This window comes from Bos grunniens, chromosome 6, assembly GCF_055505025.1.
Source record: "Bos grunniens cultivar Pamir isolate PY7600 chromosome 6, Bosgru_T2T1.0, whole genome shotgun sequence".
Taxonomy (NCBI): domain Eukaryota; kingdom Metazoa; phylum Chordata; class Mammalia; order Artiodactyla; family Bovidae; genus Bos; species Bos grunniens.
In genome coordinates, this window is record NC_141170.1 from 32,534,514 (window position 1) to 32,678,692 (window position 144,179).

The window sequence follows — 144,179 nt, forward strand, 5'->3', positions numbered from 1 at the left end:
CTCCAAAATCACTGCGGATGGTGATTGCAGCCCTGAAATTAAAAGACACTTACTCCTTGGAAGGAAAGTTATGACCAACCTAGATAGCATATTCAAAAGCAGAGACATTACTTTGCCAACAAAGGTCCTTCTAGTCAAGGCTATGGTTTTTCCAGTGGTCATGTATCAATGTGAGAGTTGGACTATAAAGAAAGGTGAGTGCCGAAGAATTGATGCTTTTGAACTGTGGTGTTGGAGAAGACTCTTGAGAGTCCCTTGGACTGCAAGGAGATCCAACCAGTCCATCCTAAAGGAGATCAGTCCTGGGTGTTCATTGGAAGGACTGATGTTGAAGCTGAAATTCCAATACTTTGGCCATGTGATGCGAAGAGCTGACTCATTTGAAAAGACCCTGATGCTGGGAAAGATTGAGGGCAGGAGGAGAAGGGAACGACAGAGGATGACACTGTTGGATGGCATCACTGACTCAATGGACATGGGTTTGGGTAAACTCCAGGAGTTTGTGATGGACAGGTAGGCCTGGCGTGCTGCGGTTCATGGGGTCACAAAGAGTCAGACATGACTGAGTGACTGAGCTGAACTGAACAAACAAAATAATCAGTATAAAGTTCTCAAAATAACATGAAATGAGCCTGAAACAGTGCTGAACAGAAACTAATGAAAAAATAGTAAACTAATCACAATGTTAATATGCCTGAAAAATGCCTGCATAGTATTCTTAAAATAAGAAAGATACATTAGTAAAAATATTTGTAACACATATGAATGACAAGATACAGTTACTCAAAATACAAACATCGAAAAGACAATCTTCTTTCAAATATGTGAAGATTGTGAATAGAAATTTTTTTCAGAAGGAAATATCTGAATGATCATTTAACTCATTATTTCAGGTATTACAATTCCAACAAAGTTTCATTGGGAAAAACAATCCATTGATTTTGCCACTTGTCACTGTCACTCTTTTTCTCTTTTTTCCCTATTTACCTCTTCACTCAGCAGAGATTTTATGATACACTACATGAATCATGCTTCTGTATCAATGGTACATTCACTGGCTCCTCTACCTCATCCTCATGATGGTCTGACCAAAGCGCAGTCATGGCAGCGAAAGCTGACTGGAGAAATCCACACAATCATGCTGAATAGTATCATTTACATTCATAATCATGGTTATGTTGACACAACATCCTGGTTTCCTTTCTTCTGGAAGACTACACCATTCTTTCTCTGCTATTCTCCAACTCCCAATGCGTGTGTCCTAAGTCACTTCAGTTGTATCTGACTCTTTGCGACCCCATGGATTGTAGGCCGCCAGGCTCCTCTGTCCATGGGATTCTCCAGACAAGAACACTGAAGTGGGTTGTCACGCCCTCCTCCAGGAGATCTTCCTGACCCAGGGATTGAATCCACATCTCTTATATCTCCTGCACTGGCAGGTGAGTTCTTTACCACTAACACCACCTGGGAAACCCAAACTCCCAATATCAACCCCCATTTCTGACAAAGTCAATCAGTAAAGAACATCCAAGTTTGTGTATACCAGCTTGTGTGCCCCTGATCCCTTAGGCTCTCTCACTTTCTCTGTGGATGTATTGTCCACATTGTCATACAACGCCAACCCTTCCAGTTCCTAGATCCCATGCCCATGTAACCTCTGGATTCTACAATATTAGTCCACAAGTATTTCCCTTTTTCTTGCACAATCATTCCTTCGTCTCATAAATGTTATTTATTACATGTTAAAAACAAATACAAAAATCTCTTTGCCATACATTAGCTTCCAGCAGTCACTTCATTCCTCTGCTCCCTTTACAGCAAATTCTTAGAAAGTATTGAGTATATTCACAATCTCCAGAGTCTCTCCTCAAATCTATTCTAGTGAATCCCTCACCTCCACCACCTCACCCATCTGCTCTTGCCAAGTTCACTGAAAACCTCCATATTGCTAAACTGTATGGCAAATCATAATTGGCTTATTATCAACTCTTATAATCCTATGGAATATAGCCCACCAAGCTTCCCTATCCTTGGAATTCCCCAGGTAAGAATGCTAGAGTGAGTAGCCATTTCCATCTTTAGTAGATCTTCTTGATCCAGGGGTCAAACCTGGTTCTCCTCGTTGCAAGCCTATTCTTTACCATATGAGCCACCAGGGAAGCTCTTATCAGCACTGGACACAGTCAATTATTTTTGATTTAACTGACATTTGGCTTTGAGGACATTACTCCCAATTAGTTCTCCTCTTACCACACTAGCTATCCTCCCTTAGTCTCCGTTTCTACTGTCCTCTCATATTGACAACCTCTACAAATTGGAGGCTTCTAGGACTTTACTTTAGGACCTCTTCTCTACCCACATTACACCAAAGATGAGCTCATCAAGTCTCATTACTTTAAAAATTATCTGCAAGCTGATGACTTTCAAGTTTATATTTCTATTCTGGACTATTCATGTGAACTCAAAACTTCTGTCACTAAAAGTGTACTCAATAGGTGTACCTGGATTCTAACAAGAATTTCAAATACAATGTGCCCCAAATTGAGCTCTTTATTTCAACCTCCAAAACTGTTCCCACCACCACATCCTTCCTCATTTCAGTAAATGTCAACTCTATCATGTCAACATAATCTTAAAATCATTTCCAACTTCCTTTTCTCTGAGATTTGCATGAACAATTCCAAATTGGAAAAGAAGTATACCAAGGCTCTATATTGTCACCCTGCTTATTTAACTTATATGCAGAGTACATCATGCAAAATGCTAGGCTGGATGAAGCACAAGCTGGAATGAAGATTGCCGGGAGAAATATCAATAACCTCAGATATGCAGTTGACACTACCCTTATGGCAAAAAGTAAAGATATACTAAAGAGCCTCTTGATGAAAGTGAAAGAGGAGAGTTAAAGACCCAACTCAACATTCAAAACACTAAGATCATGGCATCTGGTGCCATCACTTCATGGCAAATAGATGGGGAAACAATGGAAACAGTGAGAGACTTTATTTTTTGGGGCTCCGAAATCACTGCAGATGGGGACTGCAGCCATGAAAGTAAAAGACACTTGCTCCTTGGAAGAAAAGCTATGACAAACCTAGACAGCATATTCAAAAACAGAGACATTATTTTGCCAACAAAGTCCATCTGGTCAAAGCTATAATTTTTTCCAGTAGTCATGTATGGATGTGAGGGTTGGACCATAAAGAAAAAGTGAAAAGAAAGTGAAAGTGAAGTCGCTCAGTCGTGTCCGACTCTTTGCGACCCCATGGACTGTAGCCTGTCAGGCTCCTCCGTCCATGGAATTTTCCAGGCAAGAGTGCTGGAGTGGATTGCCATTTCCTTCTCCAGGGTATCTTCCTGACCCAGGAATTGAACCCAGGTCTCCCCCGTTGCAGGCAGACTCTTTACCATCTGAGCTTGAGCACCAAAGAATTGATGCTTTTGAATTGTGGTGTTGGAGAAGACTCTTGAGAGTCCCTTAGACTGCAAGGAGATCCAACCTGTCAATCCTTATGGAAATCAGTCCTGAATATTCATTGGAAGGCCTGATGCTGAAGCTGAAACTTCAATATTTTGGCCACTGATGCAAAGAACTACCTCATTGGAAAAGATCCTGATGCTGGGAAAGATTGAAGGGAGGAGGAGAAGGGGACGACAGAGGATGAGATGATTGGATAGCATCATCGACTCAATGGACATGAGTTTGAGCAAGCTCTGGGAATTGGTGATGGACAGGGAATCCTGGCATGCTGCAATCCATGAGGTTGCAAAGAGCTGGACACAACTGAGCAGCTAAACTGGCCTCCAAAATATATCCAAAATCAACCTCTTCTCACCACATCTTCCACTATTACCTTTTCCCAAATTTGGGATACCTATTACTTAGATAATTGCAATAGTCTCCTCAACAATTTTTCATGCTTTGGCCCTTGTCCTCTTCAGCCAATCAACTTCTTGAGACTTCTCTGACCACCTTACAGTATCTAATAGTCCCCAATCCATTCCCTCTTAACTACCTTTTATTTTTCTCCACATTATTTATTACCATTTATCATATCATATATTAATTTTATCATTTTCTTAGAGACTGTTTTTACCCAAACAATATAAACTCCATGAGAGAGGGGACTTGATATGCTTGTACAACACTATGCTTTCAGCATCTAGAATAGTAAGTAGCAACACTAAATAATATGCACAAAATGAATGAACGGGCACAAAAGATGCTCAGCTACACTAATTGGAGACTGCCTACTAAAACAGTAAATATCACCTATTAAAATGACAAAAAAATTATTAAAGCATATGCTGCTGCTGGTGGAAATATAACAACAAACTTTTCAGAAACTGTTATTATAATTGAATTACCGTATTTTTAACCCACTAATCTTATCTTTTTGAAATCTCTGCTAATGAAATAGAAGCAGCAGTTTTTATTTGTAGTGGTAACAGGATGCATTTTTATTGTACAGCTGTATGAATTTGGTGGTAAATCTATACTACAGAATAGTCATATTCTGTAGTATAGATTGTATCAACCTTGACCATTCTTATGATATGTAGTAAATTTAAAAACAAACTGTATGATGTCACCTATATGTGGAAAATAGAAAAAAAAAAACGATAAAAATTGATTTTTTTACAAAACAAAAATTATACTCACAGACATAGAAAATGAACTTATGGTGACCAAAATGGAAGGGAGGAGAGGGATAAATTGGGAGTTTGGTATTAAAATATACAAGCTACTATATATTAAATGGATAACCAGGGCTTCCATAGTGGCTCAGTGGTAAATAATCTGCCCTTCAATGCAGGGGACATGGGTTCAATCTCTGGTCCAGAAGGATCCCACATGCTTTGGAGCAGTAACCAAGTCTGTTTGCCACAACTATTAAACCTATGTTCTAGAACCTGGAAGCCCATGTGCTGCAACTGCTGAGGCCCACACATCTTAGAGCCCATGTTCTACACAACAGAAGCTGCCAGAATGAGAATTCTATGCACCACAACGAAGAATACTCCCCAATCTCCGAAACTAGAGAAAATGCCGTGCCACAACAAAGATCCAGGACAGCCATAAATAAATAAATAATTTTAAAAAATAGGTAACCAACAAGGACCTACCATATAGCAAAGGGAACTATACTCAGTATCTTGGAGTAACCTATAAAGGAAGAGAATGTAAAAATAGATATACATATATATATATATATTTACGTATATATCTGTGTGTGTATAACTGAATCAGTGTATTGTATACCTGAAACTAACATACTGTACATCAACTATACCCTAATATTTTTTTTTTAAGCAAACTATAGTGTGCTAAAGGCCACCTGTCAGAAAAGTTAGATTTATCATTTACTGAATCAAGAGAGTATTTGATCTTGTTTTATTGATTTGGGGAAGGGTTCAAGGAAGCTTGGATTTGTCCAATATTGGACCAATCAGAAAATGGGAACAATTTGATGATAAATATCTTAATATGTTAACTAAAAGTTGGGAGGGATAGAGTGAGGCTAAAACTGTTATTAGGAAAGAAATATCAGTCACTCGTATTAGCAGAGAGAAGGATGTTTAATTACTTTTGTGGTTCCACAGTGTTCTTGTTTTTGTCTGAGCTTAGACATAATTACAGAGTGACCTTGTTCTTATCTCACTTATCTGGTTATGGAGTGATTTCATCTGATACTGGTGTTCTGTGAAATCTTTTGTATTAAGCAAAAAACGTGGTCAAGGTGATAATGCTAAGCCAGCTGCTAGCTGTCAGGGCTACTTTTTCCTTTCTCAAGATTAAAATGCATGATGTTATATATTTTTATTTAAAACTTTATAGAGAAAATCAATAAATCATAGCTATATTGTATATATTTCTCTCTATATATACATATACATATATATACCTGTACACATATACATGGGCTTCCCTGGTGGCCTAACAGTAAAGAATCCATCTGCCAATGCAGGAGATGTGGGTTCAATCCTTGGGTCAGGAAGATCATCCGGAGAAGGAAACGGCAACCCACTGCAGTATTCTTGCTTGGGAAATATCATGGACAGAGGAGCCTGGCAAGCTGCAGTCCACGGAATCACAAAGAGTTGGGCATGAGTTAGAGACTAAACAAGAACACATATTAAACTGTATGTTGGTATATATGTGTAGGAGTATAGAAATAGGAAGGGTATACAACAAGTGATTAATATTAGCTTGGGGAAGAGAGAATAATAACATTTAAGAAGAGAAAAAGAAAAATTACCAAATTTTTCCGTAAATAATTTTCATGTCCTTAATGGTTGCCATGCTGCTAAGTCGCTTCAGTCATGTCCAACTCTGTGCGACCCCATAGACGGCAGCCCATCAGGCTCCTCTGTCTCTGGGATTCTCTACTATCAGGTATGTGTAATATTGTAAATCTGAATGAGAAAGCTAATCCAACTTAAAGGAAAAAGAAAAAGAACAGTTTTTAGGCCTAAAGAATAATTTACATATAACCTAGGACCAGGAGTCCCCATATTTTCCAATGAAACCCAGGAGTTGGGAGAGGGGTTGAAAGTGGGAAGGAAAAATTCTCAGGAGGAGAAATGGCTCCAGTTTCGTACTTCTGGTGTAGCATGCTCTGTAAAGCCACTGGTGTGCCCAGGCAATGAATTTAGGTGAGAAATAAAGCCACAACACTTGTTTTTGTATCTTTTAACTGGGACAAGAAACAGCTTATTAATGGGGATAAGGAATGGCGAAGTGCAAGCCACAGATTCCTCCCTTTAGCTGAGATAGTAGCTGCTGATTAAAAGAGAAATCAGAGTAGAAGCCGTAGAAGGGAAGTGTGGTATAAAGCAAAGATCACTGAGCTTTCAGTCAGGAGGCTTGAAGTCTTGGCCAGTTTTACCACCTTCCCTTGCTGTTTGCAGCAAGGTTTTAAGTATATCAATTACCATGCCGTAGTTTTAAACTTCCCATTGTTATTGAGAAAACTAGAAAAACGGTGTTGGTTTTCCAACAAAATGCAATTCTCTAGCATCAGCTGAATGCCCTACAATTCAATTCACTTCTTCAACTATTTACCTTCACAGAGGTAATTCAGAAGTTAGTTGACCTCACAGGTTAAGGACTCAGTCCCACAAGCCTACCGTAATTTCAAATGCCAGCCACAAATGGGGTCCCCAGGCTACTTGCACTTCAGCCCATACAGCTGTAAATTCAGGGAGTTTCTGCAATCCCATAATATATCCCTCAGGTTTAAAAATTTGCTACAATCAGTGGTAAGACTCAGGAAAGCACTCTACTGACAATTACAGTTTAATTATAAAGTCTACAGCCCAGGGACAACCAAATGGAGTTGCCACATAGAGCAAGGAATTGGGGATGAGAGTGAGGGTGTGCAGAGCTTCCATGTTCTTACTGAGCACACCACCCTCCCAGTATGTCAGTGTGATTATCAGCCTGGAAGTTCCCCTAGCTTTGTTGCTTCAAAGTTTTTATCAAAGTTCTACCACACAGACATGATTAATTAAATCACTAGTCATCAGTGATTAAACTCAGTCTCCAGCTTTTTTTCTCCTCCAGAGAGGGTGAGGTGGGACCAAAAATTCTAATCCTCTAATCGGGTGGTTGTTATTTCTTCTGGAAACCAACCCCATAATGAAGCTATCTAAGTGTGCCACCCCACTCCCCACAACCACCAAGAATCACCTCATAAATAACAAACTCAGGTGTGATCCAAAGAGGCTCATTAAGTAAGCCAGAAAGAAAAACACCAATACAGTATACTTACGCATATATATGGAATTTAGAAAGATGGTAACAATAACCCTGTGTACGAGACAGCAAAAGAGACACTGATGTATAGATCAGTCTTATGGACTCTGTGGGAGAGGGAGAGGGTGGGAAGATTTGGGAGAATGGCATTGAAACATGTATAATATCATGTATGAAACGAGTCGCCAGTCCAGGTTCGATGCACGATACTGGATGCTTGGGGCTGGTGCACTGGGACGACCCAGAGGGAGGGTATGGGGAGGGAGGAGGGAGGAGGGTTCAGGATGGGGAACACAGGTATACCTGTGGCGGATTCATTTCGATATTTGGCAAAACTAATACAATATTGTAAAGTTTAAAAATAAAATAAAATTTAAAAAACAAACAAACAAACAAAAAGAATAAGATATTCTTATCACTCTGAGAATCCCAAGCGTTATTTGGAGCTCTGTGTCAGCAACCAGAGACAACGTCCAAACGTATACTTTTTATGATATCAAAAAGGGCAATAAACTAGATTATTTTGAAGCCTCCTTCTGGTTCTAAATGTTCTTCTAACACTTCAGTTTCTAAAGTCAGGTTAGGTTCCATTGAACACAAAACCACATAGCTATAGACGTGTAAGGACTATATGAATCCTTCAGTTCAGTTCAGTTCAGTCACTCAGTCCTGTCTGACTCTTTCCAACCCCATGAATCGCAGCACGCCAGGCCTCCCTGTCCATCACCAACTCCCAGAGTTCACTCAGACTCACGTCCATCGAGTCAGTGATGCCATCCAGCCATCTCATCCTCTGTCATCCCCTTCTCCTCCTGCCCCCAATCCCTCCCAGCATCAGAGTCTTTTCCAATGAGTCAACTCTTCGCATGAGGTGGCCAAAGGACTGGAGTTTCAGCTTTAGCATCATTCCTTCCAAAGAAATCCCAGGGCTGATCTCCTTCAGAATGGACTGGTTGGATCTCCCTGCAGTCTAAGGGACTCTCAAGAGTCTTCACCAACACCACAGTTCAAAAGCATCAATTTTTTGGCGCTCACCACCATCATAAAAAACAAGATTCTCAATGCTAACAAAATGTTTCAAGATTAACTAGATAAGTACAAATAGAAACAAAAATAACAATTTGGGGGTGGGGTGGAGAAAGAAAACAAGTTCAAATCTCCTTAATTCTGACTTCTCCATGGATTTGACTGTATCTTAGACTCCAAATAGGGCTTCTCTGGTGGCTCAGCTGTCAAGAAGCCACCTGCCAAGCAGGAGATGCAGGTTGAATCCCTGGGTCAGGAAGATCCCCTGGAGAAGGAAATGGCAGCACACTCCAGATTTCTTGCCTGGGAAAACCACATAGACAGAGGAACATGGGGACAGAGGAACCCCATGGTTACAGTCCATGGGGTCGTAAAGTGTAGTACATAACTTAGAGACTAAAGAGCAAGACTCTAAATAATAGAAAATGATTTTTTTCCCACAGATAATTCAAATAAATAGAACAAATGTATTTTCTGAGAGGGCTGTACTGTGCTGTCACTTCAGTATTGTCCGACTCTGTGATCCCATGGACTGTAGCTTGCCAGGCTCCTTTGTCCATGGGATTTTTCAGGCAAGAATCCTGGAGAGGGCATCCATGCCCTCCTTCAGGGGATCTTCCTGGCCCAGGGATTGAACTCTCATCTCCTATCTCTGCCACATTGCAGGTGAACCCTTACTGCTGAGCTATGGGGAAGCACTCTGAGAGGGCTACTTAAAATGTATTCAAGATAATTAAACAATCAGATTTATATACATAATCATGAACAAAAATATAGATAATGATATACTATGCATAGCAATTTAGCCATTAAAACCCAAATTTTTAGAGCTCTACTTTAATCTGTATTTTTACAAATTTAACACATATTGGGATTCCCTGATGATTCAGATGGTAAAGAATAGTTTCTATAGATTTCATCATTTCTTTTAAATTATAAAATTCCAAATTGTAAAAAGAAAACAAAAAATAGAAGAGGAAAAAATAAACGGGCCTTAGTCCTGATGAATCAAGCACAATGATTCAACATGTTCTCATGTTTTTGCTACACTATCATCTTTATGGGAACTGTTACTAGAGTGTTGTTGCTTCAATATGTACAGGAAACTAAGAAGGATTTTGTTCCTGGCTTTGAGAGAAAAATAGATGTATTTTTCTCTAGATCACTTCCTGTACACTCGTTCTCATGACCAATAACAAGTGATCAGAAAGCCACTGACAAAGGCTCTAGTGTGAACTGGCAAGTTACCGCAAAACAGGGTTTGGCTAAACTTCAAGTTATTTTAAAATGCACCAAAGACATCTTATCTTTCAATTGACAAATGAGGTCAATTTATAGCACCATCTTGTGAAAAAATAAGGAACTGTCATGAAAATAGGAAGCAAAAACAAGTCCTTCCAAGCTCTTTAAAGGAAATGATTTAAAAATTAATTTCATTTTAGTTGTCTATTTGTTCTGTCACTATATATATAATTTCATATATTTATGTATTATTTAGGACTTTCCTGGTGTCTCAGACAGTAAAGAATCTACCTGCAATGCAGGAGACATGGGTTCCATCCCTGGGTTGAGGACATCCCTTGGAGGAGGGCATGGCAACTCACTCCAGTATTCTTGCCTGGAGAATTCCCATGGACAGAAGAGCCTGGCAGGCTACAGTCCATGGGGTCACAAAGAGTCAGACACAACTGAGAGACCAAGCACAGCACAGCATACACATATTATTCATACACAAAAATTTTCTACTTATTTTCATGTTTTCTCTAAGTATACTTAAATAATTTCCATATTAATCACTAGAACTGCATGAAATAAAACTCTATTACACTTAAAAATATGATTTTATATTCAGGCAAAATATTTATTCCCTTCCTGTCTCTGAGTATTATTTTTTAACCTCTTCTCTTACCCCTCCATAGACGCAAGCATACAAGTTTTGAAGGTGAATGAAAAAAATACAAGTCATGGAATTCATTTCCAAAGTTGCTCATAGCAAGGCATAAATTAGATCAACATAAATTGTGAGGTTCATTTCCAATATTCCAATAAATACTTGTTCTCCAAATTAAAAGTGAAAATTTATGGTTATATTTCTTATTATGAAGTTTGTTTTCTGAATTTCAGGAATAAGAATCAATTCTCTCCTCATCAAATTCTATAAAATGCTATTTCTTTTTCTAATTATTTGCTATGTGTACCTAGTCCAGTGATTTTTCAGACTTTAGTATGCATAAGAAACATCTAGAGAAAAAAGGGCAATGACACCTTGGAGTTTCTTTGGATTTTTTTTTTTAAAGTAACTAATTTTTTTTTTTTTTTTAAGTAACCTCTAACTAATGACAAGGGACTAGAGAAAAAACTACAGAAGTTTTGGACATGATTTTCTCAGTATTATTTTGTAGCCAAAATGTAGTGGAATAAAGAAATATGTAGCTGTTGGAAATGAGATGTAATTCCAGCTTTCAATTGTCAGGAAATTCTCAACTACTCTTGAAAGTAGATAGTTATCAGTTAGATCTCTTAAGCTATAACTTGCTTAGAAAATAATATGCTGTGACTTTCTTTCTCTGACCCAGCTTGTTTTAATTGTTCTTAAAAATTGCATAACCTATATGTTTCACCTAGCTTAGGCAATATATTACAAGATTCCTTTAATGCCTCTTGTAGTAATAAATAACACCTCTGATGCATGGGTCACTATAGCGACTGTCTTTCATGTTGTTTTCCTGGAACATGGAATCAGTCTTGCCCAATTCGACTTGGTTGAGACCATTGACAATTCATTTGGGCCCACGTGAGTGTCTGATGATCTTTTGATGTTAAAGGGCCAAAAACTCCACCCGAGAACATGCTAATCCCGTAGTTTTCTGATCAAGCCTCCGGTGAAGAAGCATGTAACTCAGATAAGTCTGTGCAGAGCGGCTATTACCTTAACTTTTTCCTGCCTCCAATCACCTTCCCCTGCACCTCCAAACACCATGCCTCTCTGTCCCATAAAAATCCTGAGAATCTAGCCTTGGAGGAGGCTCATTTGAGATTTGCTCTACCATCTTCTTGAATGACAGCCTCAAGAATAAAGTCCTTTTTCTGCTGCGTACTTCCGTGTTTGAGCATTTGGCTTGCTGGATGTTGCACAAAAACCTGATTCAGTAGCAATCTGATGTTTTCTTCACTTACAAAATAAAGGTCTCAGAACTTTTGCACGGATTCAACAACAAACTCGTGTGATGAGAGTATGGATGTGAGAGTTGGACTGTGAAGAAAGCTGAGCGCCAAAGAACTGATGCTTTTGAACTGTGGTGTTGGAAAAGACTCTTGAGAGTCCCTTGGACTGCAAGGAGACCCAACCAGTCCATCCTAAAGGAAATCAGTCCTGAAGCACTGATGCTGAAGCTGAAATTCCAATAATTTGGCCACCTGATACAAAGAACTGACTCATTGGAAAAGACCCTGATGTTAGGAAAGACTGAAGGTGGGAAGAGAAGGGGATGACAGAGAATGAGATGGTTGGATGGCATCACTGACTCTATAGATGAGTTTGAATAAGCTCCGATAATTGGTGTTGGACAGGAAAGCCTGGCATGCTGCAGTCCATGGGGTTGCAGAGTCAGACACGACTGAGAAACTGAACTGAACAACTAACTTTTTACAAAAGCGCAATCAAAACTATAGTATACAAATATACATTATTCGAAAGATATAAATGTTAAGACAAGTTAAAGCCAAATCTCATGTATGGCTTCTTTTTCAAGTAGTTTATCTGACTTTAGGATATGCTGCCCCCAAGTGGATGGTAGCTCATAACACACAATGAGTACAGATAACTAGGTTTTTCATCATTTTGTTGATGGAGTAAAAATTAAGTTCAGTTCAGTCGCTCAGTCGTGTCCGACTCTTTGCGACCCCATGAATTGCAGCACGCCAGGCCTCACTGTCCATCACCAATTCCCAGAGTTCACTCAACTCACATCCATTGAGTCAGTGATGCCATCCAGCTATCTCATCCTCTGTCATCCCCTTCTCCTTCTGCCCCCAATCCCTCCCAGCATCAGAGTCTTTTCCAATGAGTCAGCTCTTCGCATGAGGTGGCCAGAGTACTGGAGTTTCAGCTTTAGCATCATTCCTTCCAAAGAAATCCCAGGGCTGATCTCCTTCAGAATGGACTGGTTGGATCTCCTTGCAGTCCAAGGGACTCTCAAGAGTCTTCTCCAACACCACAGTTCAAAAGAATCAGTTCTTCGGTGCTCAGCCTTCTTCACAGTCCAACTCTCACATCCATACACGACCACAGGAAAAACCATAGCCTTGACGAGACAGACCTTTGTTGGCAAAGTAATGTCTCTGCTTTTGAATATGCTCTCTAGGTTGGTCATAACTTTCCTCCCAAGGAATAAGCATCTTATAATTTCAGGGCTGCAATCACCATCTGCAGTGATTTTGGAGCCCCCAAAAATAAAGTCTGACACTGTTTTCACTGATTCCCCATCTATTTGCCATGAAGTGATGGGACCAGATGCCATGATCTTCATTTTCTGAATGTTGAGTGTTAAGCCAACTTTTCACTTTCCTCTTTCACTTTCATCAACAGGCTCTTTATTTCCTCTTCACTTTCTGCCATAAGGGTGGTGTCATCAGCATATCTGAGGTTACTGATATTTCTCCCAGCAATCTTGATTCCAGCTTGTGCTTCTTCCAGCCCAGCGTTTCTCATGATGTACTCTGCAAATAACTTAAATAAGCAGAGTGACAGTATACAGCCTTGATGTACTTCTTTTCCTATTTGGAACCAGTCTGTTGTTCCATGTCCAGTTCTAACTGTTGCTTCCTGACCTGCATACAGGTTTCTCAAGAGACAGGTCAGGTTGTCTGGTATTCTCATCTCTTTCAGAATTTTCCACAGTTTATTGTGATCCACACAGTCAAAGGCTTTGGCATAGTCAATGAAGCAGAAATAGATGTTTTTCTGGCACTCTCTTGCTTTTTCCATGATCCATCAGATGTTGGCAATTTGATCTCTGGTTCCTCTGCTTTTTCTAAAACCAGCTTGAACATCTGGAAGTTCACGGTTCACATATTTCTGAAGCCTGGCTTGGAGAATTTTGAGCATTATCTTACTAGCGTGTGAGATGAGCGTAAAAATTAAGTTCACCTAGATGTAATTGTGGCTTTCCTGGTGCCTGAAATGGTAAAGAAGCCTCCTGCAAAGCAGTAGATTCAGGTTCGATCCCTGGGTTGGAAAAATTTCCTGAAGAAGGGAATGGCAACCCACTCCAGTATTCTTGCCTAGAAAACTCCATGGATGGAGGAGCCTGGTGGGCTACAGTCCATGGGGTCACAAAGAGTCAGACACAACTGAGCGAATTCACTTCACTTCATGTTATATTCACAATTCTATAAGAAAAAATATTATTTCACATGTAAGAAAACTAACATAAAACAATAGACTGGTTCAAAAAACTGGGAAAGGAGTATGTTGAGGCTGTATATTGTCAACACTTATTTAACTTATATGTAGAGTACATTATGTGAAATGCCAAGCTGGGATAGAACACAAGCTGGAATCAAAATTTCCCTGAGAAATATTAAGTCTAGATACGCAGATGATCACACTCTAATAGTAGAAAGGGAAGAGGAACTAAAGAGCCTCATAATGAAAGTGAAAGAAGAGAGTGAAAAAGCTGGCTTAAGACTAACTATTCAGAAAACTAAGATCATGGCATATGGTCCCATCACTTCATGGCAAATAGAATGGGAAAAAGTGGAAACAATGACAGATTTTATTCTGGGGGGCTCCAAAATCACTGTGGACAGTAACTGAAGCCATCAAATTAAAACATTCTTGCTGCTTGGAAGGAAAGCTATGATAAACCTAGATAGCATATTAAAGGGAGAAGGCAATGGCACCTCACTTCAGTACTCTTGCCTGGAAAATCCCATGGACGGAGGAGCCTGGTAGGCTGCAGTCCATGGGGTCACTAAGAGTCGGACACGACTGAGCGACTTCACTTTCACTTTTCACCTTCATGCATTGGAGGAGAAAATGGCAACCCACTCCAGTGTTCTTGCCTGGAGAATCCCAGGGACGGTGGGGCCTGGCGGGCTGCCGTCTATGGGGTCGCACAGAGTCGGACACGACTGAAGTGACTTAGCAGCAGCAGCAGCAGCATATTAAAAAGCAGAGACATCACTGCTGAAAAAGGACCATCTAGTCAAAGCTATAGTTTTTCCAGTAAGTCCCATATGGATGTGAACGTTGGACTACTAAGAAGGCTGAGTGCCAAAGAATTGATGTTTTTGAATTTTGAGGCCAGAGAAGACTCTCAGGAGTCCCTTGGACTACAAGGAGATCAATCAATTAATTTTAAAGGAAATCAACCCTGAATGTTCACTGGAAGGACTGTTGTTGAAGCTGAAATTCCCATACTCTGGTCACCTGATGCAAAGAGCTGACTTATTGGAAAAGACCCTGTTCCTGGGAAAGTTCAAGGATAGGAGGAGGAGAGGGCAACAGAAGATGAAATGGTTGGCTAGCATCACGGACTCAATGGGAACGAGTTTGAGCAAATTCTGGGAGATAGTGAAGGACAGGGAAGCCTAGTGAGTTGCAGTCCATGCGATAAAGTCAGACATGACTTGGAGGCTAAACAATGAACAACAACAAGAATACTAAAGTTCACATGTTAAGACTTCATCGGAGGATATGTGTGTGTGTGTGTCAGTGTGTGTGTGTGTGAGTGTTAGTGTGTGTGTGTGTGTGTCAGTGTGTGTGTGTGTGAGTGTTAGTGTGTGTGTGTGTCTGTGTGTTGCAAGGGAGGGGTAGTAAAGGCAAAATTACAGCATTTATAAGCCAACTACAACACATTTTTTAATTAACGGCAATATTCTCTCTTCATACTGAACAGCTACATAGATAAAGAAATGGGCCTAGAAAGAAATGTGTGTGTATGTATGTGCATTTCCTACCAGGGGTGTGCATTGAATTTAAATTTGATGAGAGTGTTACAGTTCCTTTTAAAAGATATTTGAGTCATAAAAACTAAATAGAGCTAAGAACTCTAATTAATCAATCTTATGGGAGATTCTACTATAAAAGCAGGCAAAAAGCACTGCCACAAGAGAACAAACTTTAAAAGAGCGAAACTTCTCCAACATTTTAAATAATTATGAAGTATACATCTATGTAACCATTCCTTATTTTAGAACTAGAACACACCAAGAAATTTAGAAGACCCCTTCATCACCAGTTACTTCCCCCTTCTTTTCTTTCTGAAGTGACTACTATCCTAATTTTGTAATAATGAATCTTTTTGGCTATTTTTCATTTTACCAGATGAGTATACATCACTAAACAATGTAGCTAAATGTTTGTTTTTATACCTATACGAGGTTATTTTTTATAAAATTTTTTTATCAATACCCTTTATCAGGTTAAGAAATCCTATATTCTACAGTTTTGAAAAATCATGAAAGATGTTGAATTTCATTAAAGAATTTTATATATGTAATAAAATTATATTTTTTCTCCTTTAATCTGTTAATATTATAGGTCATATTAATTGATTACCAATGTTAGACCTGAAACCACTGGATAATTCTGATTCTACTTAAAGTTTATTATACATTACTGAAGAAGTTTTGCATTACTGAAAAAGCTTTGCTAATATTTTATTATTTGCCTGTAGAAATACTACAACTGATTTTTTTCTAATTTCCCTTTCTGTGCCTTCTGATGGAGGAGGAAATGGCGACCCACTCCAGTATCTTTGCCTGGAAAATTCCATGGACAGAGGAGACAGATGGACTACAGTCCATGGGGTCACAAAGAGTCAGGCACAACTGAAATGACTAAGCATGCATGCATATGCCTTCTGAATCATGATTACCTACTCCCTTAAGAGAGCCAAATGGAGAAGCTCTATACAGTTAGCAAAAACAAGACTGGGAGCTGACTGTGGCTCAGATCATGAACTCCTTATTGCCAAATTCAGACTGAACTTGAAGTGGGAAAACCACTAGACCATTCAGGTATGACCTAAATCAAATCCCTCACGATTATACAGTGGAAGTGAGAAATAGATTTAAGGGACTAGATCTGATAGACAGAGTGCCAGATGAACTTTGGAGGGAGGTTCATGGCATTGTACAGGAGACAGGGATCAACACATCCCCAAGAAAAAGAAATGCAAAAAAACAAAATGGCTGTCTGGGGAGGCCTTACAAATAGCTGTGAACAGAAGAGAAATGAAAAGCAAAGGGGAAAAGGAAAGATATAAGCATCTGAATGCAGAGTTCCAAAGAATAGCAAGGAGAGATAAGAAAGCCTTCCTCAGCGATTGCAAAGAAACAGAGGAAAGAAATAGAATGGGAAAGACTAGAGATCTCTTCAAGAAAATTAGAGACACAAGGGAACATTTCATGCAAAGATGGGCTCCATAAAGGACAGAAATGGTATGGACCTGACAGAAGCAGACACTATCAAGAAGAGATGGCAAGAATACACAGAAGAACTGTACAAAACAGAGCTTCATGATCCAGATAATCACGATGGTGTGATCACTGACCTAGAGCCAGACATCCTGGAATGTGAAGTCAAGTGGGCCTTAGAAAGCATCACTATGAACAAAGCTAGTGGAGGTGATGGAATTCCAGTTGAGCTATTTCAAATCCTGGAAGACTATGCTGTGAAAGTGCTGCACTCAATATGTCAGCAAATTTGAAAAACTCAGCAGTGGCCACAGGACTGGAAAAGGTCAGTTTTCATTTCAATCCCAAAGAAAGGCAATGCCAAAGAATGTTCAAACTACCACACAATTGCAATCATCTCACACTCACACTAGAAAAGTAATGCTCAAAATTCTCCTAGCCAGGCTTCAGCAATACGTGAACCATGAACTTCCAGATGTTCAAGCTGGTTTTAGAAAAGACAGAGGACCCAGAGATAAAATTGCCAACATCCACTGGATCATAGAAAAAGCAAGAGAGTTCCAGAAAAACATCTGTTTCTGCTTTATTGACTATGCCAAAGCCTTTGACTGTGTGGTGCCAGGGTCCAGCCCCGGCTGATTCAGGGTATTCGAAGGGGAGACGGCTTCAGCGAGGATCAGGATACAATAGCTTCAATTAGACATTAATTAGAGATGTAAAGAGTAATAGAATGAGGATAGCTCAGTAGGAAAATTCAGTGGAGAAAAGAGGCTGAGTAGCTTGGTTTACACGGGAGACCAATAAAACTTCAAGACAAGAAGCTTGCACCACTTACGTAGGCTGCAGGCGTCCTTCTGTTCTCCCGAAGGAGAGGAGACACTGAGGCCTCCCCGGTCGGATCTTAGAAGCCCAGGCATAATTAGTAAGCATGGCGGGTTCCAAGCTCCAGATGGAGACTCAGCCAGAGTGAGAGAGAGAACGACATGGGGAGACTAGTATTTCGAGAAACTGATCCCCATTCTTTATTTTCCATGGTCTACTTTTATACACTGAGATGTTATGCAAAAGTCACGCGGGGTCAGCAGTCCTGACTTTTATCAAAGTCAGGTGCTTCATACAAATGTATACAGAGGTCTTAGGGATGTTACATCATCTTATGGCCAGGGGGCCTGCTGACAATTTATGACCCTCTCCTTGTGACAGCGGTCAGTCAACCAGGACACTTATTTCTCCAGGGGTGATTATTCTTAAAACAGACGCCACCCAAATAAAGTTATATTCCTATAAGGTGAGGGTGTAGTGGGTTTTAGTTAAGGAAAGAATTTACTTAGCCTAAGGTCTAACGTGATTAATATCAAAGGTTAATACTTATTTCTTCTATATATTCATTAATGTGTGTACGGGCAGGGGATATGGAGACTTAGCAACAAACATTGGCTCAACAAATGAAAAACCCTTCATCAACACAATTTCTAATCAGCCCATTATACTTATACTAATAGTTTTCTAACTTTTCTAAGGAACCTGTTTTTAGAAGGTTTAAAGTATCTCATGCCTCTCACGGTTGGGAGGCTGTGAGCAATCACATGTGGCCGGACAAGCCTGTCAGGCAAGCTAGAGAACCTTCAGAGGAGTTTGTAGGTTAAAACACTCTTGTCATGCCCAGGAGTTTTTATTAACTGGAGCTCTAGGTTAACTCCTTCTCCGAAAGAGGTGGTGGGGGACAGCCCCCCGTAAAGTCAGAGATGTAGGTGGGAGCACAAAGTAGTAAAGCAGGCAGGCTCTGGTTATGGGGGTAGATGCTCGAGGATTTCCAGGGGGACTCCTGAGGCTCGATCCCGCCTTTGTGTATGTCGAGCCTCCTTCCTCATGACCTTTGCCACGGGTGGAGTGCCTCACTCTGGCACCCAACAGTGTGGATCACAATAAACTGGAAAATTCTGAAAGAGATGGGAATACCAGACCACCTGACTTGCCTCTTGAGAAACCTGTAAGATCAGGAAGTAACAGAACTGGACATGGAACAACAGACTGGTTCCAAATGGGGAAAGGAGTACGCCAAGGCTGTATATTGTCACCCTGCTTATTTAAGTTATTTACAGAGTACATCATGAGAAATGCTGGGCTGGAAGAAGCACAAGCTGGAATCAAGATTGCCAGGAGAAATATCAATAATCTCAGATATGCAGATGACACCACCCTTATGGCAGAAACTGAAGAAGAACTAAAGAGCCTCTTGATGAAGGTGAAAGAGGAGAGTGAAAAAGTTGGCTTAAAGCTCAACATTCAGAAAACAAAGATCATGGTTCTGGTCCCATCATTTCATGGCAAATAAATGGGGAAACAGTGGGAACAGTATCAGACTTCATTTTTCTGGGCTCCAAAATCACTGTAGATGGTGATTACAGCCATGAAATTAAAAGAGACTTACTCCTTAGAAGGAAAGTTATGACCAACCTAGACAGCATATTAAAAAGCAGAGACATTACTTGGCCAACAAAGGTCCATCTAGTCAAGGTGATGATTTTTCCAGTAGTCATGTATGGATGTGAGATTTGGACTATAAAGAAAGCTGATCACTGAAGAATTGATGTTTTTGAGCTGTGGTGTTGGAGAAGACTCTTGAGAGTCCCTTGGACTGCAAGGAGATCCAACCAGTCTATCCTAAATGAAATCAGTCCTGAGTATTCATTGGAAGGACTGATGCTGAAGCTGAAACTCCAATACTTTGGCCACCTGATGAGAAGAACTGACTCATTTGAAAAGACCCTGGGAAGATGCTGGGAAAGATTGAAGGCAGGAGGAGCAGGGGATGACAGAGGATTTAATAGTAGGATGGCCTCACTGACTCTATGGACATGAGTTGGAGTAAGCTTCAGGAGTTGGTGATGGACAGGGAAGCCTGGCGTGCTGTATTCAATGGGGTTGCAAAGAGTTGGACACAGCTGAAAGACTGAACTGAACTGAACCCCCTTAGAAGAATATTTTAAATCACTTGTTCTTTGAATATTTGATAAAAGTTTCCCAGGAATCCATCTGGTCTGGACCTGGAGTGTTTTTTTTGAAATTTACTTAGAAATTGATTCAATTTTTTTTATGGATACAGGGGCAAATAGATTTGCTATTCAGTTTTGGTAACATTTTTCCATTTTTTATTTAACTTTATTATTTAACTTATAAATGTTTAAAATTAATCAGTATTTTAACGTTTCTCATGCAGAGTAAGTTATCCTATGGTACTTTAACTCCATTTACCCCCTCATGACTTTACATGCTCTGATTATCAAAATTTTTATTTCCTTCTCTTTTATACTTTTTTAAATTTCAAGAGTTTTTGCTGTTGTATTTAATTAATGGAGCAATTTAAAACACAGTAACCCTTCTTTGCTCTCTCTATAAAATAGATGATCTATAAAAGATTAATTCTCTTGGCTCTTATAGCTGTGGAGAAAAGTCTTTAGCCTTTGGTTTTAAAATTACTATCATGGGTTATATAATTTTGGGTATATATATAATTAGAAGAATTTTCTTTTAATACTTTATAGATGTCACTCCACTGTTTTCTAACTTGTTTTCTAGCTTGTATGGCTTATAATGAGAAGTCTGTTCTTATTTTTTAATTTGTTTCTTTGTTATTAATGTGCTTTTAAAATTTTCCATCTCTTTTTAAGATTTTCTCTTTTTCACTGATATTCAACATATTGATTATAACATGCTAGAGGGAATTTTGTTTTTTCTTCATCTTTTATTTTTTAACTTGGTTAATTGAGCTTCTTGGATCTATATGTATGTGGAATTCATTACATTTGGAAATAGTTTAGCTATTATGTCACTCAGTACTCGATTCTACCTATAGTTCTTCCATCAAGGACTCTAATTACACTTTTGGTAGGCTGCTTGTTTATTTTCTTTTTCTTTTTAAGGGGAAGGTTGATTAATTTTCTCTATGTTTCATTTTGTGCAGCTTCCATGACTGTATCTTCAAGTTCATCAGTTTCTTTTCCTATGCTATTCATTGTTTTATGTTCATCTTATCAATATATTATTAATATTAGATGATAGTCTTCATATCTGGAAGTTTGATATGGATCTCTTTCTTATTTCTCTCATGTACTTATGCTTTCTTCTATCGTTTTGGTGATAAGCTATTTGTAGTAGCTTTCTAAGTCCTTGTCAACTAACTTTATTCTCCGTGTCATTACTGTAACTCTATGAATGAGATATATATCTTTTTAAAAGTCAGATATTTGTAGTTTTTTTTAATGTCTCTTAACTTTTTATTGTGAGTTTACCTTGGTGAGTGCTGAGATTTTTGTACTCTTTTAAATATTTGGGGATTTTGTTCTCCTAGATATAAATTTTGAATTTGATACATTAGACACTTGGTATTAAGTTGATGTCCTGGAGAAGGAAATGGCAACCCACTCCAGTATTGTCCTGGGAAACCTCATGGACAGAGGAGCCTAGTGGGCTACAATCCAAGGGGTCACAAAAGTGTCAGATGCTACTTAGTGACTAAACAACAGTACAACATCTATTGCTTATTTAATATCATGTTTTCTAATACACGCTTTACTCTTTCTCCAGGGCTGTCATTTCTTAGAGTTATATAATATAGGACAAAACAAGGATGTTTTTTTAAATAGGATATATAGCTGAGGAAACATGCTTTTAATGTCACAAAAGGGAGGAAATTAAATATATTATGCTGGCAGATATATATGCTTACATTTAAGGGTGCTATCTGAAGGCAATAGAAAAGCAAAACAGGTACTTCATTATATGAAAACAGTGAATTAAAGAAATAATTTTGTCTGCTGAGTTTTAATCTTTTCTACACTTTGCATTTTAAATCCATGATTTCAATTTTCCATTGACTATTTTTTATTATTCCACTCTCCAAATCTCAAACAATATTAATTAATTCCATTAAATGGGCAACAATCTCTTTTTATTCAATATTTAGTACTTATGTACTCAGAGTCAGAGTCTGAAAATGGAAAGGAAAGGAGGCTCAGAATTTGAAGAAGATGTAAAATGCGAGTCAAAACTAAAATGAGGTATCACCTCACACCTGTTACAATGGCTACAATAAAAAAATGTTACAAGCTAACAACAACAAATGATAATGAGTGTTGACAAGGCTGTGGAGAAAAGGGATCTCTTGTACACCATTGCTATTAGTGCAAAATGTTGCTGCAGCTATGGAAAATAGTATGGAGAGTCCTCAAAAATTAAAAACAGAGCTATCTCATGATTCAGTAACATCACTTCTAGGTACACATCCCCAAAAATTCAAATTAGAATATCAAAGAGATATTTGTACTTCCATGTTTATTGCAAGAGTATTCACAACAGTCAAAATATGGAAGCAACCCAAGTGTTTATCAACAGATGAATGGATAAAATAATGTAGTATATACATACAAAATTTCCTCATAAATTAAGCTGCTGGCTTATGAGTCATGTTAAAAATATTAATTAATTTCTCTTTTACTAAACATATTGTTTGTATGTCAGAATTGAGTATCACATTTCATCAAGTGCTTCTTTTTGTAGAGAGACAATTATATAAATTTCTCCTTAGCTCTAGTACTAGATACATAATATTAATGTTTTTCCTTTCAGTGAATATTTTCAGCTACAAACCTGACTTAACTGTAATGTATTTTTTCAGTGTTTTTAGAATATATTGCTAATATATTAATTAAGATATTTTTACTAACAATTCACATTTCCATTATTTATCAACAACAGATAGATGTCATCTCATTCTGGCAATAAAAACAATATTTATTGTTGCACTCAAAATTCACAGGGCATAAAAAAGACAAATATTTTTTGTTTCTTTTTTTTGAAAATTACCCTTTAATCACATTATGGTTAAGCACTTAGTCAGTTTCTATAGTCAGATGACCTACATTCAAATCCTGGCTGTGTTATTATATTCTCTGAATGATAGTAAGCAAATAACACACTTTCCTATGCCTTGGATTTTTTATCTGAAAACAGATAATAACATTACCTTCATCAAAAGATTGTAAGAATTAAATGAGTTAAGGTATGTAAAGTACTTAGAATGACACATGGCATACTGGAAATGCTCAATAAATGTTAAATTATTTGCATCAAATCTAATAAAAGTATATTTTATAAAAAAGACTGGTTGTAACTAGATTAAAAAACAAATAGGAAGAACTGAATAGACATATTTCCAAAGTGGAAATGCAGATGGCCAACAGGCACATGAAAATATACTCAACATCATTAATTTTAAAGAAATGCAAATCCAAATCACAATGAGATATTAATTACCTTATACCTGAAAGAAGGCTATCACCGAAAAGAACACAAATAACAAATGTTGACAAGGAAGGAGGTGAAAGGAAACCCTTGTACACTGCTGGTGGGAATGTAAATTGATACAGCAACTAGAGAAAGTAATAGGGAGGTTTCTCAAAATACTAAAAATAAAATTATCATATAAACCAGCAATTCTACTCCTAGGCATATATCCCCCCAAAACCAAAAACACTGATTTCAAAAGATATGCACACTTCAAAGTTCATAGCAGGGTAATTTAAAATTGCCAAGATATGAAATCAACCTAAGTGTCTAACGCAGATGAATGAATAAAGAAGATGTGATCTGTACAGACAATGGAATACTGTTTGGGCATACAAAATGGAGAAGAAAATAGCAACCCACTCCAGTATTCGTGCTTGGAGAATCCTATTGACAGAGGAGCCTGGCAGGCTACACATCATGGGGTCATAAAGCATCAGACATGATTGAAATGCCTTAGCACACATGCATAAAAAAATGAAGTTTTGCAATTTGCAGCAACATACATCAAGTTGGAGGGCATTATGTCAAGTGAAATGACTCAGACAGAGAAAGACAAATACTGTATGATATCCTTTATATGTGGAATCTAAAAAATACAACAAACTTGTCAATGAAACAAAAAAGAAGCAGATTCACAGATACAGAAAACAAACTAGTGGTTACAAGCAGCAAGAGAAAAGGAGGAGAGGGACAATATAGGGATTGAAGAGTAAAAAAAAGCGAAAAAACAAAGCAAAAACAAATAGTTTCTATGAAACCAAGGAAAGAATACACATTTAGCAAAAGGCTAATCTGCTTTGGTGATGGACAGGGAGGCCTGGCGTGCTGCAATTCGTGGGATCGCAAAGAGTCAGACATGACTGAGCGACTGAAATGAACTGAACTGAATTGAACTGAATCTGCTTTATAATGTAATGGGTGGGGAATGCAAAGAGTAAAATGATCTGTATAATCTTTTCTCCACTTAAGATCATAGTTCTCATATTTGTGGTTATCCAGCTAGCATTTATCTATTCAACTTCTTCCTAATCAAATGAGTGGTTTTAACGTTCTGGTTGGAAACTTCAGGTAAGAAATTTTTAAATCTTACAATAAGCAGTACAGATGGCACCCCACTCCAGTACTCCCTCAGGGATGGGGGAGCCTGGTGGGCTGCCATCTATGGGGTTGCACAGAGTCGGACACAACTGAAGTGACTTAGCAGTATCAGCAGCAAGCAATGCATAATGTATACATGGACTTTGTATTTTCTTCTAAAAAGTATCAGTCGTTATAAGATTGATAGTTAACTTCTGGTTTGTTTTATTACTTCCCTTAAAAAATTTTTCAGGTTTTTTTGAAATAACTTGAGAGTTCCTCCCCACCTTGACTTCAGTGTTACACTTCACAATAACTTTGTAGATATTGAGGGAATTGTATGATAGAGCAACAATTTGTAAGTTTTATCTAAATGTGAGTTCATGTGCCTTTCTAGAGCTTCAATCCAAGTGGAGAGTTTATTTCTTCCTCATTAGCCAACACAAAAGGAACAAATAAGATTTATGCTAATGTACGTTGAAAGCAAAGGTGATTCTCACAAGTGGCTACTTTGTTCTTTAAGGTAAAAGATGAATAAAGATTAAGATGTCATCCTTGCTGGGTATTTTGTTTTTTTAATATTGTGCAGTGAATTTTTTATATCAGATAATATGCACATATCTCAAATAAATCTCAAATGAGGTAAAAGTGGTTAGTACTCAGTCGTGTCTGACTCTTTGTGACCTCATGGACTGTGGCCTTCCAGGCTCCTCTGTCCATGGGATTCTCCAATCAAGAATACTGGAGTGGTTAGTCGATCTTCCCGACCCAGAAATCAAACCCGGATCTACAGCTTTGCAGGCAAATTCTTTACAATTTGAGGCATGAGGAAAGCCCACACAAACCTCAAATAACTATGCAAAGTCAAATCTATTTATTAAAAGAAGAAAATTTAAAGTTTCTTTAAGAAAATCCTGTTGTGTAAAAAATAACCAATTTTGATATAAATACTATGCTTACTTCCTTTATGCAATTAAGTAAAGCACAGATTTTATTATCATCATTTATGGGGGTATCAGGGGATGAGATGGCTGGACAGCATCACCGATGCAATGAACGTGAATTTGGGCAACCTTTGGGAGTTGGTGAAGGAAAGGCATGCTGCAGTGCATGGAGTAGCAAAGAGTTGGACACTACTGGGCGACTGAAAAGCAACATGATAAAAATACTTGTACATACTAACCTTTGTTTACATTTGTTAGCTGTTTCTTTGAATTCAATTGATTTGACAAATATATTAATCATATTTTAGCTGTATTTGCTCAAAAATTTTCTGGAAAGAGTGTATTAGCTTTTCAATGCTCTTAAGGTCAAAATAATTAAAATCACATTTTCAGATCTTCACATTGGGAAAAAAAAATTTTTACAACCTCTTTAAATTTCTATGATCAATATAATTTCTTCACTTATTTTGTATTAGCTCAAGAACAGAAACAAATCTAAAATTTAACCTCAGTACTTTGACAAATGTCTTAATACTTGTCACATTATTTAAAGCCAGAAAGTTTATGACATGAGTGGTTTCTTTTGTATACATTACTCAACACTAATGTTCAGATACTTCTAACTCCAAGATGAGAGTCATGTATCTCATCTCTCATAAGACTTCTTATCTGTATCACCCCGTCTGAAAACAGTCTCTACTCTGTATAGCTCTGAAATATTTATTTGATGACCTGCATTGTTTCATCTGAAGATACTCAGCATTTTCCTTAATTAAGAAAAGGAATTCAAAGAGAAAGCTAATAGATTTTAAACATGTCTTTCTCTCCAGGCACTACGCTTGCTGTTTAATCAGCATCATTTTATTTACTTAAATATGTATTTATCTTATACATTGCATTTATACTTGCATAATTTATAGTGTCTATTGTATAGTTGTTCATTTATTATATATTAAAAATATTTTATTATCTATTTTATTGTATGACTTTACAACACAAAAGCATCTTAAGTTGTTTTTAATTTTCATTTTCTAGATAAAAAAAATCTAAGTCTCATAAATACTAAGCAGCACACTGTTACTCTAGGATTTTCTGGCCTGTGTGTGTGTGTGTGTGTGTGGTGTGTGTGTGCATGTGGTGTGTGTGTGCTCAGTGGTGTCTCATTCTTCGGGACCTGGTGGACTACAGTCTGCCAGGCTTCTCTGTCCATGGAATTTTTCCAGGCAGGAATACTGAAATGGGTTGCCGTTTCCTCCTCTGGGTGATCTCCCAGACCCAGGGATTAAACCCAAGCCTCTTGCATCCCCTGCATTGGCACCACATGCCACCACCATTACCACTAGCACCACATGGGAAACCCCATTTTCAGCCTGATTCTAAAATTGAACTTTTAAAATATATCCTGTGGACTTTAATATGGGCTTCCCAGGTGGCAGTAGTGCTGAAGAACCCGCCTGCCAATGGAGGAGACATAAGAGATGTGGATTCAATCCCTGGGTCAGGAATATCCCCTGGAGGGCATGGCAACCCACTCCAGTATTCTTGACTGGAGAATTCATGGCCAGAGGAGCCTGGTGGGCTACAGTCTATAGAGTAACATAGAGTCAGACAAGATTGAGGTGACAGCATACATGCACAGCTTTAATATACTATGCTGCTTTTTGTTACATTTATGTACACAACTTTTTCATGTTCCTCTGAAAGACTGTAAGATGAATGTAAGACTGTAAGTATCTCTTCAATTCATCTTTTGCCTAGTAGGGAGTTCTATGCCTAGTAGGTATCTAATAAACACATATAACCTGAATAAAGACAATATTTTAGTTGCCTAAAACTGGATCTGATTCCTTGTTAGTGAATAAAATGAACAAAATAGCAGTACATTGTGACCAGTTGTTCATCCTAATGGATCAACTATTTTAAAGTCTCCAGGCAAGTGACCATGGACCAGGAAGACTCCAGCAGCCAGATATTATGTACATACCATAAAATCCTACTGCACAGAATCTTGAACTGAAATCCATCCCATGAACTGTCTTATCACTCTGCTAAGCTTTGAATGCTGCTGCTGCTGCTGCTAAGTCGCTTCAGTTGTGTCCAACTCTGTGCGACCCCAGAGAAGGCAGCCCACCAGGTTTCCCCATCCCTGGGATTCTCCAGGCAAGAACACTGGAGTGGGTTGCCATTTCCTTCTTCAGTGCACGAAAGTAAAAATTGAAAGTGAAGTCACTCAGTTGTGTCCGACTCTTAGCGACCCCATGGACTGCAGCCTACCAGGCTCCTCCATCCATGGGATTTTCCAGGCAAGAGTACTGGAGTGGGGTGCCATTGCCTTCTCCTAAGCTTTGAATAGCATTTTGTAAAATGTAGCAATTGTTTTAATAAAGTAGTTGCTGTTTCACTACAGATTATCTTTGGTGATGTGGAGCTCAGAAGTGACATCACTAAAAAATATAGGATTTTTAATTTTGATAGATTTATTAAAACAAAATGAGTCACCTCTACTTATTCATAAACATATACATATGCACAGTTTTCATAGAGATCATTTTACTGGGATGACTTGATTTTGCATTATTCTGTGTGAGTTACACAAATTTATATTGCACATTTTATTAATATACTGTCAGCATGTTTGTATATATTACTTTTAAGTAGTTTATTTAGTAAATTTTTGTCAATGATTCATTAACATAAAGTATTTTCCTAAACATATTATTAGAATACCAATTAACATTACAGTCACTTATATTTGTTTGTACTTTCCATTTTGTAAGTATTACTTGCAATAATTTTATCTATTAATGGGGCTTTCCTTCTGACTCAAATGGTAAAGAATCTGCCTACCATGCAGGAGACCTAAGTTTGATCCCTGTGTCAGGAAGAACCCTTGGAGAAGGGAATGGCAACCCACTGAAGTATTCTTGCCTGGAGAATTCCATGGACAAGCCTGGAAGACTATAGTCCATGGGGTTGCAAAGAGCCAGATATGACTGAGTGACTAACATTATCTATTAGTAATTAAAAAATCTTAAAAAGCTTAATTGTTGATAGTGACACTATAAAATATATATTAAATATTAACAGCAACAGCAGCAGCATAGCATTAGCAACTCTACATTTTTTAGTAAGTTCTGGCTCTATCTGGAGTTTTGGTACCTAGGTCTGAGTGGAGAGTTGAAATACACAGTAGCTTTAAGCAGCATAATAGTAATAATTTAACAATTATAAGATGCAAAGGAAGGGTTGAAGGATCAAGTTCAAGAAAAGCATAAGAGAGCAAGATTCATAACCAAAGCTAAAGCACCAGGCTGAGAAATGACACAATTAATCTGTAATTGTCATAAAATTATGATTATAGAGCTACCACAACTAATGTCATTTTTATAGAGAAGTTTTGGATAAAAAATGAGAAATCATTTGTCTTTCCTTTTTGTTTAAAAAGCAGAGAAATTCGTTTGTGTCACACTTCATCGAATCTTCTACATCAGGCAACATCATGTTGAACAAGATCATTCTACTGTTGTCTCTTCAGATAAGTCTCCTAGGAACCACTTTCGGTGGGAATGTTCTGATTTGGCCAATTGGCTAAATATTAAGATAATTATAGATGAGCTGATTAAGAAAGGGCATAATGTGACTGTCCTGGTTGCTTCTGGTGCCCTTTACATCACCCCGACCACTAACCCATCTCTGATATTTGAAATATACGAGGTACCCTTTGGCAAAGAAAGAATAGAAGGAGTGATCAAGGACTTTATTTTGACCTGGATGGAACACAGACCATCTCCTTTAACTATTTGGAGATTCTATCAAGAGATGGCCAAAGTCATCAAGGACTTCCACATGGTGTCTAGAGAAATCTGTGACAGTGTTCTCCAAAATGAAAAGCTAATGGAAAAGCTGAAGAAAAGCAAATTTGAAGTCTTGGTATCAGATCCAGTCTTTCCTTGTGGTGATATAATAGCTTTAAAATTGGGAATACCATTTATCTACTCCTTGAGGTTTTCTCCAGCCTCAACAGTGGAAAAACACTGTGGGAAGGTACCATACCCTCCTTCCTATGTTCCTGCTATTTTATCAGAACTCACCGACCAGATGTCTTTCACTGACAGAATAAGAAATTTCATTTCCTACCATCTACAGGACTACATGTTTAATACTCTGTGGAAATCGTGGGATTCCTACTATAGTAAAGCTTTGGGTATGTTGCATTTTTATTATTAAGTTTTAACAAACAGAGCTTTGTATCATTTCTTCTCTGTTTCCCTATGGCTATTCTTCTTCAACCCTACATGTTGATTAATATCTATTACTATCATTTGCTATCAAAAATGAAGATAAAAGACACTATGCTTTGGAACTACAATGTGCTGTTTTCTAATTTTATGGACTTGAAGATACCAAATAAGTTCTTTTATGGATAACATTTTGTGACAAATACCAAAGTTTAAAAATAGGGCTAAATTCTCATTTAGATATTGTATTGAAAACAGAAATTGCCTAGAAACTCTAGTGGGATGTGGAAAAACCTGGAAGAAATTAAGCTTTCTACAAGTCCATTACCAGTATAAACATTTGTGTGTGTGTGTGTTTAAAAACATTATATGTTTATGAAAATGTTTGATTGTTGCACATAAACTTCCTACTGTGTTCTAGATACCCTCTAGATAGAGAGGTTGTAACAAGGGCTGAGGTCAAGTTCCTGGCTTCAAGGATTTCACAGTCAAGTGGAGAAACTAGACATAAAAATAAATATTTACAGTATAAATGATGTGAGTAATGGAAATATGGATAAAGGACAGAGATAGTATTAGATTGGCCAAAGAAGTTTCTTCAAGTTCTCTAATGTCTTATGGAAAAAATATAAAGGAGACAGGTGGTATGTGTCAAGAGAGTGGTATTTTAAAAACTTCAGAATTGAGGTGTTCCATCTCAAAATGAAATTTCAGGAATTTTCCTGAAAACTAAATGTAAGGAAGGAAGCAAGGTGCCCAACATTGTGGAGTCTTAAAACAGCATATGTGTGCTGGATATTATTGATGGTTCAGTATTCAGTATTCATGAAGGTCAAAGTGTAAAAGTCAGGAAGCATGAGGAATAAATTTGGAGATGTCAAGACAGCAAGAATGAATTTATTCAATATGTATTTACAAAGCCTCTAGTGTGTTATGCTAAAAATTTTTGTTTTTAGCTAATAAGTAGTGGGAAAGTTTAAAGAAATGCATTATGATTGAACTGTATTTTATGTAAAATATTTAGATAGTTGTGGACCTTGAATGAAAGGTTGTTAGATGTAGGCCATTGCATCACTCCTGGAAAGATGTGATAAGTGCATGCACGAGTGAAGTAGCTTATAAAGAGAAAAACAATGCAGATAATGCATTTAGGAGAACAGGCTTATGATAACCAGTTTTCAATCAGGAGTGTGTGACCATGGAGGTGTAATTAAGCTTCCTTGTACCTGCAGTTATTTATCCAGATAAGAGGGCTATTGAAAGAACTAAATAAGTTGATATATAAAAGGATTTTAAGATTCTAGGAGCTAGTGACCAATCAATTTGTAATACTTCTTTATTAGATAAAATTAATGAGGTGATAACAGATTGGTATGGAGTATTAATAAGGACAAGGAAGAAATTAATATGGTTTATTCTTCAGATAATAATTGACATGTATGCATGCTTAGTGGTGTCAATTCTTTGTGATCCCGTGAACTGTAGCTTGCCAGGCTCCTCTGTCCATGGGATTCTCCAGGCAAGAATACTGGAATGGGCTGCCATTTCCTTCTCTGGGGATCTTTCTGAGCCTGGATTCAAGACTGTGTCTCTGACGTCTCCTGCACTGGCAGGTGGATTCTTAACTACTGAGCCAATTGGGAAGCTTAATATAATTGACATATAACATTAATTACTTTCAGATATACAGCATAATGATTTGATATTTGTATATATTCCTAAATGATCACCACAATGAATCTGGTTAACATCAGCCAGCACATAGTTACAATGTTTTCTCCTTGAGATAGTAATTTAAAAATCAACTCTTTCAGCAAATTTCAAATATACAATACAGTTTATTATTATTAACTATAGTCACTGTGCAGAGAAGCCAATAGCAGCCGACTCTAGTACTCTTGCCTGGAGAATCCCATGGACAGAGAAGCCTGGTGGGCTACAGTCCATGAGGTCAGGAAGAGTCGAACACGACCGAGTGACTTCACTTTCACTTTTCACTTTCATGCATTGCTTGCCTAGAGAATCACAGGGATGGAGGAGCCTGCTGGGCTGCCGTTTATGGGGTCGCACAGAGTCGCACTGACGTGGCTTAGCAGCAGCAGCAGCAGCAGCAGCACACTCACCATGCTGTGTGTTATATCCTCAGGACTTATCTAAATATTTTAACCTGGAAATTTGTACCCTCTGATCTCCTTCACCTATTTCATCTATCCTCTACTCTCATCTCTGGCAGTCACCAATATGTTCTACTGTATCTATGAGTTAAGGTTTTATTAGTTTTAGGATATAAACATAAAAATATTTTATGGTATCTGTCTTTTTCTGTCTGACATTTCACTTAGCACAATGTCTTCAAGGTCCAAGGTCCATCCATGTTGTCGTTTGGGATTTCCTCCTTTGCTATGCCTAAATAATATATCAGTGTGTGTGTGTGTGGGGGGGGGTGTGGGTGTGGGTGTGTTGGTGTGTGTGTAGCCAAGACATGAAAACAACATCAATGATTAAATAAAAATGTGATATCACATGTAGCTATTGTAGATGATGCTGCAATTAACATAGGCCATAGATATTTTTTGAAGTTAGAAATAGAGGGAAACAATAGAATGGGAAAGACGAGAGATCTCTTCAAGAAAATTAGAGACACCAAGAGAACATTTTATGAAAAGATGGCCTCAATAAAGGACAGAAATGGTATGGACCTAACGGAAGCAGGGGATATTAAGAAGAGGTGGCAAGATATTAAGAAGTGCTGTACAAAAAAGATCTTCATGACCCAGATAATCATAACAGTATGGTCACTCACCTAGAGCCAGACATCCTGGAATGTGAAGTCAAGTGGGCCTTAGGAAGCATCACTATAAACAAAGCTAGTGGAGGTAATGGAATTCCAGTTGAGCTATTTCAAATCCTAAAAGATGATGCTGTGAAAGTGCTGCACTCAATATGTCAGCAAATTTGGAAAAGTCAGCAGTGGCCACGGGACTGGAAAAGGTCAGTTTTCATTCCAATCCTAAAGAAAGGCAGTGCCAAAGAATGCTCAAACTACCACACAATTGCACTCATCTCACACACTAGTAAAGTGATGCTCAAAATTCTCCAAGCCAGGCTTCGGCAGTAAGTGAACCATGAAATTCCAGATGTTCAAGCTTGTTTTAGAAAAGGCAGAAGAACCAGAGACCAAATTGCCAACATGTGTTGGAGCATCAAAAAAGCCAGAGAGTTCCAGAAAAACATCTACTTCTGCTTTATTGACTATGCCAAAGCCTTTGACTGTGTGGATCACAATAAACTGTGGAAAATACCAGACCACCTGACCTGCCTCTTGAGAAACCTGTATACAGGTCAGGAAGCAACAGTTAGAACTGGACATGGAAAAACAGACTGGTTCCAAATAGGAAAAGGAGTATGTCAAGGGTGTATATTGTCACCCTGCTTATTTAACTTATATGCAGAGTACATCATGAGAAATGCTGGACTGGAAGAAGCACAAGCTGGAATCAAGATTGCCGGGAGAAATATCAATCACCTCAGATATGCAGATGACACCACCCTTATGACAGAAATTGAAGAAAAACTAAAGAGCCTCTTGATGAAAGTGAAAGTGGAGAGTGAAAAAGTTGGCTTAAAGCTCAACATTCAGAAACTAAGATCATGGCATCTGATCCTGTCACTTCATGGCAAATAGATGGGGAAACAGTGGAAACAGTGGCTGACTTTATTTTTTTGGGCTCCAAAATCACTGCAGATGGTGACTGCAGCCATGAAATTAAAAGACTCCTTGGAAGGAAAGTTATGACCAACCTAGGTAGCATGTTGAAAAGCAGAGACATTACTTTGTCAACAAAGGTCTGTCCAGTCAAGGCTATGGTTTTTCCAGTAGTCACGTATAGATGTGAGAGTTGGACTGTGAAGAAGGCTGAGTGCCGAAGAATTGATGCTTTTGTACTGTGGTGTTGGAGAAGACTATTGAGAATCCCTTGGACTGCAAGGAGATCCAACCAGCCCATCCTAAAGGATATCAGTCCTGGGTGTTCATTGGAGGGAATGATGTTGAAGCTGAAACTCCAATAATTTGGCCACCTGATGCAAAGAGCTGACTCATTTGAAAAGACCCTGATACTGGAAAAATTGAGGGCAGGAGGAGAAGGGGACGACAGAGGATGAGATGGTTGGGTGGCATCACCAACTCAATGGACATGAGTTTGGGTGAACTCCGAGAGTTGGTGATGGACAGGGAGGCCTGGCGTGCTGTGGTTCATGCGGTCGCAAAGAGTTTGGCACAACTTAGTGACTGAACTGAACTGAGTCTTCATTTCCTTCACTAAATATGCAGAAGTGGAATTGTTGTATCATATGGTACATCACTGACTCGATGGACATGAGTCTCAGTGAGCTCTGGGAGTTGGTGATGGACAGGAAGGCCTGGTGTGCTGCGATTCATGGGGTCGCAAAGAGTGACACGACTGAGTGACTGATCTGATCCGATCCAATCTTCTATCTTTAGTTGTTTGAGGAGCCTCCATACTGTTTTCTATAGTGAGCTGTGCCAATTTATGTTCCTACCAACATTGCACAAGGGTTCCCTTACTTCACCTACATTTATTTATTTTTATTTTTTTGATAACAGTCATCCTAAGAAGTGTAAGGTAATAGCTCATCATGGTTTTGATTTTCATTTCCTTGATGATTAGTGCTTTTGAACACTTTTTCATGTTTCTGTGGGTCATCAGAATGTCTTTGGGAAAATGCCAGTTCAGGTCCTCTGACCATTTTCAGTCACATTGTATGTATTTTTGTTACTAAGTTGTATAAGTTTTTATATACTTTGATATTAGCCCCTTGTCAGATATTAGCAAATGTTTTCTCCCATTTGATAGGTTGCCTTTTAATGTTGTTGGCACTTTACTTTTTTTGTGCAGAAGCTTTCTAGTTTGATGTAGTCCTACATGTTTATTTTTGCTTTTATTGCCTTTGCATTTGGTAAAAAATCCAGAAAAGTATCCCCAAGATCTATACCAAGGAGATTAGTGCCTATGTTTTCCTCCAGGAGTTCTGTGGTTTCAGTTCAAACTATAAAAGTCTTTAATCCATTTTGAGTTGATTTTTGTACAGGATGTAAGACAGGGATCCAATTTAATTCTTTTACATGTGGCTGTGCCATTTTTCCAACACCATTTATTGAAGAGACTGTCTTCTCCTCTGTATATTCTTGGCTCCTTTGCTATAACTTAATTGACCATATATGAGTGGGTTTATGGGTGAGAAATATTAAGAGGGATGTCAGTTATAATTGGTTCATCATTTCTTCTGGGTATGTTAAATAGTTGCCTGCAAATTGAAAGGAAGACAGATATTTCTCTCCTGGAATCTAAATAAAAATCTACCTATTCTAATGTTTAGAGAGAATAAGCACAGCTACTGTGGTGATCATGAACTACCCAATGAAGATAAAGAGATGGTCAACATCCTAGGGCTAAAACGGGACCTTAAAATTTAAGGAAGAGGATAAAGGAATGGCAATTTCATGAGGCAACAAAGCTGTCAAGATGTTTGAAAACTCTTCAACCCCTCATGTATGTAGTAAAGCAACAATGAAATCTGAACATGTGCAGCATCTCAGTTAGTGAACTAGAGGAATGCACATCTAGAGCTCCTTGGTCTTGATACATGTCTGCATTCTCATCTCATCATTTACGTTTTTTATCAACTACTCATTGTCAAGCTTGGGATAATAATGATCAGGATTATGATGTTCTTTGTGTTGGTGAACTTATCCCTTATAAACCTTCCCCATGCTAGCAATCTCAAAATCACATTTCATTATATTGTGTTTGTAAGTTAATACTGGTAATAAAACCACACTATTTTCCCTGTCTTAAGACATTAGAATAATCTTTCTTAGCAATTTATTCACGCGAAGGTAATGAAGATTTCTAAAAATATTCTTCTCCTCTAATTGATAATATCATGTTTCTAGTCAAATTACACTTTTCCGACTTAGAATGACTATTTAAAGTTCGTTTTACTAAAACACAATATTCTTAAGTCTGGGGACTTGAACGGTCATGTTCAAAAGGCCAGGTAAGAAAGAAAAGTACTGATACAACAAAGAATTTATTTTTGTGTGGACTTTGTACATGCAGAATGATAAATGAGGATTGTGAACAGAACTGATGTATAAAGAACTTATTTCCAACTTGTAATTTGAATTTATCTTTTACTTTAGCTTGAGTGCTCTAATCAAAATCTTTGCGAAAAATACATATCCACTCAGGTCTCAAATTTTCACACCTGAGTAAATAAATGGAGTAAAAAAATGTAAGATTATTTTCGGCACTGGAATGCTGTAAGAACCTCAGAGTGAGTCCTTAATCTCTTCTAATTGCTAGGAATTGGATATTATGTGGAAATTACCTCTTTTATTTCAGACATTGAATATTTGGTTCAAATTCATGAATATCATTATAGTAATAGCATGTAATATTTGTTGATCTCTTCTGTGTCACTGTACAGTGTGGTGAGTGCTTCACATTTAATAGATATCTTAATCTTTAATGAACTTTTGAAGAAAAATCTACAATTACAAATGAGAATATTGAAGCTTAGAAATAGTGAACATGTTAAAATCAAATCATGTATCTCTTAGGTTGAGAAAATTTTCAAACAAGTGTTTCTAACACCAAAGCATTTAGAAGGATTTTTCTTTCCTTTAAAACAAATTATCAATTTTTCAGACTCTTTTAAGATGAAACTTTCTTGGGTACTGTTTGTCTTCCTTTCAATGTATTTAGTTTTGAAATCTGCTATTCTATTTCTCTCCCAGTTTAATTTGCCAGATGGAGTTTAATTTGGCCATATTATCATGAGGCAGCTTGCTATTCCTTTAGGCATAGGTCTCCAAGTGACTCCATTGCATGGGGCAATCTGCCTGAGGATAGCTTTCTGGTCCTAAGAAAGCGCCACTTTAACTGAAAGTGAGAAAAAGCTCTTGCAGATTTCAGATATATTTGTTTGAAGTTGATCCAGGTAAATTTTATTTTTGTTTATATTAACAACAGAAAAGCTACCACAAAAACTGGGGAAACATTTAGGGAAATAATAATGTAGCTTTTTTAATTCAGTAAAAATGCTAACTATAATCCATAACTATTACCTATTACTAACATCAGTTTTACTCTGTGGCCACTATAAAAGCAAACAGTTTTTTTCTGTGATCTTTAGATATTGCTGCTGCTGCTAAGTCTCTTCAGTCGTGTCCAACTCTCTGTGACTCCAGAGACGGCAGCCCCGAAGGCTCCCCCATCCCTGAGATTCTCCAGGCAAGAACACTGGAGTGGGTTGCCATTTCCTTCTCCAATGCATGAAAGTGAAAAGTGAAAGTGAAGTCGCTCAGTCATGTCCGACTCTTAGCGACCCCATGGACTGCAGCCTACCAGGCTCCTCTGTCCATGGGATTTTCCAGGCAAGAGGACTGGAGTGGGTTGCCATTGCCTTCTCCACTTTATATACTAGATTTATATAAATAAACAATGTATTTTTATAGATGAATAATTAGATGAGTAATCTTTAAAAACTAATGCCATCGATAACAATAGTCATGAAAATATATTAAGTTCAAAAGAAAAAACAGTAGACCTTCAAAAAAAAATGTGACCATGGTATTCAGATTTTCACATGAACAAGGGACTCACCAAGCATAGGTAATTAATGTAAAATAAAGTGCTATAAATGAGGCAAATCTGAGTGTGTATTATCTGCATAGTGATTGATTTCCAGTAGTCATTTTAAAGTAGAAAAAAAATGTACTGGGGTCTTTTCCCTGAAGAGTATTATGTTTTGATTTGGATTTTTATTTCTGTTTTTCTCTTCTTAGTCTTTCCTTTGCTTCCCTCTCTCCTTCCTTCCTTCTTCTAGCTTAAATTTCAATTGACCTTGATTACTTTGAAGTTTTCAAATCACCACTAGTAACATTCCCTTTTCCACAGTTACCCATAAGCCAGATGATAACCATAGGTGTGGTATCCAAGATGGAATTTGTTGCAGGACTTCCACAATTCCCAGGAATAACTTTCACTGTGTTTTGCTCCCACTCAATGTAAGGGAATGAAGGTTATAATCCTTATGGGTATAATAATCTTGAGCCTTATGTCTTTGTATTTCTTCAATCATTTTTGAAATTTGGAACTGAATACTGTTAGTGTTAGATCATGTGTGAGGCACCTGGACACTGAGCATGACTGACACTTATGGAAGAATTTGTAGGTGTCTGGGAATATCTGCATTAAAGCTCAGGTGCCCCAGGCAGCCACTGTCTGAGGAGTAGAGAGAGGAGAGCCTCGTTGATGAGATCTGGTTAAATTGATCCCTTTAAAATCAGATTCTCTTCCTACAGTATCAATATAGCTAACATTTATTAAGCACAAATGCTATTCTTATTCTGAATAATATACATGCGTTTCTTAACTCAGGGCTTCCCAGATGGCTCAGTGGTAAAGAATCCACCTGCTAATTCAGGAGATACAGATTTAATCCCTGGATGAGGAAGATCCCCTGGAGGAGGAAACAGCAACTCACTCCAGCATTCTTGCCTGGAGAATTCCATGGGCAGAGGAGCCTGGTGTGCGACCCCCTGGTGTTCATGGGGTCTCAAAAGAGTTGGACATGGCTTACTGACTAAACAACAATTGCTTCACTCAGTATTCATAACTACAGAAAATAGGCATTGTCATTTCCCCTTATTTTGTAATGACCCTGAGTTACTTGCCTGAGGTTACAAGCAAGGAAGTGGTGAAGTATTTAATGCCAAACCCAGTGCTGGCATTTCTTTATAGAGAGCTTTAAAAGAGGTTTATACAGGGTACAACAAAGGGAAAAAAGAAAGTGCACGTAAGTTTAAAATGTCAAATGAATTAACTAAATGCTAATCAAACAGCTCAAATGCAATTGAAGCACTGATGAAAGGCTAAAAACGCTGAAGTTACTGAAGAGGTGATTACTCCTAAATTGTTCCTAAAACATTGTTCCTAAAACAATGTTAGGACTGGTTTGCAGACTTCTGTGGCTGATGGAGCCATCTCCAAATTTGAGCAACAATGAGAAATAAGTCAGCACAATTAAGTCCTAGCATTCAGAGCAACGTTCGGGGAGCACACAGGAAGGGGAAACCATCAAGCCAGGGCATGTCTGGGAAAAAATGTTGCAAGAAAAACTCCTGTACAAAAATGTTGTTTTAGAGATTTTCAATTCAAACTAATAGCATATTTTAAGATACTTTGATTTAGTTTTATTGGGCTTCCCTGGTGGCTCAGTGGTAAAAAATCTGCCTGCCAATGCAGGAGACATGGGTTCAATACTTGGGTCAGGAAGAGCCCCTAGAGGAGGAATGGCAACCCACTCCAGTATTTCTTGCCTGAGAAGTCCCATGGACAGAGGCGCCCAGTGGGCTCCAGTCTGTGGGGTCACCAAGGAGTCAGATATTACTGAGTGACTAAACAAACAAACAATTTAGTCTTATATAGATGACTAACATTCTCCAGCAAGTGTTATATACACACTCTTATTAAATCATATTCTGAGAACTTTATGTCTGTTTTATTACTACTTAGAGTCCTTTTTTTCAAAATAGAGATTGAACAGGAGCAATTGATTCTGAAGGGGAGCAAAACCTGCCAGCCTCAAAAGTGTCTCTTTGGCTTGAGGATTATCTGGGGCTGAATGTTTTTAATAAGAGACAAAGACTCAGGAAGTGTTTTTTTTTTCTTTAACCTCCTCATTAACAGCTTAAGATAATTTAGATAAGGTACTCAGTCCCAGAAGAGCCCTTCCACCAGAGAGATCTACAGAGAACATGGGCTACTGTGGTAGGGAACTCACCAGGGCCTGGAGACCAAAATTCACTCTGTGTTCCATTGTCGCTATGGCATAGCAAACATTCCTTTACAAAATATTTGATTTTTCATCTCTGTGTGAATTCTCTTCCTCCCCTTTAAAACTCCAAGCCCCTGCCTCCTTCTCCTTCTCTCAGGTGCCATGAAAGTGGAAATGAAAGTTAGTCACTCAGTCTTGTTCGGCTCTTTGTGTCCACATGGACTGTAGCCCACCAGGGTCCTCTGTCCATGGGATTATCCAGGCAAGAGTACTGGAGTGGGTTGCCATTTCCTTCTCCAGGGCATCCTCCTGACCCAGGGACTGAACCTGGGTCTCCTGCATTGCAGGCAAATTCTTTATTGTCTGAGCCATTAGGTGACATGCAAACCTCAATTATCTAGCTTATCCTTGGACCTCCTAGTCTTACGGAGACCTTATGTGTCATTAAATTTGTTTTTTCCCCTGTTCATCTGTCTCATGTTGATTTAATTCTTAGATGAGTCAGAAGAACCTAGAAAAGGTAGGGGAAAGTGTTTTTTCTCCCCTAAAATTCAAAGTACAATAACAGTATTGTAATTGGTACAAAGGTTCTATGACTGATCAAGTTTTCAGTTGTGGTACTCATATTTCACAGGCATATACTTTTAAAATTATTTCCTGAGCTCTTTAGTTACATTTAAGATGCCATTATCAAATATTCACAATTGTGAAATACAGTATTTTTAAATTTTTACTATTATAAAATGTACCTCAACTATTTCATTTAAAAAGTAGAATATAGAAGAAAAAACACTGGATGGAAAATCAAAATACTTATGCATTTACAGCATTATGACTTTCAGATTATTGAAACTTCTCTTGACCTGTTTTCTTACATACAAACTGATGAAGTTGGGCCAACAGGACGTATGCTGTCTCCAGAATGACAATTCCACAGTGCTATTACTGAACCCTTATAATGAACTAATAAACAAACAAATGTGTGATTGTTTTAAGTTACAAAACTTTAATTTTTCATGAAATTATGCACATTTGGCTTGTTATTTTTTCACTGATAGAAATTTAAATCAGCTTATACATGCATATGTCCCCAAACATAATTTATTTTTAATCTCTTCATAATTTTTGAATTTTCAAATTATGAATAATTTAGACATACAGGAAACCATAGAATAAAAAAAAGCAGATACCTCTATTGATTATAATGAGATTATTTCAACAGTCAAGAATAATTTAATATCTATACATATATATCAGTTACTAATCAATTTTGTTATCTTTTATTGTCTTTATTAAAATAGATAATTATATTATTGTCCTGAAGAGATCACTTAACAGTAGAAAGCTGACTCCATGAGCTCTTGAATTTTCTTTTTTTTTTAATTCAGGATAATTTAGGGCTGCCTACTTGCATTTGATTCTTGGGTATATTTTGATAAGTGTTTTCATAGTTATTGACAGTAATCTCTAATTAATTATTATACTTACATGGACTTCGATAATTGGACAAATCTCAGTATTTCACATATAAACTTTCAGTTTATATTCTTTACATGCTCAGTGTTTAACATATAAACTTTCAGGTATTCTTTATATGTGTTTGTCTCCTTTCTATAAGATCATGATAGCCACAGATTTCTTTATGAAGATATTTCAAATTCTTTTCACTAGACCTATTTTAATGGACCTCATGATTACTCATACTCTCCTCTTGCTATTTTTCTTCAAAATCTAATTAATTTACAAATTTTTGCCACTATAATCAAACTGGGGCTAGCTCTTGAAAGGACACAAATATAATCATTCTAAAAGTATCACTTCTCTATGCTTTCTTTCCCTTTCTCAGCTTTCCTGGTCCTCTTGTTCTTCAGGGGCCTGAAATGACACAATTCAGAGGCAATAGATTATGAAGATAAAATTCAGCAATTAATTTCCATTCTCATTTCCCACCTTCTATTCTTTTAATCACTTTATTTGCTCTTATTTTCTCTTTTTAATGGCAGCCTTTAAATATTTTAACTTTTAAAACAGCACCATTGTATATTAATAGTTGACCTTGTTCGATTTGGTATTCACTAAGAACCTCAACTAATAGATATCATTACATCCATGTCTAGCCAGTAATTCTGTGGCTAGCCCACTGATTTACTGGTCAATCTTATGGCAAATTTATTAGACTGCCGGCATTACTAAACTCTTGCTCTGAGCCAAGCAGTTTGCAAAGCAGCTTTGCAGATATTATTGCTAATGTAGTGTAGCAAATTAGCATCATCTCTAAAGCTGAGAGGATCTTGGTAATTCACCAGGGTCACAAACTTTATTAAAAGACAGTTTCTGAATGTGGGACTGATGAAGTCTAGTGTCCACCTAAGTTAAGCTACTAAACAGCTCTGAGTAAAAAGTGTGGGGTTCCTCTGGGTGCTGGTCCCTATCTCCTTGATTGTGGCAAGAAAATTAAAATTTCCCTATAACAAGGAGACAGTGATTAATTTGCTTTATTACAGAAGAAAAAGGTCCTCTATCAAATATATAGTAATTTATCACTCAATTAATCTAACAACTCCTTGAGGTGTTTTAGCAAACCTCCTTTAAGTGAATCTTGTTTTTAATTTTTGCTAAATATGAGCCATGGGGAAATGATAACAATGCCCATCACTGGGCATTGACAAAGTTCCTAAAACTTATTGTAAGAAGTCAGAAACGAGTGAAACAATTATCATGATTATCATCCCAGTTGTACTATTCTGTCAAATATGCTTTGGGTTATGCAATTCAACATTAGTTTCATTTTCCATGAAATGGAGTGAATCACTTCTGCCAAGCAAGCTATGAAAAGGATTGAATCAGACAATGCATGTAAAAATGTCCTATAGTTAAAGACATCCAACTTGAAAGGACTGTAAGTCTTGACAAAGTGGCCATAGCAGTGAGAACTGTTATTTTTTATCTAACTAATTTGGGGAAAGATATACTAATCTGAATATATATTTTATAAATCAGAGTTACTACTGAAGAAAACACAGGTATCAGGCTTATAACCTGTCTGCTTCTCTTTCTTTAAAATAGCAGCAGATTTCATTTCTTTTGTTGGAATAATCATATTAATACATTTAAGAACTGGAGTTATATTGTTTTCCTTTTAATCTATAGATCAGTTGAGTTATGAAAGAATGTAGCTGTCACATTAAATATTATTTTATTTGAAAAAAAAAATCTACCTAAATACTTTATACATTGAAAGCTTCTTTTCATCTTAAAAGATCTACAGTAAGATGGTTTCCATAATGGATGTCACCATACCTAAGAAGTTTTACCATCACCTGATTTTTAATTTGACTCTGATTGAAATTGTTCTAAGTGGGAACGTGCTAATTTGGCCAACGGATGGTAGCCATTGGTTAAATATTAAGATAATTTTAGAAGAGTTGAATCAAAGAAATCACAATGTGACTGTACTGGCTTCATCAGCGACTCTATTCATCAACTCCAATTCTGACTCTCCTGTGAATTTTGAGGTGATACCTGTTTCCTACAAGAAAAGCAATATAGATTCCTTAATTGAACATATGATAATGTTGTGGATAGATCACAGACCGACTCCTCTCACACTCTGGACTTTCTACAAAGAACTAGGAAAACTCCTAGATACTTTCTTCCGAATTAATATACAAATCTGTGATGGCGTATTAAACAACCCCAAGTTAATGGCAAGACTTTGGAAAAGTCGTTTTGATGTGTTACTGGCCGACCCTGTAACAATCTGCGGAGATCTGGTTGCTCTGAAATTAGGAATTCCATTTATGTACACCCTGAGGTTCTCCCCAGCGTCAACAGTGGAGAGACACTGCGGAAAAATTCCAGCACCTGCGTCCTATGTACCTGCAGCCCTTTCCGAGCTCACGGACCAGATGTCCTTCTGTGAAAGGCTTAAAAACACCATATCTTATCCCCTGCAAGATTATATATTTCAATCCTACTGGGGTGAGTGGAATTCATACTACAGCAAAGTCCTAGGTAAGTCTCTAAAATGTTCTGTTACTAATGATTCCAGATATCTTACTTATTCTTATTGTTGATACAGCAAAAGATTTCCATACCACTGCAAATGCCAAGCTGAAGTAAATATGTGTGTGGGCTAAGTCACTTCAGTCATATCTGACTCTTTGTTGCCCCATGGACTGTAGCCCTCCAGGCTCCTTTGTCCACGGAATTCCCCAGGCAAGAATACTGGAGTGTGTTGCCATTTCATCCTCCAGGGGATGTTTCCCACCCAGGGATCAAACCCTTGTCTCTTATGTCTCCTGCATTGGCAGGCAGGTTCTTTACTACTTATTATATATGTGTACACAATTAAATATTATTTTTGGAAAATTCCTAAACAATGGAATGGTGGTATTAATATGCATGATGTTGTCTCAAACAATAATCTTGTGCCTGTTTAGGTAATAGCTTTTCAAAGTGCAAATCAACCTTCAAGTATAAATGAAAATATCTTCAAATATAAATGAAAATATAAATACATTCACCAGGATAAATTCAGTTCAGTTCATGTGCTCAGTCATGTCCGATTCTTTGCGACCCAATGGACTGCAGCCCGCCAGGCCTCCCTGTCTATCACCAACTCCCAGAGCTTACTCAAACTCATGTCCATTGAGTCAGTCATGCCATCCAACCATCTCATCCTGTGTCATCCCCTTCTCCTCCTGCCTTCAATCTTTCCCAGCATCAGGGTCTCTTCCAATGAGTCAGTTCTTCGCATCAGGTGGCCAAAGTATTGGAGTTTCAGCTTCAGCACCAGTCCTTCCAATGAACACCCAGGACTGATTTCCATTAGGATTGACTGGTTGGATCTCCTCACAATCCAAGGGACTCTCAAGAGTCTTCTCCAACACCACAGTTCAAAAACATAAATTCTTTGGCATTCAGCTTTCTTTAGAGTCCAATTCTCATGTCCATACATGACTACTGGAAAAACCATAGCTTTGACTAGATGGACCTTTGCTGGCAAAGTAATATCTCTGCTTTTTATGGATAAATTATGACACTACTAAAAATACTTTTGAAGTGATACCTGATTTACTTTCCCTTCTTCATTCTCCATTTTTTTCTTTGTCTTAGGAAGCTTTAAAAATCCTAAGATTAGACACTGGGAACTTGAATTTATATTCTTCTTTGCCTCTCACTATCTCTCCATCCTGAGGCTTCCCTGGGTGCTTGGGTCAGCATTGCCTCCAGCTTAATTGCTCAGGGATCTTTGGCAAGCCTCAGGGTTTCTCACCTTACCAATTCTTTATGAAAATCAAACAAAATCAAACAAACTGTATAGGCCAGTTATGGTTTATTGTTTGTATTCTTTTTCTGATCTTCATGAGTCTTCCTCTCTTTCTTTTTCTATTTTATTCTTTCCTGAATGCTTTTTTTCTCTAGATCTATTACTAGTAGCAGGGATAGTAATTAACAGCGATTAAGTGATGTTACCAATGGTACTTTCTTACAAAGGTAATATGCAAGATACTATTCTTTTACTCTAAAAAGATTGAGGGCATGAGGAGAAGGGGGCAACAGAGGATGAGGTGGTTGGATGGCATCATTGACCCAATGGACATGAGTGTGAGCAAGCAAGGAGATAGTGAAGGATAGGGAGGCCAGGCATGCTGCAGTCCATGGGGTCGCAAACAGTCAGACATGACTGAACAACTAAACAATAGCAGCAATGCTATGTCAATTACGAAGGATTATATTGATGTTGAATATTATTTATAACAAACTACACAGAACTGTGCAATGACAATGCCCTGATTATACTATTATGGGACTATGTAAATAGCACATAGTCAATAAATATTTGTAGAAAATTAATGCCTCTGCGATATACAAAATCTCCCTTCTCAAATGGTATTGTGACAGATTATATAACATGTGTAAAGCCTTTGTGATACAAATTGTTCCCAACTTCTCATTTTCACAGGACAATAATCTAGCTGCAGAAGTATTTAAGAAATTGAATATTTTATTTCCTTAAATCCTTTATGCTCCTCATGTTACTCAATGTAGTTGGACAACAATAACTGCCTTGAATATTTTCAAGAAGAACTGGTAAAATCCAATTGTCCTCTGTTTGCAATTACATTCATCGAGTATTAGAGACACCTGTGAACTGTAACCCAATCCTGAAACAGATCAGTTTATATATTTGATATTATTTTCTTTGAACACAAGAGGTTTCATAACGTCATGTGCTGCCAAGTGTCCATTTCAATGGCTGTTCTTCAGTTCTGTGAGAAAGGCTAGAAAAATAAAATGTAAAAAACAAACAAGCAATAACAAAACCCTTCAAATATCTATTTTGAAAGAGAGAGAAATAAGTAAATAGGCTTCCCAGGTGGCTCAGATGGTAAAGAATCCGCCTGCAATACATGAGACCTGGGTCTGATCCCTGGGTCAGGAAGATCCCCCCAGAGAAAGGAATTGGCTACCCACTCCAATATTCTTGCCTGCAGAATCCCATGGACAGAGGAGCCTGGTGGGCTACAGTCCTGGGTGTTGCAGAGTCAGACACTACTGAGCGACTACTGCTCACTGAGCAAGGAAATATCTAATTGCATTGGTTAAAAACTCTGCTTTATTTGTCAGTGAGGATATCTTTTATGAATGAAGTAAACTAAAATGATCATCAATTCAATTTTAAATATGCTTCTAACTCCAAATGGGACAGGCCTATCTGGGAATATAGGCCGATCATTTTTCATATTCAGGAGTGAATCTATTAATAAATCTTGTCCTGGCCAATTGTTCTGCAAGATATCTTCAAACTACACTGAGCCTGATTTCTCTTCCAACCTCAGAGAGATTTGCTGTACTTGCAGCCCATAGGTAGTTCTCGAGTGGGCAGGACTAGGTACTCAGTTCAGTTCAGTTGCTCAGTCGTGTCCGACTCTGCGACCGCGTGAATCGCAGCACATTGGGCCTCCCTGTCCATCACCAACACCCGGAGTTCACTCAAACTCATGTTCATCGAGTCGGTGATGCCATCCAGCCATCTCATCCTCTGTCGTCCCCTTCTCCTCCTGCCCCCAATCCCTCCCAGCATGAGTCTTTTCCAATGAGTCAACTCTTCTCATGACGTGGCCACAGAATTGGAGTTTCAGCTTTAGCATCATTCCTTCCAAAGAACACCCAGGACTGATATCCTTCAGAATGGACTGGTTGGATCTCCTTGCAGTCCAAGGGACTCTCAAGAGTCTTCTCCAACACCACAGTTCAAAAGCATCAATTCTTCTGCCCTCAGCTTTCTTCACAGTCCAACTCTCACATCCATACATGACCACTGGAAGAACCATAGCCTTGACTAGACGGACCTTTGTTGACAAAGTAATGTCTCTGCTTTTCAACATGCTATCTAGGTTGGTCAAAACTTTCCTTCCAAGGAGTAAGTGTCTTTTAATTTCATGGCTGCAGTCACCGTCTGCAGTGATTTTGGAGCCCCCCAAAATAAAGTCTGACACTGTTTCCAGTGTTTCCCCATCTATTTCCCATGTAGTGATGGGACCAGATGCCATGATCTTAGTTTCTGAATGTTGAGCTTTAAGTCAACTTTTTCACAATCTTTTTTCACTTTCATCAAGAGGCTTTTTAGTTCCTCTTCACTTTCTGCCATAAGGGTGGTGTCATCTGCATATCTGAGGCTATTGATATTTCTCCCGGCAATCTTGATTCCAGCTTGTGCTTCTTCCAGCCCAGTGTTTCTCATGATGTACTCTTCATATAAGTTAAATAAGCAGGGTGACAATATACAGCCTTGACATACTCCTTTTCCTATTTGGAACCAGTCTGTTGTTCCATGTCCAGTTCTAACCCTTGCTTACGAGCCTTTGCTATAGCCACAGGAAGGCCGAGGACTTGAATGTTGTAATGAAAATAGTTAAATTGATAAGGAAACTGAATGGTTTCATTTTGCCTGTGTCTTTTGGTTTCCTGGTCTGTCTCTATTTTTCCCAGCACTCTGCAGACAGAAGAAAGGAAAGACCAGTACTAATCTATGTACCATTCAGCCAGTATAGCCTGTGTTGACAAAAAGAAAAAAAATGCCCAATGTGAGAGTTGCAAGTTAAGTTTCATTGGGGGCAATATGAGGACTGCAGCCTAGGAGACAGCCCCTCAGGTAGCTCTGAACAACTTTTCCAAAGAGGTAAGGGAGGAAGGTCCGGAGAAGGCGATGGCACCCCACTCCAGTACTCTTGCCTGGAAAATCCCATGGATGGAGGAGCCTGGTGGGCTACAGTCCATGGGGTCGCTAAGAGTTGGACACGACTGAGAGACTTCACTTTCACTTTTCACTTTCATGCATTGGAGAAGGAAATGGCAACCCACTCCAGTGTTCTTGCCTGGAGAATCCCAGGGACGGGGGAGCCTGGTGGGCTGCCATTTATGGGGTCGCACAGAGTCAGACATGACTGAAGCGACTTAGCAGCAGCAGCAGCAAGGGAGGAAGGTCAGTATACATGTGATTTTGGTAAAGGGGGAGGAAGTGCAATCAAGCACATATTTTCTGTGAAAGTTTCTGCTGGTCTCATGAAGGTTCTGCTAGTCATGAGAAGCAATTGTTACCACAAAGAAGGATTTTAGTACTTTTCTAGATATAAGGAGATACAGGAATTGGGCTTATAAAATCAACTCCTGTGCAAATCTAACTATCTGAGGACATGTCCTGCCAGTTTCCTGGAGCACAGAGCACCTCATTTCTATTCTCCACCTTGAACTCCTTCAGTAGGTGTTGGAGATCAGCAGCTTCAGCAGGATGTTAATCCTTGTAGAGGTAGATGGCAAGCGTCCATGACAAGTACCAATTTGTGGCTGACACCTGCTTTTACCTGTAAGGACCATGTAGGTTCCATGTTGGTCCCTCTTTCCCTGCTGCTAAATTTTAGATGTATTCCTTATAGCTAACCCTATCTTTATCCAGACCATTAAAAAAAAAAACATAAAATAAATGAGCCTCATAACATTTCCCCTCCAGCACACTTACCTGAAACTGTACTAAATTACTCAGTACATTTTTTGCACTTGATTTCTGGCTGCCTTTTGAGGCCCGGTGTTTTTGTTGTTGTTGTTGTTGTTGTTGTTTGTTTGTTTGTTTTTCTGTATCCTACTACCATTCTAATCACCATTGCCAACATCTGCTCTTTGCCCTGGAAAATGTGGATCTCTGTTAATCTGCCCTCACATAGGCTTTTAATTCCTTCTCACATATGGCTTTCCTATGGTTAGTGCTGTGAGCTTTTTAAGATTCTGCGTAACCTTTCTTGCAAGTCAAACATAAGTCATAAATTGTACAGCTCATTCCAGTTTCGCAGTATAAACCCATGCAGCCAGAACCCAAACCAAGAAGCAAAACATTATTACACTCGTAATTCCCTAAACTTCCTCATTCCTGACTACACCCTACACCCATCTGAAGATAACAACTTTCTTGACTTCTAACACCACAGGTTAACTCTGACCAATTTTAAACTATATAAATGAACCGCACATTATAGCGCTTTTGTATTTTGCTCCTTTTATTTAACATCATGCTTTTTATATTTGTCCAAGTTGTCACCTGTAGATATGGGGTGTTTGTTCTCATAGCTATACAGAATCTTTGAATTAACGTAAATTTTACTTATCCATTCTACTGCCAGTGGTCATGTTGGCTGTCTTGGTTTTGGCTATGTTTGATAAACACTGCTACGAACATTCTTGTACATGTCTTTTGGTGAATACAAGTATGTTGTACTACAAGGTGTATATATAAGAAAGGAATTGCCAAGGCATAGGGTATGAATCTATTTAGCTTTAGAAAATACTGCTAATTTTCAAGTTCTTATACCAATTGTAATCTCATCAGCCATTTACTAGTATTCCAATTGTTCTCCATCTTCACTTAACTGGGCATTTCTTTTTGTTCTTTTACTTTAATTGTAACCATATGAAGTGCAGTGTTGTCTCATTATTATCTTTTATTAATAAATAATTTTCTTGTATCTGTTTAAAGTACATAAAGCACACAGTGATTTGCATATCAATTGTATATACCTTTGTGACCAACACATCAATCAATCTCTAAGATCCCTTTCTAACATAGCTGCTCTCCAGTCCTTTTCAGATACTTATCAGACTAAATAACTCCTACCACTTAGCTCATTCTTCTTATTCATTTCCACCTGTGGCCCTGTTTCTCCTTCTCCATTTTCAGTCATCCCCATGTAGTGGTTGGAAAGGCTTGTGTCAGTTGACATTAGCACTCACAGTAAATGAGTAAGGGGTCTATGAAACAAAATAATGTTTGATTTCTGGCTCCACGATAAGGACCAAACACTCACAGCAGAGGAACTTGTGATCCCTACTTTCCCAAAATTGCATCACCCCTGTAGAGACCAAAGACCAAGCCTGTATGTGACTCAGGAGATGACAGACCCAGCAGAAGCACCCACTCTCCTGGAGCCTCAGGCAGCAATACCAGTGACACAGTGGTAGCAGGGCACCGAGGACTCCAAAGCAGTGACATGCCAGCACCAGCAAACACCTCTGACAGAGCTAGTGGAGGGTGGAAAGTGCCTACTCTCAAACAGAACTAGAGAGAGCGTGTGCAAGAAAAAAACAAAAACTTGTGCTATCTCGCCACCTACTGGAAAACAATAGAAGGGCAGCTAATTTCTAACCCATTGAATCTTTCCTGCTCCTGTTTAGTTGCTCAGTTGTTTACTGGTGTCAGACTCTTTGCGACCTCATGGACTACAGCTCCCCAGGCTCCTCTGTCTTTGGGATTCTCCAGGCAAGAATACTGGAGTGGGTTGCCTTGCCCTTCTCCAGGGGATCTTCCCAACCCAGGGATCAAACCCAGGTCTCCCACCCTGCAAGAGAATTCTTTGCCAGCTGAGCCACCAGGGAAGCCCAAAGAAGACTGGCGTGGGTAGCCTATCCCTTCTCCAAAGGATCTTCCCCAACCAGAGATCAAATGGGGGTCTCCTGCATTGCTGGTGGATTCTTTACCAGCCGAGAAAAGAAAGAAAACATTACCTAAAGAAGAAAGGCATTCACTACTTCAAATGTGCCAGCAGAGGAACAACTCAAGCTTCATGAAGATCTACAGTAACATTGCACCACAAAAAGAATATAAAAATTCTCCAAAAACCAAACAAAATCACAGAATATCATTATCTGACAGAGAATTCAAAATAACTATCATGAAGAAACCCAAAAAGTGACAAGAAAACTCAGGCAATTCATTGAGTTCAGGAACAAGATTAATGAATTAATTAACAGAAAGAATAATTTACCAGGGATATTTAAACTCTAAAAAGAATCAAGCAGAAAATCTAGAGCTGAAGAACTCAACTGGAGGTACAATGCTCCCTGATTCCAAGCTGTATTACAAACCTATAATAATTAAGACAGCATGGAATTGGCTGGAAAACAGACACATAAATCAATGAAACAGAATTGAGAGGCCAGAAATAAACCCACAAATATGTGGAGAATTATTTTATGACAAAGTAACAGGAACATACAATGGAGAAAGGATACTCTATTCAATAAATGGATACCAAAAAATTTTATAATTTAGAATTTTATTTTATTAAAAAATGAAAAATATTTTACACAGAAATTTATACTGCAATCATGAATTACAAGGTTTTATTGAATTATCCATAATGTTTTAGCATTTTTCTTATTGCTAATTCTAAAATTGTCAATATTATATATATGTGTGTTTCTAAGTTGACATTGATGTTGCTGATATTGTTGTTTAAAGCCTGAACTATATCTATCTATATACAGCTAAAACACAAGTAACAATAAACACGTCTAATATACTCATCTTTTTTTGATATAAATTTATTTATTTTAATTGGATACTAATTACTTTACAATATTGTATTGGTTTTGCCATACATCAACATGAATCCACCACAGGTGTACACGTGTTCCCCATCCTGAACCCCCCTCCCACCTCCCTCCCCATACCATCCCCTGGGTCATCCCAGTGCACCAGCCCGGAGCATCCTGTATCATGCATCAAACCTGGACTGGCGATTTATTTCACATATGATATTATACATGTTTCAATGCCATTCTCCCAAATCATCCCACCCTCACCCTCTCCCACAGAGTCCTATACTCATCTTGATTTTTAAGTGCCATTCTCTAATAAAATGAACCAGCATTCTTTGAAGAAATGGTCAGTTCTAAGGTTGGGACAGTGAAAATAGTAGATGATCCTGAAACATTTTGTGGTTTCAAAAAGTAACAAGTAATTGAAAATAATGGGGCCATATCAAAAGGATGTAGAAACCAATGTATGAAAAAGTTTCCAATATCTGTGACAATTTGAACAATAAAATAAATAATGATTATAATTAAATGTATAAAAATACATTTTTGAGTTATAGCAATATAAGTATAAATAAGTGATTGAATAGTAGGAAATTATTTAAATTCTAATTAATAAATATAGAAGGAATCATTGATGTTTTAATTGACTGGGTTTTTAAGATCAATATTTTATATAATCATGATAAAATTATCAAAACTAGAAATTCTTATGAAAAATTATCAATTATCCTGCTGATATCCTTTTTTCTTTTCAGTATACAATCCAAGTTTCCTCCTTGCATGTACTTGTCCAGTCTCCCTACTCTTCAGTTTGTGACAGTTCCCACAGGCTGTCTTTGTTTTTCTAAAGAGCATTGGCTAGTTAATTTTTAGAATAGCCCTCAACGTTTTTCCTGGTATTTTCTTGGGATTAGGGAGAGATAATGTATTCGGGGTAAGAATACTATAGAAGTAACCGTGTGTCCTTCACAGTGAGATGCATCAGAGGTACATCATATAGACAATTTATTACTAGTGACCATATTTTGAGCACTTAGTTCCGAGTGCGTCTGCCAGGATTCTCCCTATTTTCCCCTTTGTGATTAACAAGCACCTTGAAGGGAGATACTGTGAGACTGCAAATCATACTAATCATATGTTGGCACATATTTTTATAATCCTTTACAATAAAATTCCAATGAATAATTCAGAAGGAGTAATGGAAATAGAAAATCACTCTTAGAAAAATATAGTAATAATCCTGAAGGATATACAGAAATCTCTACTTAATTTATAATTGCTTATGTTTAAAATGACTGAAAATTTAAAGTAGTTGAAAGATTTGGATAAAAGAACAGAAATTTAGGGCTTAGTTGTGCAGTCTGGCTGCATGAAAAACGCACAAGCTCTAAAGAGTAAAGAAAGACTTGAAAGAGGAAGTCCTAAGTAGACAAAACCAATAACTAGATTCAAAGGCCTTAGTGTATTCTTCATGCATCTTTAACACTCTATCATTGTTTCCATTTTTTATTCAAAACTTAATTCTACATAACATCTTTTGATTTCTTTTTTGGGTCACTGTTTATTTGTACAGCTGTGCTTAATCTACCCTTCAATCTATTCATTAAGTTAAATCTGATTTATTGAATTCTTTTATATATATATATATTTTATTTTATTTTTAACTTTACAATATTGTATTGGTTTTGCCATATATCAACATGAATCCGCCACAGGTATACACGTGTTCCCCATCCTGAACCCTCTTCCCTCCTCCCTCCCCGTACCATCCAATTCCAGAAATTCACTTTGTTTCTTTTGCAAATTTTCACAATTATTCTTTTTAGTCTCTTGTTTCTTACCAATATTTTCAGACTTCACTTTCATACCCTTAATTTTATTGTAAAAAATAATTTTATTTTTCATTTCATACAATAATATTTTAAATCACCGAATTCATATTTCTGGCTTCTGCTGCTTTTGCTGGTTCTCAGTCCTGAAGCCTTGTTTTAACAGGGAGGTGCTTATTTACCTTCAAATTTTATCAGTGGGAGTGTTTGCAGTTAGGTTCAAAGTTTCTTCAAAGAGGCTTTTCTAGTTTGAACTGGAAATCCATATGAAGATTGACTGTTAAGAATTCTAAGAGATCTTTTTCATCTACACACCACCAAGTCAAAACTAGCAATTATCATTGCTGTAAACTTCTGTGTAAGTGAATTTGTTTGTAAAAGGGAGGCTATATCTTGAGAATCTAGCATTGCATGAACATACGCAGGGTGTAGGATCTTGGCAAGGCTTCAGACTTTCCTTCTCTCCACTCTTGGTACCTATGGTATGTTCTACAAAGAAACAAGACTGAACATCAGAATTCCTACCTTGACTTTGTTGAGGGATTCTGTCTGCTGACTTTTTACTTTCTTGAAAATCAGAAATGAATTTTAATGGGGAAATTTTATATTTTATCCAGAATTGTAAATGTTTCAGTTGGATATAAGTGAATATATGCCTATACTTTTAAATTTATGAAAATGAATCATTCTTCAAAATCTGAGCTCTATCTTAGTTTTTTCATATAATAAAATAACTTAGAGATATTTCTCTATTCAGGCAAGAATACTGGAGTGGGTTGCCATGCCTTCCTCCAGGGGATCTTCCCATCCCAGTGATCAAACCCAGGGATCGAGTCCAGGTCTCCTGGGTTGCATGCAGATTTTTTACCAGCTGAGCTACCAGGGAAGCCCAATAACATGTATATTGAGGTCAATTTCTAACCTGTACTATATATCTCTGCTCTCTCTTTGACTTCATTTAAACTTTTTTACAACATATGAACTTCATCACAGTGATTAGATACATTTATCAATCTTTGTTTAATCACTTAGGGGTTATTTATCCTGTATAAAATGACTTTTATCCTCTAAGATTATAACATTATTTGTTTTCTCTTAGTGAATTTATGCTTCTGTCGTAGCTTTCTATTTTCTGATTCTCTTTTGGATTATGCTTTTCACCAGTCATTAGCAGAGTTTATTGGAGAAGGCAATGGCACCCAACTTCAGTACTCTTGCCTGGAAAATCCCATGGATGGAGGAGCCTGGTAGGCTGCAGTCCATGGGATCGCTAAGAGTCAAACATGACTGAGCGACTTCACTTTCACTTTTCACTTTCATGCATTGGAGACGGAAATGGCAACCCACTCCGGTGTTCTTGCCTGGAGAATCCCAGGGATGGCAGGACCTGGTGGGCTGCTGTCTCTGGGGTCGCACAGAGTCGGACACGACTGAAGCGACTTAGCAGCAGCAGTGGCAGCAGCAGAGTTTATGCAAAGCCTAATTATGCAACACAACACAACTCTCAATCCTTGATCCTAGATTATTCTTTGCATCTTTAAGCAAACCTACTCTGTTGTTTTATTTTTTTTCCAAACATAAAAGCTCTCAAGGGACTTGAAATTTCAATGTCTCTTTCAAATTATTGAATATTATTTTGTAACTGAACATTTGGTATAACTATGTCACAATTATTAGAATACAGATACATTAACATTCTCTTTCACTTATAAGAAATACTTTTCAACCTACTAAGTAGACTCTTAAAGACTTAACTAACTTATAATTTCATCATTATCTTTCTCCACCAAGCAACCTCCTTCACGAGCTTTACCCTTCCTCATTTCATCTATACCTTCTATGATCCATCTCCCTTATATTTGTAGAAGTATAATGGAGACGTATATCGGGCTAATTTATTTTCTGCAATAATCTATGAGATCATTTTGAATTAGAAATGTATCTTACTTGTTTCTTTATACCCTGTGCATGGTATAGAATCCAGTATAAAATAAGTGCTAAAAGTTGCTTGTTGAAGGCATGAAATATCAAACATTTTGAAGAGAAATTGGAATTGGACTGAAATACAGATCGATGATGGGACACAAAATCTGTGCTTCTAAATATTTCCCCTCCCTTGAGATTCACATACATGTTCAGTCGTTAATGACACATGGCAAGTCAAAAAATTTTTCTGTAACTACTACTCCTTTAGTGTTTTGTGATTTTACTAGAGTTCTTATCACTCTGATTGCTCAGAGTATAAACCAAGCACTTCCTTATTAAAGACTGAGCACCTCTCACTTCTCATCAGTCATGACTCTCCTTCTAGACCCTCTATTCACAAACCAATATTATATTCTCCCTGATAACTCTGATCAAATCCTGCTGTCTTAAAATTTAATTTTAACTACTTACATATGCTTTTTTTCTTTGCAACTCAAATAATATTCAGATGCCAGTTTAGGTTTATTAAAGGACATATATGATCATTTTCTGTACCTGATCTGAAAATTTGAGTACACATCTTTTTATGAAGATTAAAACTGAACCCAGTGTATAGCATTTAAGGCTCTCCAAAGTGTCCTACTTTAACTAATATTTCCCTTTTCTGCAGTTTTGTGTTAGCCTCTGCTCCATATATACTGAACTAACAACTGTATACTTAAATGACCATGACTTACATATCATTCATCTTTTTATCCTTTTCTTCTATTCAACTTTAAAACCCTTCTCCTGTATTCTTTGCTTCTGAGTTCAGCTGAAATGTATCCTCTGTGTTGAAGCTTTGTCTGATTTTCTTCACATTAGAGTGACAGCATATTCTGAGAGCCTGAAATGCTGTATCTTTGTACAACATTAGTGTATTCATATCCCTCCTATATTAGGCAATGTGTGTGTTTTATCTACATGCTAGCATGTGACCAACATTATGACAAGACATACATTTTCGTGTTTCCCCAAATTATTAATCATCATGTTCCATGAGATGCACTATATTATTTGCTAGATATATTTAATGGGTTCTATCATATTTTAAAAATGTCAATAAAACATTATTTTTTTTCTATTTTAATCTATTTTTAAAACTCCTAGAAGGTTGCAATCATTTCCTCAAAAATATATAAATATTTCCTGTCTTCTCCTGAACAAATATCATGCCCAGTTAACAACTGGCAAAGTTCTCTGCATGTAAGTTACCTAACTCCAGAAATTAATTTTTAACTTGACTGATATCTAAATTGCCACTTCAATTTTGTGCCCAACAAGCATTCAGCATTTGCAGAGCAGTGTGTGAGGGAGCTGCTATCATGATGTCCAAGAAATGGGTTTCAGCAATTCTATTGCTGCAGCTCTGCTATACTGGCTGTGGATTCTGTGAGAAGGTCCTGGTGTGGCCCTGTGACATGAGCCACTGGCTCAATCTAAAGGTTATTCTGGAGAAACTCATGGAAAGAGGACATGAAGTGACTGTGTTGGTGTCTTCACAAAATTTTCTCATTGAGAACAACAAGCCTTCCACACTGAACTTCGAGATGTTCTCAGTGCCACAGGACAAAGAGACTGCTGAAGATAGTCTAAACGAATTTTTGAATCTATCTGTTAACGTCATGCCAACATTGTCACCCTGGCAATCAGCAAAGAAACTTCAAGATTTTTTCCTTCAAATAAGCGCAGATTTAAAGCTTGTCTGTGAGAGTGTTGTCTACAACCAGACAATCATGAAGAAACTCCAGGACACCAACTATAATGTTATGGTTATAGACCCTGTGATGCCCTGTGGTGAGCTGATTGCCGAGACTCTGGGAATCCCTTTTGTGTACACACTAAGACTCTCCTTGGGTAGCACAATGGAGAGATACTGTGGGCAAATTCCATCTCCACCTTCCTACGTGCCTGTTGTCATGGCAGCATTACCAGACAAAATGACCTTTCTGCAAAGGGTAAAAAATTTAATGTTTACCATTTTCTTTGACTTCTGGCTCCAACAATATGACTCTCAGCTTTGGGACCAGTTTTACAGTGAAGTATTAGGTAAGAGACTCTGCTTTTCATTCTAAAGTAATTATCAGAAGATGCTGAGGAGGTTTCAGAAAAGTCTAGAAAGAGGTAAGGAATATATTTTTAAAACTTACACTTTCACAAAAACTCCACAATTGATATCAAAGAACTGTGGTTTAATAACTAATTGGGGAAGGGAGGCAAGAAATTTCTTGCCATGGTTCCTCTTTCTTTACAGTCCTCTATTTATTAGGATACTTCAATACTTAAAAGATTGTTACCAAAACAAAATGAAATATAAAACATGCTAATATATGTCAATCCAATGGAATGTGTATTTTTGTCAGATGCAGGATATCACAAATAAGTCTAATACACTGAGTTTTCATAGAGAAGATGTTTGATTTCTTACTGGTTAAGTGAGTGTAATGTTTGTTAAAAGAGGAAGATAGTCTTCTTGCCTGATTTTAGTAATAGTCTGGAACCTGAGCCATATTAATGGTGGTATTAAATTTGGTGTATAACGTATTTTGTCTGAATTTTGCTCTACAAATTTTGAAAATCATGGAATATTAGATTTAAAATTTAAACCATCCTCCTTTTGGACCAGAGTACCATGTATTCCTATCTCTCATAAATTTGGAATGAAACTCCAAAAAGTCCTATGAGAACTGCTTCATCATAATGGGTCATACTGAGACGTTTCCTAGTATGCTTTATACTTTTGGAGGAGTATAATATATAAAACTGAAAAATTAAGCAGAGACTTGAAATAGTTTATAACTCAAGATGTTAAGAACAGTATATTTTTCACTTTACTGGTTATGTACATTCTATTTTTAATCACCTGCCTTTTCTAATAAAAAATGGTTTTGCCTTGCAATTTTCAAATGTCTAGCTCTTATCTGATTGCATCACTGAAGCTGGCTTTCACTCCAAATACTGTTTTGTTTTGTTTTTAATTGAAGTATAGTTGATTTTAAATGCAATAATTTCTGCTGTATAACATAGTGATTGAGTTATACATATACATATACAGTTCAGTTCAGTTGCTCAGTTGTGTCTGACTCTGTGACCCCATGGACTGCAGTACGCCAGGTTTCCCTGTCCATAACCAACTCCCAGAGCCTGCTCAAACCTATGTCCATCTAGCTGGCAATGGCATCCCAGCATCTCATTTTCTGTCGTCCCCTTCTCCTCCTACTTTCAATCTTTCCCATATTCAGGGTCTTTTCCAATAGGTCAGTTCTTCACATCAGGTGGCCAAAGTATTGAAGCTTCAGCCTCAGCATCAGTCCTGGTTTGATTTCCTTGCTGTTCATGAGACTCTCAAGAGTCCTCTCCAACACCAAATTTCTCCAAATTTCAAGGCTTCAGTCACCATCTGCAGTGACTTTCGAACCCAAGAAAATAAAGTCTGTCACTGTGTCCATGGTTTCCCCATCTATTTGCCATGAAGTGATGGAACCAGATGTCATGATTTTCGTTTTTTGAATGTTTTTCACTATCCTCTTTCACTTTCATCAAGAGGCTCTATAATTCCTCTTCACTTTCTGCCATAAGGGTGGTATCATCTGCATATCTGAGGTTATTGATATTTATCCTGGCAGTCTTGATTCCAGCTTGTGCTTCATCCAGCCAGGCATTTCACATGATGTACTCTGCATAGAAATTAAATAAACAGGGTGACAATATACAGACTGACGTACTCCTTTCCCAATTTGGATCCAGTCCATTGTTCCATGTCCGGTTCTAACTGTTGCTTCTTGACAGTGATAATCTCTAGTTGCTTCCATGTTGCTGCAAATGAAATTACTTCATTTTCTTCTATGACTGAGTAGCATTCTGTTGTATATATGTGTTATATCTTCTTGATCTATTCATCTGTTGATGGGCATTTAGGCTGTTTCCATGTTTTGACCAATGTGAATATTGCTGCTGAGAACATAGGGGTGCATGTATCTTTTTGAATTATAGTTTTTTTCCATATGTCCATGGATAGGATTGTTGAATCCTATGGTAATTTTAATTTTACATTTTAGAGGAAATTTCCTACTGTTTTTCATAGTGACTGTATCAACTTACATTCCCACCAACAGGGTAGGAGTGTACTCATTTCCCCACACTCTCCCCAGCATTTATTATAACTCCAAATACAATTTGAGAGTCATGAAGAAACATGAACTAACAAAGATCATATTGGGTATTAGAAATATTAACTAATTTAACTTCCTTAATGCAGTAGTTTGCTAGGGTTGTTATAACTAAATTTAAAAGATTGGGTGACATTAAAAACATAAATTTATTGTCTCTCAGTTTGGCAAGCTGGAAGTCCAAGACCAAAGCTTTGTCAGGGCTGGTTTTCCTTAAGGCCTGTCTGAACGGCTTGTGGATGCCCACTGTCTTGCTTTGTCCTCTCATGGTTTTCCTCTATATATGCACATCCTGCGTGCGTGCTAAGTCTCTTCAGTCGTGTCCTACTTTTTGCAACCTTATGGACTGTAGCTCGTCAGGCTCCTTTGCCCATGAGATTCTCCAGGCAAGAATACTGAAGTGGGTTGCCGTGTCCTCCTCCAGGGGACCTTTCTGATCAGATTGAACTTGCGTCTCATGTCTCCTGCACTGGCAGGCAGGTTCTTTTCCGCTAGTGCCATTTGAGAAACCCATATGTATATCCTAGTGTCTCTTGTTCTTCTTATAAGGTCATCTGTCATATTGGATTAAGACCCACTTTTATGATGTCATTTATATTAATTACCTTTAAAAGATCTACCTTCAAATACTGTTAGACTTCAGTGTTTTAATAAAAGAGGAACACAGTTCAGTCCATAACACTGATTTTTATAGACACATTGTTTCACGGAACTAAGATTAAAAAAAAAAAAAAAACACTTTAAAAATCCTTAGCTTTACACATGACTGAATTTACACTGTGTTGATTTAACAATAAATAACATAGCAACCAATAAACATTCCTGGGTGCTTCCCTGGTTGCTCAGTAGTAAAGAATCCACCAGCAATGCAGGAGACACGAGAGACTTGGCTTTGATCCCTGGGTCAGGAAGATCTCCTGGAGGAGGGCATGGCAACCCGCTCCAGTGTTCTTACCTGGGAAATCCCAAGGACAGAGGACCCTGGTGGGCTACAGTCCATAGAATTACAGAGTTGGATAGGACTGAAGTGATTGAGCAGGCACACACAAGTGCTTTCTTGGTGTAGGCAAAGTGTTAGGCTCTATGGATTTGAGATAAATAAGACCTGTGGCCTTGGCCTCAATTCTTCTCTCAGAAACAAATGCAAAACACAGAACTAGAAATATATTCTGATAACTAGAGATGCTGTCCTAGTTCCAACTGATAACTTTATGAGAAATTTGTTGTATTATGCATAAATATAGGAAAGGTAAAGGATTCTGAATGGATACATGTTATACAAAATATGTAGTCCTTAGGATCAGTGGCCAATTTTTAACTTTACCACCTAACAGGTTTCTCGTTTACTGTAAGTACTGTCATCGATTTTCATTGCTGTACTCTTTCATCTTCTTTATTGAGCGATTCTGAAGACATTATGAGTATAATTTCATTCTTGATGTAGTGAAAAAAATAGCTAGTACAAATTGCTAAAAATTTGAATGGAACAAAAGTATATACATAATGAATGATATTTGGCTTTATGTTTTTCCTACATAAGCACTCTTGTCTTTTGTCTTTACATTAAGATATTGTCTAAGTATTAAACATAAATTTATGTGTGTGGGTGTGTATGTGTGTGTATGTATGTATGTGTGTGTGTGTATATATATATATATATTTATATTTATATATATATAAATATATATACCAGCTATATAAAAGTGTATATATATATACCACCAGCTTCCTTGGTGGCTCAGATGGTCAAGAATCTGCCTGCAATGCAGGAGACCTGGGTTTGATCCCTTGTTTGGGAAGATCCCTTGCAGAAGGAAATGGCTACCCACTTCAGTATTCTCGTCCAGAGAATTCCATTGACAGAGGAGCCTGGAGAGCTACAGTCCATGGGGTCGCAAAGAGTCGGATACAACTGAGCGACTAACACTTGCCTTGCGTATATATCAGATCAGATCAGATCAGATCAGTCGCTCAGTCATGTCCGACTCTTTGCAACCCCATGAATCGCAGCACGCTATATATATATATATATATATATTTTTTTTTTATCAGTCTGAACAGTGATATTCATCTTTACCTATTTTCACTTAGTATAGATTTGACATCTTTCCTCACAACATATTAAAACCTACATTATTTTATTCATACAAATGTATGTAACAAATCATTTAATTTGTCTAGTGTGAAAGCTATGCTTAGATTGTTCCAGCTCTGTTGTTACCAAAAAAAAAAAAAAAAGTATTTCCTTATAGTTTGTACCTACATCTCTGCTACAATGACCTCTAAAATTTTTGAATGATTTAGCTCTTATCCTCAGATCTTTTCTTAGGTAGCCAGCAATTATTCCATTTTCTTTGGACTCTTTATCCTATTGATCTCTAACTGGTCTGGCACTTTAGGAAATCTAAATCCTTAACTTTCTGTGATGTGCATTACAAACATCTTTTCAAATCTCTCAGTTGACTTAGAAATTTATCAATATAGATCAATTGATATAAAAATTTTATATATTTTAAAATATTATACATGTAATTTCATATTTTAGAAATATACCAATAAAAAGTGAAGAGATGTAAGTATACAGTTAATAGAAATAATAAAATAAACTTCTGTATGCCTTATAAAGTAAGTTAAGAAATAGATCGTTGAAAGGTTGTTGTTGAATCACACGAATACACTGGGATTCTTGGCCCGCGGAGGAGAAGAATTCAATCCGGGGCCAGAGACGAGGCTTGATCGCTCAGAGCTTTTGGGTAATAAAGTTTTATTAAAGTATAAAGGAGATAGAGGAAGCTTCTGACATAGGCATCAGAAGGGAGCAGAGAGAGTACCCTCTTGCTAGTGTTAACAATGAAGTTATATACTCTCCAATGAATCCAAAGAATGTCTGGAGGTTGTAAAGACCTCACCAGACCTACTCCCATAATTTACATTTTAAGATAACAGAAGGTTTAATCCAGAGACTGTCCTTAGGCAAGATATATTATTGTTATATAATCCTAAGGAATGTGGAGAAAGAATAAAAGTTTGTCCTTTCTTCCTCCTTGAGAATTCCAGACCCCTCTCTCCTTGGGGACCCCTAGACTCCTTATCAACCTGCCTAGGAACTGACTGTCTCATCGTTACAGTTCTTAGAAATGCTCTTCTGTCATTAGAAACCACAAGCCTGACTTTGGTGAACATTTTCTTGGAAATTTCACATCTATCATTATATATGATTTCTTTAACACTCTGCAATTTAATTTTTTAATATTATACATACAAGCAAAGAAGTGTTGTTTATGCAGAATAGTTTTAACGATAAAATCATGTGTTTTCTTTTGTTTAAGTTCTGTATTCTGTTGTATACCTGATGTTTTGTGTATTGACAACTAGCTACTTGGGCTTCCCGGTGGCGCTAGTGGTAAAGAACCTGTCTGCCAAGCAGGAGACATAGGAGACTTTTGATCCTTGGGTTGGAGAGATCAGCAACTGACTCCAGTTTTCTTGCCTGGAGGATCCCATGGACAGAGGAGCCTGGTGGCTATAGTCCATAGGTTTGCAGAGTTAGACATAACTGAAGACACTTAGCAGGCACACAACTATTTATATTTTATTATATAATACTGCTACTATGAACATTCTTGTGTATGCCCTCTGTTGTAGAAGAGCAAACATGCCAACAGGATATAAACCATATATCTACGTTTAAATCTTTATCTATATTTTCCTCTACTGGTTAATTTCAGACTTTTGTCAAAAAATTATACTTTAACCAAGGCTATATAAATTTTTACCTTAACCAGCACATTGTTTTATTCCTCATTATACCACATCTTTAGGCAGCATATTATCGAATGAGTTTTATTAATCAACGAGGAATAAATGACATACCATAAAATTCACACATGTGCAACGATATTGATTATGTTTACAAAGTCCAGCAACTGTCACCATGTTGTAATTTTATAATTCCCCCAAAGAAATGATTTTTCTGAGCTTTGTCAAAGTGATAGATCTGAAATACTATCTTAGGTTTCATTTAGATTTCCTTCATTATTACTGGCTTGAGTAACTTTTAATACTTTATGGGCTATTTTCATTTCTGTCCCATGAATATCCTTCTCCTGTTGTTCGTCCATTTTTTTTCTAAAGGGTTTCTTGTGTCTTCATTATTGTTTCAATAAATTCTTTTTATATTCTAGGTAAGCCTTTGCTAGTTTCATGTACTGTAGAGACTTTGGTAGTTTATCATGTGCTTCTCATTCTCTTAAATATCGCATGAAGAACTTTGGGTTTTAAACCTAATGAAGTAAAATAATTAGCCATTTCCTTTTTTAAACACTTGAGGAAATCCTTTCTTACTCTAAAAGCATAAAGATTTCCTTTTATATTGTCCTCAAAGAAATCATGATTTTGCTTTTGAAGATTTTAATCTACTTAGTAATTTATTTTTCTGTATTTTGTATGTTGGGCTCAATTTCTCTTCTTTATACCTTTCTTCCTTTGCTCTTCCTTCTTCCTCATTCTCCCCTGTCTCCTTCCTTCTCTACCCCTCTTCTCTCTTTTTTCTTCCTACTATTGCCCAGGGATACAGAGTTGTACCATTATAATTTATTTAAAGCTTTTTCTTTTTCCTACTTATCTGCAATGCTTCCTTTATCATTAAGCATTTTCACTACTTAAGTGGTTTTTCTTTGATTCATTATTATATTTGCTTTTTTCTGTATTTGTTCTTGTTTCTAGCTTTATTAAGACATAACTGGACTTTTCTGGGGGTCCTGTGATTAAACTCTATGCTTCCACTGCAGGGGTATGGGTTCCTTCTCTGGTTGATGAATTCAGTTCCCACCTGATATATGGCATGGCCCCCCCCCCAAAAAAAAAAGAGAGAGAGGTAATTGACATATAACATTGTGAAAGTTTAAAGTGCACAGCATGATAACTTGCTATACAGAGAAGTGTAGAAAAATTTTCACCATAATAATAACCTCACATATTTACTTATTTTTGTGGTAAGAACATTTAATATCTACTCTCTTAGGAAGTTTTGAGTATATGATATTGTATTGTTAACCATACTATTAGTCACCATGCTGAATATTAGATCCCAAGAACTTATTCACCTCATAACTGAAAGTTTGTACCCTTTGATCAACATCTCCCTAAATTCCCCCATCCCTAACTGTCCCTGACAACCACCAATGTCCTCTCCTCTTTAAGGAGGTGCCTTTTTTTTTTAAGACTTCACATTTCAATGAAATCATACATTATTTGTTTTTCTCTGTCTGACATATTTCACTTAGCATAAGTTTCATTCATTTTGCCACACATGGCAACATTTCACTCTTTTTCATTGCTGAATAATATTCCATTGTATGTACATACCACATTCTCTGTATCTACCTATCCAAAAGTAGACTTATGAACTGTAGCTAGAAGGGGCTGGAACTGAGTGTGGGGCACTTTCAGGATCTCTGAGAGCACAGACAGAAGTGTCTCCTACTGGATCCGTGAGCAGCAGGTCTGCAAATGGACTGTAGCTGTGATGGGGTTGCAGCTAAGTAGGGAACCCTTCAGCATCTCTGGGGACACAGCTTTGAGTGTCTATTGCTTAGTCTGCATGTTACTGCGACTGCTGTCAGATGGTGGCTAGAAGGGGCTGAAACCAAGTCTGGAATCTTTATAGAATCTCTAGGTTGCAGATTAGAGTGACTCCCTCTGTGACCCTGAACCCTCAGGACTGCTGGTAGACTGGTTGTGAGGAGACTGGAATTCAGTACAGGAACCTTTCAGGACCCTGAGGTGCAGACAAGAGTGCTTCCTGCCTGGTTGCTCTGCCAGCTGGGCTACTTGAGGACTGTGGCTAGGACAGGGACAGCTCAGTTACAGGGCCTTATCAGAATCCACAGTCAGACCAAGTTTGTCCAACTTGCCTCTGGGGATCCCACAGGGTTTGAGCCAGTTGTGGGCCACTTCAAGGTCTACAGCTGGGACAGAGGTCTGGATGTTTATTACTCAACATGGGGTGAGCATGGCTCCTCTTGATTTCCTTGGCATATGATGCTAGTAACAGAGCCAAAGAGAAACATACTGTAGCTGAGTTCTCAGGGGTACAGAACTTTTTGCCATGTCTGCAGCCTGGAACCCACTCTCTGGGTCAGTCGTCTGGTTGCAAGCCTCCCCTCTCAAAAGTCATTGTCTGTCTTGACAATCTCCTGTCTTAATCTCAGGGCTCCCACAAGACACATATGTCTATGAATAAATGCCAAATCATTGCTGTGGGGGGCAGGTGGGGGTACATGATGGATATCTTATTTGGTCATCCCATTCAAAATATCTGGAAGGATAACACCCTCTCTCCTAGTATCTCTTCTGGAAAATCTTGATAATTCTTAGCCCTTTGCTGTTCTAAATAGATTTCTAAAATTAAATGTGAAATTCTAAAAAAATTGTAAAGTTTCATGAATCTTGGGATTTTGAGATTTAGTGAGAAATACAAGGAATTACAGTGAGTCAGTGGGTAAAGAATCCTTCTGAAATGCAGGAGATGCAGGAGACAGGGGTTCTATCTCTGAGTTGGGAAGATCCCCTGGAGGAGGGCATGACAACTCACTCCAGTATTTCACTCCAGTATTCTTGCCTGGAGAATCCCTTGGACAAAAGGGCCTGGCTGGCTACAGTCCATAGATTCACTTCATAACTGAAGCGACTGAGCATACAAGCATGCACAAGGAATCTGTAGATAAATTGGAGAGAATGAACAACTTTATGAATTTTGATTTTCCTATCAATGAACATGAGACCTCTATTTATTTTCTATAAAGGGTTTCAGCAAGACTTTATAATTCTGATCTGCATATTTTACGAATTTCTTTTAAAATTATTCAAAAATTATAAGTTGAAATATACAATTTAGTTAAACTTAATTCATACACAGAAATTGTAGTTGCCATTTCATCTTTTTTATATTATTGAAATAATCAAACTCTCACATTCATTCTAATAACAAAACTGTATATTCTCTTGGAATAAACAGAGTTTCAGGTTATCTAAAGAGACATTCAAGAGCAGAGACTCAGAACTGGAAATCACCACAGGAATTAGACCCAGGGTAGGAACATCTGAACTGTAATTAATGAGTTGCTGGAAATTTATTGTGGACAAACTTGACAGCTTAAAAATCCAGTGGGTCCCTATTTTCAGGTTCAGTTCAGTTCAGTCACTCAGTCATGTCCAGCTCTTTGTGACCCTATGGATTGCAGCACCCCAGGCTTACCTATCAAAAACTCCCAGAGTTTGCTCAAACTCATGTTCATTGAGTCGGTGAGGCCATGCAACCATCTCATCCTCTGTCATTCCCTTCTCCTCCTGCCTTCAATCTTTCACAGCATCAGGGTCTTTTCAAATGAATCAGTTCTTCGCATCAGGTGGCCAAAGTATTGGAGCTTCAGCTTCAGCATCGGTCCTTCCATATGAATATAAAGGACTGATTTTCTCTAGGATTGACTGGCTTGATGACCTTGCTGTCCAAGGGACTCTCAAGAATCTTCTCCAAACCTCAGTTCAAAAGCATCAATTCTTTGGCACTGAGCTTTCTTTATGGTCCAGCTCTCACATCCTTACATGACTACTGGAAAAGCCATAGCTTTGACTAGACGGACCTTTGTTGTCAAAGTAATGTCTCTGCTTTTTAATATGCTGTCTAGGTTGGTCATAGCTTTTCTTCCAAGGAGCAAGCATCTTTTAATTTCATGGCTGGAGTCACCACCGTCTGCAGTGATTTTGGAACCCAGGAAAATAAACTCTGTCACTGTTTCCATTGTTTCCCCAACTATTTGCTGGAAAAATAGTGATGGGACCAGATGCCATGATCTTTGTTTCTTGAATGTTGAGTTTTAAACCAGCTTTTTCATTCTCCTCTTTCACTTTCATCAAGAGGCTCTATAGTTCCTCTTCACTTTCTGCCATAAGGGTAGTGCAATCTGCGTATCTGAGGTTATTGATATTTCTCATGGCAATCTTGATTCCAGCTTGTGCTTCATCCAGCCCTGCATCTAGCATGATATACTCTGTATAGAAGTTAAATAAGCAGGGTGATGATATACAGCCTTGATGTACTCCTTTCCCGATGTGGAACCAGTCTGTTGTTCCATGTCCAGTTCTAACTGTTGCTTCTTGACCTGCATTCAGATTTCTCAGGAGGTGGTGGTCAGGTATTCCCATCTCTTAAAGAATTTTCTACTTTGTTGTAGTCCACACAGTCAAAGACTTTAGCATAGTCAATAAAGCAGAAGTAGACTTTGTTTTGAATTTTCTTGCTTTTTCAATGCTCCAACAGATGCTGGTAATTTTATCTCTGGTTCTTCTGACTTTTCTAAATCCAGCTTGAACATCTGGAAGTTCTAGGTTCATATACTATTGAAGCCTAAGTTGGAGAATTTGCTAGTGTGTGAGATGAGTGCAATTGTGCAGTAGTTTGAACATTCCTGGCATTGCCTTTCTTTGGGATTGGAATGAAAACTGACCTTTTCCAGTCCTGTGGCCACTGCTGAGTTTTCCATATTTGCTGGCCTACTGAGTGCAGCACTTTCACAGTATCATCTTTTAGGATTTGAAATAGCTCACTGAAATTCCATCACCTCTACTAGCTCTGTTCTTAGTGATGCTTCCTAAGGCCCACTTGTCTTCGCACTCCAGGATGTTTGGCTACAGGTGAGTGACCACACCATCATGGTTATCTGGATCACAGAAGAACTATACAAAAAAAGATCTTAATGACCTGATCATAGGGGAGTGCCCACAATATTGTGAGATTTCTTTCCAGGAGCTCAACCAATTTTTCATAATAAAAATCAAAGAAATAGCCCTTGTTTCCAGTTAGGGGAAGAGGAAAAGAATCATTTGGAAAGAAATCAGAGCCCTCTGTTCATCCTAACAAGGCTGTCCTCAGGGTAAACTAGTTAACTGGTGCACAATGTGCTAGGGATTATCAGAGCCTAACTGACCTGAGGCAAGAATACCTGACTCCAAGCCCCTCTAGACTATTGGATGGAAAAAGGATATACCCAGCTTCAGACCATCCTGCCCCATATAAAGTGGGGGAAAAAACAGAGATAGTTTTGAAGAATACAGAGGCTTAGAGTCAATAAAATACTGAGACTAATCTTTGGACCATAGAATGCTTCTCTCCCCAACTCACCACCACCTTTCAAATACCTGTTTACAGTAGTCTCTTACCCAGTATATCATGTCTTGCTATCAAGTGAAAATTACAAGGAACATCAAAAGGCAAAAACACACTTTGAGTAGACAGAGCAATCATCAGAACCAGACATGGCAAGAATGCTGTAATTATCAAAACAAGGTTTGAAATCAATGTTGATTAATATGCTAAGGGATCCAATGGATAAAGTAGACAGTATGTAAGAATAGATGTTCTGTATAAGCAGAGAGATGCAAATCCTGAGAAAAACCAAAAAAGAAGAGATAAAAACATTGTAGCAGAAATGAATTCAAAGATAAAATTTTACTGACATACTTTATAGTCATTTCTAGAGGACAGAAGCTGAGGAATAATTTCTATCACATCCTATGAGAATAGTATGATCAAAATGTAAAAACTAGACAAGGACATTACAAGGGAAAAAAGCTTGTTATATTTGTATAAAAAAGTTTATATAAATATCTGTTGTTAACATAGATGCAGAACCCTCAAAAAATGTTAGAAATTTCTGCTCTGTGAAAGACAATGTCAAGAGAAAGAAATACAAGGCACTGAATAGGAGACAATGTTTGCAAAAAACATGTCTGATAATGAACCAAAATGTTTTTTAAAAACACTTATAAACCCCAAGAAGAAATCGTGAAACCTGATTAAATAGTGGGACAAAGATAATAATGAACTGTATACAAAGATAGAAATTTGACAAATAAGTATATAAAAAATACTCCATGTAATTTTTTGGAAAGAGATGCAGATTATAATAATAATGAGATAACCACTGCACATCTATTAGAATGGCCAAAATGCAGATCACTGACAACTCCAAAAGCTCGAAAGTTGTGGAACAGGAGCTCTTATTATTGCTAACAGGATCTAAAATGGTGCAGTCACTTGGGAAACACTTGGTGCTTTCTTATAAAAGTAAACAAATTCTTGGTATCACACTTCTTGGTATTTACTCAAAGGAACTGAGAACTTATGTTTACACAAAATGTGATGTTTATAGATATTTATAGAAATTTCATTCATAACTGCCCAAACTTGGAAGAAACCAAGTAGTAAATGAATAAACTGTGGCAGATCTAAAGAAGGAATATTATTCAGCTCTAAAAAATGAGTTATCAAGTCCCAGAAAAACATCAAACCATGGGAGCACCTTTAGTGCATACTATTAAGGAAAAATCCCAGGCTGAAAAGTCTATATACTGAATGATTCAAACTCTGACATTCTGTAAAGGCAAAACTATGGAGACAACAAAAAGATCAATGGTTGCCAGGATGTGGGATGAAAGTGGGGGATTAATACACAGAGCACAGAATAATTTGGGAACAGTGAAAATACTCTGTATGATACCATAATGACTGATATATGTCTTTATTATTTGCCTAAGACAACCCAATTTATACTTGGTGTTAATTATTTTGTAAACCATGAACTTTGGGTGATTATAATCTTTCAGTGTGAGTTCATCAACTGTAACAAATGTACCATTCTATTGGAGATGTTGATAATGGGATAGTCTATGCAAGTGTGAAGACAAGCATATGTGGGAAATATCTCCACTTTTCCCTCAATTTTGCTATCATCTAAAATTGCTCTAAAAATAAAGTATTAATTCATAGATTGTGATACAGAAATCATACATGTTAGTTTTCTCGCATGTCTGTAAAAAAATAGTCTATGAAGCCCAATAAGGTTGTCTCTGGATTAATATCTACAGCTTGCATGAGTTACCACTGAGAGATTAGTACCTGTCTTCTGCTGAATACCTCAATCTGTCTCATCTACAATATGGCATTTTGTCATACATTTAGGCTCCCTCTAAGAATTCTTTGAAACTAAAAGGTATCTCAGTAGACTCGTCATGAAGGTTAAAATAATAGATTCAAACAGCAACAATATTTCCATGGTAGTTCAAATTTAGTGGCCATTGACCAATTATTTGTAAATTTTCTATTGTGTTTATAACTCAATTTGTGTAACAAAATAATAACAGAAAAAAAGATCGGTGGTAAATTTTAATTCCATATTTTTGTCTTACAGGTCTTCATCATAACATTTAGAATGTCTTAAGAAACTTACAACTTTTTCATACTTTAGCACACTTTTGCTCTTGTGTTGATATGTATTCCATACTGTGCATAACCGCTTCAAATAGACAATTTTAGTATACTAAGTACTTTAGTATACTAAAATACTTTGAGCTATGTCTTTCAAAAATGTTTTGCACAATAATTTCTCCTAAGAACTCAGTAATCAAGACAGGATGTCACACACATGGAGCAACACATCTAAAAAACATAAGCATGTTTGTGGGGAAACTGTGATGCTTTGTTTTCATCCAGTCTTTGGCAATTTCAAGCGGAATGTCCTTGGAAATGGCTTTTTTATTATCAAGTTAAATCATTGCCTATATAACTTCAATTGAGCAAGTGAGCACGCACATGCGCATAAGACTTCTGACATATATCCAAGCACTACAAAGTAGCAACAATTCTTTAAAAGGCTATTCAACCTGGAGTACATAAAAGCACCATTTCTGAATAGAATCTTTAAGAAAGGAACACTCTAGTCTGAATTTTTCTTTACTTAGATGCAACACATGTTTTTTGTGTGTACAAATGATTGACTTAGTAATTTGCAAATACTTGTTCTTTACAAATCTCCTAAAATGAATATTTAGAATCTGTCCTTTTCATAAAACATCATTTCAAGGTGACACTCAAATGTGTGATACTAGTAATGCATGCATGTATAATCTGCATTCCAAAGGGGGTTGTATTAGGTTTAAGTTACTCAGGGATTTCCTATGGAGAAAATAATAGCAAATCAATGAGATCTGACTCAGCAAGACAAAGTAAATTGATACTGGTGGGATTCTTCAACAATGTGCATGAACCCAAAACTGTAACAAGCGGAAAGGTAGAAAGATAGTCCTGAGTGGAAATTAGAAAACCCCTGAGAGCTGATTTGGTGTTTATGGTGGTTTTGTTGCTAAGTGATGTCTGACTCTTGTGACCCCATAGACTGTAGCCTCCCAGACTTCTCTGTCCATGGAATTTCCCAAGCAAGAATACTGCAGTGGGTTGTCATTTCCTTCTTTAGGGGGTCTTCCAGACCCAGGGATCAAACCCACAGCTCTAGTATTTGTCGGTGGATTCTTTACTGTTGAGTCATCAAAGAGGTCCTTTGTGTTAATAGGATGCAGCTAATCTGCCATCTGCCATTTAATTGGAGAGAAACCATGTGTATGAAATCCATCAGTACTTAGAGTTGTGGTTAAAATTTTTGATTGAATTTATTTCCTAAAAGAACTTATTTTTGTCAAAGAATTATATTTTTATTTGATTTTATTGAGTTTATTTTATTTTACATACTACTGTTCTTTTACTACCCAAACATTCTTTCTCCCTCCATCTCACTTCTCATACCTTCCTGTCTACCTTTCTATCTTCTTTCCTTTCTTCCTTCCTTCTCTTCCTCCATCTTTCATTAATATTTTAAATTTCACTTCCTTTCAACATCTAAATGTGATAAGTAATCAAGAGTTCCTTCATAGCACATCAGAAAATTAGTGGTGCAATTTTTTCCCAGCAAATATGTGTGCTAATAAGTTCAAGCCTACTTCTTTCATTTTCTCCAGGAAGACCCACTACACTATGTGAGACCATGGGGAAAGCGGAGATTTGGCTCATCAGGACATACTGGGATTTTGAATTTCCTCGTCCATACTTACCAAATTTTGAATTTGTAGGAGGATTGCATTGTAAACCGGCTAAACCATTACCTAAGGTAGGTCTATTATAGTGGAAAGCTCTTTCGTACTTTATATAATACTCTGATTTTCCTCTAAAGCTTGCAGTATCAATGACAGAGATATGCTTGCTGCTGAATTACTTCAGTTTTATACTTCAAATCTATTTTCAAAATCATAAGAGAAGTCTCTTATGAATAATTTTACCTTTTTTTACTTGAATACTTAATCAGAAGGATGAAATCTTCCAAGTGGCATGTTAAAAATATCAGTGTGTCCGTAGTACAGACATTGGGTTGAAAAACAGGAAGCTAGAACCTTGGCTATCACTAAGGAGACTGCTGCTGTCTTCCTAAGAAGCATGATGCAATTATAAATAGGGACATTTACTATGATCATTTGAGTGATAAAGATGCTTTCATAAAAGCTAAGTGTTGATAGAAGACATGGAACCAGACAGGGCTTCTTGGAGAGCAGTAGACTTTACTGAACCAGGAAAGAATTGATTGAAAAAAATTTTTTGAGATGACAATGATATGTTCAATTTCAAATTCACTTTAAGAAGTCAAAGGAAATTTCAGGTGAAGATTTCTAAAAATCATCTGGTTAATACAAGATTTCAGTCTCAGCTGAGAACACTGGAAATAAATTTGGGAGTCATTAATGTAAATTAGAAATCATATAACTGAGAAACCAAAATGCTGAATTGGCTCTTTATAACTATGATACCAGGAATTTTTGGGGGGTAAAAAAGAAAATCATGCACCCATATTCCAATGTTAGAAAGAATTAATAAGGAGTGCCAGAAATATCAGAAGAAAACAATATTTAGAAGCATAAAAAGAGAATAGTAGGTAAACAAAATAAGAATATTGTACTTGACTATATTCATCAATAGGCAGTGAAGAGACAGATATTTATTTGCTTGTGTTGTAGGTAAATGAGCATACTCTTTGTACAAGAGGGCAGGTTAAATGATGTTCCCATAAGAGTTCTTGATTTCTCTTTAGGGGAAGATGGATACTGAAGTTTAAAATTTCACTTCCGGATTGTGAATATGTGTTTCACGCCAATAGGTTATAGCTAAAAACAAGCTCCATTGAGTGTTATTACTGGAGATAAGAAACCAATATCTAAAATAAATAAAGGTACAGAAAGATGCATGACATATTCCATGGCTCACTTGCCACATCATTGTGTTTATCGTTCCACTCCCACTTTTCACATGCAGGCTATTTCAGAAAAATGGCTCAGACATGTTTCATAAGAGGGGAAATGTATTCCATTCCAAAACTCAGTTATTAATATAGATATTTCAGAAATATGAATACCAATCATGGCTTATCTTTCTCATGAAAGAATTATGCCAATCACTGGACACACAAAATAGAAAAGCAATGAAATTAAACTAAGAAACCAAATCAAACAGATAAGTGTATAATTCTTATACACAGGTATGTGTGTCTATGCCTTTGTGTGTGTGTGTGTGTATGTGTGTGTGTGTGTGTGATGTTTTTTTATTCAATCACTGTCTATGTAGGGAGATGAATCATAGAGATAAAACACCAATTCCTAGGACATCAGGTATTCTCTTAATTTTAACTGAGCTAAAAAGAGTGATCTGCTTTTGTTTATGGCATTGTCCTTCCCTTGGTAATTTTACTAGCCTGTTTTAACTGAGAAACACCAGTGACTGCAGGATAACCATGAATAGTTACAAAGAGATGACACGTCTCTAGAAGGTGACATTCACATAGATAATGAGGAACCTCAATCCCAGACTTTGCTGTCCCCAATTTGCACAACTTCCCAGGTGATGCTAGAGGTAAAGAACCCACCTGCCAATGCAGGAGACCAGGTAAGAAATGTGAGTTTGATCCCTGGAGGATGAAATGGCACCATGGTGGGCTCTAGTCCACGAGGTCGCAAAGAGTTGGACATGACTGGAGCAACTTAGCATCCAAGTGATCATCAGGAGAATTTTATTTGCAGAGAAATGTATAATTTACTTCTGTTCTAAGACTCACATTTTGGGCACATTGTTAGTGTCACACTCTTGTGAAACAGAAGCACTGTGTCATAAGTGTTATAATGACTGTAACAGGAATTTCACTCCATTATCTTTTTTCAAATATATTACTATATATAGCAGTTGTTTAAAATCATTTTAGCCCTATTAAACAGGGAAATAATAAACATGAGGAAAATATCCTAAATGCCTAACAGGAAGCTAAAGTTATTCAAAAGGTATTGACTGTAAACTGGGATGCTAAAAATTTTAAAAGCCTAATTCAGAATCCTTCTTTGGGCTTTCTTCCAAAGAATATTTTTACAAGTTTGCAGATAGGTCTGTTGGTTCATAAAATTAAACTTTGGGAGTAATAGTTCCATGTACCATGAGAACATCTACCATTTATCACCTATTAATTTTGTATAATGGTTTGGTTTCATGTTTTTATTGTGTAATCACCCATTGTATATTTAGCCCATCATTTCAGAAATACATTTCCTCCTAACAAGACTAGATGGTTCTATATGGCAGAAGACAGAGTCAATCTAACAATGTCCCTCACACATCTCTTGAGTCTTCCAATTTAGAAGTGTAAGAGAGTCTTTTCCCCCCTGTGATTGGCACTTATGTAATAAACATAATTTTGTTGATGTGTTCAGTTGTTCAGTCACATCTGACTCTGCAACCGCATGGACTGCACTTCTCTGTCCTTCACTCTCTCCCAGAGTTTGCCCAAACTCATGTTCATTGAATTAATAGTGCAATAAAATATAATCTTATCCCTGCAGGAAATGGAAGAATTTGTCCAAAGTTCAGGTGAAGATGGTATTGTGGTATTTTCTCTGGGGTCAATGGTCAAAAATCTCACAGAAGAAAAAGCCAATCGCATTGCCTCAGCTCTTGCCCAGATTCCACAAAAGGTTAGTATAAACTCCAATTCTGGTGAGCAGAGTCACTTTGCAATTGTAGAGAGTGGGTGGCTTTTAGTATTCTTTCCAGATAAAAGTTGTAACTCATCCTTCATGAAACAAAACTGGCACCACCTTTAAGTAAAAATGTTTCAAAAGATTCAGATGTATTTGGGACACACTTTACCACTTTCTTACTGAACCTTCACATTACTATGAAAATACATCTTTTCATGAAGTCATTTATTTTCAATGAAATAGAGATGAAATGTTAAGATCTAGTAATTTTTTCATATCAGAACTTATTAAATGCCATATACTCTGCCACATCTTTTATACACATAATCTTATTTAATTCTTAGATTGCCCATTATGACGTAGCGGTTTTCACTGGTCACATAGACATCCTAGGAAACTGAGGCTTATAGGGGTGAAATAATATGCTGAGGATCACACAATGAGTATATGGTAGTATTATGTCTGTTGGACTCCAGGGAGCACAGCTTTAACCTCTCTGTTATTCTGCTGGCCATACTGTTCAGTCCAGAAAAATGAATACACCATCCCAACCATGGTCTTTCAAAGAGGACAGGAAAGATTCCTGGAAAGATCTGAGAACCAAGTCACTTTAGTAATGGGGAAAAAACCCAGAAAGTTCAGTTCCATCTTCAAGGAGCATACAGCCAAATAAAGAGACTAGATCAACATACATACTAATGGGAGAGTGGCCCAGACAGATGAAACTGACTGTCTAGATATGTACTCATTTATTTAGACAGCTATACCTCAGTCAGTTGGTACACGTACCCTATTGCCTTCAGTTCAGTTCAGTTGCTCAGTCATGTCCAACTCCTTGTGACCCCATGGTCTGCAGCATTCCAGGCCTCCCTGTCCATCACCAACTCCCAGAGTTTACTCAAAGTAATGTCCGTTGAGTCGGTGATGCCATCCAACCATCTCATCCTCTGTCGTCCCCTCCTCCTCCTGCCTTTAATCTTTCCTAGCACCAGGGTCTTTTCCAGTGAGTCAGCTCTTCGCATCAGGTGGTCAAAGTACTAGAGTTTCAGCTTCAGCATCTCAGTTCTTCCAAATGAATATTCAGGGCTGATTTCCTTTAAGATGGACTGGTTGGATCTCCTTCAAGTCCAAGGGATTCTCAAGAGTCTTCTCCATCACCACAGTTCAAGAACATCAGTTCTTTGGCACTGAGCTTTCTTTATGGTCCAGCTCTCACATCCATACATGACTACTGGAAAAACCATAGCTTTGACTAGATGGACATTTGTTGGCAAAGTAATGTCAACTTTACTTTTCAATATGCTTTTCAATATGCTGTCTAGGTTGGTCATAGCTTTTCTTCCAAGGAGCAAGTGTCTTTTAATTTCATGGCTACAGTCACCATCTTCAGTGATTTTGGAGCCCAAAGAAATAAAAGTCTGTCACTGAGTTCACTGTTTTTCCATCTATTTGCCATGAAGTTATAGGACCACATGCCATGATCTTAGTTTTCTGAATGTTGAGATTTAAGTCAACTTTTTCACTCTCCTCTTTCAATTTCATCAAGAGGCTCTTTAGTTCTTCATTTTCTGCCATAAGGGTGGTGTCCTCTGCATATCTGAGGTTATTGATATTTCTCCTGGCAATCTTGATTCCAGCCTGTGCTTTATCCAGCCCAGTGTTTCTCACGATGTACTCTGCATATAAGTTAAATAAGCAAGGTGACAATATACAGACTTGATGTACTCTTTTCCCTATTTGGAACCAGTCTGTTGCTCCATGTCCCGTTCTAACTGTTGCTTCCTGACCTGCATACAGATTTCTCAAGTGGCAGGTCAGTTGGTCTGGTATTCCCATCTCTTGAAGAATTTTCCAGATTTGTGGTGATCCACACAGTCAAAGGCTTTGGTATAGTCAATAAAGCAGAAGTAAATGTTTTTCTGGAACTCTCTTGCTTTTTTGATAATCCAGCGGATGTTGGCAATTTGATCTCTGGTTTCTCTGCATTTTCCAAATCCAGATTGAACACCTGGAAGTTCGTGGTTCATGTACTGTTGAAGCCTGGATTGGAGAATTTTGAGCATTAATTTACTAGTGTATGAGATGATCTAGTTCTCTTAAATTAAAAAAAAAACTTACAAATTATTTTAATTTACCCTTTCAGAATATCAAGTGGTATTTGCTGTTTTCAGATTTTGGTATAGACTTTTTCTTGAAAAACTTTCTTCACAATATTTTTTGTTTTTGATTTTTAAGTTAAAGTTAACTGCCGTAAAAGGTACACATGAACATGTCCATTGTTTGAAACTTTTAATAAACTTCTGTTTACTTCATATAACATCTCAGCACAGGCTTTCAAACAGCAAAACAAAGAAACAAACAAAAAAACTGGTATGGACTATATGATTTCTAAATAGCTCTATAGCCTTAAAATGCCTTAATTTTGTTTGTTTGTTTGTTTGTTTTTACTTCACAACTAAAGCACTGTCTTCCACAGGTTTTATGGAGATACAAAGGAAAGAAACCTGCCACGTTAGGAGCCAATACTCGGCTCTATGATTGGATACCACAGAATGATCTTCTTGGTAAGACCAAGGAAATTCAATAAACAAGTGAAATATTTAAATTTCCACATTTTACTTGCACTTTTGAAGCAAATATAATTAAAGAATTGGTCATTTATTTTAGATTGATACTTCCTCTGATTCTCAAAAGGGGATCTTCATTTTAAGACTCTCATCATTCTTTAAATTTCAATCTCAGTTCAGCTATTACCTCTTCAATAAGTCTTTCCAGACAATGCAAAGCGGATTAATTTTGCCTTTTTCAGGGGTCATGGTATTTTTGAGGTAGAAATTACCCATGTTTTCAGCTTTCATAGAAAATATTGCTTTCTTCATTGAGTTATCCAAGAGTTTTTACCCCATGTTTTTCTGAAATTCTGTTAATGTTTCACCCACATCTCATCTAATCTCCTATCTAGGTCATCCCAAAGCAAAAGCATTTATCACTCATGGTGGAACCAATGGGATCTATGAAGCTATCTATCATGGGGTGCCTATGGTGGGAGTCCCAATGTTTGCTGATCAGCCTGACAACATTGCTCACATGAAGGCCAAAGGAGCAGCTGTGGAAGTGAATATAAACACAATGACAAGTGCAGATTTGCTCAATGCCTTGAGAACAGTCATTAATGAACCTTCGTAAGTACTACTATTTTATTTTATTGTGTGTGTGTGTGTGTGTGTGTGTATTTGGCTGTACTGGGTCTTCATTGCCTCTCACAAACTCAATAGTTGTGGTCTGCAGGTTTAGTTGCCCTACAGTACTACCACTTTTAAAGGCTTATCTTTAATTATTTTACCTGTGATACTCAAAAATGTCCAATGTTTCATGCATTTTAAACTAGTGTATTTTCAAATATAAATAACAACTGCAACATTATCATATGAGAACCATTTTATTACTTCCTCTCCCAAACTGCTGAAGCTATTGGCTGAAATTGTAAAACAAAACCAAGATTTCAAATATTCTATTAGTGCTTTCTCAAAAAAAATAATGCTGGTGATTATGTAAATTCTCAGATCTTTTCCTGGACAATCTGCTTATGGACTTCCTAGTAGGTATTTTCTCTCAGTATAGGGTTATTTACAATCTTGATCTGGAGTAATTTCAAAACTATAATTCACACAAGGCCAATATACGTTCTTGGAAAAATGAGGCAATTCATTTACAACTGACTTATTCCATCTTTTTTATATGTTTGTGTTTTACCACATTCTGTAAAGAATGTATTTCTTCCACTCCCTTCCTCATAACTCTTAACATGGTATGTGACCAGCAAAGTTCATGTCACAGCAAGAATTAACATTTTTTTAACCTACCTGTGGCTTTTCGTTCATTTAGCATGTGACATGCATCCTATACTTACTTTTTTCTTCAACTGGAAGGAGATTTTTTTAATACTCAGATAATGAACAGAAGATTACTATATAGATTATTAAAAATTGCTCCTAAAAACTAATCAGAAAAAATAAAAATCTAGTAGAAAAGTTGGAACAAGAATTTTGCAGAAAAGGAAATATGAATTGGTTATAAGCATTTGTTCATTAAAACCTCATCCCTAAATAGATAAAGTCAAATTAAAACCAAGAGATAACATTTTATACTTACCAGATTGAAAAAAATAAAGAAATTAAGAAATCTGGCCAAACTATTGACCAGAATGTGGAACAACTGAAATCCTCAGAAACTTGTCTTAAAATTATAAATTGATATAACCATCTTGGAAGATGATTTGGCGTTAGCTAGTAGTAGCTCAGATGGTAAAGCATCTGCCTGCAATGCAGGAGACCTGGGTTCGATCCTTGGGTCAGGAAAATGCCTTGAAGAAGGAAATGGCAACTCACTCCAATATTCTTGGCCTGGAGAATCCCATGGGCAGAGGAGTCTTGTGGGCTACAGTCCATGGGGTCACAGAGTCAGACACGACTGAGCAACTAACACACACAGTGACATCAAAGTCATGAACAATGTGAAATTCCACTTCTAGAGAAACTCTTGCCTTTGCTTTGTGAGCTTGAACATGCCACAAGTGTACAAAGGAACATGGTCTATAATAGAAAAAGAAACTGAAATAACTCACTGTCTATCAACAGGGCTGCTGAGTAAATCATGGGGTATATATCTAATGCAATACTACACAGTAGTAAAAAATAAACCATGAATAAACCATCAATACAGACAAATTTCACATACAATATTGAGCAAGAAAAGCAACTTCTTAAAAATACGTATTAGATGATATTTCTTATTTAAAGTTCAAAAGCATGGAAACTAAATGCAAACAGGGTAAAACTACAAAGCAGTGTGTGGCAATAATAAACATGCATTCAGTCTTTACCTCCATGGAAAAGAGAGAAATGTGTTTGGAAAGGAATCTTCAGGGTAATACTTTTAATTAATTATTCTTTCTACCTTATGTATACATGTATCCTGTTAAGTACAGGATAAATTTAATTTTTAAAAAATATTGAAAATTGTATGTGTAAAGTTCTTTTAGCTCTGAAGGGAGGAATCCTCCTAACAGATGGTAATGTATAAATTAGAGTCATGACTGTAGAGAATAAAGCTTTAGGATAAAAGCTATGAAATACTACTATACTTACCTTAAATGAAAACAAAACTCTATATATAATTTCCATGTTTTTGCCTACCAGTTATAAAGAGAATGCTATGAGGCTAAAAAGGATTCACCATGATCAGCCTGTAAAGCCCCTGGACCGAGCAGTCTTCTGGATCGAATTTGTCATGCGCCACAAAGGAGCCAAGCACCTGAGGCCAGCCGCCCACAACCTCACCTGGTACCAGTACCACTCTCTGGATGTGATTGGGTTCCTGCTGGCCTGTGTGGCAACAGCTGTATTCTTGGTCATAAGATGCTGTCTGTTTTCTTGTCGAAAATTTGGTAAAACAGGAAAGAAGAAAAAAAGAGAATAGATCTTTCTAAGTTTGCCAAAGGCTTGCATGGGCACTTCTGTTCATTCTAGCCACAATGACCGTAAATATATCTTCATCTTATTTCCAGAATTCCATTCGTCTCTACCTTAACATAGATATAAATTCTAGAATTCAACAACAGCATTAACCATGGGGATGTTCCATTCTTTCTTTATCTTTTCCCATCTGGCTTTACTCTCTTCCTCAAACATTCGTAAGAAAGGTACACAAATAATTTTATGTTTGTCTATTCATAGTATCAAGCTTCCGTGGTGGCTCAGAAGGTAAAGAATCTGCCTGCAGTGCAGGAGACCTGGGTTTGATCCCTGGACTGGGAAGATCCCTGGACTGGGAAGATCCCCTGGAGAAGGGAATGGCAACCCACTCCGTTATTCTTGCCTGGAGAATTCCTTGGACAGAGGAGCCTGGTAGGCCAGATACAGTCCATGGAGTTGCAAAGAGTTGGACATGACTGAGTGACTAACACTTTCACTTTCATTCATAATATTAATTTTTTCTTTATTTTTAACTTTAAGTTATATGCTGACTGACAATATATTGAATCCTGTGGAAAACATAATGTACTTACACAAATGTAAGTAAGGGCTGATAGATGCAGAGAACACAAAGAATAAAATTCACAATATTTGCTAGAACATACGAATTAGAAAACCATCATAGGATACTAGTCTATTACAAGAAGAGTAATGATTTTATTTGTCATAAAAGACTTTCTGCTTGCCAAGTGTTACTGAGGTCAGAGCATGAATTGATAATAACTGTGATGGCATATCACACCAGGGACAGTGAAAATCTACAGATTTTCATTAAACACATAGATAACCATACCTACATTCCTGACTTTAGTCAGAAAATATTCTTGTGTACCATTTTGTACAAGAGACTGAACACTGCCTTCAAGCAAGAGATCTATTGAATTATTGGTTATTTTTTCTCAAGGGCAGAGAATGTCAGCAGTATGTTAAGGAAGAAGAGATAATTTTTAGAAAAAATAGCAAGAAATATAGAAAACATTTTAATAATTTTATGAAAATTGTAACTTATAGTACAATGGATAATCTTGAAGTTAAGGTCCAATTCATTATATTTAAAAATTGTTAATGCTCATAATCTATAGCCACTATAATCAAAAGTGTCATTTTATGTCAAAAAATAAATATTTACTTGATTGATACAATTATTATAATAGTTTTCAGTCTCTATTTTCAATAAATTTAAATTTATCAATTAATTGTTCAAGGATATGAGATGTTAACAAACCTATTCAACCAAGGATTGTTGTTGTTGTTTGTTGCTAAGTCATGTCCAACTCTTTTGCAATCCGATGGACCATAGCCTTCCAGGTTCCTCTGTCCATGGAATTTTCCAAGCAAGAATATTGGAATGGGTTGGGATTTCTTTCTCCAGGGCATCTTCTTGACCCAAGTTTTGAACCCAAGTCTCCTGCCTTGTAGGCAGATTCTTTACCACTGAGCCACCAGGGAAGCCCCTCAACCAACTATACGCTGTAGTAAATATGTATCAATGCAAAGCACTAAAGAGGAATAGTTATATTGGATTCAGCTTTGCATTAATTTAACAAATGCATTAAAGATTTTACTTTCTTTATCCATTATAAACTTAATGACACATTTAATTGAAGTTTTAATTTCAATATTTGATATATAACTGAAAAAAATAAATGGCATCCACAGGCTTACTGAACTTTTAAAAACTCTTATTTATTTTAATATGGTATATTGAAAATGAATTCCAATTTAAAAATAATTATATCACTGAAGTATTTCCTCTTGAATATGGGGCCTCCCAGGTGGTATAGTGGTAAAAATCTGCCTGCTACTTCAGGAGATATAAGAGATGTGATTTCCATCCTTGGGTCGAGAAGATCCCTGGAGTAGGAAGTGGCAACCTGCTCCAACATTCTTGCTTAGGAAATCCCATGGACAGAGGAGCCTGGTGGGTTACAGTCCATGAGGTCGTGAAGAGTTGGATGTGAGTGAGCACACGTGCACACACACTCAAAAATGTACAATACTGAAAATGAAAATAAATTCTACAGATTTATTGTGAAGGATAAATATGTATTTGTTAAATGTTATCTTTCTAAAAAGGCGAGTCATCCTGATATGTTTTGACTTTAACAATCATGTTTTGAGAACAGATATTTGTTTGCTCTATTCTCAATTTATTTTTGCTAATTAGAATGTAGCAAATAGTTTAGGTCTCATGAGAGCTGGGCTGGCCATTCCTGACCAGCTGACCATGAACACTATCTAAGTGCAAGCACCCATTTGGTTTCTGAGATTGGACACCCATTACATACAGGACTAACTTCAGCTCCAGAGCTGCTGCTTGCCTGATAGCTCCCTTTCTGACCCTAGTTATCTATAGGTTTCTTCCTTTGCCTGAGAATCTCACTAATCTCTTAGAATGTTACTGCTATCTTTAGTGAGAATTGAAACTATGGAGGAAGAAACAGATGGTCAAAGATATAGAAATGGAAGCAAAAAGCAATTGCTGAAGACGTGGTCTCAAGCCAGGAAAAGAATGATGATGAAATATAATTACCATCTTCCCCCATTGCCTAAATACAGCTAGAAGCTACAGAGTAGAGGAATTCAATTAATACAGTGTACAGATGTGAGTATCCTGAGATATAAAATTTGAAAATAAAATTGAGGATATTAGGTCTGGGGAGATAAATGAAGAATAAAGCATTCCAGGATCACCATTATGAGCAGATTCAGAGGAAGCTTTGAAGCAAGAATAAGGAAGAATGACTAGTTATTAGGAACAAAACTGGGGGTTCTTTCTTAGAAAACCAGGAGAGGATGATGCTTCAAGAATGAAGGGATGAACAATTATGAAATAAACATTCTAATTGATGCATGGTATAAAACCAAGGAACTTGTTAAAATCCATTAATTTCAAAATAAACATGAATTATCAAGAAAGAGACCAATGCATCCAATTTTACAGATACAATCATTTACTTAAAATTTTAAAAATTATTAATTGAATAATCATGAGAAGTAATAACAGCTCAATAAAATGAACAGCTCTGAAAAATTATATGAGTATTACAATTCATTGAATATATTTTCTTCAGCTGTTTTGTTTGGTGATTTATGTATATTTCTCTAGTACTTACAACCCTCTCATACAGACATGTTCAATTTATTAGAATGAGTAAGAAAGTCATATGCATTTAATATAACTTTGTGGAAATATATTAATTTAAAACAGTAAGTGAAAAAGAGGATGTTTATATATAACTATACATATTTATTTACATGTTTGCTTGATATGTACTCAAAATTATGCATGCTAATACAGGGCTTCTCCATAGCTCAGCTGGTAAAGAATCCACCTGTAATGCAGGAGACCCTGGTTCAATTCCTGGGCTGGGAAGATCCCCTCGAGTAGGCTATGGCAACCCACTCCAGTTTCTTGCCTGGAGAATCCCCATGGACAGAGGAGCCTGGCAGGTTACAGTCCATGGGGTTGCAAAGAGTTGAACATAACTGAGCAACTAAACACAGCACATATATGCTAATGACAACTACTAGAAAGAAGTTTGAAATCTGATATTTCATTCACCCATTTATTCAAGCAGATATTTTTAGAGAAAATATGGAAACTTTTTGGAGACTCAGTGTGCTCTTTTAGGGGATGTAATAGTTAACAAGATAAACACTGTATTTTTCTTTATGAAAAATTACTGTCTGACAAGGACTTTTAATGGGCACATACTATAATCTCCATTGCTGATAAATAAATAGGAATAGTCATGTTCATAGTAGACAAATGCAGAAAGATATGGCAATTTTCCAGACAAAGAACAAAGGAAAGACTCATAACTTTGAGAAAGCATGGATATGAAAATAATTTTAAAAGTTTATTAAAAATAATTTAATAACTTTATTAATAAAGTTTATTATTTATACACCATAGGATTTTACTTTCACCACCAAACACATCCACAACAGGGCTTCATTTCCGCTTTGGCTCAGCCTCTTTATTCTTTCTGGGGCCATTTCTCCACTCTTCTCCCATGGCATATTGGACACCTACCAACGTTGGGAGTTCATCTTTCAGTTTCGTATCTTACTGCCATTTCATACTTTCATAGGATTTTCAAGGCAGGAATGCCATTCCCTTCATCAGTGGACAGCATTTTGCCAGAACTCTTCACCATGACCCATCTGTCTTGGGTGACCCTATACAGCATGGCTCATAATTTCATTGAGTTACATAAGGCCGTGACCTCTGTGATCATTTTTATTAGATTTCTGTGGTTTCCATTCTCTCTGTCCTCTGATGGATGAGGATGAGAGGCTTGTGCAAGCTTCCTAATGGGAGAGGCTCTCATAGTCAACAAGAGTCCAAAATTCAGTACTCGAGCACAATCTCAAAAATGACAGAATGATCTCAGTTCATTTCCAAGGCAAACCATTCAACATCACCATAAACCAAGTCTATGCCACAACCACAAATGCTGAAGAAGCTGAAGTTGAACGGTTCTAGGAAGACTGACAAGACCTTCGAGAACTAACACTAAAAAAATATGTCCTTTTCATTACAGGAGACTGGAGTGCAAAAGTAGGAAGCCAAGCGATACCTGGAATGAGACAAGTTAGGTCTTGGTGTACAAAATGAAGCAAGGAAAAAGATAACAGAATTTTGCCAAGAGAACACATTGGTCATATCTAACACTCTCTTACAACAACACGAGACAATTTTAAACATGGACATCACCAGATGGTCAGTACTAAAATCAGATTGATTATATTCTTCACAACCAAAGATGGAAAAGCTCTATACAGTCAGCAAAAACAGCACCCAGAGCTGAATGTGGCTTAGGTCATGAGCTCCTTATTGCACAATTCAGACTTAAATTGAAGAAAGTAGGGAAAACCACTATGCCATTCAGATATGACCTAAATAAAATTCTTTATGATTATACAGTGGAATGAACAAATGGTTTCAAAGGAACAGATAGGATAGACAGAGTGTCTAAAGAACTATGGATGGAGGTTCATAACATTGTTCACCAGGCAGTGATCAAAACCATCCCTGAGAAAAAGAAAGGCAACAAGTCAAAATGGTTTTCTGAGGAGGCCTTACAAATAGCTGAGAAAAGAAGAGAAGATAAAGGCAAAGGAGAAAAGGAAAGATATACCCATCTGAATGCAGTAGCTCCTCTCGGCCACAGCCCCTGACCTTGAAAGTGGGGTAACTCCTCTCCTCTGCTCCTGTGCCGTTGCAGCCACTGCACTGCTGAATCAAGGAATCAGCGAACTAAGATGGACTGAAATAGGTGAATTTAACTCAGATGACAATTATATCCTTTATTTTGGTCAGGAATCCCTTAGAAGAAATGGAGTAGCCATCATAGTCAACAAAAGAGTCCAAAATGCAATATTTGGATGCAATCTCAAAAATGACAGAATGATCTCTATTCGTTTCCAAGGCAGACCATTCAATATCATGGTAATCTAAGCCTATGCCCCAACCAGTAATGCTGAAGAAGCTGAAGTTGAATGGGTCTGGGAAGATCTACAAGAACTTCTAGAACTAACACCCAAAAAAGATGTCCTTTTCATTATAGGGGACTGGAATGCAAAAGTGGGAAGTCAAGAAACACCTGGAGTAACAGGCAAATTTGGACTTGGAGTATGGAATGAAGCAGGGCAAAGGCTAATAGAGTTTTGCCAAGAAAAGGCACTGGTCATAGCAAACACCCTCTTCCAACAACACAAAAGACTCTACACATGGACATCACCAGATGGTCAACACCAAAATCAGACTGATTATATTATTTGCAGCCAAAGATGGAGAAGCTCTATACAGTCAGCAAAAACAAGACCGGGAGCTGACTGTGGCTCAGATCATGAACTCCTTATTGCCAAATTCAGACTGTAATTGAAGAAAATAGGGAAAACCACTAGAGCATTCAGGTATGACCAAAATCAAATCCCTTATGATTATACAATGGAAGTGAGAAATAGATTTAAATATCTAGATCTGATAGACAGAGTGCCTGATGAACTATGGATGTAGGTTTGTGACATTGTACAGGAGACAGGAATCAAGACCATTCCCAAGAAAAAGAAATGCAAAAAAGCAAAATGGTTGTCTGAGGAGGCTTTACAAATAGCTGTGAAAAGAAGAGAAGTGAAAAGCAAAGGAGAAAAGGAAAGATATACCCATTTGAATGCAAAGTTCCAAAGAATAGCAAGAAGAGATAAGAAAGCCTTCCTCAGCAACCAGTGCAAAAAAGTAGAGGAAAACAATAGAGTAGGAAAGACTAGAGATTTCTTCAAGAAAATTAGAGATACCAAGGGATCATTTTATGCAAAGGTGGCCTCAATAAAGGACAGAAATGGTATGGACCTAACAGAAGAGGAAGATATTAAAAAGAGGTGGCTAGAATACACAGAACTGTACAAAAAAGATCTTCACGGTGTGATCACTCACACTCACCTAGAGACAGACATCCTGGAATGTGAAGTCAAGTGGGCCTTAGAAAGCATCACTATGAACAAAGCTAGTGGACGTGATGGAATTCCAGTTGAGCTATTTTAAATCCTAAAAGATGATGCTGTGAAAATACTGTACTCTATATGTCAGCAAATTTGGAAAACTCAGCAGTGGTCACAGGACTGGAAAAGGTCAGTTTTCATTCCCATCCCAAAGAAAGGAAATGCCAAAGAACGCTCAAACTACCACACAATTGTACTCATCTCACATGCTAGTAAAGTAATGCTCAAAATTCTCCAGGCCAGGCTTCAGCAATACGTGAACTGTGAACTTCCAGATGTTCAAGCTGGTTTTAGAAAAGGCAGAGGAACCAGAGATCAAATTACCAACATCTGCTGGATCATGGAAAAAGCAAGAGAATGCCAGAAAAACATCTATTTCTGCTTCATTGACTATGTCAAAGGCTTTGTGGATCACAGCAAACTGTGGAAAATTCTGAAACAGATGGGAATACCGGACCACTTGACCTGCCTCATCAGAAACCTGTATGTAAGTGAGGAAGCAACAGTTAGAACAGGACATGAAACAACAGACTGGTTCCAAATAAAAAAAGGAGTACGTCAAGGCTGTATATTGTCACCCTGCTTATTTAACTTATATGCAGAGCACATCATGAGAAACGCTGGGCTGGAGGAAGCACAAGCTGGAATCAAGACTGATGGGAGAAATATCAGTAACCTCAGATATGCAGATGACACCATCCTTATGAAAGTGAAGAAGTGAAGAAAGAAAGTAAAAAAGAACTAAAGAGCTAAAGAAAGTGAAGAAGAACTAAAGAGCCTCTTGATGAAAGTGAAAGAGGAGAGTGAAAAAGTTGGCTTAAAGCTCAATATTCAGAAAACTAAGTAAGATCATGGCATCTAGTCCCATCACTTCATGGAAAATAAATGGGGAAACAGTGGAAACTGTGGCTAACTTTATTTTTGGGGGGGCTCCCAAATCACTGCAGATGGTGATTAAAGCCATGAAATTAAAAGACGCTTACTCCTATGACCAACCTAGACAGTATAATAAAAAGTAGAGACATTACTTTGTCAACAAAGGTCTGTCTAGTCAAGGCTATGGTTTTTCCAGTGGTCATGTATGAATGTGAGAGTTGGACTGTAAAGAAAGCTGAGCACTGAAGAGTTGATGCTTTTGAACTGTGGTGTTGGAGAAGACTCTTGAGAGTCCCTTGGACTGCAAGGAGTTCAAACCAGTCCATCCTAAAGGAGACCAGTCCTGGGTGTTCATTAGAAGGATTGATGTTGAAGCTGGAGCTCCAATACTTTGGCCACCTGATGCGAAGAGCTGACTCATTTGAAAAGACCCTGATGCTGGGAAAGATTGAAGGCAGGAGGAGAAGGGGATGACAGAGGGTGAGATGGTTGGATGGCATCACTGGGTCAATGGACATTGGTTTGGGTGGACTCTGGGAGTTGGTGATGGACAGGGAGGTCTGGCGTGCTGTGGTTCATGGGTCACAAAGAGTTGGACACGACTAAGCGACTGAACTGAACTGAATGTAGTGTTCTGAAGAAGAGCAAGGAGAGATAAGAAAGTCATCTTAAGTAAACAATCCAATGAAATAGAGGAATACAATAGAATGGGAAAGACTAGCCATCTCTTCAAGAAAACTAGAGATACAAAGGGAACATTTATTGCAATGATGGGTACAATAAAGGATAGAAAAAGTGTGGACCTAACAGAAGCAGATAATGTTAAGAACGTGTCGCAAAAATACAGAGGAAAAACTGTATAAGAAAGATCTTTAATGACCTGGATAAGTATGATGGTGTCGTCACTCACCTAGAACCAGACATCCTGAAGTGTGAAGTCAAGAGGGCCATAGGAAGAATTACTAAGAACAATTCTAGTGGAGATGATATATTCCAGCTGATCTATTTCATATCCTAAAAGATGATGCTGTGAAAGTGCTGTACTCAATATGGCAGCAAATATGGAAAACTCTGCAGTGGCCACAGGACACTGAAAGAAAGGATGGAAATCCTTTCAGTTTCCATCCCAATCCCAGAGAAAGGCAATGTCAAAAAATGTTCAAACTGCCCCCACAATTGCACGCATTTCATATGCTAGCATGATAATGCTCCAAATGCTTCAAGTTAGGCTTCAAAGTACATGAACTGAGAAATTCCAATGTTCAAGCTGTATTTAGAAAAGCAGAGGAACCAGAAATGAAATTGCCAACATTTCTTGGATCTTGGAGACAGCATGAGAGTTCCATAAAAGCATCTACTTTTGCTTCATTGACTATGTTAAAACTTTTGACTGGGTGGTTCACAACAACATGTGAAAAATTCTTAAAGAGAAGGGAATACCAGACCACCTGAGAAACTTCCTGAGAAACCTGTATGCAGGTCAAGAAGCAACAGTCAGAACCAGATATGGAACAATGGACAGGTTCAAAACTGGGAAGAGAGTACATCAAGGCTGTACATTGTCAACCTGTTTATCTAAATTATATGCAGTGTACCTCTTGTGAAATGCCAGGATGGATGAATCACAAGCTGGAATCAAGATTTCTGGGAGAAATATCAATAACCTCAGATATGCAGATGACATCACTCTTATGGCAGAAAGTGAAGAGGAACTAAGGAGCCTTTTTATGATCATGAAAGAAGTGAGTAAAAAAGCTAGCTTAAAACTCAACATTCAAAAAATGATCATGGCATTATGTTTCATCACTTCATTGCAAACAGATGGGGAAAATATGGAAACAGTGATAGGATTTATTTGGGGGGGCTCCAAAATCACTGCTGAAGGTAACTGCAACCATGAAATTAAAAGATGCTTGCTCCTTGGAAGAAAAGCTATGACCAACCTAGAGAGCATATTAAAAAAGCAGAGACATCACTTCACCAACAAAGGTCTGTATAGATAGTGAAATCTATGGTTTTTCCAGTAGTCATGTAAGGATATGAATTCCCTGGTGGTTCAGTGGTTAGAATGCTCTGCTTCTACTGCAGAGGGCCTGGGTTCAATACCTAGTCGGGGAACTAAGATCCCCCATGCCTCACAGTGCAGCCAAAAAGATATGAAAGTTAGACCTTAAAGAAAGCTGAGTGCCAAAGAATTGATGCTTTAAAACTATGGTGTTGGAGAAGCTTCTTGGTACTCCCTTGGACAGCAAGGAGATCAAATCTGTCAATTCTAAAGGAAATGAACCCTGAATATTCATTGGAAGGACTGACGCTGAAGTTCTAATACTTTGGCCATTTAATGTGAAAAGTCGACTCATTGAAAAAGACCCTGATGCTGGGAAAGACTGAGGACTGGAGGAAAAGGGAATGACAGAAGATGAGATGGTTGGTTGGCATCACTGACTCAATGGATGTGAATTTGAGAAAACTCTGGGAGATAGTGAAGGATGGGGAAGCCTAGCATGCTGCAGTCTGTGGAGTCACAAAGAGTTGGACACAACTGAGTGTCTGAACAACAGATTATTTGTACAATCTGTGAAATTAGCTGGGATGAATAAATATTAGTAGGACAAAATCATGCAAGTCATGTCAGCTCCACTAAGCTGTGTGAACTTGCCCTCTGTCTGACCACCAGCCTATAATTAACGCTTGGACTTTGAGTCTTTCAGAATTCAGTTATCACAAATAAAAGGGTGAAGTATAGGAAGTCTCAATATTGCAAAGATGAGAAGGAAATTACCTATCCATTTCTTTAAGTCAAGATATTACAATGACTATGCACATACTCAATGGATAGCACACTTAGATAAATAACCCATCATTCATCAAATTTATAGCCTTTTTGACTTCACTGATATGAACTTGAACATGAAAAAAAATCAATAACAAGCACAATGCCATACACTGGCTACACAGTATCTGAGAAGTCGGTGAGCTGAACTTTGAATCATAGACTAAACCCTAAAAAAATTTACATAAACTAACCTTTACCCTTCTGAAAGACCTCTGTGTCCTTTGCTGGCTCTAGGCAGTGACTTCCACTCCTGTGTTATTGTGAGCGTGTCCAGGTTTTGTGAACCACTTCATAGGCCCCTGTTTCCATCTGTGGCCCTTCTTTCTCCATATTCAGCAATCCTCATTTATTGATAGGAGAGACTTGTGTCAGTTGCCACCACTGACAGTGAAGGACTTAGTGTTCTACGAAACAGAATTATGTTTGATGTCCAGCTCCGATGATAAAGACCAAACACTTACAGCAGAGGCACCTGTGATCCCCATTTTGCCACATCTTTCCCCACAGCCTGTGGAGACCAAGCCTGTGCGTGAGTCAGAAAATGGCAGAAGAGGCAGAAGCACCCTCTCTCCTAGAGCCACAGGCAGCAAAGTCAGTGACACCAACAAGACCAGGGCACCAAGGACTCCAAAGTGGTGACAGTGCCAGCATCAAGCAACACCTCTGACAGAGTTCAGTTCAGTTCAGTCGCTCAATCATGTCCAATGCTTTGCGACTTCATGGACTGCAGCATGCCAGGCTTCCCTGTCCATCATCAACACTTGGAGCTTGCTCAAACTCATGTCCATTGAGTCAGTGATGCCATCCAACCATCTAATCCTCTGCTGTCCTCTTCTCCTCTTGCCTTCAATCTTTCCCAGCATCAGGGTCTTTTTTAATGAGTTAGTTCTTCGCATCAGGTGGCCAAAGTATTGGAGCTTCAGCATCAGGCCTTCCAATGATTAGGCAGGACTGATTTCCTTTAGGATTGAATGGTTTGATCTCCTTGCAGTCCAAGGGACTCTCAATAGTCTTCTCCAAGCAGTTCAAAAGCATTAGTTCTTTGGCATTCAGCTTTCTTTAGAGTTCAACTCTCACATCCGTACATGACTACTGGAAAAACCATAGCTTTGACTAGGTGGACCTTTGTTGGCAAACTAATGTCGCTGCTTTTTAATATGCAGTCTAGTTGGTCATAGATTTTCTTTTCTGACAGAGTTAGTGGGAGGGGGGGTGAAAAGTGCCTCCTCTCAAATATAACTAGAGAGAACACACGTAAGAAAAAACAAAATTTTGTGCTATCATGCCACTTACTGGAAAACAATAGAAGAACAACTAATTTCCAACCCACTGAATCATTACAATCAAGTTAAAAAAAAAATTACTTAAAAAAAAAAGACATTCACTATTGCAGTAGGGCCAGTAAAGGAACGACTTTTCAAGCTCCATGAAGATCCACAGTAAAATTGTGTGAAAAAAGAAAATGGCAGTTCTCCAAAAACCAATTGTTAAACAAGGAATATGATCTGATAGAGAATTCAAAATAGTGATCATGAAGAAATTCAAGCTACAAGACAACTCAGAAAGGCAATTCAGTGAGCTCAGGAATAAAAGTAATGAATTAATTAACAGAAAGAATATTCTACCAGGAAGATTTAAATCCTAAAAAAAAATCAAACAGAAAATCTGTAGATGAAGAACACAATATAATGGAGGTACCATGCTCCCTGATTTCAAACTGTCCTACAAAGCTATAGTAATCAAGACAGCACAGAATTGACTGAAAAACAGACACATAAATCAATGGGACAGAATTGAAAGGCCAGAAATAAACCCACACATATGTGGAGAATCCAGTTCAGTTCAGTCGCTCAGTTATGTCTGGCTCTTTGTGATTCCATGGACTGCAGCACGCCAGGCTTCCCTGTCCATCACCAACTCCCAGAGCTTACTCAAACTCATATCCATCAAGTTGGTGATGCCATCCAACCATCTTATCCTCTGTCATCCCCTTCTCCTCCCGCCTTCAATCTTTCCCAGAATCAGGGTCTTTTCCAATGAGTCGGTTCTTCGCATCAGGTGGCCAAAGTATTGGAGCTTCAGCTTCAGAGTCAGTCCTTCCAATGAATATTCAGGACTGATTTCTTTTAGGATGGACTGGTTTGATTTCCTTGCAATTCAAGTAATCCTCAAGAGCCTTCTTCAATACCATTGTTCAAAAGTGTCGTTTCTTTGGCACTCAGCTTTCTTTATAGTCCAACTCTTACATTCATACATGACCACTAGAAAAACCATAGCTTTGACTAGACGAAATTTTGTTATGACAGGGTAACAAGGAATATATAATGTGTTCCTTGTTATTTTGTCATAAGAAAGTAACTACACTACATGCCAGAAAGTATAGCCCAGGCTTCCCTGGTAACTCAGACAGCAAAAATCCACCTGTAATTCAGGAGACCTGGGTTCAACCCCAGGTTGCGAAGATCCCTTGGAGAAGGCAATGGCTACCTACTCCAGTACTTTTTTTTATGATTGTTGGATCACAGAAAAAGCAAGAGAGTTCCAGGAAAACACTTACTTCTGCTTTATTTAGTATACTAAAGCCTTTGACTTATGTGGATCACAACAAACTGTGAAAAATTCTTCAAGAGATGGAAATACCAGACAACTTTACCAGCCTCCTGAGAAATCTGTATGCAGGTCAAGAAGCAACAGTCGGAAACAGACATGAAACAGCAGACTGGTTCCAAATTTGGAAAGTAGTACATCAAGGCTGTATATTGTCACCCTGCTTATTTAACTTATATGCAGAGTACCTCATGTGAAATACCTGGCTGGGTGAAACACAAGCTAGAATCAAGATTGCTGGGAGAAATATCAATAACCTCAGGTATGCAGATGACACCACCCTTAAAGCAGAAAGCAAAGAGGAACCAAAGAGTCTCTTGATGAAGGTGAAAGAGGAGAATAAAAAAGCTGGCTTAAAACTCAACATTCAAAAAACGAAGATCTTGGCATCTGATCCCATCACTTCAAGGCAAATAGATGGGAAAACAATGGAAACAGTGACAGACTTGGCCTGTCAAAGATTTTCTTGGGCTCCAAAATCACTCCAGTTGGTAACTGTAGCCTGAAATTAAAAGGTGTTTGCCCCTTGGAAGAAAAGCTATGACCAACCTAGATAGCGTATTAAAAAGCAAAGTTTACTTTGGCAACAAATGTCCGTCTAGACAAAGCTATGGCTTTTCCAGTAGTCATATATGGATGTGAGAGTTGGACTCTAAAGAAAGCTGTTTGCCGAAGAATAGATGCTTTTCAACTGTGGTGTTGGAGAAGACTCTTGAGAGTCCCTTGGACTGCAAATAGATCCAACCAGTCCATCTTAAAGAAAATCAGTCCTGAATACTCATAGGAAGGACTGATGCTGAAGCTGAAACTCTAATACTTTGGCAATGTGATGGGAAAAACTGACTCACTGGAAAAGACCCTAATGCTGGGAAATATTGAAAGTAGGAGGGGAAGGAGATGACAGCAGATGAGATGGTTGGAGGGCATCATTGACTCAATGGACATGAGTTTGAACAAAGTCTGGGAGTTGGTGATGGACAGTGAAGCCTGGCCTACTGCAGTATGTGGTCGTAAAGAGTCACACATGACTGAGTGACTGAATTGAACTGAATTGAACCAGTATTTTTTTCTGGAGAATCCCAGGAACAGAGACACATAGCTAAGGCTATAGTCCACAGGGTCACAAAGAGTCGGACAATACTGAAATGACTTGGCATGCACACACAAATGCATTAACTAGAAATGCAAATTCTAGGATATTCTTATATTTGATTTTAAAGGGAATATTTTTAACTTTTTCACTTGAAATGAGGTTAAATTTATAACCATTCATATTAGTTCAAAGAAGTTGCTTTCTCTAATTCTGAAGAAGATTATTTTGTTGAAAATTGAAGGCTTAGACAAACACTTTTTTAAAGCTGTTAATAATAATAAAAATAAATTTTACCTTCTTTTCTTTTAATCTGCTAATAGTGTATTGTGGTTGTTCTTCAATCCCTCAGATGTGTCCAATTCTTAGGGACCTCATGAACTGCAGCATGCCAGGCTTCCCTGTCCTTTACTATCTCCAAGAGTTTGTTCAAACCCATGTCCATTGAATTGATGATGCCATTCAGACATCTTATCCTCTATTGTCCCCTTCTCCTCCTGCCCTCCATCTTTCCCTGGATTAGGGTCTTTTTCAAAGAGTCAGCTTCTTACATCACGTTGCCAAAGTATAGGAGCTTCAGCTTCAGCATCAGTCCTTCCAATGAATATTCAGGATTGACTATCTTTAGGATTGACTGGCTTGATCTTCTTGCTGTCCAAGGGACTCTCAAGAGTCCTCTCCAGCACCACAGTCCACAAGCATCAATTCTTCAGTGTTCAGTTTTCTTTATGGTTGAACTCTCACATCTGTACATGACTAGTTTTGACTGTATGGACATTTGTTGGCAAAGTGGTATCTCTGCTTTTTAATATGCTGCCTAGGTTTGTCAAATGAATGCCAAAGAATGCTCAAACTATCACACAGTTGCAGTCATTTCACACACTACTAAAGTAATGCTCAAAATTCTCCAGGCCAGGCTTCAGCAATATGTGAATCGTGAACTTCCAGATGTCCAAGCTGGATTTAGAAAAGGCAGAGGAACCTGAGATCAAATTACCAACATCTGTTGAATCATTGAAAAAGCAAGAGAGTTCCACAAAAACATCTAATTCCGCTTTTTTGACTATGCCAAAGCCTTTGACTATGTGGATCACAACTAAGTGTGGAAAATTCTTCAAGAGAAGGAAATACCAGACCACCTTACCTGACTCCTAAGAAATTTGTATATAGATCAAGAAGCAAGAGTTAGAAATGAACATGGAACAACAGACTGATTTCAAATAGGGAAAGGAGAATGTCAAAGCTGTTTGTTGCCACCCTGTCTATTTAACTTAAATGCAGAGTACGTCATGCAAAATTCTGGGCTGGATGAAGCACAAGCTGGAATCAAGATTGCCGGGAGAAATATAAATAACCTCAGATATGCAGATGACACCACCCTTATGTCAGAAAGAGAAGAAGAACTAAAGAGTCTCTTGATGAAAGTGAAAGAGGAGAGTGAAAAAGTTGGCTTAAAACTCAGCATTCAGAAAACTAAGATCATGGCATCTGGTCCCATCACTTCATGGCAAGTATATGGGGAAACAATGGAAACAGTGACAGATATTTTCTTGGGCTCCAAAATCACTGCAGATGATGACTGCAGCCATGAAATTAAAAGACGCTTGCTCCTAGGAAGAAAAACTATGACCAACGTAGACAACACATTAAAAAGCAGAGACATTACTTTGGCAACAAAGGATATTCTAATCAAGGCTATGGTTTTTCCAGTAGTCATGTATGTATGTTAGAGTTGGACTATAAAGAAAGCTGAGCACTGAAAAATTGATGTTTTGGAACTGTGGTGTTGGAGAAGACTCGAGAGTTCCTTGGACTGCAAGGAGATCAAACTAGTCAATCCTAAAAAAAAAACCATTCCTGAATATTCATTGGAAGGACTGATGCTGAAGCTGAAACTCCAATACTTTGGCCCCGTGATGTGAAGAAATGACTCATTTGAAAAGACCCTTATTTGGGAAAGATTGGAAGGAGGGAGAAGGGGACAACAGAGAATGAGATGGTTGGAGGGTGTGACCAACTCAATGGACATGTTTTTGAGTAAACTCCGGGAGTTGGTGATGGACAGGGAAGCTGGCGAGCTGCAGTCCATAGGGTCACTAAGTGTCGGACACGACTGTTTGACTGAATTGAACTGAACTGAAATGATATTGAAAATTTTTCTATTAAGTTTCCTTCTACCTTTAACTCATCTCTCGGCTATATTTTAAATATTCTCATTCATCATTGAATCCATTTTGCTCATATTTTGATAAAGACATATTTGTATTCATGAGTGATTATGGACCTAGAATGTGTTTCTCCTTCAGCCCTTTTTTAGGTAAGTTTATATTGCCTTTGGGATTAACGAAATATTTTCTTTTTTCTTATCCTAAAAAAATAAGGATTTATTCTTGGAATTTTTTGCTAAAATTTATCTGTAAAATCATGTGGGTTTAGTATTTTCTTTGTGCAAATATATTTAGTGGCCATCTTGATTCACAAATTTATAATGCAAATATATATTCTGGTTTTCAAATCTGTTTTTTACAAATTAGTGTATGGACTAATAAGTGTCAAGTCCTGCTTGCAGAAAAGCACTGGAGAGGTGTCTCTGCAGATTTTCTTCAGGTACACGAGCACTTATGGGAGTCTGGCCCCTTCTCATAGGAGTCGTTCTTGATAAATCCCATGTTCACCACAGACTCGAGCTCATACACCAAGGCTGTAGCATCTGTGGCCACTGCCATCTCCTCCTTGGAATGATCGTCCTTCTTAGGGTCTCTGCTCCGGGCCATGGCTGGAGATACTGGGTCACTCCTGGCGTCTGCTGCCTTCTTTCCTGTCAAGAGTGCTAGATTCTCCTCTGAGCTCAGAGGGCTGGTCTGGCAATTCAGTGGTGGAACACAGAGCTGTTTTCCGCTTCAGCCTGGGTGGCTGGCTCAGCCAGGAGTGGAGGGGAGGGCATCACCCCCAGGTCCAGGGCCATCTCTGGCCCCTTCCACCCTGCTCCCTCCACAGAGATGCACAGCCCTCTTGGCACTGGGCTCTGCTTGGGCTCCACGACCAGTCTAGCACCTACCTCATCACAGTCCTGGGCCCACTTCTGGTCACGGGCCTCCTGCTTAGCCTGGGGGGCTCAGGGCCTGGCTCCAAGACAAAGGGAGATGGCTCCTGCCCATTCTCCTGGCTCCTCAGACCTGGCACCAACTCCTAGGTCCCTAAAAGTTTCTTCAGCAGAGAGGACCATGTGAACAGAGGCACCTTCTTGTGCAGTGACAGCTGCAGAAGGTCACCTTTGCAAGCCTGCACTTTGGTGCAAGAACTATCTTGGCATAGAAAACACCACCCCACTGCCAACCACTTGGGAGCCGCACCACACAGCCCGTGTCTGTGAAGGCAGTGTCGACCTCCTCCAGTCCCACGGGACCAATCCTCATATGCAGCTTGACAATCACCTCATCAGCACTCTGCCTCCGATCGAGCACCAAGTCCAGGGAAGCTTGACGGGCTGCAGTCTGTGGGGTCTCAAAGAGTCGGACACATCTGAGCCACTGAAGGACAGCAACAATTGAAAATTTTGATGTAAGTAGATTTGATTGAAAGAACATAAACATAGGGCTGAGTTGTACAGCTTGGTTGCAAAAAACCCCACAAGTTTTAAAGAGTGAAAAAAGACTTGTAAGAGGAGGAACCAAGTAGACAACCAACAACTAGATTCAGAGGTCTCAGTCTGTTCTCCATGCATCCATATGATAGAATGCATCCATTCTATCATATTTCCTATTGCAATTTTTTTATTCAGAACTTAATTCCACATAACATCTTTTGATTTCTCTTTTGACTCAATGTTTATTTGTATGAAAGTGTTATTCTTTCAGTCGTGTCCAACTCTTTGCGACCCCATGGACTTTAGCCCAGCAGGTTCAACTGTCCATGGGATTCTTCAGGCAAGAATATTGGAGTGGGTTGCATTCCAGTCTCCAGGGGATCTTCCTGACCCAGGGATCAAATCCATGTCTCTTGGTATTGCAGGAAGATTTTTAACCATCTCAGCCACCAGAGCCTACTCTTCACTCTATTCACTTAAATCTGATTTGTTGAATTCTTAATTTGGATAAATTAACTTTATTTCTTTAGCAAATTTTCACAATTATTCTTTTTAATTTCTTGTTCTTTGCCCATATTTTCAGATTTCACTTTCATATCCTTAAACATATTGTATTATGGGGAGGGACATGGGAGGGGGGTTGAGGATTGGGAACATGTATACACCTGTGGCGGATTCATGTTGATGTATGGCAAAACCAATACAATATTGTAAAGTAAAAATATAAATAAATAAAGCTGTTTTTTAACCAAAAAAAAAAAAAAACAAAACAAAACCAAAAAAAAAACTACTTTATGTCACTGAGTTAATATTTCTGTTACTTCTGCTGGTCCCCAGTCTTGAAGCTTTCTTTTCTTGTAACAGAGAGGTGCTTATTTACTTTGAAATTTTATCTATAGGAAACTTTGAAGCTTGGGGCAAAGTTTCTTCAAAGAGATTTTTCTAGTTTGAACTGTAAACCAATACCAAGGCTTATAGTGTTAAAAATTCTAAGGAAAGAGTTCTTTCACTCAGAGAGCCCTAAGTCAAAACTAGTGATTTTCCTTGCAGTAAACTTCTGTATAAGGGAATTCACTTGCAAAAGTGAGATCTTATCTTGAGAATCTAGTGTTACATGAACATATGCAGGGTCTGGGATCTTGGGCAAATCTTCAGACTTTTGAGCTCTCCACTCTTGCCATATATTGTTTGTTCTACAAATAAATGGCAAGGGTGAACATCAGAATTCCTGCTTTGACTTTGATTAGGGATTCTTCTGATTTTTTTATTTTCTTGCCAAATCAAAAATGAATTTTTATGAGGCAATTTTATATTTTATCTAGATTTTTAATGTTTCAGTTAGATAGCAAACATATGCCTCCTATGCTTTTAAATTTATGTGAATAAATCCTTATTTGAAATCTGAGCTCTGCTTTAGTTTTCTCATATAATAAAATAACTTAGAAATATTTCTCTCCCAATTTACACAAGTATGCTTAGGTCAATTTCTGAGCTGTATTATATCTCTCCGTGAAACTGTTTACAACATGTGAACTTTGTCATAGTGATTAGATAAACTTATCAGTCTTTTTTTCCAAATCACTTCTAGGTTATTTACCATATATAGAAAGACTTATAGAAAGACTTTCCTCTTTTAAGATTATATTGTTATCTCAATTTTCTTTTAGTGGATTCATGATTCCGTCCCATCTTCTTGTTTTGTGATCATTTTCTTTTTTTTTTTTTTGGATTCTGATTTTTACCGATTAATACAGAACTTACGTAAACCCTAATTATGCAACAGGACACAACTCTTAATCCTTGGTCAAAGTTTTGTCTTGGTATCTTCTAAACAAACCTACCCGGTGTTTTCATTTTAGCAAACAAAATAGGAAAAAAAAAATTCTCAAGGGATTTGAAATTTCTGTATGTCTCTTCCAAATTATTAAAATGAATATAATTTTGTAACTGAATATAACCCTTCATATAATTGTGCCACATTTCTTAGAACACAGATACATTGATATTTCCTTTTACTTCTAAGTGGTGCTTTTCCACCTACTAAATAGACTCTTAAAGACAGATACCTCCATCATTCCCTTCCTCTACCAAAGAATCCCCTTCATAGGCTTTGCAATTCCTCAGTTTATCTCTACCTTCTCTGATCCTTCTCCCTTAAGCTTGAAGAATAAGTATTGGTTAACTGGCTAACTTACTTTGTCCAATAGTCTGTGAGATCATTTTGAATTAGAACTGTTTTTTACTTGTTTCTTTATGCCCTGTGCATAATACAGAATCTAGTATACAGTAGGTACTAAAAATTGCTTGTGAAAGGTATGAAATATAAAGAATTTAGAGAGGAAGTGGAATTAAATTGAAATTCATGTGAATGACTGAATATAAAATGAGTACTTCTAAATTCATCTTTACTTTGAGATTCACAGACATGTCCTGTCTTTAACTTACACACTGCAGGTCAAAAACTCTTCCTGTAGCTACTCCTTTAGTGTTTCATGAATTTGCTAGAGTCATTATCACACTCTGGTTGCTTAAAGTAAAAACCAAACTCTTCCTGGTTAATTCTTGGTCACCTCTCACTTCCCATCAGTCGTAAGACTCATTGTCTGCTCTCCATTCACAAATCAATATTTCAATACTATATTCTTACTTAGTTAAGACTAAGCCACTAAGCAGAGCGCATTCTTACTGATAATATCATCAAATCTTGCTTTCCTAATATATATGTTTTAAAAAGGAAAGAAAAGTGTGCTAGTTGAACAGTCATGTCTGATGCTTTGCAACCACATAGGCTATAGCCCACTAGGCTCCTCCATCCATGGAATTCTCTAGGCCAGAATATTGGAGTGGGTAGCCATTCCTTTCTCCAGGGGACCCTCTTGACCCAGGGATAGAAACCAAGTCTCTTGCACTGCAAGCAGATTCTTTGCTGTCTGAGCCACCTAATTTTAATCAATTACATATTCATTTTTCTCTATGACTCAAATCCTTTTTGTTGCCAGAATAGTTTTATTAAAGGATATATATGATCATTTTCTGTACTTCATTTGAAAATTGAGTGGGCATCTTTTTATGGTAATTAAACATGACCCAGAACATAGCATCCAAGGCTCTCCAAACTGTCCTATTTTAACTAATATTTCCCTTTTCTGCACAGCTCTGTGTTAGCCTATGACTATATACTTGGAACTGATATCTGTATATTTAAATGACCATGACTTACATATCATTCATCTTTTTCTCCTTTTCTTCTATTCACTTTCAGAACCCTTTTTCTGTAATCTTTGCTCCTGGACTCAGCCGAAATGTCCCCTACATTTTGAAGTTTTGACTGATTTTCTTCATATTGCAGTGATAGCATATTCTGAGGCTGTGAAATGCTGTACCTTTGTACAGTATTTAGTATATATCTCATATCATGTGATATATGTGCTTTATTCTCATGTTAGCATATGACCAATCTTATGAGAAACATATATTTTTATGTTTTCCCATTCATCCATAAGATAAAACATATTATTTAGTAGACTTACTAAAATGAATTTTTATACTTTAAAATTGTCAATTAAAAATATCATTTTTCTATTTTAACCTATTTAAAGCAAGCTCCTAGAATGTCAAAATTATTTCCTTCAAAATGTATACATATTACATATCTATTCCTGAATAAATACTATACAATACTGTGCCAATTAACAACTGGCAAAGTTCTCTGCATGTAAGTGCCATTTCTGAACTCCAGAAATTAATTTTTAACGTGATCTATGTCTAAATTGCCACTTCACTTCTGGGCCCAGCAAACATTCATCCTTTGCAGAGCAGTGTGTGAGGGAGCTGCTGTTATGGCATCTGAGAAGTGGGTTTCAGCAATTCCTTTGCTGCAGCTCTGCTATACTGGCTGTGGATTCTGGGAGGAAGTTTTGGTGTGGCCCCATGACATGAGCCACTGGCTCAATCTAAAGGTCTTTCTGGAGAAACTCATGGAAAGAGGACACGAAGTGACTGTGCTGGTGTCTCCACAAAATTTTATCATTGACTACAGCAAACCTTCCACCACGAACTTCAAGATTCTCCCCACACCACAGGACAGAGAAGCTAATGAAAATAGACTAAATGACTTTTTAGACCTGTCAGTTAACGTCATGCCTTCATTGTCACCTTGGCAATCAGCAAAATCTGCAAGATTTTTTTTTTTTTTTTCAAATGAGTGGATATTTAAAACTTGTCTGTGAAAGTGTTGTCTACAACTGGACAATCTTGAAGAAATTCCAGGACACCAACTATAATGTTATGATTATAGACCCTATGATGCCCTATGGAGAGCTGATTGTTGAGATTCTAGGAAACCCTTCTATATACACACTGAGGCATTCCATGTGTGGCATGATGGAGAAATACTGTGGGCAAATTCCATCCTCACCTTCCTACGTGCCTGTTGACATGGCAGGACTAACATACAAAATGACCTTTCTGCAAAGGGTAAAAAATTTAATGCTTTCTGTTTTCTTTGACTTCTGGCTCCAACAACATGACACTCAGCTTTGGGACTAGTTTTAAAGTGAAGTGTTAGGTAAGAGACTCTGCTTTTCATTCTAAAGTAGTTATCAGAAAAAGCTAAGGAGGTTTAAGAAAAGTCTAGGAAGATGAAAGGAATATACTTTTAAAACTGTCACTTCCCCCAAAACGCCACAATTAATATCAGTGAACTGAGGTTCAACAACTAATTGGGAAAGGGAGGCAAGAAATATCTTGCTGTGGTTCCTCTTTCTTTACACTCATCTATCTTGTAGAATACTTCAATACCTAAACAATTGCTACCAAAACAAAATGAAATATAAAACTTGCTAATAAGTGTCAATCCAATGAAAGATGTATTTTTTGTCACATGCAGAATATCACAGGTAAGTCTAATACACTGAGCTTTCCAGAGGTAAAGAATCTCCCTGCAATGTAGAAGATGAAGGAGTTGCAAGTTCACTCCCTGGATCAGGAAAATACCCTGGAGGAAGAAATGGCAACCCACACAAGTATTCTTATTAGGAAAATTCCATGCACAGAGAAGCCTGTTGGGCTATAGTCCATAGGGTTGCAAAGATTCAGACACAATCAAGCAATTGGGCACAAACACACAGTGAGTTTTCATAGGGGAGGACATTGGACTTCTGCTCAGTTCAGTTTAGTTGCTCAGTTGTGTCCAATTCTTTGTGACCCCATGGACTGCAGCACGCCAGGCCTTCCTGTCCATCACCAACTCCCAGAGTTTACTCAAACTCATGTCCATTGAGTCGATGAAACCATCCAACCGTCTCCTCCTCTGTTGTCCCCTTCTCTTCCTGCCCTCAATCTTTCCCAGCATCAGGGTCTTTTCCAGTGAGTCAGTTCTTTTCATCAGGTGGCCAAAGAGTTGGAGTTTCAGCTTCAACATCAGTCTTTTCAATGAACATTCAGGACTGATTTCCTTTAGGATGGACTAGTAGTCCAAGTAACTAGTAGTTCCTTGCAGTCCAACGGACTGCTCAGTAAAGGGAGTGTAATGTTTGTTAAATGAGGAAGATAATCTCCTTACCTGATTCCAGTAATAGACTGAAACCTGAGCTATGCTAACAACAGGATTAAATTTGTTATTTGAATTTTTCTCTACAATTTTTGAAAATCACACATTATTAGAATTAAAATTTATACCATCATTCTGTTTGCCCAGAGTACCCACTATTCCTAGGTCTCTCTTAAATTTGGGATGAAAATTTATTAAGTCCTATGTGAACTGCTTCATCATAGCTGGTCATATTGAAAAGTTTTCTAGTATGTTATACTTCTTGTGTGCATGCTCAGTCACTTTAGTCATGTCTGACTCTTTGTAACCCTATGGACTGTAGCCCACAGGCTTCTCTGTCCATGGGATTCTCCTGGCAAGAATACTGGAGTAGGTTTTCATGTCCTCCTCCAGGGGATATTCCCAACCCAGGAATAAAACCCATGTCTCTTGCATCTCATGTATTGTAGGTGAATTCTTTATTTACCCACTGAGCCACCTGGGAAGGCTGGTATACTTCTTAGGGGAGTATGATACAGAAACCTAAAAAATTAAGTATAAACTTAAAAGAGTTTATGGCTCTAAGTGTTAAAAAGAGCATATTTTTCACTACACTAGTTACATATATTCTATTTGTAATTGTTTGCTTTTCCTAATAAAGAATCATTTTCTTTTGCAATTTTCACACATCTAGCTTATATTTGATTCCATCAAGTGAAGCCGGCTTTCATTCCAATTTTTTTTTTTAACTAAAGTACAGTTGATTTACAAGGTTGTCTTAATTTCTGCTGTATAGCCAAATGATTCAGTTTTACATAGTATATACTATTTGTCTTCTTTTTCATTATAATTTATCTCACAATATTGAATATATTTCTTTGTGCTTTACAGGGCTTCCCTTGTAACTCAGTCGGTAAAGAATCTGCCTGCAGTACAGGAGACATGGTTTCGATCCCTGGGTTGGGAAGATCTCCTGGAGAAGGAAATGGCAACCCACTCTAGTATCCTTGCCTGGAAAATCTCATGGACAGAGGGGCCTGGTCAGCTGTAGTCCATGGGGTCACAAAGAGGCGGGTGCAACTGAGCTAACTAATACTTACTTACTTACTTACTTTGCTGTTTATCCATTCTATATAAAATAGTGTACCTCTGCTAACCCGGAACTCCCAGTCTATCCCTCCCACACCTATCCTCCCCCATGGCAACCACAAATCTGTTATCTCTGTAAATATTTCTGTTTCATAGGTAGGTTCATTTGCATCATACTTCAGATTTTACATATAAGTAGTATCATATGGTATTCGTGTTTCTCTTTCTGACTCACTTCACTTAGGATGATAATCTGTAGTCATATTCATATTGCTGCAAATGGCATTATTTCATTATTTTTTATTATGGCTGAGTAGTATTCCATTGTATATATGTACAGCATCTTCTTCATCCATTCATCTGTTGATGGACATTTAGGTTTTTTTCATGAACTGGCTATTGTGAATAATGCTACTATGAATATAGGGGTGCATGTATGTTTTTGAATTATAATTTTTTTCCCTATTCCCAGGAATAGGATTGATGAATCATATGGTAATTCTATTTTTAGGTTTTTGAGGAACTTCCATACTGTTTTCCACAGCTGCACCAACTTACATTCCTACCAACAGTGTAGGAAGTTTTCTTTTTCCCCACAACATCTCCAGCATTTTTTATCACTCCAAATATTTTTGAGAGTCACGAAGAAACATGAACTAACAAACAAAAGATCATATTGGGTATTAGAAGTAATAACTAATTTAACTTCCTTAATGTAGTAGTTTTTTAGGACTGTGATAACTAAATCTAAAAAACTGGGTGGTATAAAAAGAAATTTATTGTCTCACAGATCCAGAAGCTAGAAGTTAAAGAACAAAGTATTGTCAGAGCTGCTTTCCCTTGAGGCCAGTCTTTCTGCCTTGTAGATGTCCACCTTCTTACTATGTTTTCTCATAGTCTTTCCTTTGTGTATGCACATCCTTTGAGTCTCTTTGTCTTATAAGGAAACCTGTCATACTGGATTAGGAGTCACTCTATGGACTCATTTAACTTTAATTACCTCTTTAAAAATAAGTGCTGGTCTTCCCTTGTGGCTCAAATGGTGAAGAGTTGGCCTGCAATCCAGGAGACCTGGGTTCAATCCTTGGGTAGGGAAGATCCCCTGGAGAAGGGAATGGTCAACTCACTCCAGTATTCTTGCCTGGATAATTAGATGGACAGAGGAGCCTAGTGGGCTACAGTCCATGGGGTCACACAGCGTCAGACACGACTGAGTGACTAACACACACACCTCTTTAAAGGACCTACCTTCAAATACTCTCAGACTTCAATATATGAATATTAAAGGAACATAATTCAGTCTATAATTTTTATTTTTAATAGATACATTGTTTAATAGAGCTAAGATTTAAAAAAAAAACGCTTAAAAATCCTTAGCTTTACACATGATTTTGAATTTACACTGCATTTATTTCTCAATAAATAATTTAACAACCAATAAGCACAGTGGAAACAGTGTCAGATTTTATTTTTTTGGGCTCCAAAATCACTACAGATGGTGACTGCAGCCATGAAATTAAAAGACACTTACTCCTTGGAAGAAAAGTTATGACCAACCTAGATAGCATATTGAAAAGCAGAGACATTACTTTGCCAACAAAGGTTCGTCTAGTCAAGGCTATGGTTTTTCCTGTGGTCATGTATGGTGTGAGAGTTGGACTGTGAAGAAGGCTGAGTGCTGAAGAACTGATGATTTTGAACTGTGGTGTTGGAGAAGACTCTTGAGAGTCCCTTGGACTGCAAGGAGATCCAACCAGTCCATTCTGAAGGAGATCAGCCCTGGGATTTCTTTGGAAGGAATGATGCTAAAGCTGAAACTCCAGTACTTTGGCCACCTCATGCGAAGAGTTGACTCATTGGAAAAGACTCTGATGCTGGAAGGGATTGGGGTCAGGAGGAGAAGGGTATGGCAGAGGATAAGATGGCTGGATGGCATCACTGACTCGATGGACGTGAGTCTGAATGAACTCTGGGAGTTGGTGATGGACAAGGAGGCCTGGCGTGCTGCGATTCATGGGGTCGCAAAGAGCCGGACATGACTGAGCGACTGAACTGAACTGAAATGACTGAAGCACTTCCTGGTGTAGACCTTATTTACCTTATTTAAGGTAAATAAGACCAGGGCCTTGATCTCAATTCTTCTTTCAGAAATACATGTAAAACATAGAGTTAGGAATATATTCTGATAATTAGAGATGCTGTCCTAGTTCCAACCAATAATTTTCTGGGATATTTGTTGTATTACTCATTAATATAGGGAAGGTATATGATTCTGTATGGATACATATTATGAAACAAATATAGTTCGTAGTAACAATTGGAAAATTTTAACTCTATTATCTTTAACAGATCTTTCTTTTATTGTAAGCACTGTGCTTCCCTGATAGCACAGGCAGTAAAGAATCCACCTACAATGCTGGAAACCAAGGCTCGATTCCTAAGTTGGGAAGATCCCCTGGAGAAGGGAATGGCAATCCCCTCCAGTATTCTTTCTTGGAGAATTCCATGGACAGAGGAGTCTGGTGGGCCACAGTCCATGGGGTCACAAAGAGTCAGACATGACTGAGCAACTTTCACACCGTCATTGATTTTCATTGCTGTACTCTATCATGTTCTTTATTAAGTAATTCTGAATGCACGATGGGTATCATTTCATTCTTGATGTAATGATAAACACAGCTAATGTAAATTGCTAAAAAAAATTGAATAGAACAAAAGCATATATAATGAATGATAATTGGCTTCATGTTTTTCCTTTTTTTTTTCTAATTTTATTTTATTTTTAAACTTTACATAATTGTATTAGTTTTGCCAAATATCAAAATGAATCCGCCACAGGTATACATGTGTTCCCCATCCCGAACCCTCCTCCCTTCTGCCTCCCCATACCATCCCTCTGGGCCGTCCCAGTGCACCAGCCCCAAGCATCCAGCATCGTGCATCGAACCTGGACTGGCAACTCGTTTCCTACATGATATTTTACATGTTTCATTGCCATTCTCCCAAATCTTCCCACCCTCTCCCTCTCCCACAGAGTCCATAAGACTGTTCTATACATCAGTGTCTCCTTTGCTGTCTTGTACACCGGGTTATTGTTACCATCTTTCTAAATACCATATATATGCGTTAGTATACTGTATTTATGTTTTTCCTTCTGGCTTACTTCACTCTGTATAATAGGCTCCAGTTTCATCCACCTCATTAGAACTGATTCAAATGTATTCTTTTATATAAGAAGTTTTAACTTTTCTTGTCTTTTCATCAAGATATTGTCTCTGTATTATTAAAAAATATATATATATTCTTTTTTTTTTTTTTACCGATTAGGACAATGACTAATCATCTTTATTTTTTCACTTAATATGGATTTGACATATATACTCACAACATATTAAAATGTACATTATTCTTTAAATTGATGCAGCAACATTCATATGAGTGGATATAACACATCATTGAACTGGTCTAGTGTGAAAGCCATAGTTAAATTTTCCAGCTCTGGTGTTACCAAAAAGAATTGTTGCCCTAAACTCATTGTACTTATATCTCAGCCACAATGCCCTCTAACATTTTTGAACCATTTAGCTCTTATCCTCAGACCTTTACATATGTGTGTTAGTCACTTAGTCATGTTCAACTCTATGAGACCCCATGCACTGTGGGATCTTTGTTGGCAAAGTAATGTCTCTGCCTTTGAATATGCTATCTAGATTGGTCATAACTTTCCTTCCAAAGAGTAAGCGTCTTTTAATTTCATGGCTGCAATCACCATCTGCTGTGATTTTGGAGCCCAGAAAAATAAAGTCTGACACTGTTTCCACTGTTTTCACTGTTTCCCCATCTATTTGCCATGAAGTGATGGGACCGGATGCCATGATCTTCCTCTTCTGAATGTTGAGCTTTAAGCCAACTTTTTACTCTCCTCTTTCACTTTCATCAAGAGGTTTCTTAGTTCCTCTTCACTTTCTGCCATAAGGGTGGTGTCATCTGCATATCTGAGGTTATTGATATTTCTCCTGGCAATCTTGATTCCAGCTTGTGCTTCCTTCAGCTCAGCGTTTCTTATGATGTACTCTGCATAGAAGTTAAATAAGCAGGGTGACAATATACAGCCTTGATGTACTCCTTTTCCTATTTGGAACCAGTCTGTTCTTCCATGTCCAGTTCTCACTGTTGCTTCCTGACCTGCATACAGGTTTCTCAGGAGGCAGGTCAGGTGTTCTGGTATTCCCAACTCTTTCAGACTTTTCCACAGTTTATTGTGATCCACATAGCCAAAGGCTTTGGCATAGTCATCAAAGCAGAAATAGATGTTTTTCTGGAACTCTCATGCTTTTTCAATGCTCCATCGGATGTTGGCAATTTGATCTCTGGTTCCTCTGCCTTTTCTAAAACCAGCTTGAACATCTGGAAGTTCACAGTTCACGTATTGCTGAAGCCTGGCTTGGAGAATTTTGAGCATTACTTTACTAGCATGTGAGATGAGTGCAATTGTGCGGTAGTTTGAGCAATCTTTGGCATTGCCTTTCTTTGGGATTGGAATGAAATCTGACCTTTTCCAGTCCTATGTCCATTGCTGAGTTTTCCAAATTTGCTTGCCTATTGAGTGCATTACTGTCACAGCATCATCTTTCAGGATTTGAAATAGCTCAACTGGGATTCCATCACCTCCACTAGTTTTGTTTGTAGTGATGTTTTATAAGGCCCACTTAACTTCGCATTCCAGGATCTGGCTCTAGGTGAGTGATCACACAGTAGTAATTATCTGGGTCATGAAGATCTTTTTTGTACAGTTCTGTGTATTCTTGCCACCTCTTCTTAATATCTTCTGCTTCTGTTAGGTCCCTACCATTTCTGTCCTTTATTGAGCCCATCTTTGCATGAAATGTTCCCTTGGTAGCTCTAATTTTCTTGAAGAGATCTCTAGTCTTTCCCATTCTGTTGTTTTCTTCTATTTCTTTGCACTGATTGCTGAGGAAGGTGTTCTTATCTCTCCTTGCTATTATTTGGAACTCTGCATTCAGATGCTTATATCTTTCCTTTTCTTCTTTGCTTTTTGCTTCTCTGCTATTTATAGCTATTTGTAAGGCCTCCTCAGACAACCATTTTGCTTTTTTGAATTTCTTTTCCATGGAGATGGTCTTAATCTCTGTCTCCTGTACAATGTCACGCACGTACCTCTGTCCACAGTTCATCAGGCACTCTGTCTATCAGATCTAGTCCCTTAAATCTATTTGTCACTGCTACTGCTACTGCTAAGTCGCTTCAGTCATGTCCGACTCTGTGCAACCCCATAGAAGGCAGCCCACCAGGCTCCCATGTCCCTGGGATTCTCCAGGCAAGAACACTGGAGTGGGTTGCCATTTCCTTCTCCAATGCATGAAAGTGAAAAGTGAAAAGTGAAAGTGAAGTCCATCAGTCATGTCTGACCCTCAGTGACCCCATGGGCTGCAGCGTTCCAGGCTCCTCCATCCATGGGATTTTCCAGGCAAGAGTACTGGAGTGGGGTGCCATTACTTCCACTGTATAATCATATGGGATTTGATTTAGGTCATATCTGAATGGTCTAGTGGTTTTCCCTACTTTCTTCAATTTGAGTTTGAATTTGGTAATAAGGAGTTCATGATCTGTGCCACAGTCAGCTCCCAGTCTTGTTTTTGCTGACCGTATAGAGCTTCTCCATCTTTGGCTGAAAAGAATATAATCAGTCTGATTTTGGTGTTGACCATCTGGTGATGTCCATGTGTAGAGTTTTCTCTTGTGTTGTTTGAAGAGGGTGTTTGCTATGACCAGTGCATTCTCTTTGCAAAACTCTATTAGCCTTTGCCCTGCTTCATTCTGAACTCCAAGGTCAAATTTGCCTGTTACTCCAGGTTTTTCTTGACTTCCTACTTTTGCATTCCAGTACCCTATAATGAAAAGGACATTTTTTTTTTTTTTTTTTTGGTGTTAATTCTAAAAGGTATTGTAAGTCTTCATAGAACTGTTCAACTTCAGCTTCTTCAGCATTACTGGTTGGGGCATAGGCTTGGATTACCGTGATGTTGAATGGTTTGCCTTGGAAAGGAACAGAGATCATTCCAGCGGCTGCAATGGACCTCACAGGAAGAACAATGGCTGTGACGGACCATGCAGGAAGCATGGCTGATGGGAGCTACCCCACACCAAAGGTTGGGGTGGCAACTGAGAGTGCCAGGCTGTGATGGCGCAGGAGTGGCCGAGAGTGGAGCTACCCAACGGCCGAGGTTAGGGGCAGAGGCCAAGAGGAGCAACCCCACTTCGAAGGAGCAGCTGCAAGGGTGCAGGAGGGCTGAGGGGAGCCTCTCCACGTTCAAGGTCAGGAGGGGCGACTCATCCAAGGTAAGGAGCAGCGGTTGCGCTTTGCTGGGGCAGCTGTGAAGAGATACCCCACATCTGAGGTAAGAGAAACCCAAGTAAAATGGTAGGTGTTGTGAGAGCGCATCAGAGGGCAGACACACTGAAACCATAATCACAGAAAACTAGCCAATCTGATCACACCTACCACAGCCTTATCTAACTCAGTGAAACTAAGGCATAATGTGTGGGGCCACCCAAAATAGACGGGTCATGGTGGAGAGGCCTGACAGAATATGGTCCACTGGAGAAGGGAATGGCAAACCACTTCAGTATTCTTGCCTTGAGAACCCTATGAACAGTATGAAAAGACAAAATGATAGGTTACTGAAAGAGAAACTCCCCAGGTCAGTAGGTGCCCAATATGCTACTGGAGATCAGTGGAGAAATAACTCCAGAATGAATGAAGGGATGGAACCAAAGCAAAAACAATACCCAGCTGTGGATGTGACTGGTGATAGAAGCAAGGTCCGATGCTGTAAAGAGCAATATTGCATAGGAACCTGGAATGTTAGGTCCATGAATCAAGGCAAATTCAGTTCAGTTCAGTTCAGTCGCTCAGTCGTGTCTGACTCTTTGCGACCCCATGAATCCCAGCACGCCAGGCCTCCCTGTCCATCACCAACTCCCGGAGTTCACTCAAACTCATGTCCATCGAGTTGGTGAGGCCATCCTGCCATCTCATCCTCTGTCGTCCCCTCTTCTTCCTGCCCCAATCCCTCCCAGCATCAGAGTCTTTTCCAATGAATCAACTCTTCGCATGAGGTGGCCAAAGTACTGGAGTTTCAGCTTTGGCATCATTCCTTCCAAAGAAATCCCAGGGCTGATCTCCTTCAGAATGGACTGGCTGGATCTCCTTGCAGTCCAAGGGACTCTCAAGAGTCTTCTCCAACACCACAGTTCAAAAGCATCAATTCTTCAGCACTCAGCTTTCTTCAAGGCAAATTGCAATTGGTTAAATAGGAGATGGCAAGACTGAACGCCGACATTCTAGGAATCAGCAAACTAAAATTAACTGAAATGTGTGAATTTAACTCAGATGACCATTATATCTATTACTATGGGCAGGAATCCCTTAGAACAAATAGAGTAGCCATCATGCTCAACAAAGAGTCCAAAATGCCACATCATTACTTTTAGCATATTATTGAATGAGTTTTAGTAACAGTTATCTTGAGGAATAATTGACATACCCTAAAATTTCCCCACGAACCATGATATTTACTATGTTTACAAAGTTCAACCATTGTCTCCATGTTCTAATTCTGTAATCCCCCCAAGAAATGATTTTTTTTTTTTTTTAAGTTTTGTTAGTAAGATGGGTCTGAAATTGTATCTTAGGTTTTATTTAGATTCCCTTGGTTATTCCTGAGATTGAGTAAATTTTTATACAGGAGCTTTAGCCAGTTCATGAGCCACTTCAAGGTCCACAGCTGGTACTGAGGTCTGGATGTTTGTTACTCAACATGGAGTTGGGAATGACTCTTCTTGTGTGCCGTGACATATGGTGTTGGTGATACAATCAAAAAGAAACAGCCTGTAGCTGAGTTCTCAGAGATACAGAACTTTTCGCCATGTCTGCAGCCAGGAACACACTCTTTGGGTCTGTAACCTTGTTGCAAACTTCCCTTCTCAAATGTCATTTTCTGTTTTGGAGTGCACCCAAATTTCACAGTCTCCTATCTGGATCCCAGAGCTCCCACAAAGACACGTAGGTCTGTGGATAAACGCCAGATCATTGCTGGGGAGAGTACATGAGACACATCTTATTTGATCATCCTGCTCAAAATATTTGGAAGGGTAATACTCCCTTCCCTTGTATTTCTTCTGGAGTACCTTGATTATTCTTAGCTTTCTGTTCTTTTATTATGGATTTTAAAAATTAAAAGCAAAATTCTACAAAAATCATCAAATTTCATGAGGCTTGGGGTTTTGAAATTTTAGTAAGAATTACAAGGAGTCTGTATACTGATTTGAAGAGAATGGTCATCTTTATGATTTTTGATTTCCTATCAATGAATGTGATAGCTCTTTATTTTACTATAATGGATTTGAGTAAGACATTATAATTCTAATTATAAGGCAATGGCACCCAACTCCAATCCTCTTGCCTGGAAAATCCCCTGGGCGGAGGAGCCTGGTAGGCTGCAGTCCATGGGGTCGCTGAGAGTTGGAGACAACTGAGCGACTTCACTTTCACTTTTCACTTTCACGCTTTGGAGAAGGAAAAGGCAACCCACTCCAGTGTTCTTGCCTGGAGAATCCCAGGGACGGGGGAGCCTGGTGGGCTGCTGTCTATGGGTCGCACAGAGTCGGACACGACTGAAGCGACTTAGCAGCAGCAGCAAAGTTTGCATATCTTTTAAAAAATTATTCATGAATCATAAGTCAAAGTATACATTTTAGTTATATTTTCTTTTATTCACACACGAAAATTGCAGTTGTCATTTTATCTTTTTTGTATTCATTGAAATGACAGACTTTCACATTTATTCTAATAACAAATCTGTATATTCTTTTGGAATAAACAGAGAATTTCAGATGATCTAAACAGACACTCAAGAGCAAAAATTCAGGATGGGAAATCACCACAGGAACCAGTGCCTGGGTAGGAACATCTGAAATGTAATTGATGAATTGCTAGAGATTCACTGTGGATAATTCTGAGAGAAAAAACCCAATGGGATCCATTCATATGTGGGTCCCCCAAATATAGTAAGTTTTACTTTCAGGAACTCAAGCAATTTTCCATATTAAATATCAGAAAAAAAATCTCTGGCTTTCAGTGAGAGGAGGCAGAAAGGAAGCATTCTGAAAGAAGCCAGAACACTGTTCTTACCAACAAGGTCTGTCCTCAAGGTAAATTAATTGGGTGCACAATGTGCTGGGAATATTATCAGAGCCTAACGGACCTGGGGCAAGAAAAACACCTTACTCCAGGCCCTTCTAGACTATTTCATGGAAAAAGGATATTTTAACTCCCGACCATCCTGCTCCATATAAAATGGAAAAAAAAAGAGAGAGAGAGAGAGAGAAATAGTTGTGAAGAGTCCAGAGACTTAGACTAATACTAAGGCTAATCCTGGAGAAGGCAATGGCACCCCACTCCAGTACTCTTGCCTGGAAAATCCCATGGACGAGGGAGCTTGGTAGGCTGCAGTCCATGGGGTCGCTGGGAGTCCAACCTGACTGAGCGACTTCACTTTCACTTTTCACTTTCATGCATTGGAGAAGGAAATGGTAACCTACTCCAGTGTTCTTGCCTGGAGAATCCCAGGGTTGGGGTAGCCTGGTGGGCTGCCGTCTATGGGGTTGCACAGAGTCAGATAGGACTGAAGCGACTTAGCAGCAGCAGCAAGGCTAATCCTAGGACTTTAGAATGCTTCTCTGCCCAATTTACCACCACATTAAAAAAAATCCATTTACAATTCTACCCAATACAACATGTCTGGGTATCAAGAAAAAAATTACAAGGCACATCAAAAGGCAAAAACATATTTTGAGTAGACAGAGCAATCATCAGAACCAGAAATGCCAAGAATGTTGTAATTATCAAAGCAAGGATTTAAAACAACTCTGAGTAATATGCTAAGGGCTCTAATGGATAAAGTAGACAGTATGTAAGAATAGATCACCTGTATAAGCAGAGACATGCAAAACCAAAAAACAGATAAATACATTGTAACAAAAATGAATTCAAGAATGAAATTATACTAATTCTATACAGTCATTTTTAAAGGATAGAAGTTGAGGGAATAATTTCTAACACATTCTATGAGAATTGTTTTTGTTTCATTACTAAATGCTGTCTGATTCTTTTGTAACTCCATAGACTGTAGCCTCCCAGTCTCCTCTGTCCATGGGATTTTTCCAGGCAAGAATACTGGAGTGGGTAGCCATGTCCTCCTCCAGGAGAATCTTCCCAACCTAGGGGGTGAACCCATGTCTCTTACATCTCTTGCATTGGTAGGTGGGTTCTTTACCACTAGCACCACCTGGGAAGGCCTTAGTGCCCATCAATCAATTATTTATATAATTCTCCACTGTATTCATAACTCATTTTGTATAATATAATTATAGGAAAAAGATTGGCAGTAAATTTTAATTCCATATTTTTGTTTTACCAGTCCTCAGTATGACATTTAGAATGTCTTAGGAAATCATATAACAAATTTTGCACACTTTTGCACAATTTTGTTCTTTTCACATTTGATTGACTTTGCATTTCACACTGTGCATAACTACTTCAAATAGAGAATTCTAGTGAACACTTTAAAGTTGGTCTTTCTTAAAATGTGGCCTGCAGTTTTCATCAGTAACTTTACTTAAGGACTTAGTAATCAAGGCAGGATGTCACACACATGGAACAAGACATGACAAGAACATAAACATATTGGTAAGAAAACTGAGGCAGTGATCTCATTTAATCTCCAACATTTTCAAGTCAATATCCTTGGAAATTGCCTCTTTACTATCAATTGACTCATTGCCTATGTTACTTCAGACATATATCCAAACACTACAGATCAGATCCAATCAGTCGCTCAGTCATGTCCGACTCTTTGCGACCCCATGACTCGCAGCATGCCAGGCCTCCCTGTCCATCACCAACTCCCGGAGTTCACTCAGACTCATGTCCATTGAGTCAGTGATGCCATTCAGCCATCTCATCCTCTGTTGTCCCCTTCTCCTCTTGGCCCCAGTCCCTCCCAGCATCAGAGTCTTTTCCAATGAGTCAACTCTTCGCATGAGGTGGCCAAAGTATTGGAGTTTCAGCTTTAGTATCATTCCTTCCAAAGAAGTCCCAGGGCTGATCTCCTTCAGAATGGACTGGTTGGATCTCCTTGCAGTCTAAGGGACTCTCAAGAGTCTGCTCCAACACCACAGTTCAAAAGCATCAATTCTTCAGCACTCAGCCTTCTACACAGTCCAACTCTCACACCATACATGACCACAGGAAAAACCATAGACTTGACTAGACGAACCTTTGTCGTCAAAGTAATGTCTCTGCTTTTCAATATGCTATCTACGTTGGTCATAACTTTCCTTCCAAGGAGTAAGTGTCTTTTAATTTCATGGCTGCACTCACCATCTGTAGTGATTTTGGAGCTCAGAAAAATAAAGTCTGACACTGTTTTCACTGTTTCCCCATCTATTTGCCATGAAGTGATGGGACCGGATACCATGATCTTCCTCTTCTGAATGTTGAGCTTTAAGCCAACTTTTTCACTCTCCACTTTCACTTTCATCAAGAGGCTTTTGAGTTCCTCTTTACTTTCTGTCATAAGGGTGATGTCATCTGCATATCTGAGGTTATTGATATTTTTCCTGGCAATCTTGATTCCAGCTTGTGCTTCTTCCAGTCCAGCGTTTCTCATGATGTACACTGCATATAAGTTAAATAAACAGGGTGACAATATACAGCCTTGACGAACTCCTTTTCCTATTTGGAACCAGTCTGTTGTTCCATGTCCAGTTCTAACTATTGCTTCCTGACCTGCATACAAATTTCTCAAGAGGCAGATCAGGTGGTCTGGTATTCCCATCTCTTTCAGAATTTTCCACAGTTTATTGTGATCTACACAGTCAAAGGCTTTGGCATAGTCAATAAAGTAGAAATAGATGTTTTTCTGGAACTCTCTTGCTTTTTCCATGATCCAGCGGATGTTGGCAATTTGATCTCTGGTTCCTCTGCCTTTTCTAAAACCAGCTTGAACATCAGGAAGTTCATGGTTCACATATTGCTGAAGCCTGGCTTGGAGAATTTTGAGCATTACTTTACTAGCGTGTGAGATGAGTGCAATTGTGCGGTAGTTTGAGCATTCTTTGGCATTGCCTTTCTTTGGGATTGGAATGAAAACTCACCTTTTCCAGTCCTGTGGCCACTGCTGAGTTTTCCAAATTTGCTGGCATATTGAGTGCAGCACTTTCACAGCATCATCTTTCAGGATTTGAAAGAGCTCAACTGGAATTCCATCACTCCACTAGCTTTGTTCATAGTGATGCTTTCTAAGGTCCACTTGACTTCATATTCCAGGATGTCTGGCTCTAGGTCAGTGATCACACCATCATGATTATCTGGGTCATGAAGATCTTTTTTGTACAGTTCTTCTGTGTATTCTTGCCATCTCTTCTTAATATCTTCTGCTTCTGTTAGGTCCATACCATTTCTGTCCTTTATCGAGCCCATCTTTGCATGAAATGTTCCTTTGGTATCTCTGATTTTCTTGAAGAGATCCTTAGTCTTTCCCATTCTGTTATTTTCCTCTATTTCTTTGCATTGATCGCTGAAGAAGGCTTTCTTATCTTTTCTTGCTATTCTTTGGAACTCTGCATTCAGATGTTTATATCTTTCCTTTTCTCCTTTGCTTTTCGCTTCTCTTCTTTTCACAGCTATTTGTAAGGCCTCCCCAGACAGCCATTTTGCTTTTCTGCATTTCTTTTCCATGGGGATAGTCTTGATGCCTATCTCCTGTACAATGTCACGAACCTCATTCCATAGTTCATCGGGCACTCTATCTATCAGATCTAGGCCCTTAAATCTATTTCTCACTTCCACTGTATAATCATAAAGGATTTGATTTAGGTCATACCTGAATGGTCTCGTGGTTTCCCTACTTTCTTCAATTTAAGTCTGAATTTGGCAATAAGGAGTTCATGGTCTGAGCCACAGTCAGCTCCTGGTCTTGTTTTTGCTGACTGAATAGAGCTTCTCCATCTTTGGCTGCAAAGAATATAATCAATCTGATTTCGGTGTTGACCATCTGGTGATGTCCATATATAGAGTCTTCTCTTGTGTTGTTGGAAGAGGGTGTTTGTTATGACCAGTGCATTTTCTTGGCAAACCTCTATTAGTCTTTGCCCTGCTTCATTCCGTATTCCAAGGCCAAATTTGCCTGTTATTCCAGGTGTTTCTTGACTTCCTACTTTTGCATTCCAGTCCCCTATAATGAAAAGGACATCTTTTTGGGGTGTTAGTTCTAAAAGGTCTTGTAGGTCTTCATAGAACCGTTCAACTTCAGCTTCTTCAGCATTACTGGTTGGGGCATAGACTTGGATTACTGTGATATTGAATGGTTTGCCTTGGAAACGAACAGAGATCATTCTGTCATTTTTGAGATTACATCCAAGTACTGCATTTTGGACTCTTTTGTTGACCATGATGGCCACTCCATTTCTTCTGAGGGATTCCTGCCCGCAGTAGTAGGTATAATGGTCATCTGAGTTAAATTCACCGATTCCAGTCCATTTCAGTTCGCTGATTCCTAGAATGTCAACATTCACTCTTGCCATCTCCTGTTTGACCACTTCCAATCTGCCTTGATTCATGTACCTGACATTCCAGGTTCCTATGCAATATTGCTCTTTAGAGCATTGGACCTTGCTTCTATTACCAGTCACATCCACAGCTGGGTATTGTTTTTGCTTTGGCTCCATCCCTTCATTCTTTCTGGAGTTATTTCTCCACTGATCTCCAGTAGCATATTGGGCACCTACTGACCTGTGGAGTTTTTCTTTCAGTATCCTATCATTTTGCCTTTTCATACTATTCATGGGGTTCTCAAGGCAAGAATACTGAAGTGGTTTGCCATTCCCTTCTCCAGTGGACCATATTCTGTCAGACCTCTCCACCATGACCCACCCATCTTGGGTTGCCCCACAGGCATGCCTTAGTTTCATTGAGTTAGACAAGGCTGTGGTCCTAGTGTAATTAGACTGACTAGTTTGAGTATGGTTTCAGTGTGTCTGCCCTCTGATGCCCTCTTGCAACACCTACCGTCTTACTCGGGTTTCTCTTACCTTGGGCGTGGAGTATCTCTTCATGGCTGCTTCAGCAAAGCACTGCCAATGCTCCTTATCTTGAATGAAGGGTATCTCGTCACTGCCGCCCTTCCTGACCTTCAACGTGGGATAGCTCCTGTAGGCCCTCCTGCGCCCGCACAGCCACGGCTCCTTGGACGTGGGGTTGCTCCTCCCGCCTGCCGCCCTTGGCCTTGGGCGTAGGGGCGTGGGGTAGTTCCTCCCACCCACCGCCCCTGGCCTCGGGCTTAGGGGCGTGGGGTAGCTCCTAAACATTACAAAGTAGTAATAATTCTAAAAACAGGTTATCCATCCTAGGGAATATTTGATCACCAACTTTGAATAGAACCCTCAAGAAAGGAGCATTCAATTTTCTTTACTTAGATGTAAAACAGGTTTTCTGTGTATATAAGTAATTGACTGGATACTTGCAAACACATGTTTTTTTCTCCTTAATTTTCTAAAATTAATACTTGGAATTTTTCTCTTTCAAAAAACATCACTGAGAGATAACACTCAAATAAGTGTGTGATATTAGTAATGCATGCATGTGTACTCTACGTTCCAGAGATGATTGCATTAGGTATAAGTTACTCAGTAATTTCCTACTGAGAAAACAATGGAAAATTAGTGAAGTCATGATATTTGACTCAGCAAGATAAGGTAAACTGATATTTGTGAGATTCTTCAACAGTGAAAGTGAACAAGCAGCAGTGAAAGCTGAAACAAGCTGAAAAGTAGAAATAGAGGCCAAATGGAAATTAGAAAACCACTGAGAGTTGACTTGGTGTTAATAAGCTAAAACTACTCTGTCATCTGCATTTAACTGGGGAGAAACAATGAGTATTAAATCCATCAGTACTTGGAGTAGTGATTAAAATTTTTGATTGAATTTATTTCCGGAAAGAACTTATTTTTGTCAAAGAATTGCATTTTTATTTGATTTTGCTGAATTTATTTTTATTTTACACATTACTGTTCTTTCACTACCCAAACATTCTTTCTGCCTCCTTCCCACCTCCTATCCTTGTCTTCTATCCTTTTTCCTTTGTTCCTTCCCTCCCTGAATTCTTTCTTTCTTATTCCTTTGCATTTCCTTTCCTTTTAACATCTAGATGTGATAAGAAATCTAGAGAAACCACATTTATTGGTTTCCCCTGTAACACATCAGAAAATCAATGCTGCAATTTTCCCCCAGCAAGTATGTATGCCAATACCTTGGAGCAAACTTTATTTTCTCCAAGAAGACCCTCTATGCTATGTGAGACCATGGGAAAAGCAGAAATTTGGCTCATCAGGACCTATTGGGATTTTGAATTTCCTCGCCCATACTTACCGAATTTTGAGTTTGTAGGAGGTTTGTATTGTAAATCTGCCAAACCATTACCTCGGTGAACTGGTGAAGATCGCTCAGTCACGTCTGACTCTTTGCGACCCCATGGACTGTAGCCTACCAGGCTCCTCTGTCCATGGTATTTTCCAGGCAATAGTACTGGAGTGGATTGCCATTTCCTTCTCCAGGGAACTTCCCGGCCCAGGGATCGAAGCCGGGTCTCCCACATTGTAGACAGACGCTTAACCGTCTGAGCCACCAGGGAAGTCATTTCCTAAGGTAAGTCTATTACAGTAAAGGGATTTTTTTGTGTGTCTTTTATGATAAAATCTTTATTGTCCTTTAAAGTTTATGTTTCAATAACAGAGATATGCTGCTGAATGTCTTCAGTTTACTACTCCAAATATATTTTCAAAACCATTGGGGTCTCATATGAATGTTGTTACCTTTTTTTTTTTTTTCCCCCTTTACATTGATATTTAAGCAGAAGAATGCAGTGACATGTTAAAAAATATAAGTGTCTTCATGTATTTACAGATATTGGATTGAAAGAACTTTGGAAATCACTAAAGAGCCTGCTGTAGTCTTCCTAACCAGCATGATGGACTTATGAATAGGGGTATTTATTATGATCAGCTGAGTGATAAGTTGCTTTAGTGAGTCTTGAGCAGACTCTTACTACAGACTTTGGTCAGTAAGAAGGTTATGTGTGGCTGGAAGATGTGAAATCAGACAGGGCTTCTTGGAGAGCAATGGACTTTACTCAGCCAGGAAAGAGTTGAAAAAAGTTTTCTGATGTGACAACGAATTCAATTTCAAATTCACTTTAAGAAGTGAAAATAATTTTCTGGTGAAGATTTCTAGAAACTGTCAGTCTCATCAGAGAGCATAAGAAATAAATCGGGAGTCCTCAACATAAATTAGAAACCATAAAACTGAGAAACCTAAATGTTGAATTGATTCTTTATGACCATAATATTGGGTATTTTAGGGTGAAAAAGAAAATCATATATCCATATTTCAATATTATTAAAGAATAAATATGAGCTGCCAGAAATATTGGAAGGAAACATTTAGAAGTAAAAGGAAATAAGAGGTAAACATAGAAAGAATATTGTACTATATTAATAGGCAGTGAGGAGACAGATATTCATTAACCTGGGTGTAAGTGATCTGGTAAAGGATCTGCCCATGATATGGGAAACCTCAGTTCAATTCCTGGGTCTGGAATATCCCCTGGAGCAGAGATAGGCTCCAGTATTGAGCTTCCCTGGTGGTGCAGATGCTAAAGAATCTGCCTGCAATGTGGGAGACCTGGGTTCAATCCCTGAGTTGGGAAAATCCCCTGGAGGATGACATGGTAACCCACTCCAGGATTATTGCATGGAGAATCCTCATGGACAGAGGAGACTGGTGGGCTGCAGTCCATGGGGTCACAAAGTTGCTCACATGAGGGAGCAACTAAGCACAGCACAGCACAGGTAAATGAGCATAATCTCTGTAGGAGATAGCAGGGTAAGAGGTATTCCCTGGAGAGTTCCTGATTTTTCTTAAGGGTAACATTGATACTGAAGTTTAAATTTTCACTTCATTTGGAGGAGAACAGATGCATATATGTGTGTGGCTGAGTCCCTTTTTGCCCACCTGAAAATATAACAATATTGTTGGTCTGCTATACTGCAATATAAAATAAGACATTAAAAATTGTTTTAAATGAAATTTGTTAACTACAAATTGGCACTTACCAAGAGCATTGCCAATGACTGAACAACAAGGCATTTGCCATCTGCCTCTACTGAGATTGAATCCCATGCTGCTACAGCTGTTGATCTTCAACAATCCCTGAAGGAGTTCAGGATGGACTGAGGCACCCTGTGCTCCAGGGAATCTGGTGGGACAAGTCTTTAGATAGTTGGATGTTTTAGGAACAGATTTTATGATCTCAATCCTTACATCTCCTCATAGCTAGAGAAGCACTAAATCCCTCCATGGTGACATCATACCCTCATGACTAACAAAAAACCTTTTGTAAATTGGGTACTTCGTGATATTGAAGTCCCCCTTCACCAAAACCTTATATATTGACTTTCCCCGACTGCCGCTTTGGAGCAGTCTCTCAGGGCTATCTGAGATGCTGCCTCCTGGGCTGCAGTCCTCATTTTGCCCAAAATAAAACTTAACTCACAACTCTCAAGTTGTACATCTTTTTTAGTCGACAAATTTCACTTCAGGATTCTGAATATGTTTTCATACCAATCAAGTTATAGCTGAAGACAAGCTCTATTGACTTATTACTGGAGGTAATAATACATTATCTTAAATAGTTAAAGGAACAGAAAGAGACATGACGTATTCCATGGCTCACCAGATAATACCATGCCACACTATTACATTTATCCTTCCACCCCCAACTTTTCACATGCAATTTCAGAAAAATAACAGACATGCTTCATAAGAGCAGGAAATTATTTTATTCTAAACCCAATTATTAATATAGATACTGGAGTAATATGAATACCAATCACGGCTTATGTCTCTGATGAAAAAATTATACCAGTCACAGAATAGAAAAGAACTGCGAGTTAAATCAAGACTCCTAATGAAACATGGTATAAGTGTGTAACTCTTAATATATCTGTGTGTGTGTAATTTTTTTTTTTTCAATCACTGTTTAGGGAAATGAGTCAAAATGGTAAAACACCAATTCCTAGGATATCAGATACTCTCTTAACATTAGCTAAGCTAAAAATAGCAATCTACATTTGTTTATGGCACTGTCTTTCCCCTGGTAATTTTACTAGCTTTAAATTGAGAAACATCATTAATTGTAGGGTGACTATAAATATTTACAAAGAAATAACACATCTCGAGAGGGTGACATTCACATATACTCCATTTCTTAAAAGATCTTTTTTAGCCCTATTAATAAGTGAAGCAATAAAGGTGAGTAAAGTATCCTGAACTAATAACAGGAAGTTAGATCAAGTTATTTAAAATATATTGCCTATAAACTGGTATGCTACAAATTTTAAAAGTCTAGTTTGAAACCCTTCTTGGGCTTCCTTACAAAGAATATCTTTATAAATTTGCGAACAGGTCTGTTGGTTCATAAAATTAATTTTGAGAGGTGGGTGGCTCCAAGAGTAAAGAATCTGCCTGCAATGCAGAAGACCTGGGTTTGATCCCTGGATCAGGAAGATCCCCTGGAGAAGGGAGTGGCAACCCACTCCAATATTCTTGCCTGGAGAATTCCATGGACTGAGGAGTTTGACAGGCTACAGTCCATGAGCTTGTAAGAATTAGACACAATTGAGTGACTAACACACACACCATGAGAACATCTGGCTCTTATCACTCATTTTGGGTAATGATTTGGTTCCATGTCTTTAGGTGTAATCACTCATTATATACTTAAGCCATCATTTTCAGAAACACATTCCCTCTTAAGCAGACTAGATGGCTCTAGGTGGCAGGAGACAGACTCAGTCTAACAATGTCTCTCACAAATCTCTCAAATCTGCCTATCTGGAGGTGTAGAAGAGCCTCTTCCCACTAGGATCCTGCACTTGTGTAACAGAGAGAAATTTATCCCTGCAGGAAATGGAAGAATTTGTTCAAAGTTCAGGCGAATATAGTATTGTGATGTTTCCTCTGGGGTCAGTGGTCACATACTTCACAGAAGAAAAGGCCAATCGCATTGCCTCAGGCCTCGCCCAGATTCTAGAGAAGATTAGTTCAAACTCCAATCCTTGTGAGTAGCCACTTTGCAAACTGGAGAAAATGTGTAGCTAATAGTACTCTTAAGATGAAAGTTGTAACTCATCCTTTACTGAGCAGAACTGGTACCACCTTTAAGTAAAAATGTCTCAAAACATTTAAATGTATGTGGGGCACATTTTACCATTTGCCTCCAGAGTCTTCACATTACTATGAAAATACATCTTTTTAGGAAATCACTTATTTTCAATGAAAAAGAGATGAAAATGTTAAGATTCTAGTAACTTTTTATTGTTTGAAATCTTATGACTTGTACTGATTCTTTCCAAAAGTTCTCAGAGATGTCAGCTCCAAGGTCCAGGAAAAGAGAGGTAACACATAGAGAGGAATCACACTCAAGAATATTCTTTATATCTCTAGGCTTTATTAAGACTTAAAGTGTAGTTGGTTTAGAAATAGAAGCCTAATCTTTCTAAGTTGAATTTTCTATAATTAGAACAATTAAAAATCCTAATGCAATTGAAGAAGGAATTCATAGGGCCTGGACTTCACCTTAGGCCTGTTCATGCTGATCACGCTCGGCCACCCTTCCAATGGACTCTGAACTCTGTGTTTAGTGCCTATGAAAACAACAACAGAAGGATAAGACCCCCTCCAGACAGGGGAACCTTGAAGATCATATCTAGGTTACTCATCGCCTAAGAGAAAACACACTAATCACCCCTCCCTCCAGACAGGCCATAAATTTTTCTGTATCTATCGGAGTGTAACCTCGGGCTTATTGATTATTGGCTAATTGTTTGACTGTTTGAGCACATGAGCACATAGCACGTGAATCATGGGGTTATTGGGATTGTATTTTCCTTGGTTTATGTAAGTCTCAAGGAATTTGGGGAGGTGGGTTCAGACATGTGCACATGGGGTATGAAAGATTTTCACAAATGCTGGTCGGGGCCCTTGGCTAAGAGGAGACTCTGCCTTGAGCCCGTGGGTGTAATAAACTGCACTGCACTATCTGCATTGTCCTTCTGAGTGAGTTTGTTTCCCGGAATGCGTGGCTACAACACTATTGTCAAACGGTGTATATTTTCTTCTTTATTGCATTCGATTAACTTTGTTTATTCTAGATTTCTACTCTTCATATATTCCCACTCACGAAATACCCTGTCTTTATATTTTTACTTCCCTGGTGGCTCAGATGGTAAAAGCACTTGTTTGCAATGCAGGAGACCCAGGTTCGATCCCTTGGTTGGGAAGATCCCCTGGAGGAGGAAATGGCAACCCACTCCAGTACTCTTGCCTGGAAAATTCCATGGATGGAGGATACATGGATGGAGGATACAGACCATGGGGTCACAAAGAGTTGGACATGACTGAGTGACTTCACTTTCACATAAAACTCTATAATTGTACTAATTAGGCCTGTTAAAACGCTGTATTTTTAATTTTAGCTGTTCTATTAAAAAGTTTGCTACCTATTAGTATTTAATCTGAAATTCTTCATGCAGAGTTTCAAAAAGAAAAAATTACATAACAAAAAATTAGCATCCTAATGAAAAGTTGTTGCTGAACCACGAGAGACGCTGGGATTCTCGGCCTCCAGAGAAGAATTCAATCCGGAGCCAGGGACGAGGTTTAATCACTCAGAGCTTTTGTGTAATAAAGTTTTATTAAAGTATAAAAGAGATAGAGAAAACTTCCGACATAGACATCAGAAGGGGGCAGAAATAGTGCCCCCCTGCTGGTGTTTAGCCAGATGTTATATAGCTACTAGCAGTCAACTAATTAGAGAAAAGCAATGTCTCAAAACTCAGAGACTGGCACCAGTCCCCTCACCCACAACATGCATTTTGTGATAACATTGGCACCAGGTGAGTCATCTGGGGTCATAAAACGATTGGCATGAATCTTGAAGAAAGGCAGGTTTCCAAGTAAATACAGAGTTCCATTAACATAGATTAGGAGAATAATGTATGAGGAAAACATACTGGTTTGTCAAGTTTGTTCTGAGTCTTAGGGGAACCCACTTGAAGACAAGAGTCTAGGGTAAATGCGTAGTTCGTTAACATAGCTTAAGACAAACATTTCCAAACAAGGATTAAGAATAACACATTGGTTAGCTCAAGGTTTGAGAAAAGTGAAGTTCAGCTGGAGCCAGGTGTCATCATGGCAACACAGATTTTCAAAAGAAACCTCTTTTTAAATTTGTATGGAGAAGCAGAAAAAATCTAACACTTGTATGTTTCCTCCTTCCACTTAAAGTGAAAGTGAAGTCACTCAGTCCTGTCCGACTCTTTGGGACCCCATGGACTGTAGCCCCAGGCTCCTCTGTCCATGGGAATTTCCAGGCAAGAATATTGGAGTGGGTTGCCATTTCCTCCTCCAGGGGATCTTCCTGACCCAGGGATTGAGCCTGGGTCTCCCGCTTTGTAGGCAGACACTTTTACTGTCTGGCCACCAGGGAAGTCAGTCCTGCCACTTGAGAGATAAAATATGTCTGACACTTGTAGACTATTTCCTCCGTTTACAGACCTCTAGCCTTCCTGCCTGTTACCCTCTTACTAACAAGCTACTTCATTAAATAATAGAGTATAAGCAAATCCTCTATCTCATCCCCCCTTAAAAACCAAACTGACAGTATCTATACAATATTGAAATGGGCTAGAATAGTATGATTTAAGAAAACTAACAAGAGAATTGTTTTAACAGCTTTTCTTCAGTTCAGTTCAGCCTCTCAGTCGTGTCCAACTCTTTGCGACCCCATGAATCGCAATATGCCAGGTCTCCCTGTCCATCACCAACTCCCAGAGTTCACTCAGACTCACGTCCATCGAGTCAGTGATGCCATCCAGCCATCTCATCCTCTGTTGTCCCCTTCTCCTCCTGCCCCCAATCCCTCCCAGCATCAGAGTCTTTTCCAATGAGTCAACTCTTCACATGAGGTGGCCAAAGTACTGGAGTTTCAGCTTTAGCATCAGTCCTTCCAAGGAAATCCCATGGCTGATCTCCTTTAGAATGGACTGGTTGGATCTCCTTGCAGTCCAAGGGACTCTCAAGAGTCTTCTCCAACACCACAGTTCAAAAGCATCAATTCTTTGGCACTCAGCTTTCTTCACAGTCCAACTCTCACATCCATACATGACCACTGGAAAAACCATAGCTAGCCTTAACTAGACAGACCTTTGTTGGCAAAGTAATGTCTTTGCTTTTCAATATGCTATCTAGGTTGGTCACAACTTTTCTTCCAAGGAGTAAGCGTGTTTTAATTTCACAGCTTAAGTCCCCATAAACAGACTTATTAAAATAAGCTTTACCTCTAGTGATTTAAGAAGCACAGATTCAATAAATGATTCAAACATCTTAAAAAAAAGAGAGAGAGAGACAGAAGAGAGAGAGAGACAGAGAAAGATAGAAAACAGGAGAGAAAAAGAAAGGAAGGAAGGAAGTGAGGGAAGGGAAAAACACAGCAAATCAGTCAAAAACCAGACAATAAAAATTTAAAGCTAATTATATTTTTGGAAAACATTACATTTGAAACTTAAGAGTTCAGATGCCCTCATGACAAGTAAATTTACATAGTAATATTTGTTTTAATGCCTTTTAACACTCACCTTCTGTCTAAACTCATCCTGTGTATTTTCTATTTTTCACTTACAATGCCACTTTCCAAAGACCTTCAAAAAAAAGAATAGACAAATAGCTTTACTTAATCTCAGTGTTTGCAAACTACCTCTTTTGTATTGATATGCTCCTCTTCAACTTTTAGTTCTCTCAAACTAAATGGCTCAGAAGGTAAAGTGTCTGTCTGCAATGCAGGAGACTCAGGTTCAATCCCTCGGTTGGGAAGATCCCCTGGAGAAGGAAATGGCAGCCCACTCCAGTACTCTTGCCTGGAAAATCCCATGGACAGAGAAGCCTGGTAGGCTACTCTGTCCATGGGGTCGCAAAGAGTCATACACGATTGAGCCACTTCACTGTCACTTTCACTTTCTCAACTCTTATAGAAAGTAAAACCAGCTACAAGTATATTTGAGTGGGGTTACCCACACAGAAGAAATGCAGGTTTGTGCGCCACCTGCCGGTCATTCAGGGCAGAGCAGGGTGATTTTAGAGGATATGCGTGCCTCTCACCCTACTGGCTGAGATGTTAAGTCCCTCTGTCTGTCACGCCCCCAGATACTTTGCTGATGGCACTAGTGATGCTCTGCTCCAGCCATGCCTGCTTTCCTGTCTGGGACATGCCTCACTTCTTGGAGCCAATACGTGTGGAATAAATGAGTCAGCATTTTAGGCTACTATAGTGAAAAAAAAAAAAAAAATCACATTTATCCTGTCTCATCAGATTTTCCTCCACTGGATGTTCATCCTGTTAGGCACAGAGAACTGCAACTCTGCTTAGAATAAAATCCTACTTGATAAAGTACTGTGCTATCTTGATCATAATCACAAATTAAACTAAAGAATAGATGGGGAAACAGTGGAAACAGTGTCAGATTTTATTTTTGGGGGCTCCAAAATCACAGCAGATGGTGATTGCAGCCATGAAATTAAAAGATGCTTACTCCTTGGAAGGAAAGTTATGACTGACCTAGATAGCATGTTCAAAAGCAGAGACATTACTTTGCCAACAAAGGTCCATCTAGTCAAAGCTATAGTTTTTCCAGTGGTCATGTATGGATGTGAGAGTTGGATTGTGAAGAAAGCTGAGCACAGAAGAATTGATGCTTTTGAACTGTGGTGTTGGAGAAGACTCTTGAGAGTCCTTTGGACTGCAAGGTGATCCAACCAGTCCATTCTACAGGAGATCAGCCCTGGGATTTCTTTGGAAGGAATGATGCTAAAGCTGAAACTCCAGTACTTTGGCCAGCTCATACGAAGAGTTGACTCATTGGAAAAGACTCTGATGCTGGGAGGGATTGGGGGCAGGAGGAGAAGGGGACGACAGAGGATGAGATGGCTGGATCGCATCACTGACTCGATGGACGTGAGTTTGAGTGAACTCTGGGAGTTGGTGATGGACAGGGAGGCCTTGCATGCTGCAATTCATGGGGTCGCAAAGAGTAGGACATGACTGAGCTACTGAACTGAACTGAAAATGAAAGTGAAAAATATTTCGTATTGTCCCATTTGGGAATTGAAGTACAGAGTCGACTCCAAGAAAGCAGGGGCTATCTGAAGCTGTGGAATACAACCATCACTTTTTGTTGCTTATCAGGGAAGGAATAAAACTGTGCTTTTCTTTCATTTAGCAATTCCTCTCAAAATATAAAGGAATAAGGAAGAAATTTATGCTCATGACCCTCTCTATTCAATTGTATTTTATGCACAAGAGAGTAATTGGCATTCATACCAGTTATAAAATAGCTGAAAATATATTTTATTACCTCCTATTGTTTCATAATCTGATCTTTGAGGTGTTATTCAACTCTCAAGTTCTCACTTTACTTAAACTCTCTACTTCTTTTGAATTATGTGTAATGCCTAATTACATTGTAAGTCCATCATTTTTGTGTATTTTTCCCTAATGTTGTTCAAGTTGTTAAGTCACATTTTTCATCTTGGTTTCAATGTTTGCTCCAAATGTGAATACATACATTTTAAAATGTATTTCCAGGTTATCTCAGACTCAGTTGTTTTTATTCAGACACAAAACTCGGAGCATAGTTATAACATTCAATGCACATTACTGAAACATGAACGTCAGGAGGTAGGAGAGAAGGTACACTCAGATGAAATATTGTGCAGCTTTTCTAGAGGAGCTAGTCTGTGAAAACCATCTGTTAAAAGCCCTGCTACTGCTGCTAAGTCACTTCAGTCGTGTCCAACTCTGTGCGACCCCAGAGACGGCAGCCCACCAGGCTCCCCCATCCCTGGGATTCTCCAGGCAAGAACACTGGAGTGGGTTGCCATTTCCTTCTCCAATGCATGAAAGTGAAAAGTGAAAGGGAAGTCGGTCAGTCGTGTCCGACTCTTAGAGACCCCATGGACTGCAGCCTACCAGGCTCCCCTGTTCATGGGATTTTCCAGGCAAGAGTACTGGAGTGGGGTACCATTGCCTTCTCCAGTTAAAAGCCCTAGAGACAAGCTTTTCTAGACAAAGAAGTCAATGTATTCATTTCCAAAGGAAAGACACTCAATATTTGCCATGTATGCATTCTGAAAAGTCACCCTTGTGGTCCATTTTCCACTCCCACCCATATTCCAGTCCAGAGATTTTTGTTTAGATACATATTCAAGTCATAATTTTCATGACATGGTAAATTTCATCAGGAGCAAGGGAGGGGAAAGGGAGTTAAGAAGCTTCAGCAGGCCTTGCCATGATATTTTGTTTCTCAAAAACGATGATCTTGATGTCTAATTGTTTTGCTATTACCAAGTTGTTAATTGTTGATAATTTAGTTTATTTTACTAAATATCAAATTGGTAAATTCTATAATTTAAAAAACTTCTACTTCTCTTTATTAAAGGCTTATAATTTTATTGTTGATTTGGGAGCATTGCTGTAAAAATTATAAATACACTTAGAATATTCCAAGAAAACACTTGAAATTGTTTATTTTACAATGCCTTAACATGAATCCTAAACTTAATTCTAATTCTGAAATTATCTGAGTATAAAAGTGTTTAGTGTACAGTGTGTATATATAATATATTTATATTCCATTTTTTTATTTAAAAGAATTAAGGAATACAAGGATTATACTTAAATACATACATATAGCAACTTTGGTTACTCATAATATTCTAACATAACAATCATAAAGCAGTAGGGTTCTGCTGTACTGTTCAGTCGCTAAGTCATGTCCCACTCTTGACCCCATGGACTACAGCATGGGGCTCCTCTGTCCTTCACTATCTCCTGGAGTTTGCTCAGATTCATGTCCATTGAGTAGGTGATGCTATCTAATCATTTCATCTTCTGTAGCCCCCTTCTCCTCCTGCCCTCAATCTTTCCCAGCATCAGGGTCTTTTCCATTGAGTCAGCTCTTTGCATCAGGTGGCCAAAGTATTGGAGCTTCAGCTTCAGTATCAATTCTTCCAATGACTATTCAGAATTGATTTCCTTTAGGATTGACTGGTTTGATCTCCTTGCTGTGTAAGGGACTCCCAAGAGTCTTTTCCACCACCACAGTTCAAAAGCATCAATTTTTTGGTGCTCAGCTTTATTTATGGTCCAACTCTCACATCCGTATATGACTACTGGAAAAATCATAGTTTGAGTAAATGGACCTTTGTAGGGAAAAGTAATGTCTCTGCTTTTTAATATGTCTAGGTTTGTCATAGCTTTTCTTCCAAGGAGCAATTGTCTTTTACTTTCATGTCTGTACTCACCAACTGCAGTGATTTTGAAACCCAAGAAAATAAAGTTTCTCACTGTTTCCATTGTTTCGCCACCTATTTGCCATGAATTGATGGGACCGGATCTTCCCTTGGGCTTCCCTTGTAGCTCAGCTGGTAAAGAATCTGCCTGCAATGCAGGAGACCTGGGTTTAATCCCTGGGTTGGGAAGATCCCCTAGAGAAGGGAAAGCCTACCAACTCCAGTGTTCTGGCCTGGAGAATCCCATGTGTCGCAAAGAGTTGAACACAACTGAGCAACTTTCACTTTGATATGTCTTCTTGATGGGACCTGATGACATGATCTTAGTTTTCTGAATGTTGAGTTTTAAGCCAACTCTTTCACTCTCTTCTTTCACTTTCATCAAGAGGTTCTTTAGTTCCTCTTCATTTTCTACCATAAAGGTGGTGTCATTTGCATGTCTGAGGTTATTGATATTTCTCCCGGCAATCTTGATTCCAGCTTGTGCTTCATCCAGCCTAGCATTTTGCATGATGTACTCTGCATAGAAGTTGAATAAGCATGGTGACAATGTACATCCTTGACCTATTCCATTCCCAATTTGGAACGTGTCCATTTTTCCATGTCTGGTTCTAACTGCTACTTCTTGACTTGCATACAGATTTCTCAGGAGGCAGGTAAGATGGTCTGATATTCCCATTTCTTTAAGAGTTTTGCACAGTTTGTTGTGATCCACACAATTCATTACTTTAACACAGTTAATGAAGCAGAAGTTTTTCTGGAATTCTCTTTCTTATCCTATGATCCAATGGATGTTGGCAATTTGAATTCTGATTCCTCTGCCTTTTCCATATCCAGCTTGTACATTTGGAAATTCTCGGTTCACATACTGCTAAAGCCTAGCCTGAAGGATTTTGAGCATAAACTTGCTGGCATGTGAAATGAGCAGACTTGCTTGGTAGTTTGAACATCCTTTGGCATTGCTCTTCTTTGGGATTAAAATGAAAACTGACCATTTCCAATCCTATGGCCACTGCCCAGTTTTCCAAATTTCCTGACATATTGAGTGCAGCATTTAATATTATCATTTCTTAGAATTTTAATTATCTCAGCTGGAATTCCATAACCTCCGGTAGTTTTGTTCATAGTAATGCTTCTTAAGGCTCACTTGATGGACTACATCACATTCCAGTATGTCCAGCTCAAGTTAGTGACCACACCATCATGATTATCCAGGTCATTAAGACCTTTTTTAATAGCTCTGTTTATTCTTGGCACCTCTTCTTAATCTCTTCTGCTTCTTTCAGGCCCCTATAATCTCTCTCCCTTATCATACCCATCCTTGAATGAAATGTTCCCTCAATATCTCCAATGTTTTTGAAGAAATCTCTAGTCTTTCCCATTGTATTGTTTTCTTTGCATTGTTCATTTAAGGAGGCCTTCTTATCTCTCCTTGCTATTCTCTGGAACTCTGTATTCAGTTGTATATACCTTTTCCCTTCTCCCTTACCTTTGCTTCTCTTCTTTCCTTAGCTATTGTAAAGCCTCCTCAAACAATCAATTTTCCTTCATGCATTTCTTTTTCTTGGTCACTATCTCCTGTACAATGTTATGTATTCTCATCCATGGTTCTTCAAGCACTCTGTCACCTGATCTAATCCCTTGAATCTATTCATCATCTCCACTGACTAATCATAAGGGATTTGACTTAAGTCATAGCTGAATGGCTAGGTGGTTCCCCTACTGTCTTCAGTTTAAGTCTGAATTTTGCAATAAGGAGTTCATGATCTGAGACACAGTCAACTACATGTTTGTTTGTTTTTTGTTGCTGACTGTATAGAGTTTTCCATGTTTGGCATTAAAGAACATAATCAATCTGATTTTGATATTGACCACCTGGTAATGTCCATGTGTAGAGTCATCTCTTGGGTTATTGATAATGGGGCTTTGCTATGACCAGTGTCTTCTCTTGACAAAATTCTGTTAGCCTTTGCCCTGCTTCACATTGTAATCCAAGCCCAGATTGCCTGTTATTTCAGGCAGCATGGTAGAATTAACAGTATGGTCTAGGCTGTTGCAATGTATTCTCTTTCAGTCTACTTTCTTCATCTTATATATGTACTTGAGTTTTAAAATAGTATTTGAGTTTAAAATAGTTTGTATAAATTTAAATGAATAATTTTTTATAATCTTCATTACACATTTATATTAGTATTGTGAAATGAAAATATCTAACTTCCATATTAATAAATAAGAATGTCACAGCCATCAGCAATTTCTGGCCTCCACATGAGAATGAGGACTCCCAAAACTGTGATCACATGGATGCTGCCACCCCCCGACAGTGATTGCTGAGGAACCAGGAGAGTGCAAGAAGCAAGGTGAACTAGGAAACAATTGGCCCAGAGAGCTGAGGTGCATATGAAAAGAATGAATTCAGGGAGCCCAGAGGCTCGCACCTTCCCCTACATAGAATGCTAAATTCCTTAGCTTGATACCTGATCTTTGGTGTTCAGACTGCCTGCTCCCTTTATTGCAAATTTGTACACAGCCTGACTTCCCCTCCTGCCTCCTTGGAACAGTTTTCTCGGAGCTCCTTAGATACTGTCTCCTGGGCTTGGAGTCCTAAACATGCCCACCAATTAAAATAGCTCTCTACTTTAAGGTTGTGACTCTATATTTTAGTTGACAGTATTTAGTGGGAAATGTTTTGAGCTTTTTAGGGTTAATTTTCTCCTTCACTGTTTCTTTACAGGATAGTTCTTAATAACAGAGAAGTTCCTAAATTCAAATAAACCAGTATAAATGTTGCAAATATTAAAAATATTAATATATTAACTAACTTCATTTTAAGATACTGCCTTTTTAATTTTTAGAATTAAGTAGAACAATTTTGGAATTAATTAGAAATCAGTTTAGAATGTGTTTTTAATTTTTAGAATTTACTGCATAAATTATAAGTGACAATTGGTTTCAAAAAATTAAGAAAATTTCATTATCTTAGCATGATACTCAATGTGCCTGTCCTAAGTGAAATATGCATATTTGAAACACAGCTACAGAGATAGGTTCCTTGCAGTTATTTGTAGGCCATACCATACACTGTGGTCGGAGAAGGCAATGGCACCCCACTTCAGTACTCTTGCTTGGAAAATCCCATGGACAGAGGAGCCTGGTAGGCTGCAATCCATGGGGTCACTAGGAGTCGGACACGACTGAGCGACTTCACTTTCACTTTTCACTTTCCTGCATTGGAGAAGGAAATGGCAACCCACTCCAGTGTTATGGCCTGGAGAATCCCAGGGACGGGGGAGCCTGGTGGGCTGCCGTCTGTGGGGTCGCACAGAGTCGGACACGACTGAAGCGACTTAGCAGCAGCAGCACATACTGTGGTGTGCAAGTAGCTTCTTCCCCAGCAGTGGAGAAAACTTAGATCAGGAATCCAGTAAGTCATGCAGATTTTCTTAATCTTAAAGCCTGTGGAAGAATGGTGTTAGACAAGAAATACCTGGGCCACTTTGCAAGGCAAGTTTAAAGAGCACAGGAGATAAAGTTACAAAAGGGCTATGCTATGCTATGCTAAGTGACTTTAGTCCTGTCCGACTCTGTGTGACCCCATAGACAGCAGCCACCAGGCTCTCCCGTCCCTGGGATTCTCCAGGCAAGAACACTGGATTGGGTTGCCATTTCCCTCTCCAATGCATGAAAGTGAAAGCAAAGTTGCTCAGTCGTGTCCGACTCTTAGCAACCCCATGGATTGCAGCCTACCAGGCTCCTCCATCCATGGGATTTTCCAGGCAAAAGTACTGGAGTGGAGTGCCATTGCCTTCTCTGTACAAAAGGGCTGGACTACTGTAAAAGTTGCAAATATGTAGTTAAATCAATAAAGTTATAAAGGCGAGTTTTGTCATGTAACTTATTCAATATTAGAGAGACAATAAGCAGTATCAAATATTTCTCTTGACCTTTGACAATAAAAATATCACAACTGACTTAATCCTTTCCTGTTGGAAGAGCTTGCTTTTCCTGTTCTGGATTCTACTGGCAAATATCCTGGTACTTTGAGTTGGTTTGTATGTCTTTAGACTTTAACCACTTCCTTAACAATGCAGCAGTCTGAGTATTGTAATTGATTCATTAAGTGCTGATATTAAAAACACAGCAAAATTTTTAAAAAATAGCAAAGTTTTTAAGAATTAGAGAGTTTGGATTTTTACAACTATGAAATTTTTAATAAACATCACATTTATTCCTATATATTTTAAATAAAAAATGGTTATCCTAAAAAAGTCCCCAATTCAATGAAATAGATTTGTACCAGAGAAAAGTAGTGCCATTTTCCTATATCATCTTAGAGGTAAAGTACCAAGACAGATGTGTTAATGAAAGTCTGATATAAAACAGTGTGGGGTAAAGAAGACTAATCAAAAAGTAAAATTTCTGGATGAGGCATAGTTAGTGAATTCAGTTTAGTTCAGTCATTCAGTCGTGTCCAACTCTGCGACCCCATGGACTGCAGCACACCAGGCTTCCCTGTCCATCACCAACTCCCAGAGCTTACCCAAACTCATGTCCATGGAGTCGGTGATGCCATTCAATTAGCACATAGTGTGATTTATTTATCAATTCTCAACAATAGATGGCAGTAAAGAGAAAAGTTTTGTGAAGAACCTGCCACATTGTAGCAAAGCAGGTTTTTTTAAAATGAGTAATAAAAACATCTATATTTTATTAGACATGTCAAAAAATATCAGAACCATTTTTTCCCCAAGTCCTCTGTTAGATAATAATGAGAACCAGAAAAAAATATCTTATTTTATTGCAGGGTGATAAGATGCGACCAACTAAAGTAGTATACTTATTAAAGCACTTAGCTTGCTCAGTAAGACAAGACTCAAGACCTCACTTCACTGTGTGCAGCAATCTAAAGTTATGCCATAAAAAAATAAAATAATAAATTTATGTCATAAACCTTGTTCAGTCCCGACCTCTTCCTTACATTACAAAGTTCCCCTTGATATCACTTTCCAGGCCTCAACACCTTAAATATCTGCTCCTGATTTCCCTGCTCTGAGGCAGTAGTAAAGCCCTGTCAAAATACTTCACACCCTTCCTGTTATGAATCAAATTAACTTTGCTTTGTTGATTTTTCTAGGTCATGAGCTTCTGACCATAGTACATGATAAATGGCTATGTTTGCTTTGTATCTCCTCCCATCGAGAGGTGGAGGCTGCTTCTCCACCTTTTGAATTTGGAATTGACTAATGACTCGTTCCAAAACTCAATAGCAGAAGCAGAAGTGACATTGCATGACTTCCAAACCCAAGTTCCAAACCCAAACTTCCAAACCCAAGTTCCAGGCCTAGAACTTTCATGCAAGTTGGTCTAAGATTCTGTTATCATGGGAAAAGTCCAAGGCTGTCCTCTTAGAGGCCACAGGAAGGTGAGAATCAAGGATTATTGCTAACCTGCCAAACCACAGCCAAGAGAAGGATGTCTTCTTGGATCACTCTCCCCCAGCTAAGCTGATGGCTAACTGTATAGTAAAGAATAAGTTCAGGAAATTAATAAAGATGGCATTTCCCTGAGCCCAGCCCGAATTGCTGATACAGAGGGTCATGAACAAATATTAGGGTGACTGATTAATTATACAGCAATATGTAACAGAGATATTATGATTTAAGGAAACCGATGCATATATAACACTTTAAATAAACAAGCCTAAGAAATATTAACATAGTTGATCAATGTCAAATTAGAGCAAGGTCCAAAATCTCAAAGACTTCTAGGTTGCTTGTAGAAATTCTCAATAATGGTTGAAAAACATCCATTAAGAAACTCATACTTCTATTTCCTCACCACTCTTAACAGAATATAAAATGTGTTTAATTTATAATTCATATATTATGCACATACTACTGGAAGAGTTCAAGGATAAATATCAGAATGATAAGGACCATTGCTACCCTAAAATCATAATCATTTGACACATTTTTAGGCCTGAAAATTTTCAGATCTGATCCATTGACTAATGAAGAGACTGGGTCCTTCAGAAGAAGAATGGTGTAACATCCTGTGAAAGTGAAGTGAAAGTGTTAGTTGCTCAGTCATGTCCAACTCTTTGTGACCCCATGGACTGTAGCACACCAGGCTCCACTGTCCATGGGATTCTCCAGGCAAAAATACTGGAGTGGGTAACCATTCTCTTCTCCAGAGGATCTTCCCAACCCAGAGATCAAACCTGAGTCTCCTGCATTGCTGACAGATTCTTTGCCCTCTGAACCACCAGGGAATTCACAATAATATACTGTAGTCAACTGTCAGGCACTACTGGGATTCAAACCCTGGATCTCCTGTTTACTAGACAGGTTCTTTAGCTTGTACAGTATGATGTTACCATCTGAGTCACCACGGGCTTCCCTGGTGGCTCAGATGGCAACATCTTAGTAGGTGTACATGCTAATGATCCCTAATGATCCCCTCAATTATTTCTCAAGAGGACAGTAGTATCACAGTCACAACCAAGGATTTTATCAATTACCAAATGGGTAATTGAATAGATACACTTTGTTGTTGGCACAAACCCAAATTATATTCCTGGCCTGTGGAAAAAGAGTAGAAAAAGTCAAGTAGAATACTCTGTATTGGGTTTCTAGGGCTGCTATAACAAATTGCCACAAACTTGGTAGCTTACTCTAGTGTTTGTTGTTCAGTCGTGTCTGACTCTTTGTGACCTCATGGACTGTAGCCCACCAGGCTCCTCTGCCCATGGACTTCTCCTGCAAAAATACTGGAGTGGGTTGCCATTCCCTTCTCCAGGGAATCTTTCAGACCCGGGGACAGAACCTGCATCTCCTGCCTCGCAGGCAGATACTTTACCATCTGAGACACCAGGGAAGCCATGGCTCAGATGGTAAAGTATACTTTAATAGAAATTTCTTCTTTCACAGTTTTGGAAGCCAGAAATCTCAAATCAAGGTGTTGCCATGGTTCATTATGTTTTGAGTTTTTGAAAGAATCCATTCATTCTTGTCTGTTGACTACTGATAGTGCATCGTGTTCCTTGGCTCTGAGACACTGTTATTTCCCCCCATAAGCCATCCATCATAGAATAGGCATTAAGCAATAACACAGGCCAAATTACCCAGCCAGGTCACATCAGACAGCCTCTATCATGATCTACCCCAGTGACAGTCCCTAGAACAAATTAACAAAATGGCTGTGGTGATGGCAAGTGAAGCTTTACATGGGCCCCAGTGTTTGGACTCCTATTTACCAAACTCATGTAACTATGCCCTAACTGAGTGTCAGGAGGATCACATCTGCTAAAGATCTAATTAAACACTGAATTCCTAATATGGCACCATAGTTTGAGTAGACCAACTGGATACTTGGCACCTACTTTCTAACTTGGATCTCTTTCACAGTGGCTATTTACCCTGATAGGAATAGTCACATATACTGGGAATGATTTTATTTTATTATCTGCATGAACTCAGCAAAATGGTTACATACCATTAACCTGACATTTTAGCAATTTCAGCAATTCATAAGACTGGGATATATAAAAGTGATATGAGCCACTGGTTTTCTAATCCCATTAATTGAGTATATTATCCATTTCCCTTTTAGTGTTATTAGATCCCATATCAAATGTTAGCTGATGTTATATTTGATACTTTTTTAAACTCTCAATTCTGTTCCATTGGTGTATGTGCATATTTTATGCCAGTGTCATACTGTTCTGATTATTATTGCATTGTGACATAATTTGAACAAGAAGTATAATGCCTCCAGCTTTGTTCTTCTTTCTCAGGATTGCTTCAACAATTCAGGGTGTTCTGTGGCCTAATCAAATATTCAGATTTTTTTCTATTTGTTTAAACATGCTTTGTAATTAGTATATTAATTGCATTGAAAAAAGTCACCTTGGATTAGCATGGACATTTTGACAATATTAATTCTACCCATCCATGAGTATATATATATATATACTCATGGATGGGTAGAATTAATATAAAAAGTTTTTATATTTATAAAAAGAATTAATATAAAAAGTAACATAAAAAGTTACAGTTATATATATATATAACTGTAACTTTTTATGTTTCTTCTATTTATTTCAAAAAAAAGTCTACAGTGTTCAGAACTTTCACTACCTTGGTAAATTTATTTTCAAATACTTTACTGCTTTTGTTTTTATTTTGAATAGGGTTGTTTCCTTTCATCATTTTTAAGATGTTTTGCTGTTGGTGTATAGAAATGCAACTTATTTTTGTATGGTGATTTTTATCCTAAAAATACTCTGAATCCATTAGTTGCTTCTAACAGTTTTTTGGTGGAGTCTTTGAATTTCTTATATATAAGATCATATCATCTGAAAAGGAAGAAAATTTTACTTCTTCCTTTCCAATTTGGATATCTTTTATTTCTTTCTCTTGCATGATTGTTCTGGCTAGGACATTTATTATTCTATTGAGTAGCACACATGCATTATTTCTGATGGAATTTCAGAGGAAAAACTTCCAGCCTTTCATCATTTTGTATGATGCTAGCTGTAGGCCTGTCATGCTCAGTCACTTCAGTTGTGTACGATTCTTTGCAACCCCATGGACTATAGCTCCCCAGGTACCTCTCTCCATGGGGTTTTTTCAAGCAAGGATACTAGAGTGGATTGCTATGCCTCCTCCAGGGGATCTTCCCAAAAACCCAGGGATCAAAACTGCATCTCTGTGTTTCCTGCATTGGAGATGGAGTCTTTACCACCGAGCTGTAAGGGAAGCCCAGGTTGGTCATAGATGGACTTTATTATGTTGATCATGTTGTTTTTATATCCAGTTCATTAAGCATTTTTATCATGAAGAGTTGTGATATTTTCCAAATTTGTTCACATATATTAAGATGAGCTTTTAATTTTGTTTTTCATTCTCTTAATGACGAGTACCGCATTATTGATTTATGTATGTTGACCCATCCTTGAAACCCATAGATAAATTCTATTTGATCATGGAGTATGATCCAATTTTTGTGCTGTTGAATTTTATTTGCTAATTTTACATCTACATTCACCAAAGATGAATTTTGTACTCAGATTTTATTTGTCTGACAAAATGTTGATTTCTCTTTTATTTCTGAAGGACATCATTTTCATGTAAAATTATTGGGGTTATAGCGCTTCTTCTTTCAGAACTTTGAATGTATGAACCAACTCTGTCTTGGCCTGGACTTTTTTCTAAAAAAGTCAGTAATATCCCTGTGTATGCATGCTATAAAACTTCAGTCATGTCCGAATCTGTATGACGCTATGGACCATAGCCCTCAAGACTCCTCTGTCCATGTGATTCTCCAGGAAAGTATCCTGAAATGGGTTGTCATGCCCTCCCTCAGGGGATTGTTCTGACCTAGGGATCAAACCCATGTCTCTTATGTCTTCTACACTGACAGGAGGCTTCTTTACCAATAGTGCCACCTGGGAAGCCTGAATATTCCTATAGGGTTTCCTTTGTATGAAATGAGGTGTTTTATTTCTTCACAGTTCTTTCATAATTTTATCTCGTGATAATTACTGAATTATATTTTCATTATTAGCCAATTATTCTTAAGATGATACTATTATCATCACATACTCTTATTGATTATCCACTTGAAGAAAGTTAACTTTTTAAGCAAAAAAGTTATAGATGAAGTTATTGCCCTAAATATCACTGAATCCATTTTTACACCAGATCATGGCTTCCACGTGTAAAATCCAAGCCAAAAAAAAAAAAAAGGAATTCTACATTATAAGAAATATCTTCAAACAGAAAGTAAAGGAAATAGAAGCAGATACCCTGGAATGAAGGATAAAATTACAAAGATATCTTTATGACATACCTTTTCCACTGTGAGATATCTCTTCACAACATAATGTGAATCAGACCTAGAATCTGAACTTTATATCTACAGCTATAGTAAAAAGATATATTTATCTTTTTTCATAAAGATATATGTGATTTAGTGAAAATAGCACTTTATTTAACATCAAAATATTTATTTGAAAGTGTCTTTGCCTTAACACCTCTTAAAGTGAGCATATTCTTTCCTTATGGCAGTAAGTGATATTCTCTTTTCTATGTAGAATATCTAGCATAATTATCATTAAGAGAAATGCCAAAGAGATTTTTACAATTCTGATCAAATGAACATTTAAATAAAGCCAGAGAAAAAGATCCCAGACATCCAGTCTTAATTAAATATGCATACCTGATGATGAATTTTCTTAACGTTATTTAAAAGTTATTATGGGTTTATGTTTAACTTTAAGCCCTTTCTTTTGATATTCTCTGAAACTTATAAACTCTTCTTCTGAGTTTTTTTTTTTCTCTTATTTATTTTTTATTGACTTTAATCAACATTTTTCCAATCAGTAACAGCTGCATTTCATTTTAGTCTTTATTGCAAAGTACACAATTCAAAGTTCAGCCCAACCTACTATAAACATTGGGAGGGTTAAGAAACTTTGAATTGTGAATTTCACACACTTGGCTTAAGCCCAAATTTAGTTTGAGCAAGAATTAGTCATGAAGACTGTGAAAGACTTCTGTGTCCTTTTAACGCTGATTCTATGTCTCTTTGACCCTGGAAGGCTTCCCTCCTAACTCAGTTGGTAAAGAATCCACCTGCAATGCAGGAGACCCTGGTTCAATTCCTGAGTTAGGAAGATCTGCTGGATCAGGGAAAGGCTATGCACTCCAGTATTCTTGGGCTTCCTTTGTGGCTCAGCTCATAAAGAATCTGCCCGCAATGCGGGAGACTTGGGTTTGATCCCTGAGTTGGGAAGATCCCCTGGAGAAGGGAAAGGCTACCCACTCTAGTATTCTGGCTTGGAGAATTCCATGGACTGTATATTCCATGGGATTGCAAAGAATCAGATATGATTGAGCAACTTTCACTTTTCACTTTGACTCTGGAAGGATGGGGAAAGTACTGGAAGGCCTGAGAATTTTAGTTGATTGGATTAAAAGTTATTCTGGTAGAACTCCACCTTCCTGGACAGGAGATACCCTTTCTTGTACCTTCACCAAGCCTTCTGATGGATCATACCAAGATTCCTTTTAATGTAGAGACTATCCAACGGCCAGTAACTAAACAAACTCTCATGGAAGAGCTCAATACTGATCTCTATGCAGTTTCTTTTGAACTGCCCAAACTCTCACTGTGGGACTTGAAAAAAATGCAAGTAAACCTGAAAAACTGATGAATACTTTATTAGCAAAAGCCAACAGATTATGTGATAGTGCTATCACAAATAGGAGTTACCTAACAGGCTACAGGCAGCTAAGTTTGATATCTGTATTGCTGATCCTTTAAATTTTTGTGGGGAGTTGGTGGCTGAGCTCCTCAACATTCCCTATATATAAATCTTTCCGGGTTTCCTTTGGGAATGTCACTGAGCAATTGTGTTCTGGACTTCTATGCCATTTTCATATGTTCCTGTAAGTGCATCAAGACTGACAGACAACATAACTTTCATACAGAGACTGGTGAATTGGTTATTGTATACAATGAGTGATATGACTTATTCATATTATGTATTTCCACAATGGGATGAGTATTACAGCAAGGTTTTAGGCAAAAGAAATTTGCATGTAAGAATGATTCTTATTTCATATGTATAGTGTAAATATTTATCTGATTGTATGAAAATTTAGAAAAGATTTTTAAGTGAAATCTCACATGGTCATTGCTAAATTGTTTTGACTGAAGAAAATACAATGTTTATCTTTTTGTGTTTGTTTTATATGATTGAGTACTGAACACATATCAGAGAAGGAATATTCTCTCTATTTATGAGTAAAACCTGCTTGATGCTTTTAAATTAAAAAAAAAAAAATCTGGATAAACCCAAACCTTACAGTGTGCTTACTTTCTATAACCTTGGTTTACTTCTTTCTTGTTTACATCTCTTTTTTTACAGCCTGCTTTCTTTCTGATTAATCTTTTTCTCAGGCTTTTTTTTTTTTTGCATCCTATCTAGACTTGGTTGGCTGGTTGTAGGGATTGACGTGTGGTGAGCATGAAACTAAAAAATAAATATATCTTGTTTTCATCTGTTCTTGTCTTAGAAAAGGGAAAAGAAAATTACGATTTTTCTGTAAAGGACTATGTTTATAAACTTTTAATCTAATTGCATTTTTTCTTATTCCTCCTGCTCCTGTTTGGTTGCTCAGTCGTGTCTGACTCTTTGCAAACCCATGGACTGTAGCTTACCAGGCTCCTCTGCCCATGGGATTCTCCAGGCAAGAATACTGGAGTGGGTTGCCATGCCCTCCTCCAGGGGATCTTCCCAAACCAGGGATTGAACCCAGGCCTCCCACATTGTAGGCAGATTCTTCACTGTCTGAGCCACCAGGGAAGCCCCTTTTTCTTGTTGGCAGTGTTCTATTCATAATTGCATTAGAGGTCCACTAGTGAGATGTAACCCTGAGTACATTTTTTGTTCTCTATTTTAGCACATCTGTTTACCCTTTTGTTTTTCCTTTTGCATAATTGATCTTTTATATATAATTGTATTAAGGATGATTTTGCCTAAAATATCTTT

General features: G+C 38.1%; 2 protein-coding genes and 1 pseudogene across 5 annotated transcripts; all 3 read left to right on the forward strand.

Annotated features, from left to right (window-relative positions):
• The first annotated feature begins 24,490 nt into the window (after positions 1 to 24,490).
• Positions 24,491 to 80,985, forward strand: UGT2A2 (UDP glucuronosyltransferase family 2 member A2). Of its 4 annotated transcripts, XM_086405513.1 has the most exons (7): positions 24,491 to 24,625; positions 29,024 to 29,782; positions 72,370 to 72,518; positions 75,280 to 75,411; positions 77,894 to 77,981; positions 78,380 to 78,599; positions 80,616 to 80,985. In XM_086405513.1, exons 2-7 carry the CDS (start codon positions 29,350 to 29,352, stop codon positions 80,893 to 80,895), a joined length of 1,302 nt encoding a protein of 433 aa, XP_086261639.1. In that variant the 5' UTR covers positions 24,491 to 24,625; positions 29,024 to 29,349; the 3' UTR covers positions 80,896 to 80,985. The 4 variants fall into 4 exon arrangements, with proteins under 4 accessions (XP_086261639.1, XP_086261641.1, XP_086261638.1 ...); XM_086405515.1 differs by lacking the exons at positions 24,491 to 24,625; positions 29,024 to 29,782 and adding an exon at positions 42,941 to 43,697; XM_086405512.1 differs by lacking the exons at positions 24,491 to 24,625; positions 29,024 to 29,782 and adding an exon at positions 56,638 to 57,400.
• Positions 80,986 to 102,397: 21,412 nt separating this feature from the next.
• LOC147370538 (UDP-glucuronosyltransferase 2A3-like) lies at positions 102,398 to 124,382 on the forward strand. The gene is given in 4 exon segments (XM_086405518.1): positions 102,398 to 103,018; positions 111,246 to 111,251; positions 120,495 to 120,641; positions 124,165 to 124,382. Coding segments are annotated over 4 exon segments (693 nt in total). The 5' UTR covers positions 102,398 to 102,656; the 3' UTR covers positions 124,343 to 124,382.
• Positions 124,383 to 137,000: 12,618 nt separating this feature from the next.
• LOC147370539 (UDP-glucuronosyltransferase 2C1-like) overlaps positions 137,001 to 144,179 on the forward strand; it is a 17,531-nt pseudogene continuing 10,352 nt past the window's right edge.

Excerpts from the sequence above, each read along its gene's own strand:
- UGT2A2 (XM_086405515.1), top strand. The coding sequence starts at position 42,956 with ATGGTTTCCATAATGGATGTCACCATACCTAAGAAGTTTTACCATCAC. Across the intron at positions 75,412-77,893 it reads TTGCCCAGATTCCACAAAAG|GTTTTATGGAGATACAAAGG; the intron begins GTTAGTATAAAC and ends TGTCTTCCACAG. Across the intron at positions 78,600-80,615 it reads ACAGTCATTAATGAACCTTC|TTATAAAGAGAATGCTATGA; the intron begins GTAAGTACTACT and ends TTTGCCTACCAG.